Source organism: Anomaloglossus baeobatrachus, unplaced genomic scaffold (assembly GCF_048569485.1).
Source record: "Anomaloglossus baeobatrachus isolate aAnoBae1 unplaced genomic scaffold, aAnoBae1.hap1 Scaffold_535, whole genome shotgun sequence".
NCBI lineage: Eukaryota > Metazoa > Chordata > Amphibia > Anura > Aromobatidae > Anomaloglossus > Anomaloglossus baeobatrachus.
In genome coordinates this window covers 95,990-207,926 of record NW_027444723.1, presented here as the reverse complement: position 1 = coordinate 207,926, position 111,937 = coordinate 95,990, and the positions used below count along the sequence as shown (strand labels likewise).

The following is a 111,937-nucleotide window of genomic DNA, read 5'->3' as shown; positions in this document are numbered from 1 at the left end:
CTGTACGCCCCCGTCTCCAAAAACCAGCCTCTCCCAGTAACCCAGAAAAAGGCCAGCGTACGAGGGCGCACAGGCCGCGCCCATTGCAGTGCCGCGTTTCTGTAAATAAAAATTATCCTTAAACACAAAAAAGTTATGTGTCAGGGCGAAGCGGAGCAGCTCAAGGATCAGTTCACCCATAACGCCATCCCGACCGGACATCTCAAGGAAAAAACGGACCGCCCTCAATCCATCCTCATGTGATATGCAAGTATACAGACCCTCCACGTCAGCAGTGACTATCACCATATCCTCCTCCATAAAGATACCGTCAATGCGCCGTAGGACGTCAGTCGTGTCACGAACATACGAGGGGAGTGTTTCCACCAAAGGTTTAAGATGGAAGTCAATGAATTTACAAATGGGGTCACACAACCCCTCGATGCCGGACACAATCGGACGCCCAGGCGGGTTGACGGCATCCTTATGTATTTTGGGTAGGACGTAGAAGGTCGGTATCCTCGGATATTTCCTGCATAAACCATCGTGCATTTTTTTGTCAATAAGTCCGATCTTAAGAGCCCTGGAAAGGATCACAGCAAGTTCACTGGTGTATTTCGTTAGGGGGTTATATGTAAGTTTAGTATATGTGTCCCTATCTCTTAGTTGCCTAAGTACCTCATGTTCGTATTTTTCTATAGACAGAACCACAATGTTTCCCCCCTTATCGGCAGGTTTGATGATTATATCGGAATAATTTTGTAGCTCAGTGAGGGCCCTTCTCTGATCACGGGTGAGGTTATCCCGTTTACATGTAGTTCTAAGCTTCTTAAAATCCTCACTGACCAACCTAGTAAATATATCCACTGCCGGGCATAGTGAAAAGGGGGGAAATTTTGTGGATCTAGGCAAAAGTGTCTGAGGGAACACACCTGTCGGGGGAGCTTCCTGTTCCTGTAGAAGTTCTTCCAGATTTTGAATGGCCTCCCTCTCCATTTGGCTGTCAGTCATAGCATCCCTCTTACAAAAAAGTTTTTTGAAAATTAATCTACGGGCAAAAAGGTTAACGTCCTTCAACGCTGTGAAGAGATTGAATGGGTTAGAAGGGACAAATGTCAGACCGCGGGAGAGAACCTCCACCTGGGCACCAGAAAGAGCACGTGTAGATAAATTTATTACCTGCAATTTATTGCCTTGTTGCTTGTTTTTTCCGGGGGGCCCAAATTGTCGATTTCTCTGCTTGACCCGACCACCTACGGTTTCTGCAGGCATATTGTGACTTTCTGATGCTCCAGAGGAGGATCCCTCACCAGAGGTCTGGGATATGAAGGATGTAGATCTCGATCTCTGTTTCTTATCAGAGCGATACATCTGTCGTCCACGGCCCTGTTCGGTTTTCCACCTGTAAGCTCTTTGTGTGGAATAATCCAACATATCACGATTGAATTTTTTAATTTTATAAGCTTTAATTTCCTTCTCCCATCTTTCCAATTCTCTCTCCATCTCAGCATTGAAGTGGCTAACTGTAGAAGGATCACATTTTTCTACAATGGCTTTATCAAGGGATTCCAATTCGCCCTCAATCTGAGTTAATGAAAGGGTGTTATTATCGCATAAAAGGGCCAGGAAACCCTTGGAACATGTCTGTGCCAATGTTTCCCATTTCATTTTGAAGCTTAGAACTACATGTAAACGGGATAACCTCACCCGTGATCAGAGAAGGGCCCTCACTGAGCTACAAAATTATTCCGATATAATCATCAAACCTGCCGATAAGGGGGGAAACATTGTGGTTCTGTCTATAGAAAAATACGAACATGAGGTACTTAGGCAACTAAGAGATAGGGACACATATACTAAACTTACATATAACCCCCTAACGAAATACACCAGTGAACTTGCTGTGATCCTTTCCAGGGCTCTTGAGATCGGACTTATTGACAAAAAAATGCACGATGGTTTATGCAGGAAATATCCGAGGATACCGACCTTCTACGTCCTACCCAAAATACATAAGGATGCCGTCAACCCGCCTGGGCGTCCGATTGTGTCCGGCATCGAGGGGTTGTGTGACCCCATTTGTAAATTCATTGACTTCCATCTTAAACCTTTGGTGGAAACACTCCCCTCGTATGTTCGTGACACGACTGACGTCCTACGGCGCATTGACGGTATCTTTATGGAGGAGGATATGGTGATAGTCACTGCTGACGTGGAGGGTCTGTATACTTGCATATCACATGAGGATGGATTGAGGGCGGTCCGTTTTTTCCTTGAGATGTCCGGTCGGGATGGCGTTATGGGTGAACTGATCCTTGAGCTGCTCCGCTTCGCCCTGACACATAACTTTTTTGTGTTTAAGGATAATTTTTATTTACAGAAACGCGGCACTGCAATGGGCGCGGCCTGTACGCCCTCGTACGCTGGCCTTTTTCTGGGTTACTGGGAGAGGCTGGTTTTTGGAGACGGGGGCGTACAGGGCGTTGCCCATGTGCAGTGCTGGCATCGATTTATTGATGATATATTATTTATTTGGCAGGGCCCGGCGGAGCAACTCGATCAGTTCATGAGGCAATTAAATCGAAACAAATTTAACATCAAATTGACATATAAATGCAGTAATCGCAGGATCGACTTCCTAGATATCCAAATCATTGTTGATGATAGGGGGTCGATCCAGACGGACGTGTATCGCAAGAGCACGTCCGTCAATGCACTACTGCATGCCTCATCAGCCCATAATCCATCTACTATTCGCGCCATTCCGACGGGGCAATTCTTAAGGATGAAACGGATCTGCTCCTCAAACACCAATTTTGAAGCACAATCGTTCGATCTCAGGGGCCGTTTTCTGGATAGGGGTTACAGCAAGAGGTGTATAAAATCTGGCTACAATAGGGCTAAAAAAAACCTAGGACACAACTACTTAGCTATGCTCCCAAACGACGGGAAACCTTTGACCCGGTGATTAGGTTCATTGGCACTTACAATGAGGAGTGGGAGAGGATGCGGAACATAATGAAACAACATTGGTCAGTTTTGTTAACTGATCCAATTTTGGCTGAACAACTACCACAATTTCCATCCATGACTTCCAGGAGAGCTAGGAATTTGAAAGACCTCCTAGTGAAAAGCCATTATGTCCCCCCAAGGACATATATATTTGGCTCACGAGGCCCTTTACAGGGATGCTTTCCCTGTGGCCATTGCTTGGCCTGCAACAATGTCCTACGAAGTACAACATTCTATTCATCTGATGGCAAAAGGAATTATAATATTAAATTATACATCACATGTGACACTACACATGTTGTGTACTTTGCCACATGTACCTGCTCTCTGACATATGTGGGGCTCACTTCACGTGAGCTCCGCATTAGAGTCAGAGAGCATGTTAGGGACATTGTTGCGGCCGAAGCAGTGACCGACATGACCCTCCTGAAAACCTTGCCAAGGCATTTCAAGATCCACCACTCCTGTGACCCCTCTAAATTAAAAATTAGGGGCATTGATGTGATAGAGGGAGGGATCAGGGGTGGTGATCTGAAGAGGCGCTTGGCACAATGTGAGGCCAAATGGATCCTTACATTGGACACTTTGGTCCCTAAGGGACTTAATGAGTCCATTAGTTATGTCCCGTTTCTCTGAACCACCCCTCTCTGTATTTGTACCGTTGCTTGACTACCTCTGCTTCACTGTTAATTTTAGTGTTACTTTTAATATCACTATTTTAAATGTGGCTCCATCATTAATGCCGGGTATATATTTTTCTGATTGTTCCTCTTTAGGCAATTTTGCATCTCTACAATATTAACATTGAAGATTTGGACCACCGCTGTGGAATTCATATGAAAATCACTTTTTTGTAACATACTAATACATATTATGTTGATGGCCTGACTCACGTGTGCGCGTGCGTTGATCCCGGCTGGTCGGCGCGATGGTAGCCGCCGTCTGAGGCGCCGTGCGCATGCGCGGGAGCTATGGCGACGCGTCCCTGCTCCCGCGCATGCGCGAGATGGCCTGACGGCGGTGAATCGCGCGAGATCACCTGGAGCGATCCGCGCATGCGCCGCTTACGTGACTTCCGGGTTCATCATTATTGAGCGGTGCTATTTAAACCCGGCGGATTGAGGACCCCTCACTACGGCACCTTGACCCCTGATGAAGATTCTACACAAACTAAAGAATTGAAACGTACGTAGGGCGTAATGGGGGCCTTCCCAAACGCCTGGATTGTCTCATGTATCTTCTATCTCACGGGTCTCCTTGGGGCTTGCTATTAGGCACGCAACAAATACAATCCTGTGGAGTGTAAACCACTCCATGTAGTGGATCTTTCAGGACTCTTTGCATCTTGGACCAATAATTTTTACTTACTTTGGCTAAAAATGTACCTTTGACTGTCCTTTAATGCATATGTGCTTATGTGTCACCTGCACTAAATTAGTCATAATAACCTGTAGGTTTGTTCTGTTAGTCTGCTCCCAGATGTTGTGATCATGTACTATTAATTTATACATGTGCCTTGTGAATCTCGGGAGACTTTGTCTTATACATATACTATTATATACTGCTTTTGTCCAGTCCTGGCGTTTTGACTTTTAGAAAAAAGTTTTATTGAAATTGTCACCCACTGTGAAATAAAAAATGTACACTTGCACTTTAAAAACTCGTGTCTGTATGTATGTATGTATATGTGTAGCAGAGTAGTATGCGTGTCTGTATGTATATATATATGCAGCAGAGCAATATGCGTGTCTGTCTGTATGTATGCATGTATGTATGCAGCAGAGCAGTATACGTGTCTGTATGTATGTATAAATGTAGCAGAGCAGTATGCGTGCATGTATATATATATGCAGCAGAGCAGTATGCGTGTCTGTATATATGTATGTATATATGTAGCAGAGTAGTATGCGTGTCTGTATGTATGTATATATATATGCAGCACAGCAATATGCGTGTCTGTCTGTATGTATGCATGTATGTATGCAGCAGAGCAGTATGCGTGTCTGTATGTATGCATATATGTATGCAGCAGAGCAGTATGCGTGTCTGTATGTATGCATGTATGTATGCAGCAGAGCAGTATACGTGTCTGTATGTATGTATGTATATATGCAGCAGAGCAGTATGCGTGTCTATATGTATGTATGTATATATGCAGCAGAGCAGTATGCGTGTCTATGTATGTATGTATATATGTAGCAGAGTAGTATGCGTGTCTGTATGTATGTATGTATATATGCAGCAGAGCAGTATGCGTGTCTATGTATGTATGTATATATGTAGCAGAGTAGTATGCGTGTCTGTATGTATGTATATATGCAGCAGAGCAGTATGCGTGTCTATGTATGTATGTATATATGTAGCAGAGTAGTATGCGTGTCTGTATGTATGTATATATATATGCAGCAGAGCAATATGCGTGACTGTCTGTATGTATGCATGTATGTATGCAGCAGAGCAGTATGTGTGTCTGTATGTATGCATGCAGAGCAGTATGCGTGTCTTTCTGTATGTATGTATGTATGTATGCAGAAGAGCAGTATGCGTGTCTGTTTGTATGTATGTATGCATGTATGTATGCAGCAGAGCAGTATGCGTGTCTGTCTGTATGTATGTATGCAGCAGAGCAGTGTGTGTGTGTGTGTGTCTGTATGTATGTATGCAGCAGAGCAGTATGTGTGTGTCTGTCTATATGTATGTATGTAGCAGAGCAGTGTGTGTGTGTCTGTCTATATGTATGTATGCATGCAGAGCAGTATGTGTGTGTCTGTATGTATGTATGTATGCAGCATAGCAGTGTGTGTCTCTGTATGTATGCATGTATGATGTGTATCTATGTATGTCAGTGTATATGACTGTATAGATTTGTCTGTTTATATTTATTTTTGTGAGTTTGTCTTTAAATATGTATATGTACGTGTATGTATCTGTGTATGTGTGTGTGTCTGCGTGTTTATTGGGTCCACTGGGACTCTTCCGCCCGGGGCCCACAAAAACCTGGAGCCGGCCCTGCCTGCGGTGATGAAGTCCCGCCATCCCGACCTCAGCGCTGTCACTGTCCTTCATGGCCGCCGCTTGTCACATCACCTTCTCTCGCTTCCGACCCGAGACTGACTAGCGGTGACGTCACGGGCCTCTCGCGATTCTTGGCTGTGAAGGCGGCGGTCATTGAACTCAGTGACAGGGGCTGTCAGTGTGCTGGAGATCAGCGCAGGTAATGTACCTCGCTGACAGCAGCACTTGTCATCCCCTGCAGTGACCTGGGCTGACCCATTGATGTTAGCTCAGGTCACTGCACTGCTCTCCCAGCCAATGGGGAACATCCTGCTCTTCATTAACTGGGACAGTGTGGATCGTCATGGCAACCCCTTGGATTACACCAGATTTGTTTTTCATTCTAATAAATTGGTTAAAGAGGGAATGTTTTGGGGAGTGTTTTTTCAAATAAAAATGTGTTTGTCGTCTATTTTTTTTTATTACTGACTGGGTTGGTGATGTCGGGTATCTGATAGACGCCTGACCTCACCAACCCCAGGGCTTAATGCCAGGTGACATTACACATCTGGTATTAACCCCATATATTACCCCGTTTGCCACCGCACCAGGGCGCGGGATGAGCTGGGGCGAAGCACCAGGATTGGCGCATCTAATGGATGCGCCACTTCTGGGGAGGCTGCGGCCTGCTATTTTTAGGCTGGGGAGAGTCCAATAACCATGGACCTCCCTAGCCTGAGAATATCAGGCCTCAGCTGTCTGCTTTACCTTGGCTGGTGATCCAATTTTGGGGGCCCCTTACGTGTTTTTTTTTTTAATTATTTATTTAATTTAAAATAACAGCGTGGGGTGCCTTCAGTTTTGGATTACCAGCCAAGGTGAGGTTGGCAGCTGTGGCCTGCAGGCTGCAGCCGTCTGCTTTACCCTAGCTGGCTACAAAACTAGGGGGAACCCTACGTCATTTTGTTTTCATTTTTTTGGCTAAATACAAAGCTAAGCACCCCTTAGTGCCACATGAAAGGCACCAAAGGGTGCTCCACTTTTTCTCCACTTTTTCTCCACTTTTTCTCCACTTTTTCTCCACTTTTTCTCCTCTTTTTCTCCACTTTTTATCCATTTTTTTCTCCACTTTTTATCCATTTTTTTCTCCACTTTTTCTCCACTTTTTCTTCACTTTTTCTCCACTTTTTATCCATTTTTTCTCCACTTTTTCTCCACTTTTTCTCCGTTCTTTTTCTATAATCGGTCTACCCATTAGCTCTGCCATGCATACTGTAGCTCTAAACCTATTGCACATTTTACTTTATGATTGACATCTTTTTCATACCAGAGCTGTCTAAGCCTACTCTGACCCCATATTTGTCATTACAATGTTGTCCTTGTACTGTATTATGACATTTGTATCATGTGTTTCATTTCTTGCTGTGTTGCAATTTTTTTGCTACATCCCAATTGTACCTCTACATTGTTCGAGTTTATGTTATTGTTCTCTCACTCTTATGTGATACTGATTATTGTCATTTTTCATGATTACATGCAGATAAGTCCAATCTGACGAAGGCTCAGGCCGAAACGTCATTTGTAACTTGTTTTGGACAAAAACATATATGCTTATGAAAATTTTTTTTTTCTTAATACGGACCAATAAAGAGTGATTTTGCATTTCTATCCGTTGTGACTTACTGACTTAGTCTGGGAGATTTAGAGTGCCGAGGCTACTCACTAATTTTATCTATTATTACCTCTGAGCACCTATATACCAGTGAGCAGAGCTTCCTCTACAGTAGTTCTCCTGATTAGGCATGCCCTTACCTCATGAGCAGGGCATTGCAGCTTTGGTAGCAACCATTACGACATGGACTCTGCTGCTGTGGACCCGGGGAGAGTGAGTGCAGATTCATTGCACCCACACTCCTCACAAGAAGGGTCCGCACTCCTAGAAAATGGGGGATATATTCCCTGAGTGTCTCCCCCCATATTCTAGATGGTCTAGAGTCATCGTGGGACCCCTTTATTTTTTTTCTTACAATAAATTGGTGAAAGAGGAAATGTTTTGGGGACTGTTTTTTCAAGTAAATTTCTTTTGTCGATTTTTTTTTTTTTGTTAGTACTGACAGTTTATGATGTTGGGTATCTAATAGACGCCATAACATCACAAACTGCTGGGCTTGATCTCAGGTGACTTTACAGCTAGTATCAACCCGATTTATTACCCCGTTTGCCACTGCACCAGGGCACGGGATGAGCTGGGGTGAAGCGCCAGGATTGGCGCATCTAGTGGATGCGCCACGTCTGGGGTGCCTGCGGCCTGCTATTTTTAGGCTGTGAAAGCCCAATAACTATGTACCTTCCCACCCTGAGAATACCAGACCACAGCTGTCCGCTTTACCTTGGCTGGTGATCCAATTTGGGGGGGACCCTACTTTTATTGTGTAATTATTAATATTTATAAAATAATTATAAAAAAGAGCCTGAGGGGACCTCCACATTGGATCCCCAACCACGGTAAAGCTGCCAGCTGTGGTTTTCAGGCTACAGCCGTCTGCTTTACCCTAGCTGGCTATCAAAAATGGGGGGACCCAACGTCATTTTTTTTTTAACTATTTTTTAAATAGAAAAAATTAATGGGCTTCCCTGTATTTTGATTGCCAACCAAGGTAACGGCAGGCAGACTGGGGTGGCAACCCATAGCTGTCTGCTTTATCTGCGCTGAGAATCAAAAATACCGCGGAGCGCTACGTCATTTTTTTAAAGATTTATTTTTACAGCACTGTGATGTCCAGCAAGCAAAATACAGGGAAGCCCATTTTGTTTTTAGTTAATTAAATAAATAATTAAAAAAAATATATATGGGCTCCCGCTGCATTTTTTGTATTGCTAGGTAAGGGTAATCCAAGCAGCTACTGGCTGCTAACCCCCACTGCTTGGTGTTACCTTCACTGGCAATGGAAAATGTGCTGCGGATTCCAATCCCCAGCTGCCTAGTTGTACCTGGCTGGACACAAAAATGGGGCGAAGCCTACGTCATTTGTTTTCTAATTATTTAATGAAATTCATGAAATAATAAAAAAAGGGCTTCCCTTTATTTTTGGTTCCCAGCCGGGTACAAATAGGCAACTGGGGGTTGGGGGCAGCCGTACCTGCCTGCTGTACCTGGCTAGCATACAAAAATATGGCGAAGCCCACATATATTTTTCAGGGGGCAAAAAACTTCTGCATACAGTCCTGGATGGAGTATGCTGAGCCTTGTAGTTCTGCAGCTGCTGTGTGTCTGTATGGAGAAGAGCAGACAGCAGCTGCAGAACTACAAGGCTCAGCGTACTCCATCCAGGACTGTATGCAGAATTTTTTTGCCCAGCAAAAAAATGACGTGGGCTTCGCCATATTTTTGTATGCTAGCCAGGTACAGCAGGCAGCCACGGGCTGCCTCCAACCCCCAGTTGCCTATTTGTACCCGGCTGGGAACCAAAAATATAGGGAAGCCCGTTTTTTTTAATTATTTCACTTATTTCATGAAATAATTAAAAAACAAATGACGTTGGCTTCGCCCCATTTTTTGTGTCCAGCCGGGTACAACTAGGCAGCTGGGGATTGGAATCCGCAGCACAGGTTAGCCCGAGGTTTCTGGGCGCCTCTGCTGCGAATTTCAGTCCGCAGTCGTCCCAGAAAATGGCGCTCTCATAGAAGCGCCATCATCTGGCGCTGTATCCAACTCTTCCAACAGCCCTGAAGCCGGGTGGCTTGTTGGGTAATCATGAGTTAATACTGGCTTTGTTTTACTAGCCAGTATTAAGCCAGAGATTCATAATGTCAGGCACGTTTGACCCGGCCATTAAGAATCTCCAATAAAGGGTTAAAAAAAAACACCACACAGAGAAAAAAATACTTTAATAGAAATAAATACACAGACACATTAGAGACTCCATCTTTATTACCCCCTGTCAGCCCTCCATGATCCTGCTCTTCTGTCTTCTTTCTTTCTAGTGTAGTAGTAGTGACGATTGTAGTGAGGATGAGGTTCACCAGCTCATCACTTGGAGCTGAGGAACCTCATCCTCACTACAATCCTCACTAGTGTAGTAGTAGTGACGATTGTAGTGAGGATGAGTTTACCCAGCTCATCACTTGGGGCTGAGGAACCTCATCCTCACTACAATCCTCACTAGTGTAGTAGTAGTGATGATTGTAGTGAGGATGAGTTTACCCAGCTCATCACTTGGGGCTGAGGAACCTCATCCTCACTACAATCATCACTAGTGTAGTAGTAGTGACGATTTTAGTGAGGATGAGTTTACCCAGCTCATCACTTGGGGCTGAGGAACCTCATCCTCACTACAATCATCACTAGTGTAGTAGTAGTGACGATTGTAGTGAGGATGAGTTTACCCAGCTCATCACTTGGGGCTGAGGAACCTCATCCTCACTACAATCCTCACTAGTGTAGTAGTAGTGACGATTGTAGTGAGGATGAGTTTACCCAGCTCATCACTTGGGGCTGAGGAACCTCATCCTCACTACAATCCTCACTAGTGTAGTAGTAGTGACGATTGTAGTGAGGATGAGTTTACCCAGCTCATCACTTGGGGCTGAGAAACCTCATCCTCACTACAATCCTCACTACAATCGGGAAGAAGCGTGCAGCCTTCACTCCGTGAGTGATCAGTGCTGGCTGTCAGCGGTAACATCGGTAACACTGACAGATGCGTTACCATAGCAACGGTGCTCTCGGAGCCGCGGTTAGCGGTGACGTCACCGCTAACTGCGTTGCTATGGCAACGGTGATCTCCGTTAATGACCGGCTGTGTCAGCCGGTCCCTAACGGAACGGGGAGTCGACCGTGTGCTAGAGCATGTCGCCGGTACACGGCGATACACATATGTGCACCGTGTACCGGAGAGATGCACTCGCAGGTCCTACATGACGCGTCATAGTCATGTGACCAGTCTGTAGCCAATGAGATAATAGCCACGTTACTGGTCACATGGCTATTTTGACGTCATGATAGGTCCTGCATTTCTGCTGGCAGTGCTGGTCACGGGGAGGATTCAGCGATCATCGGATGGAATAGCGGCAGGAGACAGAGTACAGGAGGGATCGCGGGGACCGGTAAGTGTTATGGCAATGTTTATTAACTGTTTGTGTACATTTATAATGCATTTTTATGTGTTTGTGATTGCCTCCCATTATAGCCTATTTGTTCGAGTTCGGTTCGTCGAACGTTCGACGAACCGAACTCGAACGGGACCCCCGTTCGGCGAACCGACTCGAGCCGAACCGCGACCGGTTCGCTCATCTCTAGTCCTGGGTTCAATCCCCAGTGAAACCAATCTGTTCTTAGTGTTGAAATAATACGCTATCCAACTACAATATATGAAGTTCTTGGCTTTGTTGCCGAATGATGGGATGTTTTGGCTTCCTTCCCCAACAGAGCTACGAATTTGTTTTTTTTTTCCCTGGCGGTCAAAACTCGTCTCTAATTGCCATTACTTTGCATGTTTTCAAAGGTTTCATAGTGTAGTGGAAATCACGTCTGCTTTACACACAGAAGGTCCTGGGTTCAATCCCCAGTGAAACCCATGTGTTCTTGTGTTGAAATAATCCCCTTTCAACCTGCAGTATATAAAGTTCTTGGCTTTGTTGCCGAATAACTGGATGTTTTAGCTTCCATGACCAACAGAGCTACGAATTTGTTTTTTTTCCCCTGGTGGTCAAAACTCGTCTCTAATTGCCATTACTTTGCAGGATTTCAAAGGTTTCATAGTGTAGTGGTCATCACGTCTGCTTCACACGCTGAAGGTCCTGGGTTCAATCCCCAGTGAAACCTATCTGTTTTTGGAGTTGAAGTAATTTCCTATCGACTTGTAATATGTGAAATTCTTGGTTTCGTTGCCAAATGACAATACATTTTGGCTTCCATCACAAAGAGAACTACGATTTTGGGTTTCTTTTTTATTGACCATTTTAGCAGAAAACATAATCCCATATTATAAAAATCCTATTTGTTTCAAAATATATAGTTCCCATAAATACAAAAGCAAAAGACCAAACTATGGAGAAAAAAGTAACACATTCAATATAAACTTCAATTTAAGCAAAATCCTTTTGTAGGAATACAACTGGTAAAATATGTAATAATTATTGTAAATGTTTCATTAACCAAAAATACATTCCTTCAGCAATAAAAAGGCCCCGTCAGTCACAATTCTGCTCTGCTAGCCAATACACAGTAACTTTTCGTCAGGTTTCATATTGTAGTGGTCATCACGTCTGCTTAACGGTCAAAACTCGTCTCTAAATGCCATTACTTTGCAGGTTTTCACAGGTTTCATAGTGGAGTTGTCATCACGTCTACTTCACACGCAGAAGGTCCTGGGTTCAATCCCCAGTAAAAACTAGCCGTTCTCGCTGTTGAAGTAATTTTCTATCAACCTGTAACATATGAAATTCTTTGTTTTGTTGCCAACTGATAATATATTTTGGCTTCCATCACCAAGAGAACTACGATTTTGGGTTTCTTTTTTATTGATTATTTTAGCAGAAAACATAATCCCATATTATAAAAATCCTGTTTGTTTCAAAATATATAGTTCCTTTAAATACAAAAGCAAACAACTAAACTATGTGGAAAAAAGTAACACATTCAATATAAACTTCAATTTAAGCAAAATCCCTTTGTAGGAATAAAACTGGTAAAATATGTAATAATAATTGTAAATGTTTCATTAACCAAAAATACTTTCCTTCAGCAATAAAATGGCCCCGTCAGTCAAAATTCTGCTCTGCTAGCCAATACACAGTAACTTTTCGTCAGGTTTCATAGTGTAGTGGTCATCACGTCTTCTTAACACGCAGAAGGTCTGGGTTCATTCCCCAGTGAAACCAATATGTTCTTAGTGTTGAAATAATACGCTATCCAACTACAATATATGAAGTTCTCGGCTTTGTTGCCGAATGACGGGATGTTTTGGCTTCCATCACAAACAGAACTACAATTTTTTTTTTTTTTCCCCTGGCGGTCAAAACTCGTCTCTAAATGCCATTACTTTGCAGGATTTCACAGGTTTCATAGTGGAGTCGTCATCACGTCTACTTCACAAGCAGAAGGTCCAGGGTTCAATCCCCAGTAAAATCAAGCCGTTTTCACTGTTGAAGTAATTTGCTATCAACCTTTAACATATGAAATTCTTTGTTTTGTTGCCAACTGATAATATATTTTGGCTTCCATCACCAAGAGAACTACGATTTTGGGTTTCTTTTTTATTGACCATTTTAGCAGAAAACATAATCCCATATTATAAAAATCCTGTTTGTTTCAAAATATATAGTTCCTTTAAATACAAAAGCAAACAACTAAACTATGTGGAAAAAAGTAACACATTCAATGTAAACTTCCTTTTAAGCAAAATCACTTTGTAGGAATAAAACTGGTACAATATGTAATAAAAATTGAAAATGTTTCATTAACCAAAAATACTTTCCTTCAGCAATAAAAAGGCCCCGTCAGTCACAATTCTGCTCTGCTAGCCAATACACAGTAACTTTCCATCAGGTTTCATAGAGTAGTGGTCATCACGTCTGCTTAACATGCAGAAGGTCCTGCGTTCATTCCCCAGTAAAACCAATCTGTTCTTGGTGTTGAAATAATACTCAAATAAACTACAATGTATGAAGTGCTTGGCTTTGTTGCCGATTGATGGAATGTTTTGGCTTCCATCCCCAACAGAGCTACGAATTTGTTTGTTTTTTTTTCCCTGGCGGTCAAAACTCGTCTCTAATTGCCATTACGTTGCAGGCTTTCAAAGGTTTCATAGTGTAGTGGAAATCACGTCTGCTTTACACGCAGAAGGTCCTGGATTCAATCCCCAGTGAAACCCATGTGTTCTTGGTGTTGAAATAATCCCCTATCAACCTGCAGTATATAAAGTTCTTGGCTTTGTTGCCGAATAACGGGATGTTTTAGCTTCCATCACCAACAGAGCTACGAATTTGTTTTTTTTCCCCTGGCGGTCAAAACTCGTCTCTAATTGCCATTACTTTGCAGGATTTTAAAGGTTTCATAGTGTAGAGGTCATCACGTCTGCTTCACACGCAGAAGGTCCTGGGTTCAATCCCCAGTGAAACCAATCTGATTTTGGTGTTGAAGTAATTTCCTATTGACTTGTAATATGTGAAATTCTTGGTTTCGTTGCCAAATGACAATACATTTTGGCTTCCATCACAAAGAGAACTACGATTTTGAGTTTCTTTTTTATTGACCATTTTAGCAGAAAACATAATCCCATATTATAAAAATCCTATTTGTTTCAAAATATATAGTTCCCATAAATACAAAAGCAAAAGACCAAACTATGGAGAAAAAAGTAACACATTCAATATAAACTTCAATTTAAGCAAAATCCCTTTCTAGGAATAAAACTGGTAAAATATGTAATAATTGTAAATGTTTCATTAACCAAAAATACTTTCCTTCAGCAATAAAAAGGCCCCAACAGTCACAATTCTGCTCTGCTAGCCAATACACAGTAACTTTTCGTCAGGTTTCATAATGTAGTGGTCATCACGTCTGCTTAACACGCAGAAGATTCTGGGTTAAATCCCCAGTGAAACCAATCTGTTTTTAGTGTTGAAATAATAAGCTATCCAACTACAATATATGAAGTTTTCGGCATTGTTGCCGAATGACGGTATGTTTTGGCTTCCATCACAAACAGAACTACAAATTATTTTTTTTTTTCCCCTGGCTGTCAAAACTCGTCTCTAAATGCCATTACTTTGAAGGATTTCACAGGTTTCATAGTGGAGTGGTCATGACGTCTACTTCACATGCAGAAAGTTCTGGGTTCAATCCCCAGTAAAAACAAGCCGTTTTCGCTGTTGAAGTAATTTGCTATCAACCTGTAATATATGAACTTCTTGGTTTTGTTGCCAACTGATAATATATTTTGGCTTCCCTCACCAAGAGAACTACGATTTTGGGTTTCTTTTTTATTGACCATTTTAGCAGAAAACATAATCCCATATTATAAAAATCCTGTTTGTTTCAAAATATATAGTTCCTTTAAATACAAAAGCAAACAACTAAACTATGTGGAAAAAAGTAACACATTCAATGTAAACTTCCTTTTAAGCAAAATCCCTTTGTAGGAATAAAACTGGTAAAATATGTAATAAAAATTGTAAATGTTTCATTAACCAAAAATACTTTCCTTCAGCAATAAAAAGGCCCCGTCAGTCACAATTCTGCTCTGCTAGCCAATACACAGTAACTTTCCATCAGGTTTCACAGAGTAGTGGTCATCACGTCTGTTTAACACGCAGAAGGTCCTGCGTTCAATCCCCTGTAAAACCAATCTGTTCTTGGTGTTGAAATAATGCTCAATTAAACTACAATATATGAAGTTCTTGGCTTTGTTGCCGAATGATGGGATGTTTTGGCTTCCATCCCCAACAGAGCTACGAATTTGTTTTTTTTTTCCCTGGCGGTCAAAACTCGTCTCTAATTGCCATTACTTTGCAGGCTTTCAAAGGTTTCATAGTGTAGTGGAAATCACGTCTGCTTTACACGCAGATGGTCCTGGGTTCAATCCCCAGTGAAACCCATGTGTTCTTGGTGTTGAAATAATCCCCTATCAACCTGCAGTATATTAAGTTCTTGGCTTTGTTGCCGAATAACGGGATGTTTTAGCTTCCATCACCAACAGAGCTACGAATTTGTTTTTTTTCCCCTGGCGGTCAAAACTCGTCTCTAATTGCCATTACTTTGCAGGATTTCAAAGGTTTCATAGTGTAGTGGTCATCACGTCTGCTTCACACGCAGAAGTTCCTGGGTTCAATCCCCAGTGAAACCAATCTGTTTTTGGTGTTGAAGTAATTTCCTTTCGACTTGTAATATGTGAAATTCTTGGTTTCGTTGCCAAATGACAATACATTTTGGCTTCCATCACAAAGAGAACTACGATTTTGGGTTTCTTTTTTATTGACCATTTTAGCAGAAAACATAATCCCATATTATAAAAATCCTATTTGTTTCAAAATATATAGTTCCCATAAATACAAAAGCAAAAGACCAAACTATGGAGAAAAAAGTAACACATTCAATATAAACTTCAATTTAAGCAAAATCCCTTTGTAGGAATAAAACTGGTAAAATATGTAATAATAATTGTAAATGTTTCATTAACCAAAAATACTTTCCTTAAGCAATAAAATGGCCCTGTCAGTCACAATTCTGCTCTGCTAGCCAATACACAGTAACTTTTCGTTAGGTTTCATAGTGTAGTGGTCATCATGTCTGCTTAACACGCAGAAGGTCCTGGGTTCATTCCCCAGTGAAACCAATATGTTCTTAGTGTTGAAATAATACGCTATCCAACTACAATATATGAAGTTCTCGGCTTTGTTGCCGAATGACGGGATGTTTTGGCTTCCATCACAAACAGAACTACAAATTATTTTTTTTTTTTTCCCTGGCGGTCGAAACTCGTCTCTAAATGCCATTACTTTGCAGGATTTCACAGGTTTCATAGTGGAATCGTCATCACGTCTACTTCACACGCAGAAGGTCCAGGGTTCAATCCCCAGTAAAATCAAGCCGTTTTCACTGTTGAAGTAATTTGCTATCAACCTGTAACATATGAAATTCTTTGTTTTGTTGCCAACTGATAATATATTTCGGCTTCCATCACCAAGAGAACTACGATTTTTGGTTTCTTTTTTATTGACCATTTTAGCAGAAAACATAATCCCATATTATAAAAATCCTGTTTGTTTCAAAATATATAGTTCCTTTAAATACAAAAGCAAACAACTAAACTATGTGGAAAAAAGTAACACATTCAATGTAAACTTCCTTTTAAGCAAAATCCCTTTGTAGGAATAAAACTGGTAAAATATGTAATAAAAATTGTAAATGTTTCATTAACCAAAAATACTTTCCTTCAGCAATAAAAAGGCCCCGTCAGTCACAATTCTGCTCTGATAGCCAATACACAGTAACTTTCCATCAGGTTTCATAGAGTAGTGGTCATCATGTCTGCTTAACACGCAGAAGGTCCTGCGTTCAATCCCCAGTAAAACCAATCTGTTCTTGGTGTTGAAATAATACTCAATTAAACTACAATGTATGAAGTTCTTGGCTTTGTTGCCGAATGATGGGATGTTTTGGCTTCCATCCCCTACAGAGCTACGAATTTGGTTTTTTTTTTCCTGGCGGTTAAAACTCGTCTCTAATTGCCATTACTTTGCAGGCTTTCAAAGGTTTCATAGTGTAGTGGAAATCACGTCTGCTTTACACGCAGATGGTCCTGGGTTCAATCCCCAGTGAAACCTATGTGTTCTTGGTGTTGAAATAATCCCCTATCAACCTGCAGTATATTAAGTTCTTGGCTTTGTTGCCGAATAACGGGATGTTTTAGCTTCCATCACCAACAGAGCTACGAATTTGTTTTTTTTTCCCTGGCGGTCAAAACTCGTCTCTAATTGCCAGTACTTTGCAGAGTTTCAAAGGTTTCGTAGTGTAGTGGTCATCACGTCTGCTTCACACGCAGAAGGTCCTGGGTTCAATCCCCAGTGAAACCAATCTGTTTTTGGTGTTGAAGTAATTTCCTATCGACTTGTAATATGTGAAATTCTTGGTTTCGTTGCCAAATGACAATACATTTTGGCTTCCATCACAAAGAGAACTACGATTTTGGGTTTCTTTATTATTGACCATTTTAGCAGAAAACATAATCCCATATTATAAAAATCCTATTTGTTTCAAAATATATAGTTCCCATAAATACAAAAGCAAAAGACCAAACTATGGAGAAAAAAGTAACACATTCAATATAAACTTCAATTTAAGCAAAATCCCTTTGTAAGAATAAAACTGGTAAAATATGTAATAATAATTGTAAATGTTTCATTAACCAAAAATACTTTCCTTCAGCAATAAAAAGGCCCCATCAGTCACAATTCTGCTCTGCTAGCCAAATACACAGTAACTTTTCGTCAGGTTTCATAGTATAGTGGTCATCACGTCTGCTTAACACGCAGAAGGTCCTGGGTTCAATCCCCAGTGAAACCAATCTATTCTTAGTGTTGAAATAATACGCTATCCAACTACAATATATGAAGTTCTCGGCTTTGTTGTTGAATGACGGGATGTTTTGGCTTCCATAACAAACAGAACTACAAATTATTTTTTTTTTCCCCTGGCGGTCAAAACTCGTCTCTAAATGCCATTACTTTGCAGGATTTCACAGGTTTCATAGTGGAGTCGTCATCACGTCTACTTCACACGCAGAAGGTCCTGGGTTCAATCCCCAGTAAAAACAAGCCGTTTTCGCTGTTGAAGTAATTTGCTATCAACCTGTAACATATGAAATTCTTTGTTTTGTTGCCAACTGATAATATATTTTGGCTTCCATCACCAAGAGAACTACGATTTTGGGTTTCTTTTTTATTGACCATTTTAGCAGAAAACATAATCCCATATTATAAAAATCCTGTTTGTTTCAAAATATATAGTTCCTTTAAATACAAAAGCAAACAACTAAACTATGTGGAAAAAAGTAACACATTCAATGTAAACTTCCTTTTAAGCAAAATCCCTTTGTAGGAATAAAACTGGTAAAATATGTAATAAAAATTGAAAATGTTTCATTAACCAAAAATACTTTCCTTCAGCAATAAAAAGGCCCCGTCAGTCACAATTCTGCTCTGCTAGCCAATACACAGTAACTTTCCATCAGGTTTCACAGAGTAGTGGTCATCACGTCTGCTTAACATGCAGAAGGTCCTGCGTTCATTCCCCAGTAAAACCAATCTGTTCTTGGTGTTGAAATAATACTCAAATAAACTACAATATATGAAGTGCTTGGCTTTGTTGCCGATTGATGGAATGTTTTGGCTTCCATCCCCAACATAGCTACGAATTTGTTTGTTTTTTTTTCCCTGGCGGTCAAAACTCGTCTCTAATTGCCATTACTTTGCAGGCTTTCAAAGGTTTCATAGTGTAGTGGAAATCACGTCTGCTTTACACGCAGAAGGTCCTGGATTCAATCCCCAGTGAAACCCATGTGTTCTTGGTGTTGAAATAATCCCCTATCAACCTGCAGTATATAAAGTTCTTGGCTTTGTTGCCGAATAACGGGATGTTTTAGCTTCCATCACCAACACAGCTACGAATTTGTTTTTTTTCCCCTGGCGGTCAAAACTCGTCTCTAATTGCCATTACTTTGCAGGATTTCAAAGGTTTCATATTGTAGTGGTCATCACGTCTGCTTCACACGCAGAAGGTCCTGGGTTCAATCCCCAGTGAAACCAATCTGTTTTTGGTGTTGAAGTAATTTCCTATCGACTTGTAATATGTGAAATTCTTTGTTTCGTTGCCAAATGACAATACATTTTGGCTTCCATCACAAAGAGAACTACGATTTTGGATTTCTTTTTTATTGACCATTTTAGCAGAAAACATAATCCCATATTATAAAAATCCTATTTGTTTCAAAATATATAGTTCCCAAAAATACAAAAGAAAAAAAAAACTATGGAGAAAAAAGTAACACATTCAATATAAACTTCAATTTAAGCAAAATCCCTTTGTAGGAAGAAAACTGGTAAAATATGTAATAATAATTGTAAATGTTTCATTAACCAAAAATACTTTCCTTCAGCAATAAAAAGGCTCCGTCTGTCACAATTCTGCTCTGCTAGCCAATACACAGTAACTTTTCGTCAGGTTTCATAATGTAGTGGTTATCACGTCTGCTTAACACGCAGAAGGTCCTGGGTTCAATCCCCAGTAAAACCAATCTGTTCTTGGTGTTGAAATAATACTCAATTAAACTACAATATATGAAGTTCTAGGCTTTGTTGCCAAATGATGAGATGTTTTGGCTTCCATCCCCAACAGAGCTACGAATTTGTTTTTTTTTTCCCTGGCGGTCAAAACTCATCTCTAATTGCCATTACTTTGCAGGTTTTCAAAGGTTTCATAGTGTAGTGGAAATCACATCTGCTTTACACACAGAAGGTCCTGGGTTCAATCCCCAGTGAAACCCATGTGTTCTTGGTGTTGAAATAATCCCCTATCAACCTGCAGTATATAAAGTTCTTGGCTTTGTTGCCGAATAACGGGATGTTTTAGCTTCCATCACCAACAGAGCTACGAATTTGTTTTTTTTCCCCTGGCGGTCAAAACTCGTCTCTAATTGCCATTACTTTGCAGGATTTTAAAGGTTTCATAGTGTAGAGGTCATCACGTCTGCTTCACACGCAGAAGTTCCTGGGTTCAATCCCCAGTGAAACCAATCTGATTTTGGTGTTGAAGTAATTTCCTATCGACTTGTAATATGTGAAATTCTTGGTTTCGTTGCCAAATGACAATACATTTTGGCTTCCATCACCAAGAGAACTACGATTTTGGGTTTCTTTTTTATTGACCATTTTAGCAGAAAACATAATCCCATATTATAAAAATCCTATTTGTTTCAAAATATATAGTTCCCATAAATACAAAAGCAAAAGACCAAACTATGGAGAAAAAAGTAACACATTCAATATAAACTTCAATTTAAGCAAAATCCCTTTCTAGGAATAAAACTGGTAAAATATGTAATAATTGTAAATGTTTCATTAACCAAAAATACTTTCCTTCAGCAATAAAAAGGCCCCAACAGTCACAATTCTGCTCTGCTAGCCAATACACAGTAACTTTTCGTCAGGTTTCATAATGTAGTGGTCATCACGTCTGCTTAACACGCAGAAGGTCCTGGGTTCAATCCCCAGTGAAACCAATCTGTTCTTAGTTTTGAAATAATACGCTATCCAACTACAATATATGAAGTTTTCGGCATTGTTGCCGAATGACGGTATGTTTTGGCTTCCATCACAAACAGAACTACAAATTATTTTTTTTTTTTCCCCTGGCTGTCAAAACTCGTCTCTAAATGTCATTACTTTGAAGGATTTCACAGGTTTCATAGTGGAGTGGTCATGACGTCTACTTCACATGCAGAAGGTTCTGGGTTCAATCCCCAGTAAAAACAAGCCGTTTTCGCTGTTGAAGTAATTTGCTATCAACCTGTAATATATGAACTTCTTGGTTTTGTTGCCAACTGATAATATATTTTGGCTTCCCTCACCAAGAGAGCTACGATTTTGGGTTTCTTTTTTATTGACCATTTTAGCAGAAAACATAATCCCATATTATAAAAATCCTGTTTGTTTCAAAATATATAGTTCCTTTAAATACAAAAGCAAACAACTAAACTATGTGGAAAAAAGTAACACATTCAATGTAAACTTCCTTTTAAGCAAAATCCCTTTGTAGGAATAAAACTGGTAAAATATGTAATAAAAATTGTAAATGTTTCATTAACCAAAAATACTTTCCTTCAGCAATAAAAAGGCCCCGTCAGTCACAATTCTGCTCTGCTAGCCAATACACAGTAACTTTCCCTCAGGTTTCATAGAGTAGTGGTCATCACGTCTGCTTAACACGCAGACGGTCCTGCGTTCAATCCCCAGTAAAACCAATCTGTTCTTGGTGTTGAAATAATACTCAATTAACCTCATAACGACGGCCGTACGACTTAAAGCGGCGGCAAAACAGGGTACTTATTCTGTTCCGCCGCTTTAAAGCGGCGGCCCGAAAAAACCCTGTAGCGCCCCCCAGCCACCGAAAATCTCGGGGGTTTCAGCTACCGGGGGTAGCTGAGACCCCCCATATTATGAATCGGGGTGTTTTTTTTGGACCCCGATCATGTGATCGGCGGTATACACTGTATACCGACGAACACATGAAAAAAAAAAAAATGGCCGGTAAAACTGATTTCTTTTTCATCTGACATGATCAAACATGTCAGATGAGAAAGAAATCTAACCCCTTAGTGCCCCCAAAGCCCCCGGTACCGGAGAGTCCCCCCACCCCCACCCCTACCCCCACCGGACATCCAAAATGGCGCCGAAGCGCACAGAAAACTGCCGCCGGCGCCGGCTCTGCAGTCATTTCCCTCCGATCTGAAATGATCAAACATTTCAGATCGGAGGGAAATGTCCTCCCCCTGACCCCTCCTCCGGTCCACCGGAGCCCTCTGGTCACCGGAGCCCCCTCCGGTTCTCCAGAGCCACCACCCCCCTCCACCCTCCGGAAGATGGCGGCGCACAGCGCGCGGCCGCATTCATTCTGCTCTTTCTGCCGCATGTGACACGTCACATGCGACAGAAAGGTGTCCCCAGGTCCCGCTAGGTCACCCCCCGTCACCTCCCCCCCAAGCCCCCGGTTATACGTTACCTGTCTGCCGCTCCGTCCCGCGATCACGCCGCCTCCTTCTTCTTCAATGCTGGCGGCGCATGCGCAGACAGCGGCTGTCAGCTGGATCCCTGCAAGCAGGGATCCTGCTGACGTCACAACTGCACAGGCTACTCCACTGTGGACCGGGGGAGGGTGAGTGCGGTAATCTGCAGTCACACTCCTCACATGGAGAGACTGCTGTTCCAGAAAATGGGGGGTACGTTCTGTGAGCGTGCCCCTCATATTCTGGAATGAGGTTACTGCAGGTCACTCTGCCCTAGGTTGGACCAGGGCAGTGTGAGTGCAGTATTCTCAGATTACTGCACCCACACTGCTCATGGAGAGCTTGCTCTTCCAGAAAATGGGGGATACGTTCCCTGAACGTGCCCCCCATATTCTAGAAGATCCAGAGTCGGCGTGGGACCTCCTCCAAAATGGATTACAGCGACCGGAATTTCTTTATTTTCAATAAATTGGTAAAAGAGGAATGTTTCGGGGAGTGTTTTTTCAAATAAATTTTTTTTTTGTCTTTTTTTTTTCTATTACTGACTGGGTTAGTGATGTCGGGTATCTGTTCAGATGCCGTGACATCACTAACCCCAGGGCTTGATGCCAGGTGACATTACAGCTGGTATCAACCCCATATATTACCCCGTCTGCCACCGCACCAGGGCGCGGGATGAGCTGGGGCGAAGCGCCAGGATTGGCGCATCTAATGGATGCGCCACTTCTGGGGCGGCTGCGGCCTGCTATTTTTAGGCTGGGAAGAGTCCAATAACCATGGCTCTTCCCACCCTGAGAATACCAGACCCCAGCTGTCCGCTTCACCTTGGCTGGTGATCTAATTTGGGGGGGACCCCACGTTTTTTTTTTTTTTAAAAAAACGCCTGGGGAGCCCTCCAAATTGATCACCAGACAAGGTGAAGCTGTCAGCTGTGGTTTGCAGGCTACAGCTGTCTGCTTTACCCTACCTGGCTATCAAAAATAGGGGGGACCCCACGTCGTTTATTTTAATTATTAATTTTTTGGGGGGCTAAATACAAGGCTAGGCACCCTTTAGTGCCACATGAAAGGCACTAAAGGGCGCCAGCTTAGAATATGCAGGGGGTGGGACGTTATATATGTTTGACATCTATCCATTCATCCATTGTAGCATTTTACGCTGTGTGCCCACAATCAGGGTTTGCAGCGTTTTGGGCGCAGAGTGTTTTCCCTGTGTCCATGACGCTGCGTTGTGCAGTAGAAGCACAGTGGAAGGATTTTTAGAAATCTCATGCCCACTGTGCTTCTTTTCTCCGCAGCATAAACCGACCTGTGGCGCAGCTTCCCGAGCCTCAGCATGTCAATTTATGCTGCGGAGATGAGTGTTCTCTGCAGGTAGCATAGAGCTCCACAGCGGCCTGAACCCAAATCGTGGGCATGGGCAGCTGCGTTCTCCCGTGGACAACACTCACATCTCTGCAGGAGGCTGACACTGTGTACTGGACGCCGTGTCGCTAGATCATGGCCACATAGCCTAAAAGTGAGACATTTGTTGCTACAGCAACATTTTTGTGAAGTACCTGTGGATTCAAAATGCTTACTATACTCCTGAATAAAATCCAGTTTCCAAAATGGGGTTACTTGTGGGGGTTTTCTGACGTATAGGTACCCAAGGGGCCCTGCTAATGTGACATGGTGCGCGCAATTTATTTCAACTTTTCCAGAATTCAAATGGTACTCCTTCCATTCCAAGCCCTCCCATTTATCCAAACAGAGGTTTTTGGCCACATGTGGGGTATCCCTGTGCTCATAAGACATTGGATAACAACCTGTGGGGTCCACGGTTTGTTGTTGTCTCTTGAAAAAGTGAGAAATTTGATGCTAAAGCAACAGTCTTGTGAAAAAAATGAAAATTTTCAATATGGCAACCTAAGCTTATCAAATTCTGTGAAGTACTCGTGGATTCAAACTGCTCACTATACACCTAGATAAAAGCCTGGAGGTGTCTTGTTTCCAGAATGAAGTTACTTGTGGGGGACCGCCACTGTTTAGGCACCTCAGGGGCTCTCCAAATGCAACCTGGCGTCCGCTATTGATTCCAGCCAATTTTGCAGTCAAATGGCACTCCTTCCCTTCCGAGCCCTGCCATGCGCCCAAACAGTTGATTTCCACCACATATATGGTATCGCCAAACTCAGGAGAAATTGCACAATAAATGTTATGCTGAATTTTTTCCTTTTACTCTTGTAAAAAAAAAAGCTACCTGGTTGAAATAACAATTTTGTGGTAAAATTTTATTTATTTTTTTTCATGGCTTAACGTTATAAAATTCTGTGAAGCACCTGAGGGTTCAGGGTACTCACCAAACATCTAGATAAATTCCTTGAGGGGCCTAGTTTCCAAAATGGGGTCACTTGTGCGGGGTTTCTGCTGTTTAGGTACCTTAGGGGACCTCCAAATGCGACATGGTGACCGCAATCTTTTTCAGGCAAATTTCCTTTCTAAAATTCAAATATTGCTCCTTTCGTTCCAAGCCCTCCCATTTGTCCAAACAAAGGTTTCAGACCACATGTGAGGTACCACCGCGCTCATAAAAAAGTGGTTAACAAACCTTGAGGTCAAATTTTTGGAATTACCTCTTGAAAAAGTGAGAAAATTGATGCTAAAGCAACATTTTTGAGAAAATTATTAAAATTTTCAATATGACAACGTAACGTTAACAAAATCTGTGAAGTACCTGTGGATCTAAAATGCTCCCTATACCCCTAGATAGAAGCCTTGAGGGGTCTAGTTTCCAAAATGGTGTCACTTGTGAGGGATTTCTTCTGTTTAGGTACCTTAGCGGACCTGTAAATGCAACATGGTGCCCGCAATCTATTTCAGCCAAATTTGCTTTCCAAAATTCAAATATTGCTCCTTCTGTTCCGAGCCCTCCCATTTGTCCAAACAGAGGTTTCTGACCACATGTGGGGTATCGGCGCGCTCATAAGAAAGTGGGGAACAAGTTTTGGGGTCCATTTTGTTGTGTTATTTCTTCTAAAAGTGAATAAATTTGGGTTAGAGCAACATTTTTAGGTAAAATTTAATTTTTGCTTTTTTTCATTCCACATTGCTTTTGTTCATGTGAAGCACCTGAAGGGTTAATAAACTTCTTGAATGTGGTTTTGAGTACTTTGGGGGGTGCAGTTTTTAGAATGGTGTCACTTTTGGGTATTTTCTGTCAACTAGGCCTATTGAAGTCACTTCAAATGTGATGTGGTCCCTAAAAAACTGGTTTTGTAAATTTTGATGTAAAAATGAGAAATTGCTGATAAACTTTGAACCCCTCTAACTTCCTAACAAAAAAAATTTTGTTTCCAAAATTGTGCTGATGTAAAGTAGACATGTGGGAAATGTTATTTATTAACTATTTTGTGTCACAGAAATCTCTGGTTTAACGGTATAAAAATTCAAAAGTTGAAAATTGCTAAATTTTCAAAATGTTTGCCAATATTCAATTTTTTTCATAAATAAACAAAAAATATTGTCCTAAATTTGGTACTAACATGAAGTCCAATATGTGACGAAAAAACAATCTCAGAATCACCGGGATCCGTTGAAGCGTTCTAGAGTTATAACCTCATGAAATGACAATGGTCAGAATTGCAAAATTTGGTCTGGTCATTAAGGTGAAAATTAGCTCCGTCACTAAAGGGTTAAACTACAATATATGAAGTTCTTGGCTTTGTTGCCGAATGATGGGATGTTTTGGCTTCCATCCCCAACAGAGCTACGAATTTGTTTTTTTTTTCCCTGGCGGTCAAAACTCGTCTCTAATTGCCATTACTTTGCAGGCTTTCAAAGGTTTCATAGTGTAGTGGAAATCACGTCTGCTTTACACGCAGAAGGTCCTGGGTTCAATCCCCAGTGAAACCCATGTGTTCTTGGTGTTGAAATAATCCCCTATCAACCTGCAGTATATAAATTTCTTGGCTTTGTTGCCGAATAACGGGATGTTTTAGCTTCCATCACCAACAGAGCTACGAATTTGTTTTTTTTCCCATGGCGGTCAAAACTCGTCTCTAATTGCCATTACTTTGCAGGATATCAAAGGTTTCATAGTGTAGTGGTCATCACGTCTGCTTCACACGCAGAAGGTCCTGGGTTCAATCCCCAGTGAAACCAATCTGTTCTTGGTGTTGAAATAATATGCTATCCAACTACTATATATGAAGTTCTTGGCTTTGTTGCCGTATGACGGGATGTTTTGGCTTCCATCACAAACAGAACTACAAATTATTATTTTTTTCCCCTGGCGGTCAAAACTCGTCTCTAAATGCCATTACTTTGCAGGATTTCACAGGTTTCATAGTGGAATCGTCATCACGTCTACTTCACACGCAGAAGGTCCTGGGTTCAATCCCCAGTAAAAACAAGCCATTTTCGCTGTTGATGTAATTTGCTATCAACCTGTAACATATGAAATTCTTTGTTTTGTTGCCAACTGATAATATATTTTGGCTTTTATCACCAAGAGAACTACGATTTTGGGTTTCTTTTTTATTGACCATTTTAGCATAAAACATAATCCCATATTATAAAAATCCTGTTTGTTTCAAAATATATAGTTCCTTTAAATACAAAAGCAAACAACTAAACTATGTGGAAAAAGTAACACATTCAATGTAAACTTCCTTTTAAGCAAAATCCCTTTGTAGGAATAAAACTGGTAAAATATGTAATAAAAATTGTAAATGTTTCATTAACAAAAAATACTTTCTTCAGCAATAAAAAGGCAACGTCAGTCACAATTCTGCTCTGCTAGCCAATACACAGTAACTTTCCATCAGGTTTCATAGAGTAGTGGTCAACACGTCTGCTTAACACGCAGAAGGTCCTGCGTTCAATCCCCAGTAAAACCAATCTGTTCTTGGTGTTGAAATAATACTCAATTAAACTACAATATATGTAGTTCTTGGCTTTGTTGCCGAATGATGGGATGTTTTGGCTTCCATCCCGAACAGAGCTACGAATTTGTTTTTTTTTTCCCTGGCGGTCAAAACTCGTCTCTAATTGCCATTACTTTGCAGGCTTTCAAAGGTTTCATAGTGTAGTGGAAATCACGTCTGCTTTACACGCAGAAGGTCCTGGGTTCAATCCCCAGTGAAACCCATGTGTTCTTGGTGTTGAAATAATCCCCTATCAACCTGCAGTATATAAAGTTCTTGGCTTTGTTGCCGAATAACAGGATGTTTTAGCTTCCATCACCAACAGAGCTACGAATTTGTTTTTTTTCCCCTGGCAGTCAAAACTCGTCTCTAATTGCCATTACTTTGCAGAATTTCAAAGGTTTCATAGTGTAGTGGTCATCACGTCTGCTTAACATGCAGAAGGTCCTGGGTTCAATCCCCAGTGAAACCAATCTGTTTTTGGTGTTGAAGTAATTTCCTATCGACTTGTAATATGTGAAATTCTTGGTTTCGTTGCCAAATGACAATACATTTTGGCTTCCATCACAAAGAGAACTACGATTTTGGGTTTCTTTTTTATTGACCATTTTAGCAGAAAACATAATCCCATATTATAAAAATCCTATTTGTTTCAAAATATATAGTTCCCATAAATACAAAAGCAAAAGACCAAACTATGGAGAAAAAAGTAACACATTCAATATAAACTTCAATTTAAGCAAAATCCCTTTGTAGGAATAAAACTGGTAAAATATGTAATAATAATTGTAAATGTTTCATTAACCAAAAATACTTTCCTTCAGCAATAAAAAGGCCCCGTCAGTCAAAATTCTGCTCTGCTAGCCAATACACAGTAACTTTTTGTCAGGTTTCATAGTGTAGTGGTCATCACATCTGCTTAACACGCAGAAGGGCCTGGGTTCAATCCCCAGTGAAACCAATCTGTTCTTAGTGTTGAAATCATAAGCTATCCAACTACAATATATGAAGTTCTCGGCATTGTTGCCAAATGACGGTATGTTTTGGCTTCCATCACAAACAGAACTACAAATAATTTTTTTTTTTTTCCCCTGGCGGTCAAAACTCGTCTCTAAATGATATTACTTTGCAGGATTTCACAGGTTTCATAGTGGAGTGGTCATCACGTCTACTTCACATGCAGAAGGTCCTGGGTTCAATCCCCAGTAAAAACAAGCCGTTTTCGCTGTTGAAGTAATTTGCTATCAACCTGTAATATATGAAATTCTTGGTTTTATTGCCAACTGATAATATATTTTGGCTTCTCTAACCAAGAGAACTACGATTTTGGGTTTATTTTTTATTGACAATTTTAGCAGAAAACATAATCCCATATTATAAAAATCCTGTTTGTTTCAAAATATATAGTTCCTTTAAATACAAAAGCAAACAACTAAACTGTGTGGAAAAAAGTAAAACATTCAATGTAAACTTCCTTTTAAGCAAAATCTCTTTGTAGGAATAAAACTGGTAAAATATGTAATAAAAATTGTAAATGTTTCATTAACCAAAAATACTTTCCTTCAGCAATAAAAAGGCCCCGTCAGTCACAATTCTGCTCTGCTAGCAAATACACAGTAACTTTCCATCAGGTTTCACAGAGTAGTGGTCATCACGTCTGCTTAACACGCAGAAGGTCCTGCGTTCAATCCCCAGTAAAACCAATCTGTTCTTGGTGTAGAAATAATACTCAATTAAACTACAATATATGAAGTTCTTGGCTTTGTTGCCGAAGGATGGAATGTTTTGGCTTCCGTTCCCAACAGAGCTACGAATTTGTGATGGAATTTTGGCTTCCATCACAAAGAGAACTACGATTTTGGGTTTCTTTTTTATTCACCATTTTAGCAGAAAACATAATCCCATATTATATATATAGTTCCTTTAAATACAAAAGCAAACAACTAAACTATGTAGAAAAAAGGAACACATTCAATATAAACTTCCTTTTAAGCAAAATCCCTTTGTAGGAATAAAACTGGTAAAATATGTAATAATAATTGTGTTTCATAATTGTGATTTTGGAGGCTGTTCGAGATCGAACTAGAACTCGAGCTTTTTGCAAAAGCTCGATAGTTCTAGATACGTTAGAGAACGGTTCTAGCAGCAAAAAGCAGGGCTTTTTACAGCTATGGTGTGCAGGAGCCATCGCTGGCAGCCTGCCACAAGCTGGTAACCAAGATAAACATCGGGTATCAAACCAAAGCGCTTTGGTTAGTAACCCGATGTTTATCCTAGTTACGTGCAGGAAGCCCACACTTCCCCGCTCATCTCGCTCCGCCCCCTCCTGCCCGCGGCATGTACACACGTACACACGTATACACACACACACACACACACACACACACGGTCCCGCTCGGCTTACCTGCGGTCGGCCCGGGGGCAGCAGTTCTTGGCACTGGAAACTGTGGCTGCCGGCTCTTTAAGGCCCGCAGACCACAGCGTTCACTGTGTTCTCCTGCATTGAGCATCATCTGTGGGCGGAGCTACCGCCCGGCGTCCTGCTCGGTCACACAGATGAAGGAGTCACAGTGCCAGCCAGCGACCCCCAGCACATTGCTTCCCTCCGGCGCTGTGTGGGCCCCATCTGCACCGTAACCTGATCAGTATGTGGGACATCACTCCCTCCCCGCCCCTCCCTGTCCCCCCGTGCATGTGTGGGCCCCGCAGAGCCTTGTGTGAGGCCCCCGGAGCCGCGTGTGTGGGCCCCGCAGAGCAAGGTGTGTGTTTGTATGTATGCATGCAGCAGAGCAGTATGCGTGTCTATATGCATGTATATATGCAGCAGAGCAGTATGCGTGTCTGTATGTATGTATGTGTATATGCAGCAGAGCAGTATGCGTGTCTGTATGTATGTATATATGCAGCAGAGCAGTATGCGTGTCTGTATGTATGCATGTATATATGCAGCAGAGCAGTATACGTGTCTGTATGTAAGTATATATATATGCAGCAGAGCAGTATACGTGTCTGTATGTATGTATGTATATATGCAGCAGAGCAGTATGCGTGTCTGTATGTATGTATATATGCAGCAGAGCAGTATGCGTGTCTGTATGTATGTATGTATATATGTAGCAGAGTAGTGAGTGTCTGTATGTATGTATATATATATGCAGCAGAGCAATATGCGTGTCTGTCTGTATGTATGCATGTATGTATGTATGCAGCAGAGCAGTATACGTGTCTGTATGTATGTATATATGTAGCAGAGTAGTATGCGTGTCTGTATGTATATATATATGCAGCAGAGCAATATGCGTGTCTGTCTGTATGTATGCATGTATGTATGCGGCAGAGCAGTATGCGTGTCTGTATGTATGTATGTATATATGCAGCAGAGCAGTATGCGTGTCTGTATGTATGTATATATGCAGCAGAGCAGTATGCGTGTCTGTATGTATGTATGTATATATGTAGCAGAGTAGTATGCGTGTCTGTATGTATGTATATATATATATATATACAGCAGAGCAATATGCGTGTCTGTCTGTATGTATGCATGTATGTATGCAGCAGAGCAGTATATGTGTCTGTATGCATGTATATATGTAGCAGAGTAGTATGCGTGTCTGTATGTATATATATATATGCAGCAGAGCAATATGCGTGTCTGTATGTATGTATATATGCAGCAGAGCAGTATGCGTGTCTGTATGTATGTATGTATATATGCAGCAGAGCAGTATGCGTGTCTGTATGTATGTATATATACAGCAGAGCAGTATGCGTGTATGTATGTATATATGCAGCAGAGCAGTATGCGTGTCTGTATGTATGTATGTATGTATGCAGCAGAGCAGTATATGTGTCTGTATGTATGTATGTATGCAGCATAGCAGTATGCGTGTCTGTATGTATGTATATATGCAGCAGAGCAGTATGCGTGTATGTATGTATGTATGTATATATGCAGCAGAGCAGTATGCGTGTATGTATGTATATATGCAGCAGAGCAGTATGCGTGTCTGTATGTATGTATGTATATATGTAGCAGAGTAGTATGCGTGTCTGTCTGTATGTATGCATGTATGTATGCAGCAGAGCAGTATACGTGTCTGTATGTATGTATATGTAGCAGAGCAGTATGCATGTCTGTATGTATGTATATATATATGCAGCAGAGCAATATGCGTGTCTGTCTGTATGTATGCATGTATGTATGCAGCAGAGTAGTATGCGTGTCTGTATGTATGCATGCAGAGCAGTATGCGTGTCTGTCTGTATGTATGTATGTATGTATGCAGAAGAGCAGTATGCGTGTCTGTTTGTATGTATGTATGCATGTATGTATGCAGCAGAGCAGTATGCGTGTCTGTCTGTATGTATGTATGCAGCAGAGCAGTGTGTGTGTGTGTGTCTGTATGTATGTATGCAGCTGAGCAGTATGTGTGTGTCTGTCTATATGTATGTATGTAGCAGAGCAGTGTGTGTGTGTCTGTCTATATGTATGTATGCATGCAGAGCAGTATGTGTGTGTCTGTATGTATGTATGTATGGAGCATAGCAGTGTGTGTCTCTGTATGTATGCATGTATGATGTGTATCTATGTATGTCAGTGTATATGACTGTATAGATTTGTCTGTTTATATGTATTTTTGTGAGTTTGTCTTTAAATATGTATATGTACGTGTATGTATCTGTGTATGTGTGTATGTCTGCGTGTTTATGGGGCCCACTGGGACTCTTCCGCCCGGGGCCCACAAAAACCTGGAGCCGGCCCTGCCTGCGGTGATGAGGTCCCGCCATCCCGACCTCAGCGCTGTCACTGTCCTTCATGGCCGCCGCTTGTCACATCACCTTCTCTCGCTTCCGACCCGAGACTGACTAGCGGTGACGAGACGGGCCTCTCGCGATTCTTGGCTGTGAAGGCGGCGGTCATTGAACTCAGTGACAGGGGCTGTCAGTGTGCTGGAGATCAGCGCAGGTAATGTACCTCGCTGACAGCAGCACTTGTCATCCCCTGCAGTGACCTGGGCTGACCCATTGATGTTAGCTCAGGTCACTGCACTGCTCTCCCAGCCAATGGGGAACATCCTGATCTTCATTGACTGGGACAGTGTGGATCGTCATGGCAACCCCTTGGATTACACCAGACCTGGATTTGTTTTTCATTCTAATAAAATGGTTAAAGAGGGAATGTTTTGGGGAGTGTTTTTTCAAATAAAAATGTGTTTGTCGTCTATTTTTTTTTATTACTGACTGGGTTGGTGATGTCGGGTATCTGATAGACGCCTGACCTCACCAACCCCAGGGCTTAATGCCAGGTGACATTACACATCTGGTATTAACCCCATATATTACCCCGTTTGCCACCGCACCAGGGCGCGGGATGAGCTGGGGCGAAGCACCAGGATTGGCGCATCTAATGGATGCGCCACTTCTGGGGCGGCTGCGGCCTGCTATTTTTAGGCTGGGGAGAGTCCAATAACCATGGACCTCCCTAGTCTGAGAATATCAGGCCTCAGCTGTCTGCTTTACCTTGGCTGGTGATCCAATTTTGGGGGACCCCTACGTGGTTTTTTTTTTAATTATTTATTTAATTTAAAATAACAGCGTGGGGTGCCCTCAGTTTTGGATTACCAGCCAAGGTGAGGTTGCCAGCTGTGGCCTGCAGGCTGCAGCCGTCTGCTTTACCCTAGCTGGCTACAAAACTAGGGGGAACCCTACGTCATTTTGTTTTCATTTTTTTGGCTAAATACAAAGCGAAGCACCCCTTAGTGCCACATGAAAGGCACCAAAGGGTGCTCCACTTTTTCTCCACTTTTTCTCCACTTCTTCTCCACTTCTCCACTTTTTCTCCACTTTTTCTCAACTTTTTATCCTTTTTTTTCTCCACTTTTTCTCCACTTTTTAGCCATTTTTTTCTCCACTTTTTCTCCACTTTTTCTTCACTTGTTATCCATTTTTTCTCCACTTTTTCTCCGTTCTTTTTCTATGGTCGGTCTACCCATTAGCTCTGCCATGCATACTGTAGCTCTACACCTACTGCACATGTTACTTTGTGATTGACATCTTTTTCGTACCAGAGCTGTCTAAGCCTACTCTGACCCCATATTTGTCATTACTATATTGTCCTTGTACTGTATTATGACATTTGTATCATGTGTTTCATTTCTTGCTGTGTTGCAATTTTTTTGCTGCATCCCAATTGTACCTCTACATTGTTCGAGTTTATGTTATTGTTCTCTCACTCTTATGTGATACTGATTATTGTCATTTTTCATGATTACATGCAGATAAGTCCAATCTGACGAAGGCTCAGGCCGAAACGTCATTTGTAACTTGTTTTGGACAAAAACATATATGCTTATGAAAAATTTTTTTTTCTTAATACGGACCAATAAAGAGTGATTTTGCATTACTATCCATTGTGACTTACTGACTTAGTCTGGGAGATTTAGAGTGCCGAGGTTACTCACTAATTTTATCTATTATTACCTCTGAGCACCTATATACCAGTGAGCAGAGCTTCCTCTACAGTAGTTCTCCTGATTAGGCATGCCCTTACCTCATGAGCAGGGCTTTGCAGCTTTGGTAGCAACCATTACGACATGGACTCTGCTGCTGTGGACCGGGGAGAGTGAGTGCAGATTAATTGCACCCACACTCCTCACATGAAGGGTCCGCACTCCTAGAAAATGGGGGATACGTTCCCTGAGTGTCTCCCCCCCATATTCTAGACGGTCCAGAGTCGTCGTGGGAGCCCTTTATTTTTTTTCTTTCAATAAATTGGTGAAAGAGGAAATGTTTTGGGGACTGTTTTTTCAAATAAATTTCTTTTGTCAATTTTTTTTTTTTTGTTAGTACTGACAGTTTATGATGTTGGGTATCTAATAGACGCCATAACATCACAAACTGCTGGGCTTGATCTCAGGTGACTTTACAGCTAGTATCAACCCGATTTATTGCCCCGTTTGCCACTGCACCAGGGCACGGGATGAGCTGGGGTGAAGCGCCAGGATTGGCGCATCTAGTGGATGCGCCACGTCTGGGGTGCCTGCGGCCTGCTATTTTTAGGCTGTGAAGGCCCAATAACTATGTACATTCCCACCCTGAGAATACCAGACCACAGCTGTCCGCTTTACCTTGGCTGGTGATCCAATTTGGGGGGGACCCTACTTTTATTGTGTAATTATTAATATTTATGAAATAATTATAAAAAAGAGCCTGAGGGGACCTCCACATTGGATCCCCAACCACGGTAAAGCTGCCAGCTGTGGTTTTCAGGCTACAGCCGTCTGCTTTACCTTAGCTGGCTATCAAAAATGGGGGGACCCAACGTCATTTTTTTTTTAACTATTTTTTAAATAGAAAAAATTAATGGGCTTCCCTGTATTTTGATTGCCAACCAAGGTAACGGCAGGCAGACTGGGGTGGCAACCCATAGCTGTCTGCTTTATCTGCGCTGAGAATCAAAAATACCGCGGAGCGCTACGTCATTTTTTTAAAGATTTATTTTTACAGCACTGTGATGTCCAGCAATCAAAATACAGGGAAGCCCATTTTGTTTTTAGTTATTTAAATAAATAATTAAAAAAAAATATATATGGGCTCCCGCTGCATTTTTTGTATTGCTAGGTAAGGGTAATCCAAGCAGCTACTGGCTGCTAACCCCCACTGCTTGGTGTTACCTTCACTGGCAATGGAAAATCCAGGGAAGCATTTTTTATTTTTTTTGCCAAAAAACTACAAAAAAAGGACGTGAGCTTCGCCATATTTTTGTATGCTAGCCAGATATAGCAGGCAAGTGCTGGAAGAGTTGGATACAGCGCCAGAAGATGGCGCTTCTATGAAAATGCCATTTTCTGAGGCGGCTGCAGACTGCAATTCGCAGCAGTGGGGCCCAGAAAGCTCAGGCCAACCTGTGCTGCGGATTCCAATCCCCAGCTGCCTAGTTGTACCTGGCTGGACACAAAAATGGGGCGAAGCCTACGTCATTTGTTTTCTAATAATTTAATGAAATTCATAAAATAATAAAAAAAGGGCTTCCCTTTATTTTTGGTTCCCAGCCGGGTACAAATAGGCAACTGGGGGTTGGGGGCAGCCGTACCTCCCTGCTGTACCTGGCTAGCATACAAAAATATGGCGAAGCCCACATAATTTTATCAGGGGGCAAAAAACTTCTGCATACAGTCCTGGATGGAGTATGCTGAGCCTTGTAGTTCTGCAGCTGCTGTGTGTCTGTATGGAGAAGAGCAGACAGCAGCTGCAGAACTACAAGGCTCAGCATACTCCATCCAGGACTGTATGCAGAATTTTTTTGCCCACTATAAAAATGACGTGGGCTTCGCCATATTTTTGTATGCTAGCCAGGTACAGCAGGCAGCCACGGGCTGCCTCCAACCCCCAGTTGCCTATTTGTACCCGGCTGGGAACCAAAAATATAGGGAAGCCCGTTTTTTTTAATTATTTCACTTATTTCATGAAATAATTAAAAAACAAATGACGTGGGCTTCGCCCCATTTTTTGTGTCCAGCCGGGTACAACTAGGCAGCTGGGGATTGGAATCCGCAGCACAGGTTAGCCCGAGGTTTCTGGGCGCCTCTGCTGCGAATTTCAGTCCGCAGCTGTCCCAGAAAATGGCGCTCTCATAGAAGCGCCATCATCTGGCGCTGTATCCAACTCTTCCAACAGCCCTGAAGCCGGGTGGCTTGTTGGGTAATCATGAAGTAATGCTGGCTTTGTTTTACTAGCCAGTATTAAGCCAGAGATTCTTAATGTCAGGCACATTTGACCCGGCCATTAAGAATCTCCAATAAAGGGTTAAAAAAAAACACCACACAGAGAAAAAAATACTTTAATAGAAATAAATACACAGACACATTAGAGACTCCATCTTTATTACCCCCTGTCAGCCCTCCACGATCCTGCTCTTCTGTCTTCTTTCTTTCTAGTGTAGTAGTAGTGACGATTGTAGTGAGGATGAGGTTCACCAGCTCATCATAGGGGCTGAGGAACCTCATCCTCACTACAATCCTCACTAGTGTAGTAGTAGTGATGATTGTAGTGAGGATGAGTTTACCCAGCTCATCACTTGGGGCTGAGGAACCTCATCCTCACTACAATCCTCACTAGTGTAGTAGTAGTGACGATTGTAGTGAGGATGAGTTTACCCAGCTCATCACTTGGGGCTGAGGAACCTCATCCTCACTACCATCATCACTAGTGTAGTAGTAGTGACGATTGTAGTGAGGATGAGTTTACCCAGCTCATCACTTGGGGCTGAGGAACCTCATCCTCACTACAATCATCACTAGTGTAGTAGTAGTGACGATTGTAGTGAGGATGAGTTTACCCAGCTCATCACTTGGGGCTGAGGAACCTCATCCTCACTACAATCATCACTAGTGTAGTAGTAGTGATGATTGTAGTGAGGATGAGTTTACCCAGCTCATCACTTGGGGCTGAGGAACCTCATCCTCACTACAATCCTCACTAGTGTAGTAGTAGTGACGATTGTAGTGAGGATGAGTTTACCCAGCTCATCACTTGGGGCTGAGGAACCTCATCCTCACTACAATCCTCACTACAATCGGGAAGCAGCGTGCAGCCTTCACTCCGTGAGTGATCACTGCTGGCTGTCAGCGGTAACAGCGGTAACGCTGACAGATGCGTTACCATAGCAACGGTGCTCTCGGAGCCGCGGTTAGCGGTGACATCACCGCTAACTGCGTTGCTATGGCAACGGTGATCTCCGTTAATGACCGGCTGTCTCAGCCGGTCCCTAACGGAATGGGTAGTCGACCGTGTGCTAGAGCATGTCGCCGGTACACGGCGATACACATATGTGCACCGTGTACCGGAGAGATGCACTCGCAGGTCCTACATGACGCGTCATAGTCGTGTGACCAGTCTGTAGCCAATGAGATTATAGCCACGTGACTGGTCACATGGCTATTTTGACGTCATGATAGGTCCTGCATCTCAGCTGGCAGTGCTGGTCACGGGGAGGATTCAGCGATCATCGGATGGAATAGCGGCAGGAGACAGAGTACAGGAGGGATCGCGGGGACCGGTAAGTGTTATGGCAATGTTTATTAACTGTTTGTGTACATTTATAATGCATTTTTATGTGTTTGTGATTGCCTCCCATTATAGCCTATTGGTTCGAGTTCGGTTCGTCGAACGTTCGACGAACCGAACTCGAACAGGACCCCCGTTCGGCGAACCGACTCGAACCGAACCGCGATCGGTTCACTCATCTCTAGTCCTGGGTTCAATCCCCAGTGAAACCAATCTGTTCTTAGTGTTGAAATAATACGCTATCCAACTCCAATATATGAAGTTCTCGGCTTTGTTGCCGAATGACGGGATGTTTTGGCTTCCATCACAAACAGAACTACAAATTATTTTTTTTTTTCCCCTGGCGGTCAAAACTCGTCTCTAAATGCCATTACTTTGCAGGATTTCACAGGTTTCATAGTGGAGTCGTAATCACGTCTACTTCACACGCGGAAGGTCCTGGGTTCAATCCCCAGTAAAAACAAGCCGTTTTCGCTGTTGAAGTAATTTGCTATCAACCTGTAACATATGAAATTCTTTGTTTTGTTGCCAACTAATAATATATTTTGGCTTCCATCACCAAGAGAACTACGATTTTGGGTTTCTTTTTTATTGACCATTTTAGCAGAAAACATAATCCCATATTATAAAAATCCTATTTGTTTCAAAATATACAGTTCCCATAAATACAAAAGCAAAAGACCAAACTATGGAGAAAAAAGTAACACATTCAATATAAACTTCAATTTAAGCAAAATCCCTTTGTAGGAATAAAACTGGTAAAATATGTTATAATAATTGTAAATGTTTCATTAACCAAAAATACTTTCCTTCAGCAATAAAAAGGCCCCGTCAGTCACAATTCTGCTCTGCTAGCCAATACACAGTAACTTTTCGTAAGGTTTCATAGTGTAGTGGTCATCACATCTGCTTAACATAGGGTATGCATATTCCTATGTGTCTTTTGGTGTCTTTGTCTTTTGTTTTTTGTGAATTTTGTATTTGAGACATTTCTTGTCTGTATACAATGTATTTTATTGTGCATTCTCCATTGTGATTGTTTTTAATTGTGGTTTGGGTTGCAGCCTGTCTGGGCGCTCCTATTTAAGGTGTGACGTTCCCTTTCCACATGTGGACCTGTGGAAGCCTAATCAAGGCGAAACGGCCGTCGTCCTCTCTTGGGAGCCGCCAGGCAGGTTGCCTCCAGCCCTCCTCTCACCCATGCACCTGACCAAATAAACGTTTTCCAGCACAAGTACAGCGGATGGAGTGCGGTCTTTTTCTTACCTCTCCCACTACCTTCGGATCTTCAGTGCTGACGTGCACCCCCGCTCTGGATTAATCACTTTGCAGCTTGGCAGCTACATCCCTCCGGATACATGCAGTACCGCAGGTAAAAACGCGGAATGGTGCTGGACCATCCCCCCTTTTTTCTTTGAATCTTATTGCGTCCATGCTTGCATTTAAAAACCGCACGTGTGTGCCTGTCGGTGGCAGCGTACAGGTGCACGTTTTGCACAAACTATTATATAACGCACAAGTCTAGTGAATAATACACGTCAGTCAGCAGTGGCTGATAGTGTCAGACTTCTCAGTAATTGTCGCTCCTAAAAACCTGTTAGGTTCTTATTGCGTCCATGCTTGCATTTAAAAACCGCACGTGTGTGCCTGTCGGTGGCAGCGTACAGGTGCACGTTTTGCACAAACTATTATATAACGCACAAGTCTAGTGTATAATACACGTCAGTCAGCAGTGGCTGATAGTGTCAGACTTCTCAGTAATTGTCGCTCCTAAAAACCTGTTAGGTTCTTATTGCGTCCATGCTTGCATTTAAAAACCGCACGTGTGTGCCTGTCGGTGGCAGCGTACAGGTGCACGTTTTGCACAAACTATTATATAACGCACAAGTCTAGTGTATAATACACGTCAGTCAGCAGTGGCTGATAGTGTCAGACTTCTCAGTAATTGTCGCTCCTAAAAACCTGTTAGGTTCTTATTGCGTCCATGCTTGCATTTAAAAACCGCACGTGTGTGCCTGTCGGTGGCAGCGTACAGGTGCACGTTTTGCACAAACTATTATATAACGCACAAGTCTAGTGTATAATACACGTCAGTCAGCAGTGGCTGATAGTGTCAGACTTCTCAGTAATTGTCGCTCCTAAAAACCTGTTAGGTTCTTATTGCGTCCATGCTTGCATTTAAAAACCGCACGTGTGTGCCTGTTGGTGGCAGCGTACAGGTGCACGTTTTGCACAAACTATTATATAACGCACAAGTCTAGTGAATAATACACGTCAGTCAGCAGTGGCTGATAGTGTCAGACTTCTCAATAATTGTCGCTCCTAAAAACCTGTTAGGTTCTTATTGCGTCCGTGCTTGCATTTAAAAACCGCACGTGTGTGGCAGTCGGTGGCAGCGTCAGGCTCCATATTGTCCCTGGATAGAGACGTGCATGATGGCCTGTAAACCTGAAGTGCCCATTGTAAGGCAGTGGGTCTATTGTAGTATAGCCCTTAGGCAGGGCAGCCAAAAATTTGGAGGCTCCACATTGTCCCTGGATAGAGATGTGCATAAGGGCCTCAAAACATTGTTCCCATTGCAAAGGAGCGGGTCTCCTGTCGTTGTAATGCCCATTCTGAAAGAATGGTCGAAAAAATTTACCACTGGGGGTATACCTGAAACAACGGCCTAACTATTGTAACGGTCAGTCATCATGATGGCGCATGAGGAGAAGGAGGAGCAGTCCAGCGATTAGCCAAAGTCCAGAACTGTGTACCCATGGGTGAGTGTAGGTACATGGCAAACTTTAAATTCCGCTCTCATTTGCTGGTGGTGTGGTGAAGTCTGGCCCAATCCAACCCTTGTTCATCTTGATCAGAGTCAGCCTGTCAGCATTTACAGTTGACAGGCAGGTGCGTTTATCTGTAATGATTCCACCTGCGGCACTAAAAACACGCTCTGACAAAACGCTAGCGGCAGGGCAGGCCAGGACTTCCAAGGCGTAGAGAGCCAATTCATGCCACGTGTTCAGCTTGGATACCCATTAATTGTAAGGCACAGAGGAATGTCGGAGTACAGTTGTTTGATCTGCAAGGTACTCCTTGAGCATCTGGGCAAACTTTTTTGTGGCACTACCCCGCACCTCAGGGGCTGTGGTATGTGAGGGCCTGAGAAAACTGTCCCACATCTTAAAGACTGTTCCCCTACCTCTGGCGGATTGGACTTGTGCCCCTCTCAGCTGTACGCCTTGGTTGTCCACTGATTCCTGACCTATGCCGCTAGCGTTTTGTGAGGGGAATGCTTTGCCTACTTCCGTGACTATGGCCTTCTGGAACTGCTGCATTTTGCCTGACCTCTTCGCCTCGGGAATAAGAGACATAAAGTTCTCCTTGTAGCGTGGGTCTAACAGTGTTACCAACCAGTAATGATTGTCGGCAAAGATGTTCTTAACGCGAGGGTCACGAGACAGGCAGCTTACCATAAAGTCAGCCATGTGTGCCAGACTCTTAACAGCCATCACTTCAGTATCCTGACCAACACGATGACTGAACATGCTGTCCTCCTCCTCCTCCTCCTCCTCCTCCTCATCTACCCTGTCCTCTGGCCAGCCACGCTGAACCGAGGATATGACTGCATGTCATATCCTCAATTTGGCCAGAGAGTTGCTCCATGTCTTCATCCTCCTCCTCGTCATAGTCCTCCACTGCACGTTGTGATGAGACGAGGCTGGGATGTGTGTTATCACCCACACCCACTACTGTTTCTTGCTCAAACTCATCGCGCTCCGCCTGCAATGCATCATGGTTGTTTTTTGAGCAGAGACCATTTTAGAAGGCAGAGAAGCGGTATGGTGACGCTAATAATGTCGTCATCGCCGCTCACCATCTTGGTGGAGTCCTCAAACTTTTTGCGGATGGTACATAGGTCGGACATCCATCTCCACTCCTCAGGTGTTATGTGTGGAGTTTGACCCATTTCCCGACGGCTTAGGTGATGCAGGTACTCAACAACTGCCCTCTTCTGCTCACATATCATGACCAACATGTGCAGAGTTGAATTCCAACGCGTGGGGACATCACACACCAGTCTGTGAGCCGGAAGATGCAAATGGCGCTGAAAGCCGGCAAGGCCGGCTGAAGCAGTAGGTGACTTTCGAAAATGTGCAGACAGGCGGCGAACGTTTACCAGCAGATCAGAAAGCTCTGGGTATGACTTTAGAAAACGCTGAACCACGAGGTTGAGCACATGGGCCACGCATGGAACATGTGTCAGCTGGCCTCACCTCAAAGCCGCCACCAGGTTCCGGCCATTGTCACACACAACCTTTCCTGGCTTTAGGTTCAGAGGTGTGAGCCAGTGATCTGCCTGCTGTTTCAGAGCTGTCCACACCTCTTCTGCATTGTGGGGTTTGTCACCTATGCAGATTAGCTTCAGCACAGCCTGTTGCCGCTTCGCCGAGGCAGTGCTGCAGTGCTTCTGTGTCGCCCTGGACAAGCCAGGGGCCACAGAGCACAACACTTACACACCCCACACTCCCTGCAGGCATATCATAGTCAAAACACCAAATCCTTGTTGCCTTCCCCAGGGGCTGTTGTCCACACCAGGGGGTGGAGCCAGGCGGTTGGTCTCCACCCACCAAGGAGGAGGGAAAACACAGGCAGTGAGAGTTAAGCTAAGGAAGTGGAAGGAGGAAAGTAGTAGAGAGGAGAAAAGTGACAGCAAAGAGCCTGAAGTTGGTCCGGGTGTGTGGCCCGGACAGGACAGCAAGGTTGGCAGGATGTGGTGACCGTCTGCAGTGGAGGCCGATTGGAGTCTGCCGTAAGGACCGTGGACGGGTGGTGACCCGGCCGTACCGGACCGGTATACAAAGAGAAGACAGCACCATTGGCAGGGGCCTTTCGGATCCCAGCAAGGCTTGGTGTCGCCGTGAATTTGCCAAATCCGTTAGTGAAGGGGACCTCAGGGTTTCCAAACAGCCAAGTCACGATAGAAGGCAACCGTCCAACCGTGAAGGGGAGACACCGCCACCGCCAAGGGCAACCGTCTCCCAGGGCCAGCGCCTGTGGGCAAAAGGTGCTCCTCCGGCCCATATCCAGGTCGGGGAGCGGGTTACCGGTGGGAAACCATCACTACCAACACTGAACTTAGGTGCAGGGAGAGACAGTCATCACTAACCTGCAGGGAGGAACAACCGCAGCCGTCCGAGGGACCCGTCCATCCAGCCACTTGTTTTACCGTGAACTGTGTCATCATCATTGGGCTGAGTGAGTACCTCCGTGCCGTGCGGCACAGCGCTGCCCCTGCGACCCTGCACCTCATCAGGCCCCGCAACCCGCCTGTCATCCATCTCTACCCCATCACCGGGCCCCGGGACAACCAACCCCCCTACCCACGGAGGGGAGAAATAACAACAAAGCTGCTCCCTGTCACAGGCTCCCGGGATCCACGTCCAGAGCAGCAGTGGTGTCCACACAATCACCACAACCGTGGGTGGCGTCACGGACAATATCCCCAAAACCCAAACCACCCCTTTTCACTCACGGGCAAGGAGCGCCGCTCGAGCCTCCGGGATCCGACCATCGCTCGAGCCACCGAGCAGCAGCAGCCGTAGAGCAGCGGCAGCCGGACCCGAGCAGTGGGAGAGCGCAGCGTCCCCTCCTCCGCCCGCGACACTTCCAGCTTGGGACTGGTGTGGAGGGTAAAGTGGATGAGGATGCGCAGGAGGAGGAGGAGGCTGAGGAGCATGACATTCCGGAGCTGTAGAGTGTGGGTGAAACCCTGACTTAGGTAGGGCCTGCAAAACTTGGTGTGTGAAGGAGGTGTTCCGTCCCTCGCTCAGACTGGCTCCCAGCTTCCACAATATTAACCCAGTGTGACGTCAACGAGATGTAGCGGCCTTGCCCACATGCACTTGTCCACGTGCCTGTGGTTAGGTGGACTTTGGCTGAAACAGCGTTGTTCAGGGCACGTGTGATGTTTTGTGACACGTGGTTATGCAATGCGGGGACGGCACACCGGGAGAAATAGTGGCGGCTGGGGACCGAGTAACGTGGGACAGCTGCCACCATCAGGTCGCGGAATGCTTCTGTCTCAACCAGCCTAAAAGGCAACATTTCCAGCGCAAGCAGTCGCGAAATGTTAGCATTTAGAAGTGTGGCATGTGGGGCGTTGGCAGTGTATTTGCGCCTGCGTTCAAAGGTTTGCTGAATGGATAACTGAACGCTGCGCTGGGACAAGGACGTGCTTGATGATGGTGTTATTTCTGCGTAGGCAACTGCAGGTGCAGGGCCGGAGGAGGCTTGTTCGCGGGCAGCATGGACAGGGGAATGGCACGCATGCACAACAAGCGAAGATGTAGCAGTGACATCAGCAAGCACTGCTCCTCGACTCTGTTGTACATCCCACAAAGTCGGGTGCTTGGCTGACATGTGCCTGATCATTCTGGTGGTGGTCAGGCTGCTAGTTTTGGTACCCCTGCTGATGCTGGCACGGCAGGTGTTGCAAATGGCCTTTTTAGAATTATCTGGAGCCAACTTAAAAAACTGCCAGACTCGGGAAGACCTAACATTTGTACAGGCACCTTGTGTCGTGTTGTTCCGGGGAACAGTTGCCTGATGTCTGCCTGGGGCCACCACCCTGCTTCTTACTGCCTGTTGGGATGCTACGCCTCCCTCCCCCTGTGCACTGCTGTCCTCGCTCTGCATATCCTCCTGCCAGGTTGGGTCAGTTACTGGATCATCCACCACGTCGTCTTCCTCTTCCGCACCCTGCTCCTCCTGACTTCCTGACAATTGTGTCTCATCATCGTCCACCCCTTGTTGAGACACGTTGCCAACTTCGTGAGAACGTGGCTGCTCAAATATTTGGGCATCTGTACATACAATCTAGTCATGGCCCACTTCAACAGGAGCTGGCGAGAGGCCAGAATGTGTGAATGGAAACGTGAACGAACAGCTCTTCCGAGTGTCCAAGTGTGGGATCAGTAATGTCCGTGGACGTGTACTCGGCCTGATGGTAGGAAGGAGGATCAGGTTCTAAAATGTGCGGTGCAGTATCACGGCTACTGACACTTGACCGTGTGGAAGACAGAGTGTTTGTGGTGGTGCCAATCTGACTGGAAGCATTACAACAACCTGTTGACACTGGTCTTGGTTCAAGAGCGGTGTACTGCTGCAGTCCCCAAGGATTTGGGACAGGACGTGCGAGCGAGTAGATGTGGCCCTTTGTTGTGGCGAAATTAGAGCTTGCACACGACCTCGGTCTCTGCCTTCACCACCATCACGTCCACTTCCTTGTTCGTTGACAACGCCCTTGCGCATTTTGCAATGCTGTGCTGATGTGTATTCACTAGACTTGTGCGTTATATCCAAGTTTTTGCAAAACGCACACAAGTGCAGCGGAAAGCTGCCACCAACAGGCACACACGTGCGGTTTTTAAATGCAAGCACGGAGGCACTAAGAACCTAACAGGTCTCTATCCAGGGACAACGTGGAGCCTCCCAATTTTTGGCTGCCCTGCCAAAGGGCTATACTACAATAGACCCACTTCCTTTCAATGGGCACTTCATGTTTACAGGCCCTCATGCACGTCTCTATCCAGGGACAACGTGGAGCATCCCAATTTTTGGCTGCCCTGCCTAAGGGCTATACTACAATAGACCCACTTCCTTACAATGGGCACTTCAGGTTTACAGGCCCTCATGCACGTCTCTATCCAGGGACAACGTGGAGCCTCCCAATTTTTGGCTGCCCTGCCAAAGGGCTATACTACAATAGACCCACTTCCTTACAATGGGCACTTCAGGTTTACAGGCCCTCATGCACATGTGTATGCAGGGGCATTGGTGAACCTCACAATTTTGGACTGCCCTGGCAAAGGAAAATGCTACAAAGACTCACTTCCTCAAAATGGGCACATTAGACTCAAGAGGCCTTCATGTACGTCTCTTCTCAGGGACATCGGAGTGCAACACAATGTTTTACGTAAAATCTTTCATGTATTAATCTCAAAAAGTAACATACACCAGCTCTATCTCACTATTGGGTATGTGCCCTTAACATTTCTGCCATGAAAAATCATTTTGGGGTCATTTTGGAAGGTTTTCTGGTGAGTCCGTAAAAATGGCGTAAAACGCGGACAAAATTGTTCACAGCTGTGACTTTTGAGTGATAAATGCTTCAAGGGGTCTTCCCCATGCTGTTGCCATGTCATTTGAGCACTCTTCTGAGACTTTTGTGCCATTTTTAGGGTTTCTACATGCTGCCGGGGGTCATTTCACAAAAATACTCGGGTCTCCCATAGGATAACATTGGGCTCGGTGCTCGGGCCGAGTACACGAGTATCTTGGGATGCTCGGCCCGAGCCTCGAGCACCCGAGCTTTTTAGTACTCGCTCATCACTAGTAAAATATGTAATATTAATTGTAAATGTTTCATTAACCAACAATACTTTCTTTCAGCAATAAAAAGGCCCCGTCAGTCACAATTCTGCTCTGCTAGCCAATACACAGTAACTTTTTGTCAGGTTTCATAGTGTAGTGGTCATAACGTCTGCTTAACACGCAGAAGGTCCTGGGTTCAATCCCCAGTGAAACCAATCTGTTCTTAGTGTTGAAATAATACGCTATCCAACTACAAAATATGAAGTTCTTGGCTTTGTTGCCGAATGACGGGATGTTTTGGCTTCCATCACAAACAGATCTACAAAAATTTTTTTTTTTTTCCCCTGGCGGTCAAAACTCGTCTTTAAATGCCATTACTTTGCCGGATTTCACAGGTTTCATAGTGGAGTCATCATCACGTCTACTTCACACGCAGAAGGTCCTGGGTTCAATCCCCAGTAAAAACAAGCCGTTTTCGCTGTTGAAGTAATTTGCTATCAACCTGTAACATATGAAATTCTTTGTTTTGTTGCCAACTGATAATATATTTTGGCTTCCATCACCAAGAGAACTACGATTTTGGGTTTCTTTTGTATTGACCATTTTAGCAGAAAACATAATCCCATATTATAAAAATCCTGTTTGTTAACAAATATATAGTTCCTTTAAATACAAAAGCAAACAACTAAACTATGTGGAAAAAAGTAACACATTCAATGTAAACTTCCTTTTAAGCAAAATCCCTTTGTAGGAATAAAACTGGTAAAATATGTAATAAAAATTGTAAATGTTTCATTAACCAAAAATACTTTCCTTTAGCAATAAAAAGGCCCCGTCAGTCACAATTCTGCTCTGCTAGCCAATACACAGTAACTTTCCATCAGGTTTCATAGAGTAGTGGTCATCACGTCTGCTTAACATGCAGAAGGTCCTGCGTTCAATCCCCAGTAAAACCAATCTGTTCTTGGTGTTGAAATAATACTCAATTAAACTACAATATATGAAGTTCTTGGCTTTGTTGCCGAATGATGGGATGTTTTGGCTTCCATCCCCAACAGAGCTACGAATTTGTTTTTTTTTCCCTGGCGGTCAAAACTCGTCTCTAATTGCCATTACTTTGCAGGCTTTCAAAGGTTTCATAGTGTAGTGGAAATCACGTCTGCTTTACACGCAGAAGGACCTGGGTTCAATCACCAGTGAAACCCATGTGTTCTTGGTCTTGAAATAATCCCCTATCAACCTGCAGTATATAAAGTTCTTGGCTTTGTTGCTGAATAACGGGATGTTTTAGCTTCCATCACCAACAGAGCTACGAATTTGTTTTTTTTCCCCTGGCGGTCAAAACTCGTCTCTAATTGCCATTACTTTGCAGGATTTCAAAGGTTTCATAGTGTAGTGGTCATCACATCTGCTTCACACGCAGAAGGTCCTGGGTTCAATCCCCAGTGAAACCAATCTGTTTTTGGTGTTGAAGTAATTTCCTATCGACTTGTAATATGTGAAATTCTTGGTTTCGTTGCCAAATGACAATACATTTTAGCTTCCATCACAAAGAGAACTACGATTTTGGGTTTCTTTTTTATTGACCATTTTAGCAGAAAACATAATCCCATATTATAAAAATCCTATTTGTTTCAAAATATATAGTTCCCATAAATACAAAAGCAAAAGACCAAACTATGGAGAAAAAAGTAACACATTCAATATAAACTTCAATTTAAGCAAAATCCTTTTGTAGGAATAAAACTGGTAAAATATGTAATAATAATTGTAAATGTTTCATTAACCAAAAATACTTTCCTTCAGCAATAAAAAGGCCCCGTCAGTCACAATTCTGCTCTGCTAGCGAATACACAGTAACTTTTCATAAGGTTTCATAGTGTAGTGGGCATCACGTCTGCTTAACACGCAGAAGGTCCTGGGTTCAATCCCCAGTGAAATCAATCTGTTCTTAAAGTTGAAATAATACGCTATCCAACTACAATATATGAAGTTCTCGGCATTGTTGCCGAATGACGGTATGTTTTGGCTTCCATCACAAACAGAACTACAAATTTATTTATTTTTTTTCCCCTGGCGGTCAAAACTCGTCTCTAAATGCCATTACTTTGCAGGATTTCACAGGTTTCATAGTGGAGTGGTCATCATGTCTACTTCACACGCAGAAGGTCCTGGGTTCAATCCCCAGTAAAAACAAGCCGTTTTCGCTGTTGAAGTAATTTGCTATCAACCTGTAATATATGAAATTCTTGGTTTTGTTGCCAACTGATAATATATTTTGGCTTCCCTCACCAAGAGAACTACGATTTTGGGTTTCTTTTTTATTGACCATTTTAGCAGAAAACATAATCCCATATTATAAAAATCCTATTTGTTTCAAAATATATAGTTCCCATAAATACAAAAGCAAAAGACCAAACTATGGAGAAAAAAGTAACACATTCAATATAAACTTTAATTTAAGCAAAATCCCTTTGTAGGAATAAAACTGGTAAAATATTTAATAATAATTGTAAATGTTTCATTAACCAAAAATACTTTCCTTCAGCAATAAAAAGGCCCCGTCAGTCACAATTCTGCTCTGCTAGCCAATACACAGTAACTTTTCCTCAGGTTTCATAGTGTAGTGGTCATCACGTCTGCTTAACACGCAGAAAGTCCTGGGTTCATTCGCCAGTGAAACCAATCTGTTCTTAGTGTTGAAATAATACGCTATCCAACTACAATATATAAAGTTCTCAGCTTTGTTGCCGAATGACGGGATGTTTTGGCTTCCATCACAAACAGAACTACAAATTATTTTTTTTTTTTCCCCTGGCGGTCAAAACTCATCTCTAAATGCCATTACTTTGCAGGATTTCACAGGTTTCATAGTGGAGTCGTCATCACGTCTACTTTACACGCAGAAGGTCCTGGGTTCAATCCCCAGTAAAAACAAGCCGTTTTCGCTGTTGAAGTGATTTGCTATCAACCTGTAACAGATGAAATTCTTTGTTTTGTTGCCAACTGATAATATATTTTGGCTTCCATCACCAAGAGAACACGATTTTGGGTTTCTTTTTTATTGACCATTTTAGCAGAAAACATAATCCCATATTATAAAAATCCTGTTTGTTTCAAAATATATAGTTCCTTTAAATACAAAAGCAAACAACTAAACTATGTGGAAAAAAGTAACACATTCAATGTAAACTTCCTTTTAAGCAAAATCCCTTTGTAGGAATAAAATTGGTAAAATATGTAAAAAAATTGTAAATGTTTCATTAAACAAAAATACTTTCCTTCAGCAATAAAAAGGCCCCGTCAGTCACAATTCTGCTCTGCTGGCCAATACACAATAACTTTCCATCAGGTTTCATAGAGTAGTGGTCATCATGTCTGCTTAACACGCAGAAGGTCCTGCGCTCAATCCCCAGTAAAACCAATCTGTTCTTGGTGTTGAAATAATACTCAGTTAAACTACAAAATATGAAGTTCTTGGCTTTGTTGCCGAATGATGGGATGTTTTGGCTTCCATCCCCAACAGAGCTAGAAATTTGTTTTTTTTTTCCCTGGCGGTCAAAACTCGTCTCTAATTGCCATTACTTTGCAGGCTTTCAAAGGTTTCATAGTGTAGTGAAAATCACATCTGCTTTAGACGCAGAAGGTCCTTGGTTCAATCCCCAATGAAACCCATGAGTTCTTAGTGTTGAAATAATCCCCTATCAACCTGCAGTATATAACGTTCTAGGCTTTGTTGCCGAATAACGGGATGTTTTAGCTTCCATCACCAACAGAGCTACGAATTTGTTTTTTTTCTCCTGGCGGTCAAAACTCGTCTCTAATTGCCATTACATTGCAGGATTTCAAAGGTTTCATAGTGTAGTGGTCATCACGTCTGCTTCACACGCAGAAGGTCCTGAGTTCAATCCCCAGTGAAACCAATCTGTTTTTGGTGTTGAAGTAATTTCCTATCGACTTGTAATATGTGAAATTCTTAATTTCGTTGCCAAATGACAATACATTTTGGCTTCCATCACAAAGAGAACTACGATTTTGGGTTTCTTTTTTATTGACCATTTTAGCAGAAAACATAATCCCATATTATAAAAATCCTATTTGTTTCAAAATATATAATTCCCATAAATACAAAAGCAAAAGACCAAACTATAGAGAAAAAAGTAACACATTCAATATAAACTTCAATTTAAGCAAAATCCCTTTGTAGGAATAAAACTGGTAAAATATGTAATAATAATTGTAAATGTTTCATTAACCAAAAATACTTTCCTTCAGCAATAAAAAGGCCCCGTCAGTCACAATTCTGCTCTACTAGCCAATACACAGTAACTTTTCGGCAGGTTTCATAGTGTAGTGGTTATCATGTCTGCTTAACTCGCAGAAGGTCCTGGGTTCAATCCCCAGTGAAACCAATCTGTTCTTAGTGTTGAAATAATGCGCTATCCAACTACAATATATGAAGTTCTCGGCTTTGTTGCCGTATGACGGGATGTTTTGGCTTCCATCACAAACAGAACTACAAATTATTTTTTATTTTTCCCCTGGCGGTCAAAACTCATCTCTAAATGCCATTACATTGCAGGATTTCACAGGTTTCATAGTGTAGTCGTCATCACGTCTACTTCACACGCAGAAGGTCCTGGGTTCAATCCCCAGTAAAAACAAGCCGTTTTCGCTGTTGAAGTAAGTTGCTATCAACCTGTAACATATGAAATTCTTTGTTTTGTTGCCAACTGATAATATATTTTGGCTTTTATCACCAAGAGAACTACGATTTTGGGTTTCTTTTTTATTGACCATTTTAGCAGAAAACATAATCCCATATTATATAAATCCTGTTTGTTTCAAAATATATAGTTCCTTTAAATACAAAAGCAAACAACTAAACTATGTGGAAAAAAGTAACACATTCAATGTAAACTTCCTTTTAAGCAAAATCCCTTTGTAGGAATAAAACTGGTAAAATATGTAATAAAAATTGTAAATGTTTCATTAACAAAAAATACTTTCCTTCAGCAATAAAAAGGCCCCGTCAGTCACAATTCTGCTTTGCTAGCCAATACACAGTAACTTTTCATCAGGTTGCATAGAGTAGTGGTCATCACGTCTGCTTAACACGCAGAAGGTCCTGCGTTCAATCCCCAGTAAAACCAACCTGTTCTTGGTGTTGAAATAATACTCAATTAAACTACAATATATGAAGTTCTTGGCTTTGTTGCCGAATGATGGGATGTTTTGGCTTCCATCCCCAACAGAGCTACGAATTTGGTTTTTTTTTCCCTGGCGGTCAAAACTCGTCTTTAATTGCCATTACTTTGCAGGCTTTCAAAGGTTTCATAGTGTAGTGGAAATCACATCTGCTTTACACGCAGAAGGTCCTGGGTTCAATCCCCAGTGAAACCCATGTGTTCTTGGTGTTGAAATAATCCCCTATCAACCTGCAGTATATAAAGTTCTTGGCTTTTTTGCCGAATAACGGGATGTTTTAGCTTCCATCACCAACAGAGCTACGAATTTGTTTTTTTTCCCCTGGCGGTCAAAACTCGACTCTAATTGCCATTACTTTGCAGGATTTCAAAGGTTTCATAGGTCATCACGTCTGCTTCACACGCAGAAGATCCTGGGTTCAATCCCCAGTGAAACCAATCTGTTTTTGGTGTTGAAGTAATTTCCTATTGACTTGTAATATGTGAAATTCTTGGTTTCGTTGCCAAATGACAATACATTTTGGCTTCCATCACAAAGAGAACTACGATTTTGGGTTTCTTTTTTATTGACCATTTTAGCAGAAAACATAATCCCATATTATAAAAATCCTATTTGTTTCAAAATATATAGTTCCCATAAATACAAAAGCAAAAGACCAAACTATGGAGAAAAAAGTAACACATTCAATATAAACTTCAGTTTAAGCAAAATCCTTTTGTAGGAATAAAACTGGTAAAATATGTAATAATAATTGTAAATGTTTTATTAACCAAAAATACTTTCCTTTAGCAATAAAAAGGCCCCGTCAGTCACAATTCTGCTCTGCTAGCGAATACACAGTAACTTTTCGTCAGGTTTCATAGTGTAGTGGTCATCACGTCTGCTTAACATGCAGAAAGTCCTGGGTTCAATCCCCAGTGAAACCAATCTGTTCTTAGTGTTGAAATAATACGCTATCCAACTACAATATATGAAGTTCTCGGTATTGTTGCCGAATGACGGTATGTTTTGGCTTCCATCACAAACAGAACTACAAATTTTATTTTTTTTTTTCCCCTGGCGGTCAAAACTCGTCTCTAAATGCCATTACTTTGCAAGATTTCACAGGTTTCATAGTGGAGTGGTCATCACGTCTACTTCACACGCAGAAGGTCCTGGGTTCAATACCCAGTAAAAACAAGCCGTTTTCGCTGTTGAAGTAATTTGCTATCAACCTGTAATATATGAAATTCTTGGTTTTGTTGCCAACTGATAATATATTTTGGCTTCTCTCACCAAGAGAACTACGATTTTGGGTTTCTTTTTTATTGACCATTTTAGCAGAAAACATAATCCCATATTATAAAAATCCTGTTTGTTTCCAAATATATAGTTCCTTTAAATACAAAAGCAAACAACTAAACTATGTGGAAAAAAGTAACACATTCAATGTAAACTTCCTTTTAAGCAAAATCCCTTTGTAGGAATAAAACTGGTAAAATATGTAATAAAAATTGTAAATGTTTCATTAACCAAAAATACTTTCCTTCAGCAATAAAAAGGCCCCGTCAGTCACAATTCTGCTCTGCTAGCCAATACACAGTAACTTTCCATCAGGTTTCATAGAGTAGTGGTCATCATGTCTGCTTAACATGCAGAAGGTCCTGCGTTCAATCCCCAGTAAAACCAATCTGTTCTTGGTGTTGAAATAATACTCAATTAAACTACAATATATGAAGTTCTTGGCTTTGTTGCCGAATGATGGGATGTTTTGGCTTCCATCCCCAACAGAGCTACGAATTTGTTTTTTTTTTTCCCTGGCGGTCAAAACTCGTCTCTAATTGCCATTACTTTGCAAGCTTTCAAAGGTTTCATAGTGTAGTGGAAATCATGTCTGCTTTACACGCAGAAGGACCTGGGTTCAATCCCCAGTGAAACCCATGTGTTCTTGGTGTTGAAATAATTCCCTATCAACCTGCAGTATATAAAGTTCTTGGCTTTGTTGCCGAATAACGGGATGTTTTAGCTTCCATCACCAACAAAGCTACGAATTTGATTTTTTCCCCTGGCGGTCAAAACTCGACTCTAATTGCCATTACTTTGCAGGATTTTAAAGGTTTCATAGTGTAGTGGTCATCACGTCTGCTTCACACGCAGAAGATCCTGGGTTCAATCCCCAGTGAAACCAATCTGTTTTTGGTGTTGAAGTAATTTCCTATCGACTTGTAATATGTGAAATTCTTGGTTTCGTTGCCAAATGACAATACATTTTGGCTTCCATCACAAAGAGAACTACGATTTTGGGTTTCTTTTTTATTGACCATTTTAGCAGAAAACATAATCCCATATTATAAAAATCCTATTTGTTTCAAAATTTATAGTTCCCATAAATACAAAAGCAAAAGACCAAACTATGGAGAAAAAAGTAACACATTCAATATAAACTTCAGTTTAAGCTAAATCCTTTTGTAGGAATAAAACTGGTAAAATATGAAATAATAATTGTAAATGTTTCATTAACCAAAAATACTTTCCTTCAGCAATAAAAAGGCCCCGTCAGTCACAATTCTGCTCTGCTAGCGAATACACAGTAACTTTTTGTCAGGTTTCATAGTGTAGTGGTCATCACGTCTGCTTAACACACAGAAAGTCCTGGGTTCAATCCCCAGTGAAACCAATCTGTTCTTAGTGTTGAAATAATACGCTATCCAACTACAATATATGAAGTTCTCGGCTTTGTTGCCTTATGACGGGATGTTTTGGCTTCCATCACAAACAGAACTACAAATTATTTTTTTTTTTCCCCTGGCGGTCAAAACTCATCTCTAAATGCCATTACATTGCAGGACTTCACAGGTTTCATAGTGTAGTCATCATCACGTCTACTTCACACGCAGAAGGTTCTGGGTTCAATCCCCAGTAAAAACAAGCCGTTTCCGCTGTTGAGGTAATTTGCTATCAACCTGTAACATATGAAATTCTTTGTTTTGTTGCCAACTGATAATATATTTTGGCTTTTATCACCAAGAGAACTACGATTTTGGGTTTCTTTTTTATTGACCATTTTAGCAGAAAACATAATCCCATATTATAAAAATCCTGTTTGTTTCAAAATATATAGTTCCTTTAAATACAAAAGCAAACAACTAAACTATGTGGAAAAAAGTAACACATTCAATGTAAACTTCCTTTTAAGCAAAATCCCTTTGTAGGAATAAAACTGGTAAAATATGTAATAAAAATTGTAAATGTTTCATTAACAAAAAATACTTTCCTTCAGCAATAAAAAGGCCCCGTCAGTCACAATTCTGCTTTGCTAGCCAATACACAGTAACTTTTCATCAGGTTTCATAGAGTAGTGGTCATCATGTCTGCTTAACATGCAGACGGTCCTGTGTTCAATCCCAAGTAAAACCAATCTGTTCTTGGTGTTGAAATAATACTCAATTAAACTACAATATATGAAGTTCTTGGCTTTGTTGCCAAATGATGGGATGTTTTGGCTTCCATCCCCAACAGAGCTACGAATTTGTTTTTTTTTTCCCTGGCGGTCAAAACTCGTCTCTAATTGCCATTACTTTGCAGGCTTTCAAAGGTTTCATAGTGTAGTGGAAATCACGTCTGCTTTACACGCAGAAGGTCCTGGGTTCAATCCCCAGTGAAACCCATGTGTTCTTGGTGTTGAAATAATCCCCTATCAACCTGCAGTATATAAAGTTCTTGGCTTTTTTGCCGAATAACGGGATGTTTTAGCTTCCATCACCAACAGAGCTACGAATTTGTTTTTTTTCCCCTGGCGGTCAAAACTCGACTCTAATTGCCATTACTTTGCAGGATTTCAAAGGTTTCATAGTGTAGTGGTCATCACGTCTGCTTCACACGCAGAAGATCCTGGGTTCAATCCCCAGTGAAACCAATCTGTTTTTGGTGTTGAAGTAATTTCCTATCGACTTGTAATATGTGAAATTCTTGGTTTCGTTGCCAAATGACAATACATTTTGGCTTCCATCACAAAGAGAACTACGATTTTGGGTTTCTTTTTTATTGACCATTTTAGCAGAAAACATAATCCCATATTATAAAAATCCTATTTGTTTCAAAATATATAGTTCCCATAAACACAAAAGCAAAAGACCAAACTATGGAGAAAAAAGTAACACATTCAATATAAACTTCAGTTTAAGCAAAATCCTTTTGTAGGAATAAAACTGGTAAAATATGTAATAATAATTGTAAATGTTTCATTAACCAAAAATACTTTCCTTCAGCAATAAAAAGGCCCCGTCAGTCACAATTCTGCTCTGCTAGCGAATACACAGTAACTTTTCGTCAGGTTTCATAGTGTAGTGGTCATCACGTCTGCTTAACACGCAGAAAGTCCTGGGTTCAATCCCCAGTGAAACCAATCTGTTCTTAGTGTTGAAATAATACGCTATCCAACTACAATATATGAAGTTCTCGGCATTGTTGCCGAATGACGGTATGTTTTGGCTTCCATCACAAACAGAACTACAAATTTTATTTTTTTTTTCCCCTGGCGGTCAAAACTCGTCTCTAAATGCCATTACTTTGCAGGATTTCACAGGTTTCATAGTGGTGTAGTCATCACGTCTACTTCACATGCAGAAGGTCCTGGGTTCAATACCCAGTAAAAACAAGCCGTTTTCGCTGTTGAAGTAATTTGCTATCAACCTGTAATATATGAAATTCTTGGTTTTGTTGCCAACTGATAATATATTTTGGCTTCCCTCACCAAGAGAACTACGATTTTGGGTTTCTTTTTTATTGACCATTTTAGCAGAAAACATAATCCCATATTATAAAAATCCTGTTTGTTTCCAAATATATAGTTCCTTTAAATACAAAAGCAAACAACTAAACTATGTGGAAAAAAGTAACACATTCAATGTAAACTTCCTTTTAAGCAAAATCCCTTTGTAGGAATAAAACTGGTAAAATATGTAATAAAAATTGTAAATGTTTCATTAACCAAAAATACTTTCCTTCAGCAATAAAAAGGCCCCGTCAGTCACAATTCTGCTCTGCAAGCCAATACACAGTAACTTTCCATCAGGTTTCATAGAGTAGTGGTCATCACGTCTGCTTAACACGCAGAAGGTCCTGCGTTCAATCCCCAGTAAAACCAATCTGTTCTTGGTGTTGAAATAATACTCAATTAAACTACAATATATGAAGTTCTTGGCTTTGTTGCCGAATGATGGGATGTTTTGGCTTCCATCCCCAACAGAGCTACGAATTTGTTTTTTTTTTCCCTGGCGGTCAAAACTCGTCTCTAATTGCCATTACTTTGCAGGCTTTCAAAGGTTTCATAGTGTAGTGGAAATCACATCTGCTTTACACGCAGAAGGACCTGGGTTCAATCCCCAGTAAAAACAAGCCGTTTTCGCTGTTGAAGTAAATTGCTATCAACCTGTAACATATGAAATTCTCTGTTTTGTTGCCAACTGATGATATATTTTGGCTTTTATCACCAAGAGAACTACGATTTTGGGTTTCTTTTTTATTGACCATTTTAGCAGAAAACATAATCCCATATTATAAAAATCCTGTTTGTTTTAAAATATATAGTTCCTTTAAATACAAAAGCAAACAACTAAACTATGTGGAAAAAAGTAACACATTCAATGTAAACTTCCTTTTAAGCAAAATCCCTTTGTAGGAATAAAACTGGTAAAATATGTAATAAAAATTGTAAATGTTTCATTAACCAAAAATACTTTCCTTCAGCAATAAAAAGGCCCTGTCAGTCACAATTCTGCTCTGCTGGCCAATACACAGTAGCTTTCCATCAGGTTTCATAGAGTAGTGGTCATCACTAGAGTTGAGCGCGGTTCGCGGTTCGAGGTTCTCCAGTTCGGGGCTCGAGTGATTTTGGGGGCTGTTCTAGATCGAACTAGAACTCGAGCTTTTTTGTAAAAGCTCGATAGTTCTAGAAACGTTCGAGAACGGTTCTAGCAGTAAAAAGCAGGGCTTTTTACGGCTACAGTGTGCAGGAGCCATCACTGGCAGCCTGCCACAAGCTGGTAACCAAGATAAACATCGGGTATCCAACCAAAGCGCTTTGGTTAGTAACCCGATGTTTATCCTAGTTACGTGCAGGAAGCCCACACTTCCCCGCTCAGCTCGCTCCTCCCCCTCCTGCCCGCGGCATGTACACATACACTCACACACACACTCTCACACACACACATACACACACACACATGTTCCCGCTCGGCTTACCTGCGGTGATGAAGTCCCGCCATCCCGACCTCAGCGCTGTCACTGTCCTCCATGGCCGCCGCTTGTCACATCACCTCTCGCTTCCGACCCGAGACTGACTAGCGGTGACGTCACGGGCCTCTCGCGAGACTTGGTGTGAAGGCTCCGGTCATTGAACTCAGTGACAGGGGCTGTCGGCAGTGCTGGAGATCAGCGCAGGTAATGTACCTCGCTGACAGCAGCACTTGTCATGCCCTGCAGTGACCTAGGCTGACCCATTGATGTTAGCTCAGGTCACTGCACTGCTCTCCCAGCCAATGGGGAACATTCTGTTCTTCATTGACTGGGACAGTGTGGATCGTCATGGCAACCCCTTGGATTACACCAGACCTGGATTTATTTTTCATTCTAATAAATTGGTTAAAGAGGGAATGTTTTGGGGAGTGTTTTTTCAAATAAAAATGTGTTTGTCGTCTATTTTTTTTTATTACTGACTGGGTTGGTGATGTCGGCTATCTGATAGACGCCTGACCTCACCAACCCCAGGGCTTAATGCCAGGTGACATTACACATCTGGTATTAACCCCATATATTACCCCGTTTGCCACCGAACCAGGGCGCGGGATGAGCTGGGGCGAAGCACCAGGATTGGCGCATCTAATGGATGCGCCACTTCTGGGGCGGCTGCAGCCTGCTATTTTTAGGCTGGGGAGAGTCCAATAACCATGGACCTCCCTAGTCTGAGAATATCAGGCCCCAGCTGTCTGCTTTACCTTGGCTGGTGATCCAATTTTGGGGGACCCCTACGTGTTTTTTTTTTTAATTATTTATTTAATTTAAAATAACAGCGTGGGGTGCCCTCAGTTTTGGATTACCAGCCAAGGTGAGGTTGCCAGCTGTGGTCTGCAGGCTGCAGCCGTCTGCTTTACCCCAGCTGGCTACAAAACTAGGGGGAACCCTACGTCATTTTTTTTTTTCATTTTTTTGGCTAAATAAAAAGCTAAGCACCCCTTAGTGCCACATGAAAGGCACCAAAGGGTGCTCCACTTTTTCTCCATTTTTTCTCCACTTTTTCTACATTTTTTCTCCACTTTTTCTCCACTTTTTCTCCATTTTTTTCTCCACTTATTCTCCACTTTTTCTCCACTTATTCTCCACTTTTTCTCCACTTTTTCTCCACTTTTTTCTCCACTTTTTCTCCATTTTTTTCTCCACTTATTCTCCACTTTTTCTCCACTTATTCTCCACTTTTTCTCCACTTATTCTCCACTTATTCTCCACTTATTCTACATTTTTTCTCCACTTTTTCTACATTTTTTTCTCCACTTTTTCTCCACTTATTCTCCACTTTTTCTCCATTTTTTCTCCACTTTTTCTACATTTTTTCTCCCCTTTTTCTCCATTTTTTTCTCCACTTTTTCTCCATTTTTTCTCCACATTTCTCCATTTTTTCTCCACTTTTTCTACATTTTTTCTCCACTTTTTCTCCATTTTCTTCTCCACTTTTTCTTCACTTATTCTCCACTTTTTCTCCACTTTTTCTCCACTTTTTCTCCACTTTTTCTTAACTTTTTCTCCACTTTTTCTCCACTTTTTTCTCCACTTTTTCTCCACTTTTTTCTCCACTTTTTCTCCACTTTTTCTCCACTTTTTTCTCCACTTTTTCTCCACTTATTCTCCACTTTTTCCCGATTTATTACCCCGTTTGCCACTGCACCAGGGCACGGGATGAGCTGGGGTGAAGCGCCAGTATTGGCGCATCTAGTGGATGCGCCACGTCTGGGGTGCCTGCGGCCTGCTATTTTTAGGCTGTGAAGGCCCAATAACTATGTACCTTCTTACCCTGAGAATACCAGACCACAGCTGTCCGCTTTACCTTGGCTGGTGATCCAATTTGGGGGGGACCTTACTTTTATTGTGTAATTATTAATATTTATAAAATAATTATAAAAAAGAGCCTGAGGGGACCTCCACATTGGATCCCCAACCACGCTAAAGCTGCCAGCTGTGGTTTTCAGGCTACAGCCGTCTGCTTTACCCTAGCTGGCTATCAAAAATGGGGGGACCCAACGTCATTTTTTTTTTTAACTATTTTTTAAATAGAAAAAATTAATGGGCTTCCCTGTATTTTGATTGCCAACCAAGGTAACGGCAGGCAGATGGGGGTGGCAACCCATAGCTGTCTGCTTTATCTGCGCTGAGAATCAAAAATACCGCGGAGCGCTACGTCATTTTTTTAAAGATTTATTTTTACAGCACTGTGATGTCCAGCAATCAAAATACAGGGAAGCCCATTTTATTTTTAGTTATTTAAATAAATAATTAAAAAAAATATATATGGGCTCCCGCTGCATTTTTTGTATTGCTAGCTAAGGGTAATCCAAGCAGCTACTGGCTGCTAACCCCCACTGCTTGGTGTTACCTTCACTGGCAATGGAAAATCCAGGGAAGCATTTTTTATTTTTTTTGCCAAAAAACTACAAAAAAAGGACGTGAGCTTCGCCATATTTTTGTATGCTAGCCAGGTATAGCAGGCAGGTGCTGGAAGAGTTGGATACAGCGCCAGAAGATGGCGCTTCTATGAAAATGCCATTTTCTGAGGCGGCTGCAGACTGCAATTCGCAGCAGTGGGGCCCAGAAAGCTCAGGCCAACCTGTGCTGCGGATTCCAATCCCCAGCTGCCTAGTTGTACCTGGCTGGACACAAAAATGGGGCGAAGCCTACGTCATTTGTTTTCTAATTATTTCATGAAATTCATGAAATAATAAAAAAGGGCTTCCCTTTATTTTTGGTTCCCAGCCGGGTACAAATAGGCAACTGGGGGTTGGGGGCAGCCGTACCTGCCTCCTGTACCTGGCTAGCATACAAAAATATGGCGAAGCCCACATAATTTTTTCAGGGGGCAAAAAACTTCTGCATACAGTCCTGGATGGAGTATGCTGATCCTTGTAGTTCTGCAGCTGCTGTCTGTCTGTATGGAGAAGAGCAGACAGCAGCTGCAGAACTAGAAGGCTCAGCATACTCCATCCAGGACTGTATGCAGAATTTTTTTGCCCACCAAAAAAATGACGTGGGCTTCGCCATATTTTTGTATGCTAGCCAGGTACAGCAGGCAGCCACGGGCTGCCTCCAACCCCCTGTTGCCTATTTGTACCCAGCTGGGAACCAAAAATATAGGGAAGCCCGTTTTTTTTTAATTATTTCACTTATTTCATGAAATAATTAAAAAACAAATGACGTGGGCTTCGCCCCATTTTTGTGTCCAGCCGGGTACAACTAGGCAGCTGGGGATTGGAATCCGCAGCACAGGTTAGCCCGAGGTTTCTGGGCGCCTCTGCTGCGGATTTTAGTCCGCAGCCGTCCCAGAAAATGGCGCTCTCATAGAAGCGCCATCATCTGGCGCTGTATCCAACTCTTCCAACAGCCCTGGAGCCGGGTGGCTTGTTGGGTAATCATGAGTTAATACTGGCTTTGTTTTACTAGCCAGTATTAAGCCAGAGATTCTTAATGTCAGGCACGTTTGACCCGGCCATTAAGAATCTCCAATAAAGGGTTAAAAAAAAGACATTACACAGAGAAAAAATACTTTAATAGAAATAAATACACAGACACATTAGAGACTCCATCTTTATTACCCCCTGTCAGCCCTCCACGATCCTGCTCTTCTGTCTTCTTTCTAATGTAGTAGTAGTGACGATTGTAGTGAGGAAGGATGAGGTTCACCAGCTCATCACTTGGGGCTGGGGAACCTCATCCTCACTACAATGCTCACTACAATCGTGCAGCCTTCACTCCGTGAGTGATCAGTGCTGGCTGTCAGCGGTAACAGCGGTAACGCTGACAGACGCGTTACCATAGCAACGGTGCTCTCGGAGCCGCGGTTAGCGGTGACGTCACCGCTAACTGCGTTGCTATGGCAACGGTGATCTCCGTTAATGACCGGCTGTGTCAGCCGGTCCCTAACGGAACGGGGAGTCGACCGTGTGCTAGAGCATGTCGCCGGTACACGGCGATACACATATGTGCACCGTGTACCGGAGAGATGCACTCGCAGGTCCTACATGACGTGTCATAGTCATGTGACCAGTCTGTAGCCAATGAGATAATAGCCACGTGTATGGTCACATGGCTATTTTGACGTCACGATAGGTCCTGCATCTCTGCTGGCAGTGCTGGTCACGGGGAGGATTCAGCGATCATCGGATGGAATAGCGGCAGGAGACAGAGTGCAGAAGGGATCGCGAGGACCGGTAAGTGATATGGCAATGTTTATTAACTTTTTGTGTACATTTATCATGCATTTTTATATGTTTGTGATTGCCTCCCATTATAGCCTATACGTTCGAGTTCGGTTCGTCGAACGTTCGACGAACTGAACTCGAACGGGACCTCCGTTCGGCGAACCGCCTCGAGCCGAACCGGGACCAGTTCGCTCATCTCTAGTCATCACGACTGCTTAACACGCAGAAGGTCCTGCGTTCAATCCCCAGTAAAACCAATCTGTTCTTGGTGTTGAAATAATACTCAATTAAACTACAATATATGAAGTTCTTGGCTTTGTTGCCGAATGATGGGATGTTTTCACTTCCATCCCCAACAGAGCTACGAATTTGTTTGTTTTTTCCCTGGCGGTCAAAACTCGTCTCTAATTGCCATTAGTTTGCAGGCTTTCAAAGGTTTCATAGTGTAGTGGAAATCACGTCTGCTTCACACGCAGAAGGTCCTGAGTTCAATCCCCAGTGAAACCAATCTGTTCTTAGTGTTGAAATAATACGCTATCCAACTACAATATATGAAGTTCTCGGCATTGTTGCCGAATGATGGTATGTTTTGGCTTCCATCACAAACAGAACTACAAATATTTTTTTTTTTTTTTCTGGCGGTCAAAACTCATCTCTAAATGCCATTACTTTGCAGGATTTCACAGGTTTCATAGTGGAGTGGTCATCACGTCTACTTCACACGCAGAAGGTCCTGTGTTCAATCCCCAGGAAAAACAAGCTGTTTTCGCTGTTGAAGTAATTTGCTATCAACCTGTAGTATATGAAATGCTTGGTTTTGTTGCCAACTGATAATTTATTTTGGCTTCCCTCACCAAGAGAACTACGATTTTGGGTTTCTTTTTTATTGACCATTTTAGCAGAAAACATAATCCCATATTATAAAAATCCTGTTTGTTTCAAAATATATAGTTCCTTTAAATACAAAAGCAAACAACTAAACTATGTGGAAAAAAGTAACACATTCAATGTAAACTTCCTTTTAAGCAAAATCCCTTTGTAGGAATAAAACTGGTAAAATATGTAATAAAAATTGTAAATGTTTCATTAACCAAAAATACTTTCCTTCAGCAATAAAAAGGCCCCGTCAGTCACAATTCTGCTCTGCTAGCCAATACACAGTAACTTTCCATCAGGTTTCATAGAGTAGCGGTCATCACGTCTGCTTAACACGCAGAAGGTCCTCCGTTCAATCCCCAGTAAAACCAAACTGTTCTTGGTGTTGAAATGATACTCAATTAAACTACAATATATGAAGTTCTTGGCTTTGTTGCCGAATGATGGGATGTTTTGGCTTCTATCCCCAACAGAGCTACGAATTTGTTTTTTTTTTCCCTGGCAGTCAAAACTCGTCTCTAATTGCCATTACTTTGCAGGCTTTCTAAGGTTTCATAGTGTAGTGGAAATCACGTCTGCTTTACACGCAGAAGGTCCTGGGTTCAAGCCCCAGTGAAACCCATGTGTTCTTGGTGTTGAAATAATCCCCTATCAACCTGCAGTATATAAAGTTCTTGGCTTTGTTGCCGAATAACGGGATGTTTTAGCTTCCATCACCAACAGAGCTACGAATTGTTTTTTTTCCCCTGGCGGTCAAAACTCGTCTCTAATTGCCATTACTTTGCAGGATTTCAAAGGTTTCATAGTGGAGTGGTCATCACGTCTGCTTCACACGCAGAAGGTCCTGGGTTCAATCCCCAGTGAAACCAATCTGTTTTTGGTGTTGAAGTAATTTCCTATCGACTTGTAATATGTGAAATTCTTGGTTTCGTTGCCAAATGACAATACATTTTGGCTTCCTTCACAAAGAGAACTACGATTTTGGGTTTCTTTTTTATTGACCATTTTAGCAGAAAACATAATCCCATATTATAAAAATCCTACTTGTTTCAAATTATATAGTTCCCATAAATACAAAAGCAAAAGACCAAACTATGGAGAAAAAAGTAACACATTCAAAATAAACTTCAATTTAAGCAAAATCCCTTTGTAGCAATAAAACTGGTAAAATATGTAATAATAATTGTAAATGTTTCATTAATCAAAAATACTTTCCTTCAGCAATAAAAAGGCCCCGTCAGACACAATTCTGCTCTGCTAGCCAATACACAGTAACTTTTTGCCAGGTTTCATAGTGTAGTGGTCATTACGTCTGCTTAACACGCAGAAGGTCCTGGGTTCAATCCCCAGTGAAACCAATCTGTTCTTAGTGTTGAAATAATACGCTATCCAACTACAATATATGAAGTTCTGGCATTGTTGCCGAATGACGGTATGTTTTGGCTTCCATCACAAACAGAACTACAAATTATTTTTTTTTTCTCCCCTGGCTGTCAAAACTCGTCTCTAAATGCCATTACTTTGCAGTATTTCACAGGTTTCATAGTGGAGTGGTCATCACTATTGATGAGCGAGCATGCTTGTTACTACTCGGTACTCACACGAGTATCACTGTACTCGGGCTGCTCGGCGGGGACCGAGTAATCTCGCGATACTCGTGCTGTACTCGTGGTCTTCATCCCTGCATGTTGGCGCTCTTTTGAGAGCCAGCCCTCATGCAGGGATTAGCTGGCAGACCACTGCAATGCCACAGCCCTGTTAGTTGTGGAATTGCAGTGATTGGCCGGCCTATACAGCGTGACCGAGCCTTTGTACCGGCCGGCGCGCTGTGCTCTGCTCACAGCTATCCAGACAGTCAGTGCAGGGAGAGTGTCGCTGCTTCAGGGAAAGGTTTGCGGCCCTTTATAGTTAGTTCTGGAGCAGGGCTGCAAACAGTGTGACCAGAAGTCCTTCTCAGGACTATTCTAGTTGTATACAGGCAGGCAGGGTATAGCCAGGTCGGAGTACAGTAGCAGAGTCCTTCTCAGGACTATTGTTGCTATATACAGGCAGGGTATAGCCAGGTCGGAATACAGGCTAGTGACCAGAAGAGTCCTTGTCAGGACTATTGTAGCAGTATACAGGCAGGCAGGCAGGGTATATAGCCATTCCTAGTGGTGACCGTATACCAGCCTTCATCATATCTGGGGCTGGTGTACACAGTCTAAAACAGTCCAGATAGTGTCAGACTTCTCAGTAATTGTCGCTCCTAAAAACCTGTTAGGTTCTTATTGCGTCCGTGCTTGCATTTAAAAACAGCACGTGTGTGTCTGTCGGTGGCAGCGTACAGGTGCACGTTTTGCACAAACTATTATATAACGCACAAGTCTAGTGAATAATACACGTCAGTCAGCAGTGGCTGATAGTGTCAGACTTCTCAGTAACTGTCGCTCCTAAAAACCTGTTAGGTTCTTATTGCGTCCGTGCTTGCATTTAAAAACAGCACGTGTGTGTCTGTCGGTGGCAGCGTACAGGTGCACGTTTTGCACAAACTATTATATAACGCACAAGTCTAGTGAATAATACACGTCAGTCAGCAGTGGCTGATAGTGTCAGACTTCTCAGTAATTGTCGCTCCTAAAAACCTGTTAGGTTCTTATTGCGTCCGTGCTTGCATTTAAAAACAGCACATGTGTGTCTGTCGGTGGCAGCGTACAGGTGCACGTTTTGCACAAACTATTATATAACGCACAAGTCTAGTGAATAATACATGTCAGTCAGCAGTGGCTGATAGTGTCAGACTTCTCAGTAATTGTCGCTCCTAAAAACCTGTTAGGTTCTTAGTGCGTCCGTGCTTGCATTTAAAAACCGCACGTGTGTGGCAGTAGGTGGAAGTGTCAGGCTCCATATTGTCCCTGGATAGAGACGTGCATGATGGCCTGTAAACCTGAAGTGCCCATTGTAAGGCAGTGGGTCTATTGTAGTATAGCCCTTAGGCAGGGCAGCCAAAAATTTGGAGGCTCCACATTGTCCCTGGATAGAGATGTGCATAAGGGCCTCAAAACATTGTTCCCATTGCAAAGGAGCGGGTTTCCTGTCGTTGTAATGCCCATTCTGAAAGAATGGTCGAAAAAATTTACCACTGGGGGTATACCTGAAACAACGGCCTAACTATTGTAACGGTCATCATGATGGCGCATGTGGAGAAGGAGGAGCAGTCCAGCGATTAGCCAAAGTCCAGAAGTGTGTTACCATGGGTGAGTGGAGGTACATGGCAAATTCCCGTTACAAACTTTAAATTTCGCTGTCATTTGCTGGTGGTGTGGTGAAGTCTGGCCCAATCCAACCCTTGTTCATCTTGATCAGAGTCAGCCTGTCAGCATTTACAGTTGACAGGCAGGTGCGTTTATCTGTAATGATTCCACCTGCGGCACTAAAAACAAGCTCTGACAAAACGCTAGCGGCAGGGCAGGCCAGGACTTCCAAGGCGTAGAGAGCCAATTCATGCCACGTGTCCAGCTTGGATACCCATTAATTGTAAGGCACAGAGGAATGTCGGAGTACAGTTGTTTGATCTGCAAGGTACTCCTTGAGCATCTGGGCAAACTTAGGATTTTTTGTGGCACTACCCCGCACCTCAGGGGCTGTGGTATGTGAGGGCCTGAGAAAACTGTCCCACATCTTAAAGACTGTTCCCCTACCTCTGGCGGATTGGACTTGTGCCCCTCTCGGCTGTACGGCTTGGTTGTCCACTGATTCCTGACCTATGCCGCTAGCGTTTTGTGAGGGTAATGCTTTGCCTACTTCCGTGACTATGGCCTTCTGGAACTGCTGCATTTTGCCAGACCTCTTCGCCTCGGGAATAAGAGACATAAAGTTCTCATTTTAGCGTGGGTCTAACAGTGTTACCAACCAGTAATGATTGTCGGCAAAGATGTTCTTAACACGAGGGTCACGAGACAGGCAGCTTACCATAAAGTCAGCCATGTGTGCCAGACTCTTAACAGCCATCACTTCAGTATCCTGACCAACACGATGACTGAACATGCTGTCCTCCTCCTCCTCCTCCTCATCTACCCTGTCCTCTGGCCAGCCACGCTGAACCGAGGATATGACTGCATGTCATATCCTCAATTTGGCCAGAGAGTTGCTCCATGTCTTCATCCTCCTCCTCGTCATAGTCCTCCACTGCATGTTGTGATGAGACGAGGCTGGGCTGTGTGTTATCACCCACACCCACTACTGTTTCTTGCTCAAACTCATCGCGCTCCGCCTGCAATGCATCATGGTTGTTTTTTGAGCAGAGACCATTTTAGAAGGCAGAGAAGCGGTATGGTGACGCTAATAATGTCATCATCGCCGCTCACCATCTTGGTGGAGTCCTCAAACTTTTGGCGGATGGTACATAGGTCGGACATCCATCTCCACTCCTCAGGTGTTATGTGTGGAGTTTGACCCATTTCCCGACGGCTTAGGTGATGCAGGTACTCAACAACTGCCCTCTTCTGCTCACATATCATGACCAACATGTGCAGAGTTGAATTCCAACACGTGGGGACATCACACACCAGTCTGTGAGCCGGAAGATGCAAATGGCGCTGAAAGCCGGCAAGGCCGGCTGAAGCAGTAGGTGACTTTCGAAAATGTGCAGACAGGCGGCGAACGTTTACCAGCAGATCAGACAGCTCTGGGTATGACTTTAGAAACCGCTGAACCACGAGGTTGAGCACATGGGCCACGCATGGAACATGTGTCAGCTGGCCTCGCCTCAAAGCCGCCACCAGGTTCCGGCCATTGTCACACACAACCTTTCCTGGCTTTAGGTTCAGAGGTGTGAGCCAGTGATCTGCCTGCTGTTTCAGAGCTGTCCACACCTCTTCTGCATTGTGGGGTTTGTCACCTATGCAGATTAGCTTCAGCACAGCCTGTTGCCGCTTCGCCGAGGCAGTGCTGCAGTGCTTCTGTGTCGCCCTGGACAAGCCAGGGGCCACAGAGCACAACACTTACACACCCCACACTCCCTGCAGGCATATCATAGTCAAAACACCAAATCCTTGTTGCCTTCCCCAGGGGCTGTTGTCCACACCAGGGGGTGGAGCCAGGTGGTTGGTCTCCACCCACCAAGGAGGAGGGAAAACACAGGCAGTGAGAGTTAAGCTAAGGAAGTGGAAGGAGGAAAGTAGTAGAGAGGAGAAAAGTGACAGCAAAGAGCCTGAAGTTGGTCCGGGTGTGTGGCCCGGACAGGACAGCAAGGTTGGCAGGATGTGGTGACCGTCTGCAGTGGAGGCCGATTGGAGTCTGCCGTAAGGACCGTGGATGGGTGGTGACCCGGCCGTACCGGACCGGTATACAAAGAGAAGACAGCACCATTGGCAGGGGCCTTTCGGATCCCGGCAAGGCTTGGTGTCGCCGTGAATTTGCCAAATCCGTTAGTGAAGGGGACCTCAGGGTTTCCAAACAGCCAAGTCATGATAGAAGGCAACCGTCCAACCGTGAAGGGGAGACACCGCCACCGCCAAGGGCAACCGTCTCCCAGGGCCAGCGCCTGTGGGCAAAAGGGGCTCCTCCAGCCCATATCCAGGTCGGGGAGCGGGTTACCGGTGGGAAACCATCACTACCAACACTGAACTTAGGTGCAGGGAGAGACAGTCATCACTAACCTGCAGGGAGGAACAACCGCAGCCGTCCGAGGGACCCGTCCATCCAGCCACTGGTTTTACCGTGAACTGTGTCATCATCATTGGGCTGAGTGAGTACCTCCGTGCCGTGCGGCACAGCGCTGCCCCTGCGACCCTGCACCTCATCAGGCCCCGCAACCCGCCTGTCATTTATCTCTACCCCATCACCGGGCCCCGGGACAACCAACCCCCCTACCCACGGAGGGGAGAAATAACAACAAAGCTGCTCCCTGTCACAGGCTCCCGGGATCCACGTCCAGAGCAGCGGTGGTGTCCACACAATCACCACAACCGTGGGTGGCGTCACGGACAATATCCCCAAAACCCAAACCACCCCTTTTCAATCACGGGCGAGGAGCGCCGCTCGAGCCACCGGGATCCGGCCATCACTCGAGCCACCGAGCAGCAGCAGCCGTAGAGCAGCGGCAGCCGGACCCGAGCAGTGGGAGAGCGCAGCGTCCCCTCCTCCGCCCGCGACACGTACAGCTTGGGACTGGTGTGGAGGGTAAAGTGGATGAGGATGCGCAGGAGGAGGAGGAGGCTGAGGAGCATGACATTCCGGAGCTGTAGAGTGTGGGTGAAACCTTGACTGAGGTAGGGCCTGCAAAACTTGGTGTGTGAAGGACGTGTTCCGTCCCTCGCTCAGACTGGGTCCCAGCTTCCACAATATTAACCCAGTGTGACGTCAACGAGATGTAGCGGCCTTGCCCACATGCACTTGTCCACGTGCCTGTGGTTAGGTGGACTTTGGGTGAAACAGCGTTGTTCAGGGCACGTGTGATGTTTTGTGACACGTGGTTATGCAATGTGGGGACGGCACACCGGGAGAAATAGTGGCGGCTGGGGACCGAGTATCGTGGGACAGCTGCCACCATCAGGTCGCGGAATGCTTCTGTCTCAACCAGCCTAAAAGGCAACATTTCCAGCGCAAGCAGTCGCGAAATGTTAGCATTTAGAAGTGTGGCATGTGGGGCGTTGGCAGTGTATTTGCGCCTGCGTTCAAAGGTTTGCTGAATGGATAACTGAACGCTGCGCTGGGACAAGGACGTGCTTGATGATGGTGTTATTTCTGCGTGGGCAACTGCAGGTGCAGGGCCGGAGGAGGCTTGTTTGCGGGCAGCATGGACAGGGGATTGGCTCGCATGCGCAACAAGCGAAGATGTAGCAGTGACATCAGCAACCACTGCTCCTCGACTCCGTTGTACATCCCACAAAGTCGGGTGCTTGGCTGACATGTGCCTGATCATTCTGGTGGTGGTCAGGCTGCTAGTTTTGGTACCCCTGCTGATGCTGGCACGGCAGGTGTTGCAAATGGCCTTTTTAGAATCATCTGGAGCCAACTTAAAAAACTGCCAGACTCGGGAAGACCTAACATTTGTACAGGCATCTTGTGTCGTGTTGTTCCGGGGAACAGTTGCCTGACGTCTGCCTGGGGCCACCACCCTGCTTCTTACTGCCTGTTGGGATGCTACGCCTCCCTCCCCCTCAGCACTGCTGTCCTCGCTCTGCATATCCTCCTGCCAGGTTGGGTCAGTTACTGGATCATCCACCACGTCGTCTTCCTCTTCCACACCCTGCTCCTCCTGACTTCCTGACAATTGTGTCTCATCATCGTCCACCCCTTGTTGAGACACGTTGCCAACTTCGTGAGAAAATGGCTGCTCAAATATTTGGGCATCTGTACATACAATCTCGTCATGGCCCACTTCAACAGGAGCTGGCGAGAGGCCAGAATGTGTGAATGGAAACGTGAACGAACAGCTCTTCCGAGTGTCCAAGTGTGGGATCAGTAATGTCCGTGGACGTGTACTCGGCCTGGTGGTAGGAAGGAGGATCAGGTTCGAAAATATGTGGTGCAGTATCACGGCTACTGACACTTGACCGTGTGGAAGACAGAGTGTTTGTGGTGGTGCCAATCTGACTGGAAGCATTATCCGCTATCCAACTAACAACCTGTTGACACTGGTCTTGGTTCAAGAGCGGTGTACTGCTGCGGTCCCCAAGAATTTGGGACAGGACGTGCGAGCGAGTAGATGTGGCCCTTTGTTGTGGCGAAATTAGAGCTTGCACACGACCTCGGTCTCTGCCTGCACCACCATCACGTCCACTTCCTTGTTCGTTGCCAACGCCCTTGCGCATTTTGCAATGCTGTGCTGATGTGTATTCACTAGACTTGTGCGTTATATCCAAGTTTTTGCAAAACGCACACAAGTGCAGCGGAAAGCTGCCACCAACAGGCACACACGTGCGGTTTTTAAATGCAAGCACGGAGGCACTAAGAACCTAACAGGTCTCTATCCAGGGACAACGTGGAGCCTCCCAATTTTTGGCTGCCCTGCCAAAGGGCTATACTACAATAGACCCACTTCCTTACAATGGGCACTTCAGGTTTACAGGCCCTCATGCACGTCTCTATCTAGGGACAATGTGGCGCCTCCCAATTTTTGGCTGCCCTGCCAAAGGGCTATACTACAATAGACCCACTTCCTTACAATGGGCACTTCAGGTTTACAGGCCCTCATGCACGTCTCTATCTAGGGACAATGTGGCGCCTCCCAATTTTTGGCTGCCCTGCCAAAGGGCTATACTACTGTCACGCTCCCCGGGTCCTCGGCTCCCCTTCCCGGGTCCTCTGTTCCGCTCCCCGGGTCCTCAGCCCCGCTCCCCGGCTCACCTGCCACGCTCCCCGCTCTCCAGCCTCCGGTGCCCGTCCTTCCCAGGCCTCCTGGTCTCCGATCCCGGCGCCCGACGGCTTCCCAGGCCCTGGCCGTCTCCCCTGCGTCCTCCTCTCAGCTTCCTTCCCTGGCTTCTGGCACCCGGGCCGCGCGCATGCGCATTAGGGCGCGCGCGCGGTCACTGACCCTTTCTTAAAGGGCCAGCGTCCATTAACAGGAAATGAGGCTAATCAGGTACAGGGTATAAAGGGGTTTATTGTCCAAGGGGGCGGGGCCTGATCTTCGTGTTTCCTAAGCTAGGAGTCAGGTCTCCTGGTGTCTCTGTGCATATACTCACCTATCTCTCTTGTAGAGCCGTGCCTGCCTCGCCTTCCAGTCCTGCCGTATCCTGAACCCCGAACGCTGTCCATCTGCCATCCTGACAGTCCGCACCATCCCGGATCCCTGCGGTGACTCGTCATCTCGCTCCAAAGGTTCCGGACCCCGCCTGACATCATCTCGGCTTCCGAACCTGAGCTGCGTCACCCGGACTACCATCAGTGACTCCGTGGTCCCAGGGACTTCTCCGCTATACTCGTGTGCACGGACTGTTCTGCTGTTTATAGTGTTCCAGCTACCGGACTCTTTACTACCATCTAGGAGTTCGGCCCAGTGGATCCACCTCCTGGGTCTGCCCGTCCACCTGGCCGTGACAGTAAGATCAGGCCATGGATCCCGCTGCAGCACTAGCAGCCGTACAGGAGGAACTCCAACGCCAGCGTGAAGTCCAGACCCGCATGCTGCAATTCATGTCTTCTGTGGACGCTCGCCTGAACACGCTACAAGCGGCACTTACGACTTCAACATCCAGGGCTTCCACTAGTCAATCCACGGATCCAGCTCCTGTGGCGACTTCAGATACCACCAGACTTCGGTTGGCTTCACCACCCCGGTACGCCGGAGACCCCAAGACCTGCAGGGGATTCTTAAACCAATGCTCCCTCCATTTCACGCAGCTGCCGCATTTGTTTGCCTCCGACCAAGCCAAGGTCGCCTTCATCATGTCCCATCTAGAGGGTGAGGCACTGGCGTGGATGAACCCCTTGTGGGAGAAGGGGGATCCTGTGACCACGAACATCCAGGACTTCCTGCAGGCATTCCGTGGTACCTTTGATGAGCCCGGACGCGCCTCCGCGTCTGCTTCGTCTCTTCTCCGATTACGTCAGGGGACTCTGACGGTGGGTCAATACGCGATCCGGTTTCGCACCCGAGCTTTTTAGTACTCGCTCATCACTAGTCATCACGTCTACTTCACATGCAGAAGGTTCTGGGTTCAATCCCCAGGAAAAACAAGCCGTTTTCGCTGTTGAAGTAATTTGCTATCAACCTGTAATATATGAAATTCTTGGTTTTGTTGCCAACTGATAATATATTTTGGCTTCCCTCACCAAGAGAACTACGATTTTAGGTTTCTTTTTTATTGACCATTTTAGCAGAAAACATAATCCCATATTATAAAAATCCTGTTTGTTTCAAAATATATAGTTCCTCTAAATACAAAAGCAAACAACTAAACTATGTGGAAAAAAGTAACACATTCAATGTAAGCTTCCTTTTAAGCAAAATCCCTTTGTAGGAATAAAACTGGTTAAATATGTAATAAAAATTGTAAATGTTTCATTAACCAAAAATACTTTCCTTCAGCAATAAAAAGGCCCCGTCAGTCACAATTCTGCTCTGCTAGCCAATACACAATAACTTTCCATCGGATTTCATAGAGTAGTGGTCATCACGTCTGCTTAACACACAGAAGGTCCTGCGTTCAATCCCCAGTAAAACCAATCTGTTCTTGGTGTTGAAACAATACTCAATTAAACTACAATATATGAAGTTCTTGGCTTTGTTGCCGAATGATGGGATGTTTTGGCTTCCATCCCCAACAGAGCTACGAATTTGTTTTTTTTTTCCCTGGCGGTCAAAACTTGTCTCTAATTGCCATTACTTTGCAGGGTTTCAAAGGTTTCATAGTGTAGTGGAAATCACGTCTGCTTAACACGCAGAAGGTCCTGGGTTCAATCCCCAGTGAAACCCATGTGTTCTTGATGTTGAAATAATCCCCTATCAACCTGCAGTATATAAAGTTCTTGGCTTTGTTGCTGAATAACAGGATGTTTTAGCTTCCATCACCAACAGAGCTACGAATTTGTTTTTTTCCCCTGGCGGTCAAAACTCGTCTCTAATTGCCATTACTTTGCAGGATTTCAAAGGTTTCATAGTGTAGTGGTCATCACGTCTGCTTCACACGCAGAAAGTCCTGGGTTCAATCCCCAGTGAAACCAATCTGTTTTTGGTGTTGAAGTAATTTCCTATCGACTTGTAATATGTGAAATTCTTGGTTTCGTTGCCAAATGACAATACATTGTGGCTTCCATCACAAAGAGAACTACGATTTTGGGTTTCTTTTTTATTGACCATTTTAGCAGAAAACATAATCCCATATTATAAAAATTCTATTTGTTTCAAAATATATGGTTCCCATAAATACAAAAGCAAAAGACCAAACTATGGAGAAAAAAGTAACACATTCAATATAAACTTCAATTTAAGCAAAATCCCTTTGTAGGAATAAAACTGGTAAAATATGTAATAATAATTGTAAATGTTTCATTAACCAAAAATACTTTCCTTCAGCAATAAAGAGGCCCCGTCAGTCACAATTCTGCTCTGCTAGCCAATACACAGTAACTTTCCATCAGGTTTCATAGAGTAGTGGTCATCATGTCTGCTTAACACGCAGAAGGTCCTGTGTTCAATCCCCAATAAAACCAATCTGTTCTTGGTGTTGAAATAATACTCAATTAAACTACAATATATGAAGTTCTTGGCTTTGTTACCTAATGATGGGATGTTTTGGCTTCCATCCCCAACAGAGCTACGAATTTTTTTTTTTTTCCCTGGCGGTCAAAACTCATCTCTAATTGCCATTACTTTGCAGCCTTTCAAAGGTTTCATAGTGTAGTGGAAATCACGTCTGCTTTACACGCAGAAAGTCCTGGGTTCAATCCCCAGTGAAACCCATGTGTTCTTGGTGTTGAACTAATCCCCTATCAACCTGCAGTATATAAAGTTCTTGGCTTTGTTGCCGAATAACGGGATGTTTTAGCTTCCATCACCAACAGAGCTACGAATTTGTTTTTTTTCCCCTGGCGGTCAAAACTCGTCTCTAATTGCCATTACTTTGCACGATTTCAAAGGTTTCATAGTGTAGTGGTCATCACGTCTGCTTCACACGCAGAAAGTCCTGGGTTCAATCCCCAGTGAAACCAATCTGTTTTTGGTGTTGAAGTAATTTCCTATCGACTTGTAATATGTGAAATTCTTGGTTTCGTTGCCAAATGACAATACATTGTGGCTTCCATCACAAAGAGAACTACGATTTTGGGTTTCTTTTTTATTGACCATTTTAGCAGAAAACATAATCCCATATTATAAAAATTCTATTTGTTTCAAAATATATGGTTCCCATAAATACAAAAGCAAAAGACCAAACTATGGAGAAAAAAGTAACACATTCAATATAAACTTCAATTTAAGCAAAATCCCTTTGTAGGAATAAAACTGGTAAAATATGTAATAATAATTGTAAATGTTTCATTAACCAAAAATACTTTCCTTCAGCAATAAAGAGGCCCCGTCAGTCACAATTCTGCTCTGCTAGCCAATACACAGTAACTTTCCATCAGGTTTCATAGAGTAGTGGTCATCATGTCTGCTTAACACGCAGAAGGTCCTGTGTTCAATCCCCAATAAAACCAATCTGTTCTTGGTGTTGAAATAATACTCAATTAAACTACAATATATGAAGTTCTTGGCTTTGTTACCTAATGATGGGATGTTTTGGCTTCCATCCCCAACAGAGCTACGAATTTTTTTTTTTTTCCCTGGCGGTCAAAACTCATCTCTAATTGCCATTACTTTGCAGCCTTTCAAAGGTTTCATAGTGTAGTGGAAATCACGTCTGCTTTACACGCAGAAAGTCCTGGGTTCAATCCCCAGTGAAACCCATGTGTTCTTGGTGTTGAACTAATCCCCTATCAACCTGCAGTATATAAAGTTCTTGGCTTTGTTGCCGAATAACGGGATGTTTTAGCTTCCATCACCAACAGAGCTACGAATTTGTTTTTTTTCCCCTGGCGGTCAAAACTCGTCTCTAATTGCCATTACTTTGCACGATTTCAAAGGTTTCATAGTGTAGTGGTCATCACGTCTGCTTCACACGCAGAAAGTCCTGGGTTCAATCCCCAGTGAAACCAATCTGTTTTTGGTGTTGAAGTAATTTCCTATCGACTTGTAATATGTGAAATTCTTGGTTTCGTTGCCAAATGACAATACATTGTGGCTTCCATCACAAAGAGAACTACGATTTTGGGTTTCTTTTTTATTGACCATTTTAGCAGAAAACATAATCCCATATTATAAAAATTCTATTTGTTTCAAAATATATGGTTCCCATAAATACAAAAGCAAAAGACCAAACTATGGAGAAAAAAGTAACACATTCAATATAAACTTCAATTTAAGCAAAATCCCTTTGTAGGAATAAAACTGGTAAAATATGTAATAATAATTGTAAATGTTTCATTAACCAAAAATACTTTCCTTCAGCAATAAAGAGGCCCCGTCAGTCACAATTCTGCTCTGCTAGCCAATACACAGTAACTTTCCATCAGGTTTCATAGAGTAGTGGTCATCATGTCTGCTTAACACGCAGAAGGTCCTGTGTTCAATCCCCAATAAAACCAATCTGTTCTTGGTGTTGAAATAATACTCAATTAAACTACAATATATGAAGTTCTTGGCTTTGTTACCTAATGATGGGATGTTTTGGCTTCCATCCCCAACAGAGCTACGAATTTTTTTTTTTTTCCCTGGCGGTCAAAACTCATCTCTAATTGCCATTACTTTGCAGCCTTTCAAAGGTTTCATAGTGTAGTGGAAATCACGTCTGCTTTACACGCAGAAAGTCCTGGGTTCAATCCCCAGTGAAACCCATGTGTTCTTGGTGTTGAACTAATCCCCTATCAACCTGCAGTATATAAAGTTCTTGGCTTTGTTGCCGAATAACGGGATGTTTTAGCTTCCATCACCAACAGAGCTACGAATTTGTTTTTTTTCCCCTGGCGGTCAAAACTCGTCTCTAATTGCCATTACTTTGCACGATTTCAAAGGTTTCATAGTGTAGTGGTCATCACGTCTACTTCACACGCAGAAGGTCCTGGGTTCAATCCCCAGTGAAACCAATCTGTTTTTGGTGTTGAAGTAATTTCCTATCGACTTGTAATATGTGAAATTCTTGGTTTCGTTGCCAAATGACAAAACATTTTGGCTTCGATCACAAAGAGAACTACGATTTTGGGTTTCTTTTTTATTGACCATTTTAGCAGAAAACATAATCCCATTATATAAAAATCCTATTTGTTTCAAAATATATAGTTCCCATAAATACAAAAGCAAAAGACCAAACTATGGAGAAAAAAGTAACACATTCAATATAAACTTCAGTTTAAGCAAATTCCCTTTCTAGGAAAAAAATTGGTAAAATATGTAATAATAATTGTAAATGTTTCATTAACAAAAAATACTTTCCTTTAGCAATAAAAAGGCCCCGTCAGTCACAATTCTTCTCTGCTAGCCAATACACAGTAACTTTTCGTCAGGTTTCATAGTGTAGTGGTCATCACGTCTGCTTAACATGCAGAAAGTCCTGGGTTCAATCCCCAGTGAAATCAATCTGTTCTTAATGTTGAAATAATACCCTATCCAACTACAATATATGAAGTTCTCGGCATTGTTGCCGAATGACGGTATGTTTTGGCTTCCATCACAAACAGAACTACAAATTATTTTTTTTTTTTCCCCTGGCGGTCAAAACTCGTCTCTAAATGCCATTACTTTGCAGGATTTCACAGGTTTCATAGTGGAGTGGTCAACACGTCTACTTCACACGCAGAGGGTCCTGAATTCAATCCCCAGTAAAAACAAGCCGTTTTCGCTGTTGAAGTAATTTGCTATCAACCTGTAATATATGAAATTCTTGGTTTTGTTGCCAACTGATAATATATTTTGGCTTCCCTCACCAAGAGAACTACGATTTTGGGTTTCTTTTTTATTGACCATTTTAGCAGAAAACATAATCCCATATTATAAAAATCCTGTTTGTTTCAAAATATATAGTTCCTTTAAATACAAAAGCAAACAACTAAACTATGTGGAAAAAAGTAACACATTCAATGTAAACTTCCTTTTAAGCAAAATCCCTTTGTAGGAATAAAACTGGTAAAATATGTAATAAAAATTGTAAATGTTTCATTAACCAAAAATACTTTCCTTCAGCAATAAAAAGGCCCCGTCAGTCACAATTCTGCTCTGTTAGCCAATACACAGTAACTTTTTATCAGGTTTCATAGAGTAGTGGTCATCACGTCTGCTTAACACGCAGAAGGTCCTGCGTTCAAACCCCAGTAAAACCAATCTGTTCTTGGTGTTGAAATAATACTCAATTATACTACAGTATATGAAGTTCTTGGGTTTGTTGCCGAATGATGGGATGTTTTGGCTTCCATTCCCAACAGAGCTACGAATTTGTTTTGTTTTTCCTGGCGGTCAAAACTCGTCTCTAATTGCCATTACTTTGCAGGCTTTCAAAGGTTTCATAGTGTAGTGGAAATCACGTCTGCTTTACACGCAGAAGGTCCTGGGTTCAATCCCCAGTGAAACCCATGTGTTCTTGGTGTTGATAGAATCCCCTATCAACCTGCAGTATTTAAAGTTCTTGGCTTTGTTGCCGAATAACGGGATGTTTTAGCTTCCATCACCAACAGAGCTACGAATTTGTTTTTTTTCCACTGGCGGTCAAAACTCGTCTCTAATTCCCATTACTTTGCAGGATTTCAAAGGTTTCATAGTGTAGTGGTCATCACGTCTATTTCACACGCAGAAGGTCCTGGGTTAATTTCCTAGTGAAACCAATCTGTTTTCGGTGTTGAAGTAATTTCCTATCGACTTGTAATATGAGAAATTCTTGGTTTCGTTGCCAAATGACAATACATTTTGGCTTCCATCACAAAGAGAACTACGATTTTGGGTTTCTTTTTTATTGACCATTTTAGCAGAAAACATAATCCCATATTATAAAAATCCTATTTGTTTTAAAATATATAGTTCCCATAAATACAAAAGCAAACGACTAAACTATGTAGAAAAAAGTAACACATTCAAAAAAACTTCAATTTAAGAAAAATCCCTTTGTAGGAATAAAACTAGTAAAATATATAATAATAATTGTAAATGTTTCATTAACCAAAAATACTTTCCTTCAGCAATAAAAAGGCCCCGTCAGTCACAATTCTGCTCTGCTAGCCAATACACAGTAACTTTTTGTCAGGTTTCATAGTGTAGTGGCCATCACGTCTGCATAGCATGCAGAAGGTCCTGGATTCAATCCCCAGTGAAATCAATCTGTTCTTAGTGTTGAAATTATACGCTATCCAGCTACAATATATGAAGTTCTCGGCTTTGTTGCCGAATGACGGGATGTTTTGGCTTCCATCACAAACAGAACTACAAATTATTATTTTTTTTTCCCCTGGCGGTCAAAACTCGTCTCTAATTGCCATTACTTTGCAGGATTTCAAAGGTTTCATAGTGTAGTGGTCATCACGTCTGCTTCACACGCAGAAGGTCCTGGGTTCAATCTCCAGTGAAACCAATCTGTTTTTGGTGTTGAAGTAATTTCCTATCGACTTGTAATATGTGAAATTCTTGGTTTCGTTGCCAAATGACAATACATTTTGGCTTCCATCACAAAGAGAACTACGATTTTGGGTTTCTTTTTTATTGACCATTTTAGCAGAAAACATAATCCCATATTATAAAAATCCTATTTGTTTCAAAATATATAGTTCCCATAAATACAAAAGCAAAAGACCAAACTATGGAGAAAAAAGTAACACATTCCATATAAACTTCAATTTAAGCAAAATCCCTTTGTAGGAATAAAACTGGTAAAATATGTAATAATAATTGTAAATGTTTCATTAACAAAAAACACTTTCCTTTAGCAATAAAAAGGCCCCGTCAGTCACAATTCTTCTCTGCTAGCCAATACAGAGTAACTTTTCATCAGGTTTCATAGTGTAGTGGTCATCATGTCTGCATAACATGCAGAAAGTCCTGGGTTCAATCCCCAGTGAACCCAATCTGTTCTTAGTGTTGAAATAATACCCAATCCAACTACAATATATGAAGTTCTCGGCATTGTTGCCGAATGACGGTATGTTTTGGCTTCCATCACAAACAGAACTACAAATTATTTTTTTTTTCCCCTAGCGGTCAAAACTCGTCTCTAAATGCCATTACTTTGCAGGATTTCACAGGTTTCATAGTGGAGTGGTCATCACATCTACTTCACTCGCAGAGGGTCCTCCTGGGTTCAATCCCCAGTAAAAACAAGCCGTTTTCGCTGTTGAAGTAATTTGCTATCAACCTGTAATATATGAAATTCTTAGTTTTGTTGCCAACTGATAATATATTTTGGCTTCCCTCACCAAGAGAACTACGATTTTGGGTTTCTTTTTTATTGACCATTTTAGCAGAAAACATAATCCCATATTATAAAAATCCTGTTTGTTTCAAAATATATAGTTCCTTTAAATACAAAAGCAAACAACTAAACTATGTGGAAAAAAGTAACACATTCAATGTAAACTTCCTTTTAAGCAAAATCCTTTTGTAGGAATAAAACTGGTAAAATATGTAATAAAAATTGTAAATGTTTCATTAACCAAAAATACTTTCCTTCAACAATAAAAAGGCCCTGTCAGTCACAATTCTGCTCTGCTAGCCAATACACAGTAACTTTCCATCAGGTTTCATAGAGTAGTGGTCATCACGTCTGCTTAACACGCAGAAGGTCCTGCGTTCAATCCCCATTAATACCAATCTGTTCTTGGTGTTGAAATAATACTCAATTAAACTACAATATATGAAGTTCTTGGCTTTGTTGCCGAATGATGGAATGTTTTGGCTTCCATCCCCAACAGAGCTACGAATTTGTTTTTTTTTTCCCTGGCGGTCAAAACTCGTCTCTAATTGCCATTACTTTGCAGGCTTTCAAAGGTTTCATAGTGTAGTGGAAATCACGTCTGCTTTACACGCAGAAGGTCCTGGGTTCAATCCCCAGTGAAACCCATGTGTTCTTGGTGTTGAAATAATCCTCTATCAACCTGCAATATGTAAAGTTCTTGGCTTTGTTGCCGAATAACGGGATGTTTTAGCTTCCATCTCCAACAGAGCTACGAATTTGTTTTTTTCCCCTGGCGGTCAAAACTCATCTCTAATTGCCATTACTTTGCAGGATTACAAAGGTTTCATAGTGTAGAGGTCATCACGTCTGCTTCACACGCAGAAAGTCCTGGGTTCAATCCCCAGTGAAACCAATCTGTTTTTGGTGTTGAAGTAATTTCCTATCGACTTGTAATATGTGAAATTCTTGGTTTCGTTGCCAAATGACAATACATTTTGGCTTCCATCACAAAGAGAACTACGATTTTGGGTTTCTTTTTTTATTGACCATTTTAGCAGAAAACATAATCCCATATTATAAAAATCCTATTTGTTTTAAAATATATAGTTGCCATAAATACAAAAGCAAACGACTAAACTAAGTAGAAAAAAGTAACACATTCAATGTAAACTTCAATTTAAGCAAAATCCCTTTGTAGGAATAAAACTAGTAAAATATATAATAAAAATTGTAAATTTTTCATTAACCAAAAATACTTTCCTTCAGCAATAAAAAGGCCCCGTCAGTCACAATTCTGCTCTGCTAGCCAATACACAGTAACTTTTCGTCAGGTTTCACAGTGTAGTGGTCATCACGTCTGCTTAACATGCAGAAGGTCCTGGGTTCATTCCCCAGTGAAACCAATCTGTTCTCAGTGTTGAAATAATACGCTATCCAACTACAATATATGAAGTTCTCGGCTTTGTTGTCGAAGGATGGGATGTTTTGGCTTCCATCACAAACAGAACTACAAATTATTTTATTTTTTTTCCCCTGGCGGTCACAACTCGTCTCTAAATGCCATTAATTTGCAGGATTTCACAGCTCTCATAGTGGAGTGGTCATCACGTCTACTTCACACGCAGAAGGTCCTGGGTTCAATCCCCAGTAAAAACAAGCCGTTTTTGCTGTTGAAGTAATTTGCTATCAACCTGTAATATATGAAATTCTTGGTTTTGTTGTCAACTGATAATATATTTTGGCTTCCATTACCAAGAGAACTACGATTTTTGGTTTCTTTTTTATTGACCATTTTAGCAGAAAACATAATCCCATATTATAAAAATCCTGTTTGTTTCAAAATATATAGTTCCTTTAAATACAAAAGCAAACGACTAAACTGTGTAGAAAAAAGTAACACATTCAATATAAACTTCAATTTAAGCAAAATCCCTTTGTAGTAATAAAACTGGTAAAATATGTAATAAAAATTGTAAATGTTTCATTAACCAAAAATACTTTCCTTCAGCAATAAAAATGCCCTGTCAGTCACAATTCTGCTCTGCTAGCCAATACACAGTAACTTTTCATCAGATTTTATAGTGTAGTGGTCTTCACGTCTGCTTAACACGCAGAAGGTCCTGGGTTCAATCACCAGTGAAACCAATCTGTTCTTAGTGTTGAAATAATACGCTATCCAACTACAATATATGAAGTTCTCGGCTTTGTTGCCGAATGACGGGATGTTTTGGCTTCCATCACAAACAGAACTACAAATTATTTTTTTTCCCCTGGCGGTCAAAACTCGTCTCTAAATGCCATTACTTTGCAGGATTTCATAGCTTTCATAGTGGAGTGGTCAACACGTCTACTTCACACGCAGTATGTCCTGGGTTCAATCACCAGTAAAAACAATCCGTTTTCGCTGTTGAAGTAATTTGCTATCAACCTGTAATATATGAAATTCTTGGTTTTGTTGCCAACTGATAATATATTTTGGCTTCCATCACCAAGAGAAGTACGATTTTGGGTTTCTTTTTTATTGACCATTTTAGCAGAAAACATAATCCCATGTTATAAAAATCCTGTTTGTTTCAAAATATATAGTTCCCATAAATACAAAAGCAAAAGACCAAACTATGGAGAAAAAAGTAACACATTCAATATAAACTTCAATTTAAGCAAACTCCCTTTGTAGGAATAAAACTGGTAAAATATGTAATAACAATTGTAAATGTTTCATGAGCCAAAAATACTTTCCTTCAGCAATAAAAAGGCCCCGTCAGTCACAATTCTGCTGTGCTAGCCAATACACAATAACTTTCCATCAGGTTTCTTAGAGTAGTGGTCATCACGTCTGCTTAACACGCAGAAGGTCCTGCGTTCAATCTCCAGTAAAACCAATCTGTTCTTCGTGTTGAAATAATACCCAATTAAACTACAATATTTGAAGTTCTTGGCTTTGTTGCCGAATGATGGGATGTTTTGGCTTCCATCACCAACAGAGCTACGAATTTGGTTTTTTTTTTCCCTGGCGGTCAAAACTCGTCTCTAATTGCCATTACTTTGCAGACTTTCAAAGGTTTCATAGTGTAGTTGAAATCACGTCTGCTTTACACGCTGAAGGTCCTGGGTTCAATCCCCAGTGAAACCCATGTGTTCTTGGTGTTGAAATAATATCCTATCAGCCTGCAATATATGAAGTTCTTGGCTTTGTTGCCGAATAACGAGATGTTTTAGCTTCCATCACCAACAGAGCTACGAATTTGTTTTTTTTCCCCTGGCGGTCAAAACTCGTCTCTAATTGCCATTACTTTGCAGGATTTCAAACGTTTCATAGTGTAGTGGTCATCACGTCTACTTCACACGCAGAAGGTCCTGGGTTCATTTCCTAGTGAAACCAATCTGTTTTTGGTGTTGAAGTAATTTCCTATCGACTTGTAATATGTGAAATTCTTGGTTTCGTTGCCAAATGACAATACATTTTGGCTTCCATCACAAAGAGAACTACGATTTTGGGTTTCTTTTTTTATTGACCATTTTAGCAGAAAACATAATCCCATATTATAAAAATCCTATTTGTTTTAAAATATATAGTTCCCATAAATACAAAAGCAAACGACTAAACTATGTAGAAAAAAGTAACACATTCAATGTAAACTTCAATTTAAGCAAAATCCCTTTGTAGGAATAAAACTAGTAAAATATATAATAAAAATTGTAAATTTTTCATTAACCAAAAATACTTTCCTTCAGCAATAAAAAGGCCCAGTCAGTCACAATTCTGCTCTGCTAGCCAATACACAGTAACTTTTCGTCAGGTTTCACAGTGTAGTGGTCATCACGTCTGCTTAACATGCAGAAGGTCCTGGGTTCATTCCCCAGTGAAACCAATCTGTTCTCAGTGTTGAAATAATACGCTATCCAACTACAATATATGAAGTTCTCGGCTTTGCTGCCGAATGATGGGATGTTTTGGCTTCCATCACAAACAGAACTACAAATTATTTTTTTTTTTTTCCCCTGGCGGTCACAACTCGTCTCTAAATGCCATTAGTTTGCAGGATTTCACAGCTCTCATAGTGGAGTGGTCATCACGTCTACTTCACACGCAGAAGGTCCTGGGTTCAATCCCCAGTAAAAACAAGCCGTTTTTGCTGTTGAAGTAATTTGCTATCAACCTGTAATATATGAAATTCTTGGTTTTGTTGCCAACTGATAATATATTTTGGCTTCCATCACCAAGAGAACTACGATTTTGGGTTTCTTTTTTATTGACCATTTTAGCAGAAAACATAATCCCATATTATAAAAATCCTGTTTGTTTCAAAATATATAGTTCCTTTAAATACAAAAGCAAACGACTAAACTGTGTAGAAAAAAGTAACACATTCAATATAAACTTCAATTTAAGCAAAATCCCTTTGTAGTAATAAAACTGGTAAAATATGTAATAAAAATTGTAAATGTTTCATTAACCAAAAATACTTTCCTTCAGCAATAAAAATGCCCTGTCAGTCACAATTCTGCTCTGCTAGCCAATACACAGTAACTTTTCATCAGATTTTATAGTGTAGTGGTAATCACGTCTGCTTAACACGCAGAAGGTCCTGGGTTCAATCACCAGTGAAACCAATCTGTTCTTAGTGTTGAAATAATACGCTATCCAACTACAATATATGAAGTTCTCGGCTTTGTTGCAGAATGACGGGATGTTTTGGCTTCCATCACAAACAGAACTACAAATTATTTTTTTTTCCCTGGCGGTCAAAACTCGTCTCTAAATGCCATTACTTTGCAGGATTTCATAGCTTTCATAGTGGAGTGGTCAACACGTCTACTTCACACGCAGTAGGTCCTGGGTTCAATCACCAGTAAAAACAATCCGTTTTCGCTGTTGAAGTAATTTGCTATCAACCTGTAATATATGAAATTCTTGGTTTTGTTGCCAACTGATAATATATTTTGGCTTCCATCACCAAGAGAAGTACGATTTTGGGTTTCTTTTTTATTGACCATTTTAGCAGAAAACATAATCCCATGTTATAAAAATCCTGTTTGTTTCAAAATATATAGTTCCCATAAATACAAAAGCAAAAGACCAAACTATGGAGAAAAAAGTAACACATTCAATATAAACTTCAATTTAAGCAAACTCCCTTTGTAGGAATAAAACTGGTAAAATATGTAATAACAATTGTAAATGTTTCATGAACCAAAAATACTTTCCTTCAGCAATAAAAAGGCCCCGTCAGTCACAATTCTGCTGTGCTAGCCAATACACAATAACTTTCCATCAGGTTTCATAGAGTAGTGGTCATCACGTCTGCTTAACACGCAGAAGGTCCTGCGTTCAATCTCCAGTAAAACCAATCTGTTCTTCGTGTTGAAATAATACCCAATTAAACTACAATATTTGAAGTTCTTGGCTTTGTTGCCGAATGATGGGATGTTTTGGCTTCCATCACCAACAGAGCTACGAATTTGGTTTTTTTTTTCCCTGGCGGTCAAAACTCGTCTCTAATTGCAATTACTTTGCAGACTTTCAAAGGTTTCATAGTGTAGTGGAAATCACGTCTGCTTTACACGCTGAAGGTCCTTGGTTCAATCCCCAGTGAAACCCATGTGTTCTTGGTGTTGAAATAATATCCTATCAGCCTGCAATATATGAAGTTCTTGGCTTTGTTGCCGAATAACGAGATGTTTTAGATTCCATCACCAACAGAGCTACGAATTTGTTTTTTTTCCCCTGGCGGTCAAAACTCGTCTCTAATTGCCATTACTTTGCAGGATTTCAAACGTTTCATAGTGTAGTGGTCATCACGTCTACTTCACACGCAGAAGGTCCTGGGTTCATTTCCTAGTGAAACCAATCTGTTTTTGGTGTTGAAGTAATTTCCTATCGACTTGTAATATGTGAAATTCTTGGTTTCGTTGCCAAATGACAATACATTTTGGCTTCCATCACCAAAGAGAACTTCGATTTTGGGTTTCTTTTTTATTGACCATTTTAGCAGAAAACATAATCCCATATTATAAAAATCCTATTTGTTTTAAAATATATAGTTCCCATAAATACAAAAGCAAACGACTAAACTATGTAGAAAAAAGTAACACATTCAATGTAAACTTCCATTTAAGCAAAATCCCTTAGTAGGAATAAAACTGGTAAAATATATAATAAAAATTGTAAATGTTTCATTAACCAAAAATACTTTCATTCAGCAATAAAAAGGCCCCATCAGTCACAATTCTGCTCTGCTAGCCAATACACAGTAACTTTCCATCAGGTTTCATAGTGTAGTGCTCATCACGTCTGCTTAACATGCAGAAGGTCCTAGGTTGAATCCCCAGAAAAACCAATCTGTTCATGGTGTTGAAATAAAACCTTATCAACCCGCAATATATGAAGTTCTTGGCTTTGTCGCCGAATGACGGGATGTTTTGGCTTCCAAAACCAACAGAGCTACGAATTTGTTTTTTTCCCCTGGCGGTGAAAACTTGTCTCTAATTGCCATTACTTTGCAGGATTTCACAGCTTTCATAGTGGAGTGGTCATCACGTCTACTTCACACGCAGAAGATTCTGGGTTCAATCCCCAGTAAAAACAAGCCGTTATCGCTGTTGAAGTAATTTGCTATCAACCTGTAATATATGAAATTCTTGGTTTTGTTGCCAACTGATAATATATTTTGGCTTCCATCACCAAGAGAACTACGATTTTGGATTTCTTTTTTATTGACCATTTTAGCAGAAAACATAATCCCATATTATAAAAATCCTGTTTGTTTCAAAATATATAGTTCCCATAAATACAAAAGCAAAAGACCAAACTATGGAGAAAAAATTAACACACCAAAATTTAAGCAAAATCCCTTTGTAGGAATAAAACTGGTAAAATAAGTAATAAAAATTGTAAATGTTTCATTAACCAAAAATACTTTCCTTCAGCAATAAAAAGGCCCCGTCAGTCACAATTCTGCTCTGCTAGCCAATACACAGTAACTTTCTATCAGGTTTCATAGTGTAGTGCTATCAACCTGCCATCTATGAAGTTCTTGGCTTTGTTGCCGAATGACAGGATGTTTTGGCTTCCATCACCAACAGAGCTACGAATTTGTTTTTTTTCCCCTGGCGGTGAAAACTCGTCTCTAATTGACATTACTTTGCAGGATTTCAAAGGTTTCATAGTGTAGAGGTCATCATGTCTGCTTCATACGCAGAAGGTTTTGGGTTCAACCCCAGTGAAACCAATCTATTTTTGGTGTTGAAGTATTTTCCTATCGACTTGTAATATATGAAATTCTTGGTTTCATTGCCAAATGACAATACATTTTGGCTTCCATCACCAAGAGAACTACGATTTAGGGTTTCTTTTTTATTGACCATTTTAGCAGAAAACATAATCCCATATTATAAAAATCCTATTAAACATACATTCTCCTTCTCAGATTTGCTATACGGGATCTTGCAGGGGGCTTTGGATGAAGGAATTATAACAAAGAAGGTTTTTGATGGCCTCTTCGTTGCATCTCCCAAAATCCCCACCTTTTATCTCCTGCCCATGATCCACAAGAATCCCAAACACCCTCCGGGGCGCCCTATCGTATCCGGCATAGATGGCTTATGCGACCCTGTCTGTCGCTTTATCGACTATTATTTAAAACCTCTTGTGGAAACATTGCCATCTTATGTTAAGGATATGACGGACGTCCTGAATAGGGTCGACGGGATTTTTGTGGATTCTGATACCCTTCTTGTCACGTCGGACATAGAGTCACTTTATACCAATATTAACCATGATGATGGTCTGGAGGCAGTCCGCTTCTTTCTGAGCAATACCAACTGTGATGGCCATTTGTGTGAGCTGATCCTGGAGCTGCTCCACTTTATCCTGACACACAATTTCTTCATTTTCAAAGACCGGTTTTAATTTACAGACCAGAGGCACTGCGATGGGCGCGGATTGGGCGCCTTCGTACGCTAATATGTTCCTCGGCCATTGGGAGAGGGGCATTTTTGGTGACGAGGGCGTGCCGGCCGCTACCCATGCGCAGTGCTGGTTAAGATATATTGATGATGTTTTTGTTTTGTGGCAGGGTACCGTGGAGCAGCTCTCGGACTTTATGGGTAATTTAAACCATAATTCATTGAACCTTAAGCTCACTTTTAGATATGATTTACAGTCTATTGATTTTTTGGATATTATGATTGGAGTTGACCGTGGTCGGCAACTACAGACGAATGTCTTTAGGAAGCCTACCTCGGTCAACTCCCTTTTACATGCATCATCTTCTCATCCTGTTAGTACCATCCAAGCCATCCCGGTTGGGCAATTTCTCAGAATGAGGCGGATATGCTCTACATCTGATAATTTTCAGTCCCAGGCCAATGATCTAACATCGAGATTGGTTAATAGGGGATATAGCCATCGTGTCATAAAGAAGGGGTACAATAGGGCAAAGAATACCAATCAAAAGGAGCTTCTGAAGCCATCTAGTCAGGCGAATACGGGGGCAGGAGAGGCTCGATTCATATCTGCGTGCAACCATGAATGGCATAACATGCGTGCCATATTAAACAAACACTGGCCGATACTAAAATCTGATCCTACCCTAAGGGATTTGGTCCCTGATTATCCTCTAATGACGGCACGCCGTTCCAAAAATCTACGAGATTTTCTCGTACATAGTCATTACGTTCCTGTGATTTCCCATCCCTTTGGTTCTACTAATCCTATTCGTGGGTGTTTTCCCTGCGGTCGCTGTCTTGCGTGCACCAATGTCTCTTGCAGTAAGACCTTTTCCACCGCAGATGGTAGTCGGACATTTGATATTAGGTGTTACATCTCATGCGCAACTTCCTATGTTATCTATTATGCTAAATGTAGTTGCCCTAAGATATACATAGGTTTAACTTCTAGGGAATTGCGGGTGAGAGTGCGTGAACATGTGAGAGATATTGGTGCTGCCAAGACGGTGACCGATATTTCTACTCTTAAGACCCTTCCTAGGCATTTTCGGAACCATCACGGATGTAATGCGAGATCATTGCGTGTCATAGGGATAGATGTTGTACATGGCGGCAATAGGGGCGGGAACCTTAAAAAGATCCTCGCCCAAAAAGAAACCAAATGGATCACCCTACTGGGTACTATGGCTCCGTCTGGTCTGAATGAGTCCCTTAGCTTTGCCCCCTTCCTTTAGACCCCTGTCCTCCTCCCCCCCCCTTTTTTTGCTAGATATGGTTTTTTACCACCTATGCAATTTTTTACCTCTGTTTTTATATTCTAATTTTATTGCTGCAAGTGTTTTATGCCATTTTGTGCCCTTTTCTTTGCAGCTTCCATCTTCTGCTCCCTATGGATCACTGCCTCTGTTAATATGACTACCTGAATACATCGTGCATCTGGACTATGATTACAAGGTGGCTTCCCCCATGACAGCCGGGATTATATACTGCTTGGTCGAGGGCTAACTACTGTTATTCTTGTGATTCCTGCCATTTCATTATTTCTTTGCCCTCTTTCCTTGGCGTTCCTATACTGCTGTTTGTGTGGGAGCCCGTATATCTGTATCTTTGTATGTTCCAGTATGTGTGGTGTGCACATGCCTGGTCTTTCTTCTCTCCCTGGCATGCTTAGCGATGTCTCAAGGGCGGAGTTTTGCTCGTGGGGGGGTGTTGCCTTCGCCCTCTCCCCTGCACTCCTCGGCTTGACGTCACTCGCATCTGCTAGTGGGATTAGCAATGACCACGCATGTGCCAGCTTAAGCCTGCACTGACTGGCCGGTCCGATCCATGTGATGAACCATATGGTCTATTAAAGCTTCTGGGAACAGATGAGTCACCACCCCTCCTTGGTCTGATGAAGGGTTATACTAACAAGACCTGAAAGGTGCGTTATCTTGCTTCTGAGGGGGATCTTTTGGTCTCTGGCTCCGGCACTTATCTGGCACTTTATATCATTGCTGGTGAGCGGTGTTTACATTTTTTTAGCCACTGGTATATATCATTGTTTGCATATACTGACAAACCCAGTGTGCTGTATAACTTTATCTTATCTTGCACACCAGCTATTGTTCTCTGGTATCACCTGGCATGCTGGTGAGCAGTGTTGCATATATTTAGCTACTGATATGTATCATTGCTTGCATATACTGACAAACCCAGTGTGCTGTATAACTTTATCTTATCTTGCACACCAGCTATTGTTCTCTGGTATCACCTGGCATGCTGGTGAGCAGTGTTTGCATATATTTAGCCACTGATATGTGTCATTGCTTGAATATACTGACAAACCCAGTGTGCTGTATAATTTTATCTTATCTTGCACACCAGCTATTGTTCTCTGGTATCACCTGGCATGTAACTTTGTATTTTTTGCCATCTGTGCTGTATACTTGTTGTCTTATGTATTCTACTTGCCTTGTTAATTCTGATTAACTCTTTATGTGCCAAGGTGCCCTCTGTTGTTGCACCTATATGTATTTTTCTGTGCTACATCTAAAAACTGTTTTTTATGATGTAATAAAATTTGTCATTCTCTTTTGCATTTCAACCACATCTGCTCTCCTGTTTCTTTTGCATTATGAAAATCCTGTTTGTTTCAAAATATATAGTTCCCATAAATACAAAAGCAAAAGACCAAACTATGGAGAAAAAAGTAACACATTCAATATAAACTTCAATTTAAGCAAAATCCCTTTGTAGGAATAAAACTGGTAAAATATGTAATACAAATTGTAAATGTTTCATTAATCAAAAATACTTTCCTTCAGCAATAAAAAGGCCCCGTCAGTCACAATTCTGCTCTGCTAGCCAATACACAGTAACATTTCATCAGGTTTCACAGTGTAGTGGTCATCACGTCTGCATAACACGCAGAAGGTACTGGGTTCAATCCCCAGTAAAAACAAGCTGTTTTTGCTGTTTAAGTATTTTGCTATCAACCTGTAATATATGAAATTCTTTGTTTTGTTGCCAACTGATAATATATTTTGGCTTTTATCACCAAGAGAACTACGATTTTGGGTTTCTTTTTTATTGACCATTTTAGCAGAAAACATAATCCCATATTATAAAAATCCTGTTTGTTTCAAAATATATAGTTCCTTTAAATACAAAAGCAAACAACTAAACTATGTGGAAAAAAGTAACACATTCAATGTAAACTTCCATTTAAGCAAAATCCCTTTGTAGGAATAAAACTGGTAAAATATGTAATAACAATTGTAAATGTTTCATTAACCAATGGGACGTTTTGGCTTCCATCACCAACAGAGCTACGAATTTGTTTTTTTTTTCCCTGGTGGTCAAAACTCGTCTCTAATTGCCATTACTTTGCAGGATTTCAAAGGTTTCATAGTGTAGTGGTCATCACGTCTGCTTCACACGCAGAAGGTTCTGGGTTCAATCCCCTGTGAAACCCATGTGTTCATGGTGTTGTAATAATTCCATATCAACCTGCAATATATAAAGTTCTTGGCTTTGTTGCCGAATAATGGGATGTTTTAGCTTCCATCACCAACAGAGCTACGAATTTGTTTTTTTTCCCCTGGCGGTTAAAACTCGTCTGTCATTGCCATTACTTTGCAGGATTTCAAAGGTTTCATAGTGTAGTGGTCATCACATCTGCTTCACACGCAGAAGGTCCTGGGTTCAATCCCCTGTGAAACCAATCTGTTTTTGGTGTTGATATAATTTCCTATTGACTTGTAATATGTGAAATTCTTGGTTTCGTTGAAAAAATGACAATACATTTTGGCTTCCATCACAAAGAGAACTTCGATTTTGGGTTTCTTTTTTATTGACCATTTTAGCAGAAAACATAATCCCATATTATAAAAATCCTATTTGTTTTAAAATATATAGATCCCATAAATACAAAAGCAAACGACTAAACTATGTAGAAAAAAGTAACACATTCAATGTAAACTTCAATTTAAGCAAAATCCCTTTGTAGGAATAAAACTGTTAAAATATATAATAAAAATTGTAAATGTTTCATTAACCAAAAATACTTTACTTCAGCAATAAAAAGGCCCCATCAGTCACAATTCTGCTCTGCTAGCCAATACACAGTAACTTTCCATCAGGTTTCATAGTGTAGTGGTCATCACGTCTGCTTAACACGCAGAAGGTCCTGGGTTCAATCCCCAATCTGTTCTTAGTGTTGAAATAATACGCTATCCAACTACAATATATGAAGTTCTCGGCTTTGTTGCCGAATGACGGGATGTTTTGGCTTCCATCACAAACAGAACTACAAATTATTATTTTTTTTTCCCCTGGCGGTCAAAACTCGTCTCTAAATGCCATTACTTTGCAGGATTTCACAGCTTTCATAGTGGAGTGGTCATCACGTCTACTTCACACGCAGAAGGTCCTGGGTTCAATCCCCAGTAAAAACAAGCCGTTTTTGCTGTTGAAGTAATTTTGTATCAACCTGTAATATTTGAAATTCTTGGTTTTGTTGCCAACTGATAATATATTTTGGCTTCCATCACCAAGAGAACTACGATTTTGGGTTTCTTTTTTATTGACCATTTTAGCAGAAAACATAATCCCATATTATAAAAATCCTGTTTGTTTCAAAATATATAGTTCCTTTAAATACAAAAGCAAACGACTAAACGATGTAGAAAAAAGTAACGCATTCAATGTAAACTTTAGTGATGAGCGAGCATGCTTGTTACTACTCGGTACTCGCACGAGTATCACTGTACTCGGGCTACTCGGCGGGGACCGAGTAATCTCGCGATACTCGTGCTGTACTCGTGGTCTTCATCCCTGCATGTTGGCGCTCTTTTGAGAGCCAGCCCTCATGCAGGGATTGGCTGGCAGACCACTGCAATGCCACAGCCCTGTTAGTTGTGGAATTGCAGTGATTGGCCGGCCCGCACAGCGTGACCGAGCCTTAATACCGGCCGGCGCGCTGTGCTCTGCTCACAGCTATCCAGACAGTCAGTGCAGGGAGAGTGTCGCTGCTTCAGGGAAAGGTTTGCGGCCCTTTATAGTTAGTTCCGGAGCAGGGCTGCAAACAGTGTGACCAGAAGTCCTTCTCAGAACTATTCTAGTTGTATACAGGCTTTCAAGGTATAGCCAGGTCGGAGTACAGTAGCAGAGTCCTTCTCAGGACTATTGTTGCTATATACAGGCAGGGTATAGCCAGGTCGGAATACAGGCTAGTGACCAGAAGAGTCCTTGTCAGGACTATTGTAGCAGTATACAGGCAGGCAGGCAGGGTATATAGCCATTCCTAGCGGTGACCGTATACCAGCCTTCACCATATCTGGGGCTGGTGTACACAGTCTAAAACAGTCCAGATAGTGTCAGACTTCTCAGTAATTTTTTCTCCTAAAAACCTGTTAGGTTCTTATTGCGTCCATGCTTGCATTTAAAAACCGCACGTGTGTGCCTGTCGGTGGCAGCGTACAGGTGCACGTTTTGCACAAACTATTATATAACGCACAAGTCTAGTGTATAATACACGTCAGTCAGCAGTGGCTGATAGTGTCAGACTTTTCAGTAATTGTCGCTCCTAAAAACCTGTTAGGTTCTTATTGCGTCCATGCTTGCATTTAAAAACCGCACGTGTGTGCCTGTCGGTGGCAGCGTACAGGTGCACGTTTTGCACAAACTATTAAGTAACGCACAAGTCTAGTGTATAATACACGTCAGTCAGCAGTGGCTGATAGTGTCAGACTTCTCAGTAATTGTCGCTCCTAAAAACCTGTTAGGTTCTTATTGCGTCTATGCTTGCATTTAAAAACCGCACGTGTGTGCTTGTCGGTGGCAGCGTACAGGTGCACAATTTGCACAAACTATTATATAACGCACAAGTCTAGTGTATAATACACGTCAGTCAGCAGTGGCTGATAGTGTCAGACTTCTCAGTAATTGTCGCTCCTAAAACCCTGTTAGGTTCTTATTGCGTCCATGCTTGCATTTAAAAACCGCACGTGTGTGCCTGTCGGTGGCAGCGTACAGGTGCACGTTTTGCACAAACTATTATATAACACACAAGTCTAGTGTATAATACACGTAAGTCAGCAGTGGCTGATAGTGTCAGACTTCTCAGTAATTGTCGCTCCTAAAAACCTGTTAGGTTCTTATTGCGTCCATGCTTGCATTTAAAAACCGCACGTGTGTGCCTGTCGGTGGCAGCGTCAGGCTCCACATTGTCCCTGGATAGAGATGTGCATAAGGGCCTCAAAACATTGTTCCCATTGCAAAGGAGCGGGTCTCCTGTTGTTGTAATGTCCATTCTGAAAGAATGGTCGAAAAAATTTACCACTGGGGGTATACCAGAAACAACGGCCTAACTATTGTAACGGTCATCATGATGGCGCATGAGGAGAAGGAGGAGCAGTCCAGCGATTAGCCAAAGTCCAGAAGTGTGTACCCATGGGTGAGTGTAGGTACATGGCAAACTTTAAATTCTGCTCTCATTTGCTGGTGGTGTGGTGAAGTCTGGCCCAATCCAACCCTTGTTCATCTTGATCAGAGTCAGCCTGTCAGCATTTACAGTTGACAGGCAGGTGGGTTTATCTGTAATGTTTCCACCTGCGGCACTAAAAACACGCTCTGACAAAACGCTAGCGGCAGGGCAGGCCAGGACTTCCAAGGCGTAGAGAGCCAATTCATGCCACGTGTCCAGCTTGGATACCCATTAATTGTAAGGCACAGAGGAATGTCGGAGTACAGTTGTTTGATCTGCAAGGTACTCCTTGAGCATCTGGGCAAACTTAGGATTTTTTGTGGCACTACCCCGCACCTCAGGGGCTGTGGTATGTGAGGGCCTGAGAAAACTGTCCCACATCTTAAAGACTGTTCCCCTACCTCTGGCAGATTGGACTTTTGCCCTTCTCGGCTGTACGCCTTGGTTGTCCACTGATTCCTGACCTATGCCGCTAGCGTTTTGTGAGGGGAATGCTTTGCCTACTTCCGTGACTATGGCCTTCTGGAACTGCTGCATTTTGCCTGACCTCTTCGCCTCGGGAATAAGAGACATAAAGTTCTCCTTGTAGCGTGGGTCTAACAGTGTTACCAACCAGTAATGATTGTCAGCAAAGATGTTCTTAACGCGAGGGTCACGAGACAGGCAGCTTACCATAAAGTCAGCCATGTATGCCAGACTCTTAACAACCATCACTTCAGTATCCTGACCAACACGATGACTGAACATGCTGTACTCCTCCTCCTCCTCCTCCTCCTCCTCCTCCTCCTCCTCCTCCTCATCTACCCTGTCCTCTGGCCAGCCACGCTGAACCGAGGATATGACTGCATGTCATATCCTCAATTTGGCCAGAGAGTTGCTCCATGTCTTCATCCTCCTCCTCGTCATAGTCCTCCACTGCACGTTGTGATGAGACGAGGCTGGGCTGTGTGTTATCACCCACACCCACTACTGTTTCTTGCTCAAACTCATCGCGCTCCGCCTGCAATGCATCATGGTTGTTTTTTGAGCAGAGACCATTTTAGAAGGCAGAGAAGCGGTATGGTGACGCTAATAATGTCGTCATCGCCACTCACCATCTTGGTGGAGTCCTCAAACTTTTGGCGGATGGTACATAGGTCGGACATCCATCTCCACTCCTCAGGTGTTATGTGTGGAGTTTGACCCATTTCCCGACGGCTTAGGTGATGCAGGTACTCAACAACTGCCCTCTTCTGCTCATATATCATGACCAACATGTGCAGAGTTGAATTCCAACGCGTGGGGACATCACACACCAGTCTGTGAGCCGGAAGATGCAAATGGCGCTGAAAGCCGGCAAGGCCGGCTGAAGCAGTAGGTGACTTTCGAAAATGTACAGACAGGCGGCAAACTTTTACCAGCAGATCAGACAGCTCTGGGTATGACTTTAGAAAACGCTGAACCACGAGGTTGAGCACATGGGCCACGAATGGAACATGTGTCAGCTGGCCTCGCCTCAAAGCCACCACCAGGTTCCGGCCATTGTCACACACAACCTTTCCTGGCTTTAGGTTCAGAGGTGTGAGCCAGTGATCTGCCTGCTGTTTCAGAGCTGTCCACACCTCTTCTGCATTGTGGGGTTTGTCACCTATGCAGATTAGCTTCAGCACAGCCTGTTGCTGCTTCGCCGAGGCAGTGCTGCAGTGCTTCTGTGTCGCCCTGGACAAGCCAGGGGCCACAGAGCACAACACTTACACACCCCACACTCCCTGCAGGCATATCATAGTCAAAACACAAAATCCTTGTTGCCTTCCCCAGGGGCTGTTGTCCACACCAGGGAGTGGAGCCAGGCGGTTGGTCTCCACCCACCAAGGAGGAGGGAAAACACAGGCAGTGAGAGTTAAGCTAAGGAAGTGGAAGGAGGAAAGTAGTAGAGAGGAGAAAAGTGACAGCAAAGAGCCTGAAGTTGGTCCGGGTGTGTGGCCCGGACAGGACAGCAAGGTTGGCAGGATGTGGTGACCGTCTGCAGTGGAGGCCGATTGGAATCTGCCGTAAGGACCGTGGACGGGTGGTGACCCGTCCGTACCGGACCGGTATACATAGAGAAGACAGCACCATTGGCAGGGGCCTTTCGGATCCCGGCAAGGCTTGGTGTCGCCGTGAATTTGCCAAATCCGTTAGTGAAGGGGACCTCAGGGTTTCCAAACAGCCAAGTCATGATAGAAGGCAACCGTCCAACTGTGAAGGGGAGACACCGCCACCGCCAAGGGCAACCGTCTCCCAGGGCCAGCGCCTGTGGGCAAAAGGGGCTCCTCCGGCCCATATCCAGGTCGGGGAACGGGTTACCGGTGGGAAACCATCACTACCAACACTGAACTTAGGTGCAGGGAGAGACAGTCATCACTAACCTGCAGGGAGGAACAACCGCAGCCGTCCGAGGGACCCGTCCATCCAGCCACTTGTTTTACCGTGAACTGTGTCATCATCATTGGGCTGAGTGAGTACCTCCGTGCCGTGCGGCGCTGCCCCTGCGACCCTGCACCTCATCAGGCCCCGCTACCCGCCTGTCATCCATCTCTACCCCATCACCGGGCCCCGGGACAACCAACCCCCCTACCCACGGAGGGGAGAAATAACAACAAAGCTGCTCCCTGTCACAGGCTCCCGGGATCCCCGTCCAGAGCAGCGGTGGTGTCCACACAATCACCACAACCGTGGGTGGCATCACGGACAATATCCCCAAAACCCAAACCACCCCTTTTCACTCACGGGCGAGGAGCGCCGCTCGAGCCTCCGGGATCCGGCCATCGCTCGAGCCACCGAGCAGCAGCAGCCGTAGAGCAGCGGCAGCCGGACCCGAGCAGTGGGAGAGCGCAGCGTCCCCTCCTCCGCCCTCGACAATTCCAGCTTGGGACTGGTGTGGAGGGTAAAGTGGATGAGGATGCGCAGGAGGAGGAGGAGGCTGAGGAGCATGACATTCCGGAGCTGTAGAGTGTGGGTGAAACCCTGACTGAGGTAGGGCCTGCAAAACTTGGTGTGTGAAGGACGTGTTCCGTCCCTCGCTCAGACTGGGTCCCAGCTTCCACAATATTAACCCAGTGTGACGTCAACGAGATGTAGCGGCCTTGCCCACATGCACTTGTCCACGTGCCTGTGGTTAGGTGGATTTTGGGTGAAACAGCGTTGTTCAGGGCACGTGTGATGTTTTGTGACACGTGGTTATGCAATGCGGGGACGGCACACCGGGAGAAATAGTGGCGGCTGGGGACCGAGTAACGTGGGACAGCTGCCACCATCAGGTCGCGGAATGCTTCTGTCTCAACCAGCCTAAAAGGCAACATTTCCAGCGCAAGCAGTCGCGAAATGTTAGCATTTAGAAGTGTGGCATGTGGGGCGTTGGCAGTGTATTTGCGCCTGCGTTCAAAGGTTTGCTGAATGGATAACTGAACGCTGCGCTGGGACAAGGACGTGCTTGATGATGGTGTTATTTCTGCGTGGGCAACTGCAGGTGCAGGGCCGGAGGAGGCTTGTTTGCGGGCAGCATGGACAGGGGATTGGCTCGCATGCACAACAAGCGAAGATGTAGCAGTGACATCAGAAAGCACTGCTCCTCGACTCCGTTGTACATCCCACAAAGTCGGGTGCTTGGCTGACATGTGCCTGATCGTTCTGGTGGTGGTCAGGCTGCTAGTTTTGGTACCCCTGCTGATGCTGGCACGGCAGGTGTTGCAAATGGCCTTTTTAGAATCATCTGGAGCCAACTTAAAAAACTGCCAGACTCGGGAAGACCTAACATTTGTACAGGCACCTTGTGTCGTGTTGTTCCGGGGAACAGTTGCCTGACGTCTGCCTGGGGCCACCACCCTGCTTCTTACTGCCTGTTGGGATGCTACGCCTCCCTCCCCCTGTGCACTGCTGTCCTCGCTCTGCATATCCTCCTGCCAGGTTGGGTCAGTTACTGGATCATCCACCACGTCGTCTTCCTCTTCCGCACCCTGCTCCTCCTGACTTCCTGACAATTGTGTCTCATCATCGTCCACCCCTTGTTGAGACACGTTGCCAACTTCGTGAGAACGTGGCTGCTCAAATATTTGGGCATCTGTACATACAATCTCGTCATGGCCCACTTCAACAGGAGCTGGCGAGAGGCCAGAATGTGTGAATAAAAACGTGAACGAACAGCTCTTCCGAGTGTCCAAGTGTGGGATCAGTAATGTCCGTGGACGTGTACTCGGCCTGGTGGTAGGAAGGAGGATCAGGTTCGAAAATGTGCGGTGCAGTATCACGGCTACTGACACTTGACCGTGTGGAAGACAGAGTGTTTGTGGTGGTGCCAATCTGACTGGAAGCATTATCCGCTATCCAACTAACAACCTGTTGACACTGGTCTTGGTTCAAGAGCGGTGTACTGCTGCGGTCCCCAAGAATTTGGGACAGGACGTGCGAGCGAGTAGATGTGGCCCTTTGTTGTGGCGAAATTAGAGCTTGCACACGACCTCGGTCTCTGCCTGCACCACCATCACGTCCACTTCCTTGTTCGTTGCCAACGCCCTTGCGCATTTTGCAATGCTGTGCTGATGTGTATTCACTAGACTTGTGCGTTATATCCAAGTTTTTGCAAAACGCACACAAGTGCAGCGGAAAGCTGCCACCAACAGGCACACACGTGCGGTTTTTAAATGCAAGCACGGAGGCACTAAGAACCTAACAGGTCTCTATCCAGGGACAACGTGGAGCCTCCCAATTTTTGGCTGCCCTGCCAAAGGGCTATACTACAATAGACCCACTTCCTTACAATGGGCACTTCAGGTTTACAGGCCCTCATGCACGTCTCTATGCAGGCGCATTGGTGAACCTCAAAATTTTGGACTGCCCTGGCAAAGGAAAATACTACAAAGACTCACTTCCTCAAAATGGGCACATTAGACTCAAGAGGCTTTCATGTACGTCTCTTCTCAGGGACATCGGAGTGCCACACAATGTTTTACGTAAAATCTTTCATGTATTAATCTCAAAAAGTAACATACACCAGCTCTATCTCACTATTGTGTATGTGCCCTTAACATTTCTGCCATGAAAAATCATTTTGGGGTCATTTTGGAAGGTTTTCTGATGAGTCCGTAAAAATGGCGTAAAACGCGGACAAAATTGTTCACAGCTGTGACTTTTGAGTGATAAATGCTTCAAGGGGTCTTCCCCATGCTGTTGCCATGTCATTTGAGCACTCTTCTGAGACTTTTGTGACATTTTTAGGGTTTCTCCATGCTGCCGGGGGTCATTTCACAAAAATACTCGGGTCTCCCATAGGATAACATTGGGCTCGGTGCTCGGGCCGAGTACAAGAGTATCTTGGGATGCTCGGCCCGAGCCTCGAGCACCCGAGCTTTTTAGTACTCGCTCATCACTAGAGTTGAGCGCGGTTCGTGGTTCTCCAGTTCTAGGCTCGAGTGATTTTGGGGCCTGTTCTAGATCGAACTAGAACTCGAGCTTTTTGCAAAAACTCGATAGTTCTAGAAACGTTCGAGAACGGTTCTAGCAGCAAAAAACCAGCTAAATCCTAGCTTGGTTTCTGCTGTAATAGTGTAAGTCACTCTGTGAATCACACTATTATGACATTTCAGTGTATAGTGTGCGTGAACAGCGCCTTCAGATCACTGCTGTTTCTATAATGGCGATCGCCATTTTTTTTTTTTTTTTCTTGTCTTCCTTCCCTAAGCGCGCGCGTCTTGTGGGGCGGGCCAGCATGTCAGCCAATCCCAGACACACACACAGCTAAGTAGACTTTGAGCCAGAGAAGCAACGGCATGTGTGATAGGATGTCCATGTCACATGTCCCTGCATTATAAAACCGGACATTTTCTTCCAGGACGCCATTATCTGCCTTCTGCGTCTTTGGTGTCAGACATCACTGTCGCAGCTCCGTCCTCCTGAGTCCTATCGCCGATACAGCTGTATGCGCTGCATACACAGCGTTAGACAGCTTAGGGAGAGCACTTTATAGCAGTCCTTTTAAGGGCTCAAACCGGCAGGGTCAGAGAGCCATAGGTGACAGGTCCCGAAAACAGCGCCAGCGTCTGTGTAGCCAAGGTCAGGGATTTCCTCCCTGCATTTCACCATTAGGAGGGAATAGAAAGGCAGGCTTCCATTCCTCTACTCAGAGCACCACAATCCTGCCACTGTACCCTCCTGTCCTCTGCACACTCCAACTCATTATAACTAAGCCATTATACTAGCAAACACTCAGTGTACCTAGTGGCATCCTAAACGTGGCTATTGGACTTTGCTATAGTCCCACTAGTGCAAAGATATTTGCAGAGCACGTCTGCCTGCATTGCACACTCCAACTTTTTTAAACTAAGCAATTTTACTAGCAAACACTCAGTGTACCTAGTGGCATCCTATACGTGGCTATTGGACTTTGCTATAGTCCCACTAGTGCAAAGACATTTGCAGAGCACGTCTGCCTGCATTGCACACTCCAACTTTTTTAAACTAAGCCATTATACTAGCAAACACTCAGTGTACCTAGTGGCATCCTAAACGTGGCTATTGGACTTTGCTATAGTCCCACTAGTGGAAAGACATTTGCAGAGCACGTCTGCCTGCATTGCACACTCCAACTTTTTTAAACTAAGCCATTATACTAGCAAACACTCAGTGTACCTAGTGGCATCCTAAACGTGGCTATTGGACTTTGCTATAGTCCCACTAGTGCAAAGACATTTGCAGAGCACGTCTGCCTGCATTGCAGACTCCAACTCTTTTTAACTAAGCCATTATACTAGCAAACAGTCAGTGTACCTAGTGACATCCTAAATGTGGCTATTGGACATTGCTATAGTCCCACTAGTGCAAAGACATTTGCAGAGCACGTCTGCCTGCATTGCAGACTCCAACTCTTTTTAACTAAGCCATTATACTAGCAAACACTCAGTGTACCTAGTGGCATCCTAAACGTGGCTATTGTACTTTTGTCTATTCACACTATTGGAACGATATTTGCAGCACGTCTGCCTGCATTGCACACTCAAACTTTTTTAAATTCAGCCATTATACTAGCAAACACTCAGTGTACCTACTGGCATCCTAAACGTGGCTATTGTACTTTTGTCTATTCACACTATTGGAACTATATTTGCAGCACGTCTGCCTGCATTGCACACTCAAACTTTTTTAAACTCAGCCATTATACTAGCAAACACTCAGTGTACCTACTGGCATCCTAAACGTGGCTATTGTACTTTTGTCTATTCACACTACTGCAAATCTATGTGCAGCACCTCTTCATGACAACCTCCTGCTCTGCTTTTAATAAGCTATAATGATAGCACAAAATACTGCCATTTAGTGGCATCATAGAACTGGCTGTTGTATTCCATTAGTGCCCCACTGGTGACAAGCTATTTCTAGCACCTCTACATCACACCCTCATGCACATTTTGCTACGCTAATGTTATAGCAAACTCATGGAATTCATTGCTGCATTTCATAATTCGGAGGGATAGAAAGTCAGGCTTCCTTTAGCTTTTCCTTCTGTTCATAGACAGCATCTCCAAGAGCAATTTCCCCTCCACGTCTAAGTGTGGAGAGGCAGCTAGTGTGCATGCGTGTGCCGATGTACCCCAGCTGCAGCATAATTACAGTGTTTTGCGTAGTGAGTATGCTCAGCCTGACTGTGTTATTCCTGACGCTAAGTCTTCTTTTCGGGATACAGCGCATGCTCCCACACTAAGTGTGAAAAGCCTCTTTGCACAGGTGCTTGCATTCCGTGCCGGGTCTAAGTCCTGTTTTGTGCCTAGACACCATGCTAAAGCTGATAGTCTTTTTTCAGAGACTGTATTTCATGCTACTGAGCATGCTCAGGCACTTCCTGCATCAGAGACTAGGTCCGGTAATGAACTCTTTGGCCCTGGCCCTGATGTGGGGGTCCCATATAGACCACAGGGCATCAGGTGTCCTCCCAAATGGCTTGCAGAGGCCCACACCTATGACTTGTCACCGCATTATTGATGGTCAGACGATGACTGGTGAGGTGTTTGGGTCATGGCAGCCATGAGGTCATCATTGAAGTTGCGTTTCCAAATAGGACGCTAGTTATGCCACTCATGACGTGTCACTCTACTTTTGTCTCCAGGAGGTGCATTGTGGTTCACCCTGGTTTGGGGCGGACCCAGGTTAAAAAAGGGGCTGGAGCCAACAAGGAGGTGCGCAGTCTTCTATTATGCTCCGAAAGAGCACACCTCCATGTGTTGAACCCATTGCGGCTTTAGGCCAGAGGTAGGCAGGGATAGGGTGGTGGATGCAGGCCACCACCACAGTTGGTAACGCAGAACGGTTAAGACCAGCTCCTGTCCTACCAGTCCTGCTTGTGCAGCCCAGTGGCATTAACAGGCCTGCTGCTGCTGATGCGCCTGCTGTCCACAGGTGTGGCCCCTACGCACACGGTCAGCGTACTCAATGGCCCCTGTGTTGTTAACAGGGAGTTCCTGGGCTGGGTGGGCATGTGGACTTTGTGACTCTAACAGGGCTCACAGTCTCCAGATCCGAATGGCGTCTAACTCGTTTCAGGCTACTATTAGTTTCATAGCCACACAGCTCTGTATCCTCCACCAAACCTTCCAGTTGCCAACCTCTCCTTTTCCAACTGGGAGCACGGTGGACACTGACTGCTGATGGGGATATATACCTTTCTCTTTCTTTTCTTATTAATTTTCGTTATATAGCGGTCACAGATTATATACCACTTTATCCAAATCAGCCAGTCCCACTGTAACAGATGGTGTTTCTTCAGCAAATGTTACAGTTGCTTAACCACCAAATCCACGGACCAAAACTTTTTTCCCCTTTCCAACACACCTGTTCCCCTTTCCAACAGCATCTGTCCTTTTTAAACTCATTTTGGGATATGACCAAAAGTGCAACTGTGCAGGGACACCGTACTCAACGCCATCTCAGCACAGCAGCCATCCCTCGGTCCCTCCGATGTGGACAAGTAAAAGACCATTTCCTCCTATCCATGACAAAGCGTTGAGATTCACTCTGTGCAGCACTGGTGTTTAGTGGAAAAGTAGATCTAAGATTGCGTACCACATTCTGCAGATACTCCTGTATACGTGCGTCCATTTCTATGGCAGGAATTAGTTCGCCAAATTTTGTCTTGTACCGGGGATCTAACAGTGTGGCAACCCAGTATTCAGGATTACTTCAAATTCATACAATCCGAGGGTCATGTAGGTAGTGCAGCAAGAAGGCGCTCATGTGTCTTGTGCATCCAGGAGGACCAAGTCCTTAGTGTGTTGGTGGCAGAGATTTGAGAATCGTGCATCCTTCCTCTGCCCTCTCCCCACAACCTCGCACAACCGAAATGTGAGCAAGCTCTCACTCATCTGCTGAGTCTTCCATGCCCATCGCCAGTTCGTCCTCCATTTCTTCATGGGCTCCTGCACTTTCATCAACACTTTTTGCTGATACTATGCGCCCTTGTTAATCCCTCTCCCTCACCATGACTGCCGCATAGGTGCCGCTGACCATCTGGACCTCGTAGATCTTGTTATCCCTTCCGCATATGACTCCTCCTGTACTTCCTCCCCTTCCTCTTGTCCCAACACCTGACTCCGAATAATAATTACAGTGTGCTCCATCATGTAGATGACCAGAATTGTCACGCTGAGAATGACATTGCCAGTGCAAAACATCTTCGTCGACATTTGTGAACTGTGTAGCAGGGTGCATAGGTCCTTGATCTGACACCACTCCAGCAGCGTGATCTGCACCACCTCTTGATCAAGTTATCCCAGGATATATGTCATACCGTATTTCAGCAGGGCTCTGCGGTGCTGCCACACACGCTGCAACATGTGCAGATTCCAATTTCTGCGTGTCGGAACATCGCATTTCCGGCGTTTAACTGCCAGACCCTAAGACTTCCGGAGTGATGAAAGTTGTTGAGCTGCTATGTGCGCACGATGGAAGTGAGCACATAGCGAGCGTGCCCGCTGCACAAGGCCATGTAGGCCGTGATGGTGTTTTAAAAATTGCTGGAGAATTCGGTTCAACACATGAGCCATACAAGGCACGTGTGTCACATTGCCCTGAGGATGGCCCGCAGCCAGGTTTGCATCATTGCCGCACACGGCTGTTAAGTCACCAACGGAGTCCGCTCCATCAATTTGTACTCCGGTCGCCAGGTGACAACGTGTTCCTTTCATGAATAGTGCTGATGATGGGAGAGGAGTCGATGCCAGCGGCGCAGGTGGACGCAGGTTATGCTCACCCACTGGGCTGCATTACCTTGACAGATGCAGAATCTCTGGCTGAATGTAGCTGGTGGGTATCTCACAGATGAAATACCATCATTCAGCTACAACCAATGGGAAGACACCACACCCTTTTTTATGCCCATCCTGTCTGCAGACCACTGCCAGACATAGCTATGAACCTCTGGTTAATTTTACCCCCAGTTCAGTTTTAGGATTTGTGTGCTTGTTACCTGACTACTTTTCCTGCTTGCTGTTTATGTACCTTGTTGGCCGATCCGCATTTCACCTCTGCTTGTTTTCTGATTAAATCCTGGCCGTCCCATTGTGTTCCTGTTCCTCAATTAATGTTTTGACCCTGCCTGACTACTATTCTCTGGAATAGCGGTGTGACTCACATTTCCCATACATTTCAAAGTAAAACTTTGACCGCCTGATGGCATTGAGCTCTGCTGCCAGCATAGTAAGGAGGTGTGTGGTAGTCCTTGTGCGCAGTTGCAAGGAAGGGTGGCCTGACCACACAGGGTTTGCGCCAAGGTGGAGGACCCACACGAGGTTGAAGAGGCTGAAGCAGTGTATTAACTTCTACATACAGAAGAAGGATTGAAACAACTCGTGGGGACGGCAAGACTTGTACAGCAGACCCTTCTCCATCTCTCACCATAGTTTGCCAGTGACCAGTCAGTGACATGTAATGACCCTGTCTATGCTTACTGGTCCAAGTATCTGTGTTGAAATGCACCCTGTCGCACACAGAGTTTCTCAAGGAAGTGGTGATGTTGTGTGCGACATGCTGGTGTAGCGCGGGCATGCTTTTCTTGGAGAAGCAGTGGTGATTGGGCATCTGGTACTGGGGCACAGCGACAGACATAAGGTCTGTAAAATCCTGTGTGTCCACTAGGCGTAAAGGCAGCATTTCGGTAGCCAACAGCTTACAGAAGGATAGAGTCAACCACTTAGCTTTGTCATGGGTCGCAGTAAGTGGCCTTTTATTTGACCACATCTGAGGGACAGAGATCTGGCTGCTGTCTGTAGACGGTGTTGAGTAGGGTGTCCCTGGAAAAATGCAGGTTTGTGAGGAAAGTGCAGGCGGAGACATGATGTTGCCTTCATCTTGCCTTCAGATCTGTTCATCTTGTATCATTTTTAAAAAACACAGCAAGCAAGGGTTACTCCAAGCGGAGTCTACCTTTTTTCCAAAAATTGGGCACACAGACACCCCATCAGTGGCAGCACTTGTGCCCTAGTTGCAAACAGGATGTTTTGATTTGCATCAAGCACATTCAAAAATACGCCATAATTAACCATCCCCAGCATGACACCGGGGTAGGTAGATAAAGTCTTTGCTGAACCATGACTTGGTCATCTTGGCTCCTTTTAAAAACAATGTAAGCAAGGGTTACTCAAAGCGGAGCCTCCCTTTTTTCCAAAAATTGTGCCCCACACACACCCACCCATTCAGTGGCAGCAGTTGTGCCATAGTTGTACACTTCACAGCTAGATTTGCATCAAGCACATTCCAAATCCACAAGCATTTACTCTCCCCAGGATGACACAGGGGTTGTAAATTCCTTCTGGATCCATGACTTGTTAATTTGGATGAACGTCAGTCTGTCCACATTGTCACTGGACAGACGCGTGCGCTTATCTGTCAGCACACACCCAGCAGCACTGAAGACACGTTCAGAGACAATGCTGGCAGTTGGACACGACAAAATCTCCAAGGCGTAACTGGATAGCTCTGGCCATTTTTCTAGATTTGAAGCCCAAAATGAGCAAGGCTCTATTTGCAAAGTCATGGCATCGATGTTCATTTGTAGATACTCCTGTATCATCCTCTCCAGCCGTTGACTATGTGTCAGACTTGTTGTCTCTGGTGGCCTTGCAAAGGAGGGTCTAAAAAAATTATGAAGAGATTCCATTAAATTGCTGTTACCAGCACCAGATACGGTCCTACTGGTACGTGTAGACTGTTGAAGCTGACGAGACCGTCCCATGTTTGTCAAGTTACAACTGGGAGATTCCCTCCCTGCACCTGCACGGTTGTTTGGTGGAAAAGCCGATCTAAGATCGAGTAACAGCTTCTGCTGATACTCCTGCATAAGTGCGTACCTTTCTATGGCTGGAATTATGTCACAAAATTTGGACTTGTACCGGGGATCTAATAGTGTGGCAAGCCAGTAGTCATCATCACTTCTAATTTTGACAATACGAGGGTCATGTTGGAGGTAGTGCAACAAGAAGGCACTCATGTGTCTTGCGCAGCCATGCGGACCAAGTCCACGCTGTGTTTGTGGCATAGAGGTGCTACCCGTTCTTTCTTCCTCTGACATCTCCCCCCAACCTCTTTCAACTGAAATTTGACCAAGGTCTCCCTCATCTGCTGAGTCTTCCATGTCCATGGACAGTTCGTCCTCCATATCTTCATGTCCTCCTGCACCTTCCTCAACATCTCGCCTGCTACCATGCGCCCTTGTTGATCCCTGTACCCCATGGTCCCATGCCTGCCGCGTTGGTGATGATGAACGTCTGGACCTTGGTGATGTTGTTGTATCTTGCGCATATGAATCCTCCTGTAGTTCCTCCCCTTCCTGTTGTCCCACCCCCTGACTCCGAATAGTGTTTAGCGTGTGCTCCAGCATGTAAATGACTGGAATCGTCATGCTGATAATGGCATTGAAAGCGCTAAACATATTCGTCGCCATGTCGAAACTGTGCAGAAGGGTGCATAGGTCCTTGATCTGAGACCACTCCATCAGGGTGATCTGCCCCACCTCTACATCTCGTTGGCCCAGGCTATACGTCATGACGTATTGCACCAGGGCTCTGCGGTGCTGCCACAGTCGCTGTAACATGTGGAGAGTTGAATTCCAGCGTGTCGCCACATCGCATTTCAGGCGATGAACCGGCAGGCCGAAAGACTTCTGGAGCGATGCAAGTCGCTCAGCTGCGGCGCTTGAATGGCGGAAGTGAGCAGACAGTTTTTGTGCCCTGTTCAGAAGGCCATCTAGGCCGGGATAGTGTGTTAAAAATTGCTGGACGACAAGGTTCAACACGTGAGCCATACAAGGTACGTGTGTCACCTTGCCCAGGCGAAGGGCCGCACCCAGGTTTGCAGCATTGTCGCACACGGCCTTACCAGGCTGCAGGTTGAGTGGAGACAACCATTTATTAAACTCGGACCGCAGAGCTGACCACAACTCCTCAGCTGTGTGACTCTTATTCCCAAGACATGTCAAGCTAAAGACCGCCTGATGCCGTTGCGCTCTGCTGCCAGCATTGTAATGAGGGGTGCGTGATTCCTTCTGCGCAGTGAGAACGCTGGTGGCCTGACCAGGCAGGCTTGGGGCGGAGGTGGAGGACCCAGATGAGGTGGAGGATGCAGAAGCAGTGGCGGAACTTGGACAGACAGAGGATTGACACACAAGTCGTGGGGACGGCAAGACTTGTGCAGCAGACCCTTCACCATCTATCACCATAGTTACCCAGTGCCCAGTCAGCGACATGTAACGTCCCTGTCCATGCTTACTGGTCCAAGTATCGGTGCTGAAATTCACCCGTTCACACACAGAGTTTCTCAAGGAAGCGGTGATGTTGTGTGCGACATGCTGGTGTAGCGCGGGCACACCTTTCTTAGAGAAGTAGTGGCGACTAGGCATCTGGTACTGGGGCACAGCGACAGACATAAGGTCTCTAAAATCCTGTGTGTCCACTAGGCGGAAAGGCAGCATTTCGGTAGCCAACAGCTTACAGAGGGATAGAGTCAACCTCTTAGCTTTGTCATGGGTCGCAGGAAGTGGCCTTTTATTTGACCACATCTGAGGGACAGAGATCTGGCTGCTGTGTGTAGACGGTGTTGAGTAGGGTGTCCCTGGAAAAATGCAGGTTTGTGAGGAAAGTGCAGGCGGAGACATGATGTTGCCTTCATCCAACGTTGGTGCTATCGATGTTTGAGAGAGCTGTACACAATCACTTGTTTCCCCTTCCAAACCAACTGACGATCTACCAAGCAAACTGCCTGTTGCGGTTACAGTGGTGGAAGTTGTGGGTGGAAAAACAGGTGTGACAGCTGTCCCCACAGTCCTAGAAGATGACGAGCGCGCGGATGCACTGGAAGGGGCAGGCGGTGGATGGTTGGCTCCGCTAGGCCGCATTGCAGCACGGTGAGCTTCCCACCAGGCCATATGATATTTATTCATGTGACGATTCATGGAAGAAGTTGTCAAACTGCTGAGGTTTTGACCTCTAGTAAGATAACCATGCCAAATGTTACAGATCACATAATTTGGGCGATCTTTTTTTATGTCAAAAAAGGACCAGGCTAGGCAAGGCTTAGAGGCCATGCGACCTGTTGATCCACCCCGAATAATGCTCAGAGGCAGAGTGGTGGCTGAGGATGCAGTTGTAGACGTGCTACCAGTGCTCCGACTGTGTCCAGGAAGGCGCAAGGTTACTTCGACGTCGGTTGCATCCTCCTCCACCGCCTCTGTTGACCTCCTCGAGTGTCTGACTGTGGGTTGACAGTAGGTGGGATCTAGAACTTCATCATCAATTGTTGTGTTTGCACTCCCCTCCCCCTCAGACCGAGCATCTTCTTGCCCTGACCGAATATTTAAGTTGTCATCCCAATCAGGTATCTGCGTCTCATCTTCATCAGTATGTTCCTCATTGTCTATAACCACAGTTGTTGGAAAGGCAGCATTTTGGTAGCCAACAGTTTGCAGATGATGAAAGTCAACCTCCAAGCCATGTCATGACCTTCTAAAAGCATGTAAAACACAGCGAGGGGACTCCAACCACAGTCTCCCTCGTTTCCACTAACTGGGCCACACACACCCCACTTGACTGGCATCGGTTGACTCCCCCTTTTGAAAAAGAAAAAGATGCTTTGCATGAAGCACTCTCAAAAATACGCGTGCCTTTCCCGTCCCCTGGCTGACCCAGGGGAAGAAAAGTCCTCTGAGAGCCATGACTTGTTCATCTTGGTTCTTTTAGAGACACAGCAAGGGGACTCCAACCACAGTCTCCCTCGTTTCCACTAACTGGGCCAAACACACCCCACTTGACTGGCATCGGTTGACCCCCCCTTTTGAAAAAGAAAAAGATGCTTTGCATGAAGCACTCTCAAAAATACGCGTGCCTTTCCCGTCCCCTGGCTGACCCAGGGGAAGAAAAGTCCTCTGAGAGCCATGACTTGTTCATCTTGGTTCTTTTAGAGACACAGCGAGGGGACTCCAACCACAGTCTCCCTCGTTTCCACTAACTGGGCCACACACACCCCACTTGACTGGCATCGGTTGACCCCCCCTTTTGAAAAAGAAAAAGATGCTTTGCATGAAGCACTCTCAAAAATACGCATGCCTTTCCCGTCCCCTGGCTGACCCAGGGGAAGAAAAGTCCTCTGAGAGCCATGACTTGTTCATCTTGGTTCTTTTAGAGACACAGCAAGGGGACTCCAACCACAGTCTCCCTCGTTTCCACTAACTGGGCCACACACACCCCACTTGACTGGCATCGGTTGACCCCCCCTTTTGAAAAAGAAAAAGATGCTTTGCATGAAGCACTTTCAAAAATACGCGTGCCTTTCCCGTCCCCTGGCTGACCCAGGGGAAGAAAAGTCCTCTGAGAGCCATGACTTGTTCATCTTGGTTCTTTTAGAGACACAGCGAGGGGACTCCAACCACAGTCTCCCTCGTTTCCACTAACTGGGCCACACACACCCCACTTGACTGGCATCGGTTGAGCCCCCTTTTGAAAAAGAAAAAGATGCTTTGCATGAAGCACTCTCAAAAATACGCGTGCCTTTCCCGTCCCCTGGCTGACCCAGGGGAAGAAAAGTCCTCTGAGAGCCATGACTTGTTCATCTTGGTTCTTTTAGAGACACAGCGAGGGGACTCCAACCACAGTCTCCCTCGTTTCCACTAATTGGGCCACACACACCCCACTTGACTGGCATCAGTTGATCCCCTATAGAATGTAAGCCCGCAAGGGTAGGGCCCTCTTCCCTCTGTACTAGTCTGTCTACTGTAACTTGTATATGTATTTTGTATGTAACCCCCTTCTCATGTACAGCACCATGGAATTAATGGTGCTCTATAAATAAATAATAATAATAATCCCCCTTTTCAAAATGAAAAAGATGCTTTGCATGAAGCACTCTCAAAAATACGCGTGCCTTTCCCGTCCCCTGGCTGACCCAGGGGAAGAAAAGTCCTCTGAGAGCCATGTCCACATTGTCAGTGGACAGACATGTGTGCTTATCTGCCAGCAGACCCCCAGCAGCACTGAAGACAGGTTCCGAGAGAACGCTGGCTGCAGGACACGACAAGATCCCCAAGGCGTACGTGGCGAGCTCAGGCAATTTATCAAGATTGGAAGCCTAAAATGAGCAGGGCTCAAGTTGCACAATAATGGAATCGATGTTTCCTTGCATATACTCATATATCTGTGTGTCCTCCTCTTTTTCCTTGTCCTGCTCTTTTGTTTTCACATGAGTATATGTCCTTGTCACTTTCCCATGTGTTGTGAGTTGTTTGTCACCTTTTGAACACCTTTGAGGGTGTTTTTCTGTGTTTCTGATTGCCTGCCATTGTTTCCTATGCAGTTCGAGTTCGGTTCGTCGAACGTTCGACGAACCGAACTCGAACGGGACCTCCGTTCGGCGAACCGACCTCGAGCCGAACCGGGACCGGTTCGCTCATCTCTACTCATCACTAGTAAACTTCCATTTAAGCAAAATCCCTTAGTAGGAATAAAACTGGTAAAATATGTAATAACTAGAGATGAGCAAACTGGTCCCGGTTCGGCTCGAGGCGGTTCGCCGAACGGAGGTCCCGTTCGAGTTCAGTTCGTCGAACGTTCGACGAGCCGAACTCGAACGTATAGGCTATAATGGGAGGCAATCACAAACATATAAAAATGCATGATAAATGTACACAAACAGTTAATAAACATTGCCATAACACTTACCGGTCCCCGCGATCCCTTCTGCACTCTGTCTCCTGCCGCTATTCCATCCGATGATCGCTGAATCCTCCCGGCGACCGGCACTGCCAGCAGAGATGCAGGACCTATCGTGACGTCAAAATAGCCATGTGACCAGTCACGTGGCTATTATCTCGTTGGCTACAGACTGGTCACATGACTATGACACGTCATGTAGGACCTGCGAGTGCATCTCTCCGGTACACGGTGCACAAATGTGTATCGCCGTGTACCGGCGACATGCTCTACCACACGGTCGACTCCCCGTTCCGTTAGGGACCGGCTGACACAGCCGGTCATTAACGGAGATCACCGTTGCCATAGCAACGCAGTTAGCGGTGACGTCACCGCTAACCGCGGCTCCGAGAGCACCATTGCTATGGTAACGCGTCTGTCAGCGGTACCGCTGTTACCGCTGACAGCCAGCACTGATCACTCACGGAGTGAAGGCTGCACGATTGTAGTGAGCATTGTAGTGAGGATGAGGTTCCCCAGCCCCAAGTGATGAGATGGTGAACCTCATCCTTCCTCACTACAATCGTCACTACTACTACACTAGAAAGAAGACAGAAGAGCAGGATCGTGGAGGGCTGACAGGGGGTAATAAAGATGGAGTCTCTAATGTGTCTGTGTATTTATTTCTATTAAAGTATTTTTTCTCTGTGTGGTGTTTTTTTTTTAACCCTTTATTGGAGATTCTTAATGGCCGGGTCAAACGTGCCTGACATTAAGAATCTCTGGCTTAATACTGGCTAGTAAAACAAAGCCAGTATTAACTCATGATTACCCAACAAGCCACCCGGCTCCAGGGCTGTTGGAAGAGTTGGATACAGCGCCAGATGATGGCGCTTCTATGAGAGCGCCATTTTCTGGGACGGCTGCGGACTTAAATCCGCAGCAGAGGCGCCCAGAAACCTCGGGTTAGCCTGTGCTGCGGATTCCAATCCCCAGCTGCCTAGTTGTACCCGGCTGGACACTAAAATGGGGCGAAGCCCACGTCATTTGTTTTTTAATTATTTCATGAAATAAGTGAAATACTTAAAAAAAAACGGGTTTCCCTATATTTTTGGTTCCCAGCCGGGTACAAATAGGCAACTGGGGGTTGGAGGCAGCCCGTGGCTGCCTGCTGTACCTGGCAAGCATACAAAAATATGGCGAAGCCCACGTCATTTTTTTGGTGGGCAAAAAAATTCTGCATACAGTCCTGGATGGAGTACGCTGAGCCTTGTAGTTCTGCAGCTGCTGTCTGCTCTTCTTCATACAGACACACAGCAGCTG

The 111,937-nt window shown here is 43.6% G+C and overlaps 16 non-coding genes across 16 annotated transcripts; all 16 read left to right on the top strand.

Moving 5' to 3' along the window:
* The first annotated feature begins 15,511 nt into the window (after positions 1 to 15,511).
* On the top strand, positions 15,512 to 15,584 carry TRNAV-UAC (transfer RNA valine (anticodon UAC)). The gene has a single exon. It is a non-coding gene; the product is annotated as a tRNA-Val (tRNA).
* Positions 15,585 to 17,240: 1,656 nt separating this feature from the next.
* On the top strand, positions 17,241 to 17,313 carry TRNAV-UAC (transfer RNA valine (anticodon UAC)). The gene has a single exon. It is a non-coding gene; the product is annotated as a tRNA-Val (tRNA).
* Positions 17,314 to 17,979: 666 nt separating this feature from the next.
* Positions 17,980 to 18,052, top strand: TRNAV-AAC (transfer RNA valine (anticodon AAC)). The gene has a single exon. It is a non-coding gene; the product is annotated as a tRNA-Val (tRNA).
* Positions 18,053 to 26,088: 8,036 nt separating this feature from the next.
* Positions 26,089 to 26,161, top strand: TRNAV-UAC (transfer RNA valine (anticodon UAC)). Its single transcript has one exon. It is a non-coding gene; the product is annotated as a tRNA-Val (tRNA).
* Positions 26,162 to 26,337: 176 nt separating this feature from the next.
* On the top strand, positions 26,338 to 26,410 carry TRNAV-CAC (transfer RNA valine (anticodon CAC)). The gene has a single exon. It is a non-coding gene; the product is annotated as a tRNA-Val (tRNA).
* A 914-nt stretch (positions 26,411 to 27,324) lies between these two features.
* On the top strand, positions 27,325 to 27,397 carry TRNAV-UAC (transfer RNA valine (anticodon UAC)). The gene has a single exon. It is a non-coding gene; the product is annotated as a tRNA-Val (tRNA).
* A 176-nt stretch (positions 27,398 to 27,573) lies between these two features.
* Positions 27,574 to 27,646, top strand: TRNAV-AAC (transfer RNA valine (anticodon AAC)). The gene has a single exon. It is a non-coding gene; the product is annotated as a tRNA-Val (tRNA).
* Positions 27,647 to 28,062: 416 nt separating this feature from the next.
* On the top strand, positions 28,063 to 28,135 carry TRNAV-AAC (transfer RNA valine (anticodon AAC)). Its single transcript has one exon. It is a non-coding gene; the product is annotated as a tRNA-Val (tRNA).
* An 18,846-nt stretch (positions 28,136 to 46,981) lies between these two features.
* On the top strand, positions 46,982 to 47,054 carry TRNAV-CAC (transfer RNA valine (anticodon CAC)). The gene has a single exon. It is a non-coding gene; the product is annotated as a tRNA-Val (tRNA).
* A 3,876-nt stretch (positions 47,055 to 50,930) lies between these two features.
* On the top strand, positions 50,931 to 51,003 carry TRNAV-UAC (transfer RNA valine (anticodon UAC)). Its single transcript has one exon. It is a non-coding gene; the product is annotated as a tRNA-Val (tRNA).
* A 1,651-nt stretch (positions 51,004 to 52,654) lies between these two features.
* TRNAV-UAC (transfer RNA valine (anticodon UAC)) lies at positions 52,655 to 52,727 on the top strand. The gene has a single exon. It is a non-coding gene; the product is annotated as a tRNA-Val (tRNA).
* A 1,654-nt stretch (positions 52,728 to 54,381) lies between these two features.
* TRNAV-UAC (transfer RNA valine (anticodon UAC)) lies at positions 54,382 to 54,454 on the top strand. Its single transcript has one exon. It is a non-coding gene; the product is annotated as a tRNA-Val (tRNA).
* An 8,220-nt stretch (positions 54,455 to 62,674) lies between these two features.
* On the top strand, positions 62,675 to 62,747 carry TRNAV-UAC (transfer RNA valine (anticodon UAC)). The gene has a single exon. It is a non-coding gene; the product is annotated as a tRNA-Val (tRNA).
* A 14,396-nt stretch (positions 62,748 to 77,143) lies between these two features.
* TRNAV-UAC (transfer RNA valine (anticodon UAC)) lies at positions 77,144 to 77,216 on the top strand. The gene has a single exon. It is a non-coding gene; the product is annotated as a tRNA-Val (tRNA).
* A 664-nt stretch (positions 77,217 to 77,880) lies between these two features.
* Positions 77,881 to 77,953, top strand: TRNAA-AGC (transfer RNA alanine (anticodon AGC)). The gene has a single exon. It is a non-coding gene; the product is annotated as a tRNA-Ala (tRNA).
* Positions 77,954 to 79,613: 1,660 nt separating this feature from the next.
* Positions 79,614 to 79,686, top strand: TRNAV-UAC (transfer RNA valine (anticodon UAC)). The gene has a single exon. It is a non-coding gene; the product is annotated as a tRNA-Val (tRNA).
* Positions 79,687 to 111,937: the final 32,251 nt, after the last annotated feature.